This window comes from Falco biarmicus, chromosome 1, assembly GCF_023638135.1.
Source record: "Falco biarmicus isolate bFalBia1 chromosome 1, bFalBia1.pri, whole genome shotgun sequence".
In the NCBI taxonomy this organism is placed as follows: Eukaryota; Metazoa; Chordata; class Aves; order Falconiformes; family Falconidae; genus Falco; species Falco biarmicus.
Window position 1 is genome coordinate 119422493 of NC_079288.1, and position 144179 is coordinate 119566671.

The window sequence follows — 144179 nt, forward strand, 5'->3', positions numbered from 1 at the left end:
AAAAGGTTTGTAGCACATACCTGGCTTAAGAGGTTACAGACCACCCTGTTAACATTTAGGAAAGTAATATGCAACTTTAAAACAAGAACCAATCATTTAAAGTGCCAGCACAATTAAATATAGATACCATGGCTTGTTTAAGCTATAAAACACTGAGAAAGTACCAGTTTCCAAAGTGTTTAATTTGCTGATGGAAGCAAACTCAGCAGTAAGAAGAAAGTGAACCAATTACATGCCGTAGAATTAAAGAGATGAATAATTTTATGACAGCTACTACAGGCACCAAGATATAAACTTCACAGCCTGCAGTGACTGAGTTCAAGAGAACGAACTCATTAAATGAAAGACAAGATTAAACTGGCAAAAAATGTGTTCTACAGAGGGAAATTCTGTATTTTAAAAAGGTGACATCTGAAAATTCCTTTTTTTTTTTTTTTCTTCCTCAAGAATCCGTTGCGTATTCCAAGAAAGCCGCTGAACTGGCCTGGCTAGGTTGGTTTTAAAATAGCAGCAAAGGCACAGTAATTTAGATTTTATCTCGGCACTATTTTAACACAATTTAGTTAGTTCTGATTTACCATAGGTGTAAGAATGCATTTGTATTTGCAAAGAAACTACTAACTGGCAAAAGTTATTTACACACATACTCAGTGGTAGTCTATAGCATTATTCCTGAAAATTAATCATGAAGGTATTTTGGTATGTTCATAGCTAGTGCAGATATAAACAGTGCCTCCTGAACCATCACTTAAAACTTTCCCACAGAACCTGAGGCTAAGGCTTTCGCTTGTTTTAAACCAGAATAAAGAAAACAAGCAGTATGCTTGGATAGAACCAGCTCCTAGAATTGAATTCTCCGGATAATACTGATACTAATTTCAACAGATAGACAAGTAGATGGAAAAAGGCATAACTGCAATACAGTTTATGTTAACTGTTGCATTGATCTCACTGGGACTATTTGTATGAGCATGTGTATAGCTGTTTATACAACCAGTGTAAATAAGGGTTCTATAATCAGGCATAAAGCACTTCCTAGTACTTTTGCTGAAGCACTGTTCAGAGACACGAGTTAACCACAGCACTCACTGAAAGCAAACGGAAGGAATCCTCAATAAAATAAATGCAGGTTAACTATCAAACTTCAATAGCATTATTATAAATGTACCACAATTAAATGCAACGAAGACCACTTTAGAGATGGTTCTGGCACTGTGAAAGAATAGTTTTACATTTTACGTGCTGCAAATTATGCACTGTGCTGTTCGTATTTTGAAAGTATTTCACGTGGTCAGAATTTTAAATACAACAAACGTTCCATGCTGTGCCTTTCAGAGGCACAAACCACCTGAGCCTGGGAAAAAGAAATAGCAAGCAACGTAGTACTTAACATCACATGCATCGGTATTGTATCATCATAGTGCTGGGCAGTATGAATATTAACAGACTTGCATTTCTAATGAGTTAACTAGAACAGATAATACAGTAGCTATGTCAGCCATGGCAAGCACAACACATAATCCAGCACAAAGTTAGTTTACTAGCTCTACCATCTGACCTGGCCTATGAGAGAAAATTATTAAAAACTGTGCAAAGACATCAGCAAAATTTTACTTCCATCCAGATCTTTTGCATTAAAAAGAACCCATTATGTGGTGTTAAGATTTTGTCACCTACCATACCTGACAGCCTAAGTTGCTCCATTTAAGACACAAATCACTTCTGCCAGTAGGACACATTGCCCCACAAGTTTTGTTTGAAGACAACTTTCTTTTTGCATTTTTGTATCGAAGAACAACAACTTTCTGTCCCTCTTAAGCTCCAGTTTTCAGGTTGTTTCACATTATTCTCTAATTTTCACAGAGTTCGTACCACCCAAGCCTCACCCTTTAAGGCAGGGGTCCTCAAACTACGGCCTGTGGGCCAGATACGTTCCCCCAGGGCCCTCAATCCGGCCCCCGGTATTTACACACACACACACACACCCCGGCAGGGGTTGGGGGGGGAAACCAAGCAGCCACAGATTACTTCCTGCCACTTCATCCACGTGCCGGCCCCCTGTTTAAAAAGTTTGAGGACCCCAGTTTTAAGGGGTGCATCACCTCTTACAAAGCAAGCTGTATTTAAAAGCAGTATTCCTTCAGAATTAAATATAGTGGTTTTGGAAATTTTGCAAGAGAATATCCCAGACATATAGAAAAAAACCCAAAACCCAAGAATATTCAAACCAAAAGAATATTCAGATCATTTTCATATCACAACACTATCTTTTATAGTTCAGACTGACATCTCATAGAATTTATCTTCTGTTAATTTTGTCTCAGAATTATTTATATAAATACTACTGTAGGAAAAGGAAAAAAAATGTAAATACACAGTATGGCATAGTGTTTCTCTTGATAAAGATGTCTCAAAAAAATCTAAATAAGCTACCATCAGCCTGAGTGAAACATCTTTTTTTCTAAAATCAAAAATATAGTAAGAATGAATGGATCTGGTTAAGGATAACTAGGCTGGTAACACCAAGACATAGTTTCGATAACCTTCTTCTTCCACCTAGTGGCAAGAAGCATAAAAAACAAGGTCTTTGGCAGTGCAGTCATAAGATGGTTTCAAGCACCAACTATATAAATATTCACTGACATAAGGAGGATTGACTCATGTAGAATTCTAGTTTTCATGTTGAAGTTCATAAATAATAAACATACTATCAAAAGAAGCTTAGAAATGCACTTACAAAGTTTCTTTCCAAAATTCTAAGTTCTCCTAACAGGTGAATTCTTCATTTAGGAAGCTCAGTATTTTTATTTTCCAGGTTATCTAGTCTGATCATCTTGCAAGATGCTGCAACTATCCAAATGTGCATTCTGCCTCAACTGCTCCAGTATTTACTAAGAAGATTTGAAAAAAAAAAAAGTTACAGCAAAACAGCTCAGTATTTTATTAAACTTAGTAAATCAAGTATCACATTAGTGTATATTAAGACAGATAATTCTACTGATCTATAAACGGGGGTGGGGGGTGGGTGGGGAAGGGGTGTGGTAGCAGAATATAAAAATAGCTAAAAGCTGCTGCTAAATTATCTGGCCACGTTGGAAAAAAAGCCTATAGGTATTGAGCACCATGTAAGCAATAGATATATATCCATTACTTCAATTAGAATTTTAATTAAGAGAAGTGTTCTCAAGCTCACATTCTGCTTCTCTTTAGGATCAACATTCTTACAACAGAACCTACTGAATAAGAAAATGAATTCAACCAGAAGTGTATTTTCAGAAGCAATGACAAATCCTTACGTTTTCAACTAACCCTGGCTTTAAACTTTAAACTTGTGGAAACTCCATCCAATGACTACTCTGTGTGGGATCTTCTCCTGAAAAAAAGAACAGGAACAGGGCAATTATTTCATCAAGTTTCGGAGGAAGGCAAAAAAAGAAAAAAAAAAGGCAGCGCTGAAAACATGATTGGATATTTATTTACATGTTAGCAGCAGGACTAACAAAACATGGCTCCTCATATAATTGTATTTTATACATACACTCTTGCCTCCTAAGCTTCTTACTTCAAGATAACTAGAGCATAGGTTTGTGACAGCACCTCACATCCTTTAAGTTCCACACATTTCCCAATTTCCTAATCAAAGTCTAAAGGTACGTGGCTGTATGTACTACAGCTGAAGTTAAGCATGCAACAACTGCTTCAAGTACTGGGCAGCACAACCACAGCGTAAGGGCTAAAAGATGCTCTCTCCTTTTTCTCAGTTTGGGGTGGTATAGTGAGGAACTGCCTGCGGTTGTTCATGTCCACACATTCTGCAAGAAGCCAGTATCTTTTGAGGCTGTCTACTCCTCCTATTAATCTGAAATTGGCCAATGGATTTAAAAATTGTTGTGGAAATGGGGGAAAAGGTGATGACAACATTGCCAGAAAGGCAAGAAGGTAGTGATAAGCCAACAGCCTCATTTCCTTAGGAATTCTAGCTAAATACCATAAAATAATTAACAATTGCCATGACACTGACATTTTCATGTGTGAAAATGTCACACTCAAGGTTATCTGAAACCTTTGCAGGGCTAAAAATAAAAAAATAAATTAAAAAAAAAATCAAACACACTGCACTCCCCAGTGGGTATTCCTCCATTTCCGAAGTAATAAAATTCCTGCATCTTAGACTCAGTATGTCACATGATATAACAGGCACAAGGGCAAATATTATCCACAGGAATCATTTACAAGACAGGTTGATTATTTTTTTTTATTATTTTTTTTAAGGAAGCAATGGATAAGAAGTGCTCACAGGGTTGAAGTGCTTAAATCCATTTCAAAGTGAAATGGATTTGTGGATAAAGTGCTTTCTATCATGCAGTTCTGCATTTTATTAAATTGATATCCTACATAAAGTATATCCAGTGAGACAATTTAGAGAATTTACTTGTATTATTCTTGATACAAATCTGACATACAATACTGAATGCCTATATATATGTATGCATGTTTATACACACACACACACTGAGCTAGACTGGATTGAATCACATTCCTTCTATACCAGGATTAATAATTAACGAACATGTACTTAAATGGAACTCATGCAGAACAGAGTTTGTCTTTTCCTCATGTCATCAAAAAAGAGGCAATTCAAGAAAGACAGGCTACAACTGTACTCCACAGTGAAAAACAAGGCCTGGTTAAAAGCAGATCAGAGCAAGAGCGCTACAGACTAACTAGCTAGTCATCTTGGCAAACACTGATACCCATCTCTGCAAAGTCCTGGGAGCTCGAAGTGATGCTGGCAAGCATTGCATTGTTCATTGATGAGCCATGAATTCACTACTATCTGCCAAGTCACTGTGCTTCCATCTAACACACACCTTATGTAGAGACTCCCTCCTACAGTAAGTTTCTACTAAGGGATTAATTTAACTTTAAACCTTTAGAAACAAGTCAGTGCACAGGTTCCAACTCTGCACTCCATGAACCCGTACAGAAACCTGATGAAAGCCAGCACTTACATTTCAAACAGACTCTTAAAGCTTAGAAAAGTGAACCAACTGACAGCAGTGTGGAGTAGCATGTGCCTTGAATAAACTCTGTATAATTCCCTTTTTCAGAAGCTTCTAGCATTACATTTTGTACTGCAGAGACAATTACTTTACTTTAAATAGCTTGTTTAGGGAAAGTAATCTATTTCCCTCAAAGTTTATAATTTGCATCCAAAGTCAAATCTTAAGTAGTCAGTTTGAAGGGGGAATGAATATGAGATGAAGCCTGTGAATAAATAATTTGATTTACCATCCTTTACATACAAAATGCCATTCAACACATGAAAACATCCTTTGTAAGAAAAATAGTAAACTCATTTTGGACCTTTGCATGTGCTTTTGTGACAAACTGTTTAAAACAAAATCTGAAAGCTTAGTGAAAGTAGGTTTTTTGCATTTGAAATTTCAAAAGCAGCTTTAAGATGTCAGTATCTAGATGTTTTTAATCAACATTTATTGGATTATTCAGTATTTCAGACAGATGTCATTCTTTAGAAAACTACATGGATTGAAGGTAGAAAGGCGGCAAACAACTGAATGTACAATACTTGTAATTTTCAACAGATGGCACTTTATAGCAAGGAATCCATAGTGTCTAATTAAAAGAGAGCAAAACCAATCGGATGGCTGAGTGCAATGACATGCCAAAGCCTGCATCTGAAAAAAAACTAATATCCTTAAATTTGGAAGTACAGTTCTATAAAACAGAAAGCACAAAGAGTGAACCTAAAGCCAAACAAAACTTCTGAAGTAACAGTCTATCTCTGATACTAATCACACTGAGATGTTCTTCACAAAGGCAGGGTATTCCCAACTTTTCTCCTCAGGCAGAATTTACAAGTAGGGTTAGATTTTAAGATAGTAGAGAAAACATGACCATCAGACTACGGTTATTATTGCGTACAAGCTCAGAAGAGAACAGAGAATTCTTTTAGTAATATGACTTGGAGACCACAGTCTTGTGTAAAACTTTACAAGCACTTTGGTGTCTAAAGCTACACAGAAGATTTTTAGAATCATTTACCAACTAAATAAACAAGAAAGGCCTGGGAGCATTGCTGCCTCTGAGTTACAACCCAAGTTACACTTTTAAGTTGTCTGCCAGTATTATCTGACTGGAAGGTGCTTACTAATGAGATTCATGAAAGGCAAACAGAGAATGACAACATTTAAAGAAATCCACGGGGAGCCAACAGTTACGTTCAGTTACCTAATCGGTAGTTACAGAAAGTCACTCCTCTTGGAGACACACAGCGGAAGGACAAAAGGCAACGGATAGAAGTTGCATCATAGGAAATGGCAATTAGCTAAGTTTTCATAACAGAACTACCTGAGTATTGAAACAGGCTGCCCAGAGCATTTGAAGCTCCATCTTTCGAGTTACTCAAGACTCGACAAAGTCCTGAGCAAACTCATCCAGCTTCAACAACAGCCCTGCTTTGAGCAGGATGTTAGACTACATACAAGACGACCAGTTCGTTCCAGGAACTTGTAGGATTCCAAGCTATTCAGCAGAAAATGCTACACCAAAGGATGAGACCCAACACCAGACGCTCAGGGCATAACTCCTGAAAGATACTCCCTCAGCTATGACTAAGCCGTATTTTCTCAGACTCCCAAAACAATCCTTCTCACAAAACCAGAGAACATGACCAATTTGTACCCTGTGATGATGACATTACAAGAGGATACAGGAAGTGCTCTTTCTAGTAAAGGACTGCGGACCATGTCTTAGTCTGAATCCTCATTCTGAACTAAATCAAAGTTTGCTTTTAAAATCACCTATTTTTCAGACTGGGTAAGCTTCCCATTCTCTAAGTCAATTTATATAGAATCAAATCAGCAGCCACAATCAAGCAGCACTTACTATGCTAGACAAAAAAGGAACATCTCACTTGTAAATTCGGTGAGAGTTTACAGATTAGATGTTACCATTTAACAGTATTCAGTACTGTTAAAAATATTCATGCCCATATGTAGAAAATGTAGGCAACATACAATTAAGACTCTTTCCAACTTTACATGGCATGCAAAAAAAATTCTCATACGTCTGAGATGAATCAAGGTGATGTGACAAGGTCTTGGAACAAACCAGCTTTTGTAGGCACACAACTCTATCAAAAGACTTTTATTTAACGTTATTTTTCCCAGAAACTTTTCCTGGAATACATAAAATCTTTTGTCAATTTACCTCCTGTACCTACATATCACTAAAAATTCCACACTGAATTTGAGACAGAGAGGTCTGCTAATAAAGCAACAGAGATTAAGTTCCCCCTTCAGGACTGTGAAAGGGAAAACTTCAAGTATAGGAAGGTATAGGATGAGGTAGTATTATACCTCCACAGCATCTTGTAATGCAAGTACTGGGCCACAAAATGCCATGATAGCTATATTCTTTTCTGTTCTGAAGGAGGCATCCTTTCTCCTGATTGCAATCAAAAACTTCAGGCACATAAGAATCCCATTCAACAGCCAAGAAACAAACAAGCAGCAGTGAAAATACAGCAGAAATTCAGCAACTACAGGAAACTGAAATATCCCAAGCCAGATATTAGCCTTGTCAGGCTTAGAGCTCTCATGAAAACACAGATGTAATTTTAGCACATTTTTTCCCCTTCATTGGTAGGAGCAGATTAGCCCTTGCACTCATGAAGAACTCCATACCTACATGAATTGAAACACAAGCCACTGCATACTTCATACATTTAGCATCAATTGGCCCAGATGCTTTACAGTTGATTTTAAGATAGATCAACGATTTTGGTTTCAAGGAAAGCCTTACTAGTCTGATATTTACAAACTCTGCTCAGAATGAAGATTTGTTTCCATACAGCTTCATCCAACCTTAATGATATAAAAATTTATGCCTCAATCCATTTAACTAGTGAGAGACTTCCATATATCTGATTCAGGCTGCTTCCAATCTTCGCCCATCAGTCCTTTCAGGTTCAAATCTTTGAAAAATTCCAGGCGATGACTGCAAAGAGAGGAGAAATAAATAATTTAAAAAAATTGTAAGTTTTGTAATATGTGTCTTAATAAAAGGCAGTGTCCTCAAAAGGTTTAATTACTCTTTATTCTCAAATTCTCCTGGACAGGAATGTAACCAGCATTCCATGTGTTCATTTTCCAAAACTTGAGTTTATAAATAAAAAACACTACTGTGTTTCTAAAAATCTCATACTGGAAAACATGGGGCAAACTCCTCGGCTATGAACAAGTATCACGCAGCACAAAGGGAAGTTAAAATGCTCACTTCTTAAACTCCCTCAAACTTACGTTTTCTGGAACTGTAGTCAGAGCAAGAGCACAGTGATATCTCCTGCTTTATCTGCACTCCAACAGAGTTAAAATTTACAACTCTCAACCAACTGAAAAATCGTATCACAGGAATACCGTTTCCTTACAGAAAAGAGGAAGACTGGATAGGATTATCAAGCTAGCAAATATATTTTTCTGTAAGACTAAAGTCTCATTTTCTTTTCAACATTAAGAATCATTTTTTGCTAAGAATTTCTCTTTTGGGCTACCATTCAGAAACAACAGAAGGAAGACAGTGAAGTTAATTGCTAATAATATTTACATTAAACAACTGCCAAACAGTAGACAGAACATCTGATAACTACACTAATCATTTAAAAAGGTAAATGGAATTCTTAGGAGGAAGTAATTTATAAGAGTAAAGACCAAGCTAAGAGCAATGAAAGTAGTAAGGAGCAACCTCTTCATATAACTGCATCTGCTACCGATGTCTGAAAAAGTCAAGGGTTTTTTTGGAAGAGGTCCTACAGAACAAACAGAAATGTATTTTTCCTGAAAAATATTACAGGCATTCTCCAGTTTACCACAGAAAAATAAAGGTAGCCATTTTTTACAGAACTGATAAAGTTATTAGCAATAGCTTAGATATTTTTTTTTTTAAATAAACAGTTGCAGAAGTTAAGTTTTTCTTAAATACAGGCAAAAGGGGTAACTTATCTAAAATTTACCTTACCTCGCTGTCATTGTATGTTGAGTAATAAGTTTGCGTTACGTACTATAGTGTACACTCAAGAGGTAGCTCATTTACACAAAATGCCCAAAATAGCAGTTTTTATCAAATCATCTCAGCCTCACAGTCAAAGAAAATAAACAGGCCCAAAGCACAATTTATAAATCAAGATATTCTAGTTTTCCTGTTGGTACTGGATATCCTTTTATTATACTTCTCAATTTAATCTGCCTTTTCTAATGCTTCCATAATATGGAGTCATATGTAGAGGTGAGGTTGTTTAGAACAGTAGGGGAGAAGCAGAAGAGATTTACTGGAAATGTATTGGTGAAATTAACGCTAAATGGCATTTCAGAAGGTGCCGGAGGCAAGGAAAATGCAGAACAACCTATCTATGATTTAGCTGAGGAAGGTGATAAAACAGATGCCAATGGTGTTGAATGCACCTAGGGGATAACATAGAAACCAAGCACTAATTACAGCTATCTGCCATAGTGCTTTATACAAAGTACAATGCCGATGGATCTGGGGCTAAGGAGTATAATTACAATAGTAGTGGCACTCAATCTGAAAACCAGATCAGGTTTCTTTAAGTATTCCAAGAACAGTGAAACTGTATTACAGAAGAGCTAATTTTATGCTTACAAATCTGGTTTCTGTCCTTCCTGTAGTTCATGCTGAGGCACAGGATGAAGAGCTTCATATTTTCTTTCTTCTCCTGAGCCATGAATTGCAAATGCGTTGAATTTGTTAGTGCATGGTGGAAAATAATTCCAAGGAAGGTAAGCTTTACCCTCCCATTTGGTTTTCATTCTGGTCACCTCAAACCTTAAAGGAAGTTCTTCCTGTTAAAGGAGAGGGGGAAAAAAAGGTAACATCTTCCAAGCAGGCAACAGGCACCTAACAATAACTAGGTTTTCTGTATGTTATGATATACTTGACCACTTACTTTCCATACTCTTCTTCTGCCAGAAAGCAGCAGCAACAAGTGTTGTCCATGACTATCAAAAAATCAGAACACAATTTCCTTAAAATAATAGTACACAATTAGTGTGCTGTTCTGCCACAAATACCTACCTTCTCCACATAGGAACAACTTCTGTACCTAGTCTTCCTCATATATATATACACTACAAGCATTAGGACTGGAAATGCAAATTAACGTTTGTGACTTTTTCAGAGCTCTGTACTTACGGACAAAGTTCAACTTCTAAATACTGTTCAGTTCTGTCACTCAGGAAAAATGCTTCTACAACTGAAAAAACCAAACAAACCAGGCTGTCAGTATTTTATATTAAATATTGTGCAATATCCTGAGACCTTCATATTCCACTAAAACAATTGTTTTCATGTGCCGTGCCAGGGCTTTACTAGCTGTGTACACACTGCAGACAGCTTTCTAACCATTCAAAATGCTATGCCATAATTGTAACCTCAAGAGCTTTTATTTTTAGCGCCTATCATCATAAAGAGCTTTATAAAGCATTGTACTAATTTTATTTACAAATTCCAGCTTTGGAAACGCTCATCTCAATGCTGCAGAAAAATATGGCAAGTCTACTAGCTAATCTCAGCTGTCCAAGGAGTAAGAAAAGCATCCGCACACAGCTATTTCATCTAGTATGCTTGCTGTGAACAAAGCTGACCAAGACGGAGTGATCCCAGTCAATCATACTCACAGCAGGCACTCCAGATACAGCACTTGAGTGCAGAAGTCTTGTGTTTACTGGTGGCCTGAGGATTCAGAGCACCAGAGACCAAGGAAAGGAAAAAAAGAAAGAAAAGAAAAAAAAAAGAAAAGAGGAACATACACTCACAGTAGAGCACACACCCCATAATTCAGACTGCTAAATCCCAGAAACAGTAAGAAAGCATTTAGCTCTTCAATGTTTTTTTCCTGTATATGGCTGATACTTTGGACAGGGGATTACTGTTCCAGGTGTACCTGAAATCCACATGTAACTGTTGACTCATCTTTCAAAAACACAAAGTAGAATTATAATGGTGTTTCTCACAGCAATGACATTATTAGAAAGCTTTAGTTTGAAGTAATCAATCATATCTCATTATAATTCTTTTTATCTTTACATAAGCCTATTTAGTATAATAATATCAAAGAGGTGCTGTGCTGTTTTAGTAGAGCTGTAATTGCAATAGTTCAATTATCAGGAAGTAGAGAACTGCTGGAAATGTTAAATACTTGCATTATTCAAAGCAACATGTAAAAATTACGGTATTGACAGGAAAAAAGAAACAGCATTACCATAAAAATATTCCCCATTCCACTTGGGTTCAATTTTGAATCATATTTTATGAGCTGCTATTTCTGTTTCACACCTTCCTAATTCTCCAATAGATTTTGGAAATGTGATAAAAATAAACATTATTTTAGCTATTGCTTTCTACTTCTTAAAGCAAAAGTAGAACCTATCTTTGGGATTTCACTTCTATTTACCTACTGCAAATGCATTTATATATATGTGCCAAAATTTTTTTTTTATATTCAAATATGTCAGGCCTCTGTTACTGCATCAGTTTTACAAACCAGAAACTAAGTTTGAGTGCCTGTACTGTTGACAGGATCAGGAAGAATCAACCTCATCATTCTTGAAATCAATTCAGCTCATTGGACTCCATTTCTCTATGGCCACCAAGTAAGATAACATACTCACTTCTTTTCCCAGTCATTTGTATTCTTACACTACTATTAAAACAACCACTCACTGTCAGCAGTGCAAGTGATGAAAATCAATTCACCACCTAGCAAAAGGGCATCATTCTTTATACCGTTTGGGGTAGTTTTCAGCTGAATATAGCATGAGGCTTACAGTTAAGGAGCTGTTTGAGGGCAAGGTAGTGATTACAACTAAATTCTTTCCCAGACTACTCAGGATATAATAGAAAGAAAAATTTTTACTTTACATTTCAGATTTGATCTTTAAAAGCAGTACTGTAACCAAAGAAAACAAATTAGATGTCATACACTCAACAACCATTAGATCAGTTTGAAAAATAATCTTCAAAGACTCTTAAGTAAAGACCAGACCTCTTAACTACAGAGGAACATCAGTGTCTACACAAACATATTTGCAGCAGAACAGTTACACTTACCTTCATAGTCCCACAGTCTACTAAAAGGTTTCCCTGGCTCTCCAAGGGGTGCTGCAGGGTCATTAAAGAAGGGAGCATTCACTTCCATTAGCAGTCCTGCACTGTCCGACTTCAGCCCAATTTTTACCGGCTCATGGCTCAAAGGTAAACCATCCCATGTGTGTTTAATTGTAAATTCCATCTTCATATACCATAAAAAAAGAGAAAAAAAGGTTCTGTCAAAGAAGATCTCAGACTCCATTTCAGCACCAGCTATACTGTTTGCTGGGCCAGGAAAAAAGCACGCATTCGTACAAAGTCAATCATCAAATGATGTTTTTAGACATCGGAAGAACTCTAATAGTTTAGCTTTATAAAGCAACTAAATAAATGGTTCCATGAATGCTTTTCATAGGTTTTTATACTTGCATAGCTACAAATCACTCTGAAGTCTTACCAAGCTTAAGGCATTTCAACTATGTACCTCAATAAACACCATCCATAACCATCAGAAGTATTTCTCAAGAGAACAAAACAAAGTCTCTGCTACATGATCTTAGATGATTTGGTAACATGAGAAAAATAGATTGAGAAAAACCTTTCAAATACAAGAAAATGAAACATTTGTCTAAAGCTTTCCTTCACGGCCACTGCAAACCAGCCAAACTAAAGGATTTCAAGGAAAACTGCAGACACATCTTGTTAAATGCATTGAACATTTGCAGAGCAGCAACAGAGAATACTGCACTCCAACAGCTGTTGCTACTTCGAAATAACTGTACAAACCATAAGAATGGCCTTAATCTATCTAATAAGCAAAAAAACCACAGAGGAGCCCAGTTTCCAACAAGTTTATGGCCCTTTATCGCTCCCCTCTTCAATATTATGAGTTCCTTCCCATCTCCACAAAAAATGATCCTTGATTGCTCCCGTCACATCTCCTAGCCATCCAAGAAGGGAACTGGCAATACATAGCCTGACTGAGAATTATGCATATGCGTTAAAGTCCTGTGAGCAGAGAAGTAGTAGCTCAGTAGCCAAGTTGTAACGACATTTCCTTCAGTGAGGAACGCTGAACTGGGTTATTTCACCTCCACTCCAACACCCATTTTCTTGGGACTCACAGGAAGGTAAGCATAACTTGCCACATTCTGCAGGTGTTAATACATGAAACAGAATGTAACCACATGCACCACGCTTCCCTATATGCCATAGCCTTGCTTTTATTAACTGTTTAAAACTAATTACACATTAACTGTGTCTCATAGCCTCTGCTACAGTCATACTAGCCAGTTTCCCTTCACTGATATTCATGCTGAAAAGCACCAGACCTCCTCTCTTCGAGTTCAAGTCGGTAAAATAGCTAGAATGATGTTAGGTAAGTAGATATACTCAGGATCAAGGAGATAGTCCTGGGACCAAACAAGTGGGACAGATTTGAGAAAATTTGAAACAACAGATTTAGCAATTAGACACCTTAATTTAAAAAGTCCAGTAAAAAAGGGAAGTCAAATACTGGGCTATCACTTTTGACAAGGTGATTTAAACAAACTGAAAACTAATTAAATTCTTATGTCAGCATTTTACCTGCATGATACACTAGACTAACATCAGGGGTGCTTTATGCAAAAGACCTGGAATAACCCTAGAAACTATAAAATACCATGATTAATGTTCGCTCCAACTCAAGTGGCAAGTTTGTGGACACAAGATGACGTAAGTTGAAAGAAGTCAGCATACAAAGCATGGGGAGGGAAGACACCCCAGTGTCCTAACAGCATTCTTAAGCCAGCAGAAACTGGCTCATAGTCCAGTATCAGCACTAACTCAGACAGGCAAAGCTATATCATCCACAGTTTAAAACAAAAAGAGAGAACTCGTAAGAAAAGGTACTCTAAGCAAATACAGCCACAGCTCTTCTGCAATAATTACAATATAGGCCACCAAACCAAAGAGCCGTATGTTAAATAACAAGTCCCTTTCACAACACAAACAGCTACTGCAACATATTCAATGGGCTATTTAGCCTTAAACTGATCCAGAAAATATTAATCCACAGGAAATGTAGATGAGTGTTGTGTTTTTAATTTTCTAAGCTGCAAACACTGAGCAGCATAAGCATGAAGTATCCACAGATGGTAAAATCCTTCCTTGTGCTTTTTGAAATTAACAGGAAAATTCCTGGAAATGGAGTGCACAAGTCTTATGCACACTCACTTTCTGAAAAGACAGAATTCCACAAGCTGGACCACTTACCCGAAAGAGTAAAATTTAAGAGTAGATGGGTACATCTAAGAAAGATAATAAAGTTTTATGAACCCATTTTATACTACACTACTAAATTAACATGTACTTACAAGTCAACACTTCCTTCTATTATTCTATGTTCAGTTTGTGCCAATATATTGCACCATTTGCATTTTTGCATTCACTGGTCAAGGCAAATATCTGAAACACCTATTTAAAAATACTGCCTGACTTCAATAGTGTTTTAAAATAATACAGCCTTCTAATAAAAGAAGCCTGGGAAGATCTTAAAATCCAGGGAGAATTACAGGACTAGCTATTGCAACATCTGACTCAAGTAAGCTATGTGAGGCTTCTCCTTGTGTGAAAGATCTGCTGAAAATCTCAGAGAATCACAACATACCAAGTTACCAAAAAAAAAAAAAAAAAAAAAAAAAAAAAAAAAAAAAAAAAGCAGTAAAAGAACACAACCTGCTAAGGTACTTTAGATGCTACTGTAACCACAGCATCTAAAAGGAAGATGAGACACAAGATGCATCACACATTCCTATTTGTACCCATACAAGAGACAGGTACAGGTGACTTCTTTTGGTGAAAACCGTAACTCCCACAGGGGCAGCTTACATTGTACTGAAATGAACGTACTTAAAATTTAGCCCATTGTTGAAAACCAATACTACTCTTGAATAGAACATGCAATTTTTAAAAGAACCATAAAGCAATAAGGACAATTTGCAAAACATTTGTTAGCTTTTGTTAGAGGTCTACCTAGTGCTAAGAGACTGCTCAATTTACAGGAATTTCAAAGATTTTCCAAATTAATGGCCCTTGGTGCAAGTTTTAAGTTTACCACATTGCATAGATTTAGGTAAGCTGGTTACTAACATGATTTTAAACTATAATAAAACCAGCAACACATAGCAATGACGTAAAAGTAACTTAAAAGAGCAAGAGGAGACCTTTCATTACCTTTTAACGCTACACCTCAGCCAGTTGTTAATACACTGCAAAGAGGTGCAAACGCTAAATTAGTTTTACAGCAAGTACTTTCTCAGCCATTTAAAAGCACACACACTGCATGGCCTCGAGTTACACAGAACGGTCAGCACGTGGCTGATCCGCTCAGACCTCAGCCAGATGAGCCCCACACCTCACCAGCAAGGAGAAAGCTACTACTGCTTGCCGCCATAATTGCCTCTCATCTGTCCTTACAGAGGGGATTCACATCTTCTGTCCCAAAACCTACCGATGTTGGTAACAAGGACAAAACCAAGCAGGAAGTAATTACCCTGGTGTTTTCCTTAATTGCTCCAAGAGGTCTGGGGGAAGTGGTGCCAGGAAAGTTCCAAATAAATGACCTAATAGCCAAAGTGACTATTAAGCAGGTGTTTTGTTTATTCAGCACTGGGTGTGTGGGGGATTGCTCCTCCCAACATGCACACCCACTGAGCAGTTTACTAGGAATTTATAGAGCATAAACATACATATTCATGGCAAGGACATATATAGTTACAGAAGTGGAACATTCTCAGAACACAGCCACCCCTTCTTGGGCCTGCACACTGTCTCCTGGTGGTCTTCATTGAGGGTCTTGAAGATGAAGGCTCAAAGTCTTCCTCTATACTGAACTATTTTACCTTGTCTCTTGGTGCAGGTGCAGTGTCTTCAAAGCAGTTACCCAAACCCCAAAAACAGTTCTAACCAGTGTACTTAAGATCTTAACCACAGCACTAACTCCTAATAGCTACGTCTGTTTAGGCAAGGACAAGGTCAGCAGGACACATCGGGTCATGAATCCTCTGCTGACATCATTTCCGTCTTAACTCTTCACTTGACTTTTTCAGTATCAGAAGGCTGGAAACCGAGCGAGAGACAGAAGCTTTTACTGCAACTAAGACTTCCACTACCAGACAGACACAAGCTCCCAGCGGGCTCCAAACTGTCCACAATTTCAGTGACACACAGCGCTACTCTCGCACACCCACTCACGCGCAGCTACTCTCTCTCGCGCACACACCCACACGCTCGCGCAGCTACTCGCGCACACACCCACGCTCGCGCAGCTACTCGCGCACACACCCACGCTCGCGCAGCTACTCGCGCGCACACACCCACGCTCGCGCAGCTACTCGCGCGCACACACCCACGCTCGCGCAGCTACTCTCGCGCACACACACACGCTCGCGCAGCTACTCTCGCGCACACACACACGCTCGCGCAGCTACTCTCGCGCACACACACACGCTCGCGCAGCTACTCACACACACACACGCTCGCGCAGCTACTCACACACACACACGCTCGCGCAGCTACTCACACACACACACGCTCGCGCAGCTACTCACACACACACACACGCTCACGCAGCTACTCACACACACACGCTCACGCAGCTACTCTCACACACACGCTCACGCAGCTACTCTCACACACACGCTCACGCAGCTACTCTCACACACGCTCACGCAGCTACTCTCACACACACGCTCACGCAGCTACTCTCACACACACGCTCACGCAGCTACTCTCACACACACGCTCACGCAGCTACTCTCACACACACGCTCACGCAGCTACTCTCACACACATGCTCACGCAGCTACTCTCACACACACGCTCACGCAGCTACTCTCACACACACACGCTCACGCAGCTACTCTCACACACACACACACACTCACGCAGCTACTCTCACACACACACACACTCGCACAGCTACTCTCTCACACACACAGAGGTTCTCACACACAGCTCCTCCAGCAACTAACAGCAGCAACATTTCCTGTAGTGCCACGCGTAAGCGCCTATCTTTAACCCATAAATTCCTCACAGAAGTTTAACAACGGATTTCTTACAGCTCCAGGCATCCGCTGCGCCCCCGGAAAGCGACCCGCCTCGACAGCAGGCCGCGCGCCTCCCGCCACAGCGCTGCCGCGCGCGCGGGGCGGGCCCGCTGCCACCTGACCCTGGCGCCGCCGGGGGCCGCTGCGGGCGGAGAGGGCGGGGCGGGGGCGGGGCCGCGGGCCCTTCGCGGGGCGCGGCGCCGGGTAACCGCTGCTGAGGCGCGAGGGTGTCGTTAGTGGGGGCCGCCGCTCGGGCCGCGTCCCTCCCTGTCAGGCGGCGGCAGGGTTACCGCGCCGTGCCGAGCTGAGGGGAAGGGGAGGGTGCGATTACAGTCCCCACCCAGCCGCGGCTTTACTTAACAGAGGAAGTGCGAGCTGCTGGGTGAGGGGCTTGTGTTCCTGCCGGCTGCAAGTTCCCGCCTCCGTCTCGTTCCCGAACGGTCTCGTCTTCCCTCGCCAGGCGGGCCCCGCTGGGCGCCGGGGGCGGTGAGCGGCTGTGATAGGCAGGTTTTCCTCGGCTTCTTGTAGACTTTCCTTGAGGGGGAACTCGCGGCGGCGGTGGTGAAGCTCTTCGCTAGAAATATGGCCACGGAGCCCGGCGGTGGGGGAGAGCCAGGTGAGGGCTGTGCTGGGTCGGTTCCCTGGGCTGCCCGCCCGCCGCCGGTGCTGGCCCGGCGCCGTCTGAGGGACGGGGCTGAGGAGCCCGGGTCTGGGTGCTGCCTCTCGGGGCTGGGGCGGGTTTGGGCTGAGGGTAAAAACCCTTTAGCTTACGGTTGTAGCGATTAAGATTTTTTTTCGGCGGCTGTTGCAGTGTTTGGTACAGTAACAGCATCAAAACTATTTTGTTAGTTAACTGAAGCCTAATAATTAAAAGCTGCTAATGAGGGTAATGGCCAGAAACATCGATATTTCTTTGTGACAGTGGTTCTTCTCTGATTACAGATGCTGCTGTATTTCCTGTGTTCTGCTTAGACCTGAAAGGCAGAAAAAGCCTGTTGCTCATGAAATCTACTTTACAGACTAAAATCAATATTTCTATTTATGTGCTTTTTTTTTACAATTTTGATAATTTTAGTGTAAGCCTAATACGACTGAATCAGAGTACACTTTAATTACTTCGATGCAAAATGCTGGCAAAAATTGCTTGTGCACAGTTTGTATTCCTATAAATAGGGAATGGGTTGATGTGTTGGCGCAAGAACTGTGCCTGGCGCTGGTAAGTGTTGTGGGAAAACTTGATAGCACAGCAGGAAGTAGGGCACAATCACAGTGCATCAAGTGCTATGGCAAAATATCAATCGGGACAAAGCTTTGTATGATAATAGCTTTGGGTGGCCAAAGGTGAAAGACCAGCTCTTGGTTCCAGGGACCTTAGTAGCTGAAAAGCCTGTGTCTGAGCCGACAGAGGCAATGTGGTTTCAAAAGCCCCTGCCTTTATTGAGCTTTGCATGAGTGTCTGTTATACTATGATATGAACAAATCATGGATTTTCAAATATTGGTATTTTGCTTTTCTATATGTATTTAATTTGGCTAGGTGTGGCTTCTTACTTTATACAATCTTTAGGCTCTAAATAGAGGTCGGACTAAACTAACTGTGAAGTGATAAGAGTTGCCTTTTCTGTCAATGAGTTGAATTCTCTCTTTAAAAAACTGCATACATTTTGAAAGGGGCCAGGTGACAAATTTGAAGTCTGCTTGCATGCCAGCTGAGACTTATTTGAGGCCTGCTTTGTCTGATACATGGACTGATGTTTCTCTTGCATCATGAGTGTGAAATTGAAATTCTGAAATGCTGTATGTGTTATACACATAAAAAGAGATTCTTTAAGCACTATTTTGTGTTAAATATGTAGCTGTTTAAGAAGGTTCTCAGAATGAAATACTTGTCCCTGGCACTGATCGGTTGAGTTTTACCTAAATGCATTTTGAAGTATCGGCAGCGAGCCCTACAAATGATAAATCCGTTCTATTGAATATTTTTGTGATAAGCTACTAAATATATAGAGCTTTTGCCAGAATGTGTTTAATTCCACCATTACCATTGAATGTACCATTGAAGATGAGTACATCTGTAGGGGGTGTTTAAGATTGTCCCCTTTTGCGCCTATGGCCTTTCATGTTTGTAGACTGCTTTGGCTGGTGAGGGCAGATACTTTCCCTTTCCTGTTCCTTGGCATCCTTTTACTATTACCTCCTTTCTATCCTCTCTTTTTCCTGTATCCTGCTTTAGAATATTAGAACCAGGAAAAGAACCATGGGATGCATATCTAGAAAAATAAACAAGAACCTGTTTTAAATCAAAATGTATGCATTACCTTCTTATATTCTTGTTACTTTTTTCTTTGTCTTCGCCCATTCCAGTTACAAAGGTGTCACCCAGATTCTTATAAAATAAAATAGAATATTTCAGTTGGAAGGGACCTACGATGACCAACCAGTCCAACTGCCTGACCAGTTGAGGGCTGACCAAAGGTTCAAGTATGTTAAGGGCATTGTCTGTATGTCTTTTAAGCAGTGACAAGCCTGGGGCATTGACCATGTCTCTAGGAAGCCTGTTCCGGTGTTTGACCACCCTCTCATTAAAAAAAAAATGCATCCTTATGGCCAGTCTAAACCCCTACTGGTGTAGCTTTGAACCATTCCTATGTGTCCTATCACTGATACCAGGGAGAAGAGATCAGCCCCTCACTCTCCCATTCCCCTCCTCGGGAAGCTGCAGAGAGCAATGAGGTCGCCCCTCAGCTGCCTCCTCTCCAAACGAGAAATTCCCAGAGTCCTCAGCCACTCCTCCTAGGACATGCCTCTCAGCCCTGTCACCAGCTTTGTTGCCCTCCTCTGGATGCATTCAAGGACTTTGACATTTTTCTTAAACTGCAGGGCCTAGAGCTGCACACAGTGCTTGAGGTGAGGCTGCGCTGACACTGAATACAGCAGGATCATCGCCTCTTTTGACTGGCTGGTTACGCTCTGGTTTTGTTAGATCAAAACCACTCCATGAACAAGTGGAAAGAGTGGTTATTTCTCCCTTCCAACCTTGTGCTGCTGCTTTTGTTTGTAATACAAGTAGTCTCTGAAATTCCAATAGGCAAAGTTAGATGGAGTGATGCCTTAGTTGATGTTCCCAGCTCAGCAGTGTGAAATCTCATTATCCTTTGCTTTTTTTCAGAAAAAGCAGATACTGACAGACTGCGTTTTTTCTTTCTTGTTTGGGTTTCTTCTGAATATACTTGAGTGCTCAGATCCATTTATCAGTGAACCTCTCTTGACCTAAATTTGTTGAAAATGTATTGAGAACTGTAGGTTTGAGTTCCTAATAACAGATTAATTGTCAAACATCCAGCTGACTGAATTGGACACGCAGTGTGATTTGGTGCACTTAAACCTTGCAAATCATTAAGATGTGTGTGTGTTTGTGGGTTTTCTAGGCAGAAACTTCATTTTAAATTTTTATTTTTAAAAAAAAGACATATGAAAGACATGGAATACATTATTATTGCACAGACTTTGTAGGCTTTTTCAATTCCTAATTTCATTAAAATAATTGTGCTAAATAGAAGAATTTTATGAAGTGCATTGTGTACCTCCAAAGCACAACATGATTAAACGTATTTCTGACTGCTAGGCAGGTTTATGTAAATAATGGCCTGTGTTGTAACTGTGATTCTCAAACTTTGTATTTTTCAGATCAGAGGCCAAATATGACACATGGACAGCATGAAACAGATGAGATTTCGAGAGCTACTGCTGAGCAGGTAGGTGAACTCATGGATGGAAGTAGTAACAAATTTTGTGATGAGGTTTTTGCAACAAATGTCTTTGCATGCATAGAGTACAGCCAGCTTCAGTGTGGCCTGGCCTTGCTTTGTGTCCTTCACACAACTCTAGAGTTGCATAATGTTTTTCCAAGGAGCAACAGCAGAATGAAATTGTCATAATGGTGAATTGTGGTATTTTTGGTACACCTTCAAAAGCTTATCATGTGCAGGGGAACACATCCCTGAAAGAATACTAGATTTCTTCTACTTTATTATCCTTTTTCACTTTTTTAGACTAATCTTACTCTAAGAGATTGGTCTTGTGTCCACATAACTTTTTGTGGCCGGTACCATAAGCCTGTCTGAAAGTCTTTGCAGAAGCTAGGGCATCGGCACTTCCTTGATGCTGAGATGTACTGAAATGAACTTAGCACTTAGACAAACTTATGATTGTTCTTTTAAGATTGAGCTGATTCCCCATCAGATGCAATTATGGTTTATATCAGAGCATCTCGGGGGCGGGGGGGGGGGGGGGGAGCGGTGTAGATACTTTTTTTTTTAAATTGGGCCAGCACTCGAGGGTTTTTGAATGTGAATCTGAAAGTGATCATGTGGGATGTTGTGTATGATTACAGAACAGACAGAACAACAGGTAATGATCTAAAACTATATGCATTCACATGCAAATACTGATATGTAAAGTATACCATTACAGAAAAAGACTGCTGGTGGTGACGGTATATCAGGATCCAGGATGATGGACCGAAGGTAACTGATTCCAAGTGATAAGTAGAAATACTACAAACTATCTGAAACAAATAATCTTGCACTTTTTGAAGTGTGAATATCCAGGTAAACCTGGTCCTATGTCACGTGCTTACAGCTCTGAGAACTTGCAAGTAGAGGAATGGAGTCTCTAAAAGCGTTCCTGTAGCAGTTGGTTTTAGATAATATTCTGTTTATTCAGTGAATTACATATATGACTCTTCTTCCTCAATCTGTAAAATAAAGGATGAGAGATTAATGGAGGAATTATCTGGTGTAAATTTTAAGGTAGTAAAAGTGCAGGTAGGACTGCAGTGATACAGGTAAGAACTGTCTGTTGAGGTCAGGTGATGTTTTTAAAATCACTTATTTGACAATCTATAACTGGCAGTTGCCTATTAATAAATTGCTTAATAATCTTTGTTACTCCCTGTTATGAAAATAACCTATATTTTCTTGTTAGCTTTTAAGGCATTATCACTCTAGACTAATATAGGACTTTCAGAGAATTGCTATGAATTACAAAAATACTAGGAAGGAAGAAGTATATAATTAGAAATACATTATTTTATATTGTCTTACAGGCCACTTTACAAATAAGCATTCATATATAGAATCCCAAACGATTAAAGACTCGACTTCTCACTGTTTTCACATACAACAGTCATGTCCCATGTTCTAGTCCTGTTAAACAGGAAATCTACTGTTAGTGATTGTACTTTAGTAATTGGATTTATTCATTTAATTCTGACGAATGTCGATCTCGGAAAGAAACAGTCACTTCTGTTCTCCAGATAAGAATTTTTTAATTACCAGAACAATGTTTCAGCATTTACAAAACTTTTTCTAAGCCTGTTTTTCAACTTTAGCTTATCAACTCTAATCACAGAGTATGATAAACACTTGGAAGAAATGAGGGAACAGCTGCAGCTTTATCAGGTATGGATGTTTCTAACATATCAATACTACAAAATACTAAGAATATAGTCTTGAAATCTAGGCCATTAGTTTTCTCAATAAAGGAAAGTGTGCCTGCGTCATGCTTCACTAACTTGCAGGACTGCAGTCTGCCTCAAGTGGATGAATGGAGAGCGTTCTATGACCAGATTGGGAGATTGTCCAATTTGCACAGAGTACTGTGAGTTTGGAATAGTGTTGTGAAATGAAACACACATGGTTTATTTCTTTAGGTGTTCTGATATGGTTGCAGGTATTTTCCTAGGTGACAATCAGGTGAGGCAGCTGTTTCCCTCTTTCCTCACAGGTCTGATCTTGGCTATGCAGTCCAGCTCACTCCTGTAGGTGCAGATAGCCACAGCGTTTTTCATTCTCAATAATTCTTCAGATTCAAATAAGTCTTTAAATGTGTTTTTTCATGGAGGTGGAGGGGGACTGTTCTCCTTTCAATCGCAGAGAAATGAAACCTGTTAGTGCTTCATATGATCATTAAACCTCAAACTTATATGTTTAATAATAAAAACCTGTGGCATACAGAAAGCAATTTTTACTTGTGATTTACATGCAAATGTTGTACTCTAGTCTTGGTTTGATGCACCTGATTTGTTTGATCTGTCCCTCATAAAGATTTGGCAAATAAAGTTTTCAAGCTTGGCCGATTTCAGAAGGCAATAGAAGCACTATGGTTTTGTTGCACTGGTTAGTTAACGAACCAGTCTGTCTGACTCATGTAACTGAAGCTTCTCCTCGACTAATTCCTAAACTATTTTCTCAAATGCTTACTGCATAAAAGATGAGTTAACACTGTATCCCTATAATAACTTAATTAAGAATCAACCTGTAAGAGCAATATGAATTCTGAAAAGTTTAATGCTCATAATAACCTCTGAATGCTGAGGTATAACAGGACTTTCATTTAGTGTATTATGCTGCGTTAAATTGTCCATATTTTACAGTATTAGTCAGAATTAAAAGATGAAAGAATTACCAAAGCTTGTGTCGCTTCAATGAGTGCTTACTCTTGCATGTTTTTGTGTTAGGTACAAATGAGTGATATGAGGCTAAAATTTGAACAAGTCACCAAGGAAAATGAAAGGTAAATAATTACACTGCCCTGTCACTGCTGTTTTTCTTTATTTCTAAACCTTGAAAAGCTTTTTTTCTGGGCCCTTGAAATCTTTTGTATCTACTTAATAGTTGAAGATTTCATAGTCACGAGCTTAATGTTAGTCTTTAAGTGCTTAGTATAGATTACAGTACCAGCTTTAGATTTAACCATATCTCTAAAGGACCTAGATATTAAACTATTTCAAACTCTTGCACTTATACAATATAACTTAATAGATTTAAATACGAATTCAAAGTAAATAGTATGTACAGATTGAAGGTATGGTATACTTCAGTTTTTTAAAAATATCCCTGTTTAATACTTTGCTCAACTTAATCCTTTGAATGTCAGGCTGCATGCAGAGTTGAAAGACGCTTTTGAGAAGCAACTGGAGGCTCTTCCTTTCATGCCTCTGGGAACTGATATTCCTGCAGATGAACGCATAGTGAGAAACCTTCAAGAGCAACTACAACTTACGAATCAAGTATGTGAGATGCAACATTTGTACTGTTTTATTTCTGTTGCTGTGCCTTGTTAGATTAAGGGAAGCTGTTTTACTTCTTCATTCAGAATGCATTTGTTCAGAGTTCCTCGAGACTATTTTGAGTCCCTCTTGACTTTCTGTAGCTAAAGAAACATGTACTTTCAACTTAAAGACCTGAAGGTACTTCTTTCCTAGGTTCATGTAAGAAGGTTTTAATATTATTTTGTGCCTGTAATTTTTCCTAGTTGACTTGATATTTATGTTGAATTCCTGACCAGGAAATCAATGCAATACTTTAATAAAACAAGCTACTACAGAAACTTTGTTCAATTAATCAAAAACGTTGTAATATGATATGAGGAAGCAAGTATATGTGTGGTATAGAAAATAATATTTAAATCTGAAAAGATAAGCAGATTTGGTTGAGCATATTACAATGATGTATCAATCCTATTGTATATGATTAAGCTGATGTTAATGACAGCTGAATTTTTGTGTTTGAATATTACATATACTGTAGGCCCACAGTAAATAACTGTAAAAGTTTGAGCTGTAAAAAAAAAAAAAAAAAAAAAAAATCTGGAAAACTTCAAGTTCACTTGTAGGTGGAATTTGAACTTTTAAGCATCTCTTTTTCTGCATCTGAATTTGTAGTTTTGTCTGCGTGGTTGTAATTTGTGCAGACAAAGGTACAGAAAATGGTGTTTCTTCAAAATAAAAGTTAAAACCTCTCTTTTTAGAGAACGAGAGGTGAAGGTAAATGTGCTATGATAAACTGTTTTACACAAGCTTTTATGCTGTTTCTTAGGAAAAAGAACAAGCAATAGAGCTCTGGCAGACTGTATTACAAGAGCATGATCGACTCCAGCAGCAGTACCAGGAACGCATGACTGAAACGCAGATTCATGTGGCAGAAAGGCAAAAACAGAAAGTAATTTTTGTTTGTTTTTGTTAATTTTGGAATGTCTTTCTATATTATAGAGATGAGATTCTGAGTCTGTGTGTAGTGAAACTGAACTTGGGGGGGGTTCTACCAGTGCTGTTAATTATTTTCCATAGTAGTTATCTAAGGTTGAGTAGTCAGGTGTGGTCACTGATTCATCAGATAAATGCACTGTTATAATTGGAAAAGTTTAAAATATATGGACAGGAACCTGAGGAATGCACTGAATTTGAGTCATCTTAGTGCGATATATATGTATGTGTGTACAACACACGTATATAAACAAATGCGTTTGAATTGCATGGTTGGAAATCTTAAGTAGATTTAAGTCTGGAAAAGTTGCTAGAAATTTCTGAATTATACAGTGGAAGTCTTTCTTGTTTTGTCCTATGTTTTGAATCCTGAATTTTGTGTGTAAGATTACAGTGGGATAGTGGGAAAAGTACTCTCCATTTCCTGTTTTAATTTAGTATAGAGGCATGTATAAACAGATGAAAAGTTCACCAGTGTTCTTCTAATGCTAGTTTGCCTGTTTCTCTTCTGCTGTTTCTGGGGAAGGTCCTTCAGGAGGTCCTAGTTCAGAAAAGCTCTTTGGCTCTGTTGAGCTATATAACAATGCTCAGTGTGTGAAGAACTAATAGAAACTTCATGACTGTGTGTACCTCACTACAGATACTTCTAAGTCTGTAAAGAGATGTGATGAATTATTTAACATTTCCATTTTCAAGTACGCTAGACCTGTGGGCACAGTTACAGGTCTCATGGAACAGAATTTTATTTACTGATTTTTGCTCTTTTGTGGTATGAAGTCCACCTCAGCAGTATGCTCTCTTCCAAGAAACAAAAATATCTGTATAGCTCTTTTGCTCCGTCAAATTTCATAACTATTTCAAGTTATAGTTATGAAGGCTCTTATATATGTGTAATTCCAGCTTTTTACTCGTGTTCCTTCTGTTTGACAACGTAACACAAGAAATAATTGTTACTGGTGATATACACGTAGTAGAACATACAGAATCATTGGTATCTGTTGGAGGGTTTAGGGTGTCATGAAAGGGTGGTTTCAGTTAAGTCACTTAAAGAATCACCATCAAATATATAAACAAAACAGTTTTAATAGGAATTTGTTGGAGTGCAGTTTCCAAAGTTCAATGGCAAGGTTCACTATTACTTACTATATGGGTAAGTTACACAAAGAAGCATCAAATTAAAATTAAGCTGGAATGATTTACACAGAGATTAAAGACATAAAAGGGTAAGGGAGACCTTCCCATTGAGTCATAAGGTTGAGAGTGGACCCCCTTGCTTTATTAAAATAGTTTATAGAGTTGGGGCATGGCTAGATCCAACCTTAGTGTGGGACTTGGTCAGCAGTTTAGGTCTAAAGGATGTAAGGAATATTCACAGTTTAAGGCTGATCATAGGATTTTGGTGGCACATAATCGTAGACTAATTTATCATTTACAAGGTGAATCAAATAGGATTTACTTATAAAAGTGGCTCAACTATAGATTCAAAAGGGTAATACTTATTATGAAGTTACTAAATCAATTCACACATCCAGGAATAGAAGTAGTTCCCCTCAAGCTCAGTGAAATACTCAAATCAAATGCCTTTGCATTTCTCAGTGGGCAGAGGGTTGAGCCTCAATGCAGGAAAATCAGCCCAGGCAGTGTCATCAGCTTTTGGCGGTGGTCCCCCTAGTACCACAGACTTGGAGTTTGTGACCTCCGAGAGGTGTCCTGCTCAGAGGGGAGGCGATTTCACAGCCCATTTCAGTCCAGGAGGGCCTCACTTAGAACCACTGATCATAGGTTCTGAGATGGTTGGCTTTAGTCATTGGTAATTTTTTTGTCCTGGCTGTGATCAGAGTCAGTAACAAATAGAACTTTTCCAAAATTCCATTGACAGTGGTACCGTACCACTTGGGAGTCATAATAAAGAGTGTTCCTAGGCTTTTTAGGGATGTTGTGGTCTAGATAAGGAATGCTCCAAGGCTAGCAGGTGGTGGTGTTGCTCAAGTAAGGGTTGTTTCTGGTACAGCCAGTGCAGTTTCCCACCTCAGCTGTGCAAGAGTTGCTAGTACAGTCAAGGGAGGCTTAACCACCCAACTCATTACACTGAGGCTAGGGCCTAACAGGGATTCCTGAGACTGTAAAGTAGCCCAGGGAAGCAGGTGAGATGCACTGCCACATAGTGCTGTCAGATTCCACTTGTCATTGTTACCTAAATTCTTGGTGGTTTTTAATGCCACTGTAACAAGAATGAGGTTGAGCTGCCTTTTAAGCTTAAATGCTACTGGTCTCCCACAGAAAATGGCTTCTCAGTTAAACTCTTGTATTTTAGGTTTTGCTTTTAATGGAGGAGCAGAAAATAGCTATAGGAGGTAAATAGAGCTAGGTAAGGTCAACTAGAATTAGAATTGACAGGATGCAAAGATGAGAGAGGATATCGTTGTAAGGGTTGAAGATAGTAAATAAGGGAGTTGTTAGAGTAGGTTTTTGGCATATGCTTGGCCTTGAGACTGTCGGATAAACACAGTGCAATTAGTAGATATTCCAGCCTAGGGACTTTAGTCTTCTCTGTGCTCTAAAGACACTTGGCATGCTGCAGATGATTTCTCTGTGTTATGCTAGTTTTCCTAGGGTGACAAAGTTCATGTTCAGGGACTCAAGAGTTTAATCAAACAATTACTTGTATGGGCACAAGACATCCTGTGTGGCAAAGAGCAAATTAAATGTGTCCATACAGGCATTTTCTTGAGGGGTACGCATCTGCTGCTGTGCTTAATAGTAGCATCATAGTCTGTGTCACTCTTTAAAGGCAATACTTATGTATGCTTTCATACTTTGATAGTAAGTGTGTATGAGTTTTGGAAGGAGGCAATTTGTAAAGTGCAATTCAGATACATATTTCAGTAGTAAATCTAATCTTCCAGATTGCTAGGTCAACAGCTAATAGCAATCTAATCAAAATCTACAAAAGCATGCTGAATTTCCTGCAATGTGTATAATTTTTTAAAAAAATGTTTCATTGACTATGAAACTCTCTAATTATATGCTCTTTATGATTACAATGATTATAAGAAGCTCTGAATTCTCTTTTTTAGGATCAACTGACTGGCTTTCAACAGTTGACTCGGCAACTTCATATAGCCAATGAGAAAATAGAGTTGGTAAGTAAAACTTTCTGAACAGTGACCTAGTAAACTTTTTTTTTCCTCTGCTAGAGTCTCAAAGTATGAAAGAAAAGCAAAAAGTTCTTTATACATACCTTTATACATTCTTGAAAAAAATTGTGCCACTCAGATTTGCAAACTTCTCTAGGGACCAGTGAAGAAAAAAGTACTAATAGCTTTTTTTTCCTGAACTGCAAACACCAGGTCAGGGTGGTTTGGAGTTCATATTGTGTGAGCTCTTTCTTCTAGAAGTCAGTGGTAAGCTTACTTACTCAGAATTTTAGTATGTGGTGAGTGTACTTGAGTCACACACTTAAAACCATCTTCACAAAAGAAAAACTTACTTAAATGATGACCTCTTATGTAGGCTAGCTCTGCCACGCATTTATCAATTCGTAGTTTGGCACTGCTGGCTTCTTTGTCATTGAATTTTTCAAGATTTTTTCTGAGCTCTAATCATCTGCTAGTGCTTCATCCATATCCATAGGTTATAAGACTTATTAGTCTTTAAGCTTTAACCTAGGACATCCAGGATTGACAAACAATTTTAATATCATACAAAAGTCAAGGTGAAGTTTCTGGCTGAGCAGCTGCTTCCCTGAAAGACATGATTCCTGTGTGATCTTTTAAATTTTTTTTTAATTTGTTTGTTGGATGCTAGCAGTGCAGAAAGACTCCTAACCTACTCTAGACAGTCCATTTTTTTCTGTCCTCATCACTGGAACTTTTTTCCTCACATCTGACCTCCTGTTAAAATATAAGCCTGTTTATTTTGTGTGAAATGTAGATATGAAGGAAATATTCCTACATTCTGTCACAGTGCCTCTGTTACTGGAAACTTTTATATTGCTATCTTTTCCCTTTTCCTGCTCTTTCTGTTCTGCTCAAAGCAAGTTAAGTCTTCACGTGTTCTTTGACAATGTTTTTAAGATGTGTAATCATTCTTCTTGCTCACCTTCAAATTCTTTTCATTTGTGCTATCATTCTTGAACTGTGGTGCTGGTAACAGCATAATACTCCAATTGAGCCCTTACCAGTGCTGAGTAGTAGTATATTGCATATTACTACAGAATTGTGTCTTGCAAGCAGTTGTCCTGTTTGCAAGCTATTTAGTTAATATTAATAAAAGCAAAATAATGCACTGAGTACAGGTAGTCGGTGATGGTCTCAAGATTAACTGTTCTCTAAGGACAGATACTTTAGAGTTAGTGGAGGGTTTCTGTCTGAAAAGTCTTGAGCACATACAATGATGAGCTTTTAACGCAGTTTTGCTGAGGATTTGGCTCTGTTTGATCTGCCATTACAAGCAAATCAGTAGTAGGTACCTTAAAACAAACAGAATCACTGAATGCCTAAAAGCATAAAAGTGGAAAGAAATGGTGTGAAGAGGAGACAGTCAAGTGTGTGAACTCTTTGAAAGAGATGAATTGGATGATGTTAAGATAGAGAGAGATCATTATTTGTTTGCATTATCCAAAAAACGTTTGGCAAGGTCTGTTAACAATGGCATAAAGTTATGGGCTAAAAAAGCATTGCCTTTTCTTGAACTAACAAACTGAAAAATAGGAAGTAAAGAGGCAGAATAATTAGTCAAGATTTTTAATTGTGGCAAAACAGCTGTGCTTCCTAGGTGTGCTCAGGTTAGAGTTGTTCAGCATATTTATAAATGTTCTGGAAATGAGATTCAGTACTGAGGCAACAGTGTTAACTACTTATGTTAAACTATTTAAGGTAGTGAAAACTGAAGTAAATGGCAGAAATTTGTAGAAAAATCTGATTATGTTGAGTATCTGGGTGAATTTTACTTAACATTTCATTGGTATTAATAAAAGCAAAATCGTGCACGTGGGCAAGAGGGAGCTTTTGCTTTGGGTACTCTGTGATGGTCTTGAAATTAACTTGCCACTCAGAATAAGTATTTTAGAAGTAGGAAGTGTCTAAAACAATCCTTTAGCAGCAATCAAAAAAGCAAGAAGAATGTTGGCAATTACTGGGGGTAGAGGTGGGTAAGGAATATATTGTGCATAAATCCATAGTACAGTAGCATCTTGAATGCTGCTTGCAGTTGTGGTCATCTCTACTATTTCAATGTAAGGTATATGTAAGATCTAGAAAAGACTAGTAGGGTGACAGTTGAAGGAGAAAGCCATAGTGCTGGAGGTGTCAGTCATAGTAAAAACGAAGGAGGAGCAATCGCTCCATTTTTTTCTTAGATTTAAACAAACTAATTCTTTCCAGCAGTATGTGGTCTACTGTGGTATTCACTGTCACAAGGTATTCTAGATACCTAAACTACATGGAAATGCAGATGGTAGATCTGAGTTATTACAGTTCTCATCTCAGGAAGTTCTTATACTACCAAAATATGGGGAAAGAGGGGGATAATTAGGTAACATCACTATGCACTTGCCTTTGTAAAATTCTCTACATAAACCTTGGCACTTGGGAGACCAGGCACAGTGTTAAATAGACCTTATTAGCTAATGTATGATATTATATTCTGTAGAAATGCCCAATAAAAATTCTGAATCTGTAACATTTTCAATACAATAAAGAACATGTTCCTAAATATCTCCTTATTTTGCAGAGCAATCAACAGTTTCTGAAAACTGTAACAGAACAGAACGTGGAACTAGAACAGCTACGAAAACAACTGAGGTATAAACCAGGCAATTTAAAAAAATTATTAAATATCTTTTCTATAGCTGTTTTGAACCTGCTGCTGTATCATGGGCCTTGCTTGTACGGGAAACTGACTTGATAGTGGTAGTTATGATGGTTTCAGTAAATTCAGTTTGTTAGAAGTGTGTGCATCATAAGTGCTAGGGTAGCATATTTCCATTTAGTTTTATTTGGTTCAGCTGTTTCCTGAAATAGTGAACATTTGCCCTTTAATTTAAAAGAAACAAAGTGTTGGTATCACAGCAAGATTGACTCTGAAGATAGATTTCCATTAGAATACAGTTTGCTCAAAATCCAGTTACATAATAACTCATTAGAAAACTTCCATTCACTGTTTCTCAATAAAAAGCTCTAAACCATAGGCTTTTTGAAAGTTAGAGGTCAGGGAAGTGTTAATTATATTCCTGAGGTATATCAAGGAAAATGAGAAAAATACCTGCAACACAACTTCAGATTATTTGTATTTACAGCCAAAGTCTGTTCAATGCCAGTTTACTGATCTGTTAACTCTTTTAATTAGTGATGGCTGAGGTCAAAATAAATTTCATTTCAGTAAACGGTGAATTTGTGAAGTGACAATAAAAAGGAAATGATTATCAATCAGTGACTTTTTCTTTGTATAACATTACCTGGAGCTTTAAATAAACTTTTTAAAATAAACTTTCAAGTTTAATAAGCTTAAAATTTGTGATGTACTCTAAATTGTGGTTTCATTATTAAATTTTCCTTTGATTTTTAGTTACTGTAATTTCCTTTGATACCGTGATCAAAATATTTAATATGAACTGCTATGATGTTTTAGTTATTACCTTTTGATTTTCAAGAACATCACCCCAACAGTGGTAAAACCATTTCCATTTTTATGTAAACAGTTTAAGATGGCCCTGGCTCTGTGTGTTTGCATGCACATGTGTTCGTGCACTCAGTTTCATATGCAGCTTTTGCAGGTAACGCTGGTATGTAGAAACCTAGGTGGGCTGAGTGCGTACTGATGCTGATTTTTATCCCTCCAAGAAAGAATGGCTGCATCAGACGTTCCCTCTCCTCTGTCACAGACCCATACAAAATATTACATGAAGAGCCATTGGTAACTGTTTTAATGCAAAGTTTGTCACTGTAAAGACCTGGTGTTTCAGATTTCAGCATCTGTGCAGTGACTAGAGTACTAATTGTAGATCTTAAAGTTACTGTGTCGCAATACCCGTAGTAAAAATATACAGGTTTAGAATGAATGAACAGATTAATTAGCGTTAAGTATTGGTCGTTGTTGAATGTTTGGATACAACCAATTTTAAATTTTTTAATTTTAAATTTTTACATTAAACTTTCTTGCTGTTAGAGCAATAAAAATCAGCTGCTTCTAGTATTAAGCTTTCACCCCCTGCTTGGTACGTCATGGTTTACTTACTAGAAGAATTTTGAATTAAACAATGTTTATTTTCATGTTTCCTTTGTACAATAAATTTAGGAAAAGAACCTGCTTACAAATGCCAAGTTACCTCAATCACCGAAGATGTGGTTTTGAGGCAGACTTCTTAGCACCTCGCATTTTTATTAGCAAGAATTTTTCCATGGAAAAACTATTTTTTTCAAAATAGTGTGTTTTGGAAGAGGAAAATACTATGGCAAGCAATCAAAGGGCTAAGCTGATATTCAAGTTATTTGCTAAAATAAAGTAATTCCAAACTCAGACATCACTTGGAATTTGGTTGTGCATGCTACTATTCTTTAAAAAGAAAGAACAACATTTTCATATTCCTGCTTCTTTGGAATTTCTTTCCTTCCAGAAGGTATTAGTATTGAGTTATTGTTACCTCATTCATCTATAAATCTTTGGTCTTGAATTGACATGCTTACATTGATTCATGTAATAAGTATGTATGAAGGCAATTAGCATTAACTGAACCTGTGTTAGATATTCAATAAATGCCATCAACATTCAGTTTATTACTGTATTTGTAACACTCAGTGGATTTGACTTTAAAAAACCCAACCAAACAAAAAACACCCACAAAAAAATCCCCTAAGCAAACAAACAAAAAACCCCTTAAAATCATACAGGTTCTGGTTGAGCAGCCAGTTAAGTGCTTTTGTCAAAATTGCAGATGTCATGGTTTCATTTTTTTTTTTTCTTCTGTCAAAATTGCAGATGTCATTATTTCCTTTTGTCTCATCTTTATTTCCTTTTTTACAAGGAAGCTCCTTTTTAGGCTTGATCCTTGGAGTTAAATGCAGTTCTTCAGTGATACTAATTTGATCAAATAATTTGGAATGTGGCATGACAACCAAAATGGTCAGACTCTTTGATTCAGAGCCGTGCCCACGCTGAAGGATCTCTGTAACTCTGTATGGCACTGGGTGTGGATAGTAGAAAGGAAGTGCATGTTTTCTGCTTAAACTGCTGCTTCATGAAGAAGGTATATTAAGAGGCTGAAATCCCTGGGACTGACTGAAAGCTAGTGGATCATCTTGCTCTGAACTTTTATTCACACACACTCAAATATCTCTGCATGTTTTTGATTAGGTGCTGTTTTATAAACAGTGAAAGTGTGAGTGAATTTAGACTTCCATCTAAGTATCCACAGGGCTGGAGTAATCCTCTTCTGCTTGGTTCAGAACACTAGATTTCTGATTTTAATATGTTCTATTTGGGGCAAGACTGCTCAACACGTGGTTTAAGTCAATCAAAGCAGAACTGCATGCCATTAATTAATAAATGGACAATCAGTGGCCTATACATTAATGATCAATAGTAATAATATAACAGGTAAATCATGACACTAGGCATTTGCAATATATCACTGAAGAAACATAAATCTCTAAACAGCCTTTTGTAGTTGATGCCGTGAAGTACCGCTCTTGCGCGCTTGCTTGCTCTTACAGAGGTACACACCCCCTCTCTCACAGGAGGCGTGGGTTTAGGGTACGTGCACAACGCACAAATACTCCCTTTTTGGGAAATACATGTTCCCTCATCTACACACCTTTCATGCTGGAGGTGTGGGTCTTCCAGCTTTATGCGTTCTTGTGCCACTCCCTGAAGGCTGCTACTGGTGCCCTGTTGAGAAGGCAGCCCTTGAGTTCCCACGTGCCCACCTGGTGTGTTGGTCCCCGTGTGTCTCACCTGTGGTGCCACCTGGGTGTAGGCTGTTCCTGGGGTCTGCTGGGGCAGCAGCTCTCGGGCTTGGGAAAAGGTGGTAATGCCAGTGGGGTGTCTCCTGGCATGTTGCAGTTTTGCTGCTGGGCTCTCACTCTAAGGTCAGTCACCCACAATTGCAAGTTTTTGTGTTTTCTTTCAAGTTGTTGCTTTTCAGAAGTCTCTGTAGTTGCTTCATCTGACTGGTGTTGATCATGAGCAACCTTTGTCATTGTTGCTCTCCACGTAGCATCTCAGTTTTGGGCAAAGAGGCTCTTGGAGGAATTTCGCATTTCTGATTATGAGCACTGATTATGCTCACTTCTCTTTTAGATTAGCTAAAAGTCCTTGCAACCCATAAAGCATTACTATATTAAACTTAAAAAGCTAATGATGGCAGTACATATGCTGTACTATTTATATACTATTACACTAGCTATTAAAGAGTCATAGTCTGTCATGCATAAAGGCAATGTAGTATTTGATGTATTTCTATACAGAATTTAGGTTTAAACAGATTTCATTTATATGCTAGAATTTTTACTAATTAATAGTGCTTTGGTGTTTCAAAGCTCTGTTGTATGCAGTTAATCGTGTAGTCCACTGTATTACTGCTCTCTTGAATTAACTACTAGCGGCTGCCTCTGGAGAGGGTACGCTTAACGGTCGGTGACTGAATGGTCTTCACCAGTGACATGAACTGTTGAGTTCAGCTGCGAGTATTAAAAATGTCTTAATCTATATGCTAATGAAATATTTTTAAAGATCTGTAGATAAAACATAGAAACTAAGAAACTTGGTATTGCTAGAGCATTTCAGAATCTTAAGGCTTTTAAACAGATAACGTGCCGGGATTATGTTAAGGATCTATTGCACAGTGAGAATAAAAGCTGCGTCTTTAGAATCAATGTGTTCCCTGTTAAACACACACTTTTGAATTTTATCTGAATTTGGTCATTAAAATTTACTTTTATGACTTAAGCTGTGCTGAGTTTTATGACCACTTCAGATTTATTTTATTTTTCGCTGCTTATGATGGATTTTAAGGTTTGGTTTGGTTTTGGGTTACAGCACGTTTTAAATATTTTTGGGGAAGCAACTGAATGTCTTCATAAATTTGACGGTTTTTCTTTGTAGGGGAAAGTTGTGTGATTCAAATGGAGCAAGATCAAAGTTTTGGACTTGCAATGAGGCCTATGCATCTGGGAATAATGTTTTTATCTTTGTTTTTGCTTTTTAAGGAAATCATAACGAAATTAGCTGTTCTGATTAATTAAGTATTTGCTGTAGAGTTGCTAGCATTATGTGTATTTTGCTTAAGATTTTCACACAGGTATATTATGCTTTTGTCTTTTATGGCCATTAAATCAAAATTATTATTTCTATAAGGAGTTTTTCCTTGAAGTTGATTCTTAAAAGTATTAAATATTTCCTAGCTTCTTTCATGACTATTAGTGCTCCAGTTTTCATTAGCTTATGTTTGCTCTTTTTTAACTTCCTGATATATTCAGTCATTAGTCTTTAAATTTAGCCTAATATGCAGCCTGAATAATTGGGTTACACCCCAGGTGAAGGACACTCTATGTCTTTCTGTTCCCAAGTCAGAGGAGTAGGATGGTTGCTCATTTTAATAAGCTTTTCTACTGAAGAGGAACTCTGATTCATTAACTAGTCCTTTTTTGTTTGTTTGTTTTCCTTTTTCTGTTTCAGCTTATAAAACTTGTTCAGATTACAAAGCACATCAGTTAAATTCTTCAGAAGTGGTTAATGATAGTTTTTTTTTTAATTCCTAGTCAAATTGCTTTAAAAAGTGAAATCTAATTCTGAAAAAGATTTCTCTAGTAAGTATTTGTGGCCAATTATATTTAAGTTACTGAATCACTTAAATTTTTTTGGTTGCCTAGTCTTCCCAAGTATTTAATCAACACATACACCTTCCTGTTAAGCTATCTTTAAAAAGTCATTTCCACAGGACAGTTTAATGAATTTGGTATTGTTCTCTCGCTCTGCCACATAGTAAGGAGAAGAAGAGGGAAATGTTTTCTGCCCTATAGTAACACTATTATGAAATCTGACTGCCCTTTACAGCTATTTCAACAAAGTTGTAACAGAGCTGGTTTTCCCCCCTTTAATAATTGAAGTCTAATTCATAGACTGTTTTCTTTATACAGGCAAGCCAAAATAGATGCACAGACAGCAAATGCTAAAGTTGATGAAATGACCAGATTGACAGAGAAGCTTCAAAGCCAATTGGAAAGAAAGGTATTTTCGAGAAAGGAATCATTTTCTGTTGCAATTGAATGGCTAGTCAGTTAACTGAATGCTGATGTTAAATTAATCACAAGTTGTTCTCTAACTTGTTTTCTGTTAGTATATCTTTATTTTGTTGAGGGAAGCTCAGATTACGTCTTGGTAATATATATATTCTTTCTAGGAAGAAGATGTGATATCTGCCCAGCAAAGAGAAACAGCGTCTGACAAACGCTTGCAGCAAATGCAGTCTAGTATAAAACAATTAGAAACAAGGTAAAACTAGCTCATTTGGTGTTAATAGCAGGTTACATGCAAGTGAGATAGAATACTACATTCTTTTCAGCCTCTGGGTTTTGTGTTCCTGAGCGGTTCTGTTTTGTCAGATATGCTTGGCTGCTTTCTATGTTCTTTATTCTATTCTGCAGCCTTTCAGAACAGCTTCTGATCTCAGTGTCTTTAAAATGCTAAAACAGTCCACCTGATTTTATTGACTGTAATGGAGAAAAAATGAGGCATATTTTTTCGTTCTAGTGCATAAATTCTAGTAACTCAACTCTTGTTAGCTGTAGGTGGAGTTCTGAAGAAAAACATTCACATGGGAATGTGAAAATGTTTATGTAAGCTAGCTGTTTTTGAGGTGAATACTGTTTTTATCTTTCCATGTTAAATAAGATTTGGATTCAGGTCTTAGTTCCACCATCTTAATACAAAAAGGTTATTTAATAAACCTGTTAAAGCACATTTCTTAAACAAATGCTAGTTACAAAAGTTTGAATACCTGCCAAGGAGTGGAACTTTAACTCCAGGGCTATCTACTGGAAGATGTAAGACTTGATCGGGTTCTTTTGTCTGGATTTTTTTCCCCCCTTCACTTCCCAAGGGTACGACACCTAGCTGAGCACAGTGATTTTGATTCAAGTGTCACAAACACTTAAATTATTAACGTTAGTCAGACCACCTGATAGCTAAGAAGAATTCGTAAATTTCTTAGTTGTGTGAGTGTTCACCTTCCACTCTTGGTCACAGCCTTGTGAGCGTGATTAGCAGACTCCTCAATAACTCTAGAAACCAAGTAATTACTAGCAACCTAACCTTGTGACTATGTGGTCAAGTACTGCCTCGAGGAGTTGCACAGACTTGTGTGGCTAGCTCTACTTCATTATTTTCACTGCCCTAAGCGTTGTGGAGGGGCTTAAGTGTATTTTAGAATGTCTTAGAAATCAGCTGGTTTCATTATTTTCTATATGAAAATTTCTATAGGCTTTTGGCTCTACAAAAATAGAGTGGTTGTCTGTCTTTGTGTGTTTTATGACAAACATGTCAGAAAGTAAAAAAGCATTGCTGCTTGAAAAGGCAGCCCAAGCGTTGCCAAAGTGCTCACTGTGGATATTTAGAACCATGCACTTCATTGAACCAGCATCACTTGTGGAACTTCCTGAGATTTTTTTTTTAAGGATACCCCTGAGGCTCTCTTGCCCTTTCTCATGCCTACCAATATGGACAATCATAATTAAACAACAAGAATTTCTGAGGTGCTGCAAAATTACCAGTGGTTTTCTTGTTCTAATGGTATAGCTGCAATTTCATTGCCCACATCCAATTATTCCATTTCCTCCACAGAGGAAAACTTTATTCCTTCTGGGGCTGTTCTATTCTGTTTTAATATAGAGCATTTTCAGTGATATATCCCAGGATAGCAACATTCTTCCAAGGATCTTTTGAGATTATGTATGAGTTAACTCCTTTAATTCTGTTTCTTTCTAGGGCGCTGAATATTAAAGACTGTCCAAAAACAAGCAAAGCCAGGGATGCAGTTTTGGCAACTTCCAAATAGATACTTCCTATCAGTTTAGTTTGAAAGAAGTGGTGTCTTAATTAAGCATTTTATTGTTAAATGAGTAAAATGATTACTGTCTTGTAGATTACGTGTTACTGTCCAAGACGCCGAAGAGCTGAGAACAGAAAGAACAGCCCTGGAGAAACAAATCGGAGAGCTTCAGACAAAGTACACTAATCTAGAAAGGGAGAAGTATGATGCTGTCGCAAAAGTCCAGGACTGCATACAGCTCTTAGAAGAAGCTAACCTACAAAAAAGTCAGGTAAGGCAGTGGATGAAGATATTTCTTAGCTACTAGAATACTTCCATCACTTACAATTGTGGCCTGATTTTGTGTTCTGACAGGCATATATGCATACACAACCAAGCTTCTTTCATGTCTGTTGTACTAAAATTAGTAATGCATCAATTAGGAAACTGATATGACCATACATTACTTAGACTTGTCGTACAGTATGAATTCAAAGAATATGTTGAATGCCTGGATAAAGGTGATCTAAGTGATAATTCTGTACCCGAACTTGAATTTTCAAATATTTTTGGCAGAGTTTCTTACCAAATACTTATAAACAAATTGGGCTGTTGGAATAAAAAGGGAGGTCCTGTTATGAATTTATAACTTATTAATGGTTAGGAGAGAAGAGCTAAAACTAAAGGGACTTTTTTTTAATATGATGGACATAGGTCAGCAAGAGAGTGAGTTCTGTATTCAGATCTTAATTATTCAGATGTAATCTGGAAAAGTGACTGAGTAATGAGTGGCTGAAGTCTGCAGGCAGGCAAAAATTGCAAAGGTGTTTATTAGTGTATTATAAAATGGCAGAAGAAATGCAAATGTGCTGTGCTGGGTGCTGAATTTAGTGTTACCAGGCAAAAAACAGTTTAGGAGATGGTGTGTACACATTCACAAGAATACCTTCACACAGTCCTCAGTGGTGCTCAATACGATGACTAGAATGTTTAGAATATTAACAGAGCTCAGGGTTCTGGTCATTACTGCAGTTAAACTTCTGTGATTCTTCTGTTTTACAAAGGATTATCATCTTGTTACAGTCTTTCCTCCCATATATTTTATAGTTATTTAGGAGACCCTTTGGTGGCATCTTTTCCTTCTCATAATTTCCTCGTACCTTTCTGTATCTTACTTGCTTTATAAACTGATCTTCTACAATTCCCTTTACCTGTTAGGCTGTGTTTCAGAAAGGGGTGAAAAAGCAAGTTTTACATCCTCCAGCTCTTGATGACCACTTTTGGACTTGTCAGTTCCTTTTCCTTAGTAAGATATTTTGATCCTTAATGGCATTCCACTACAGCCTGGTAGTAGGGAAAATATGAAGAATGAAAGGTACAAATAAAATAACTTTTTCGAGAGTTTAAAAAACAGAAAACACTCTTTCATTTGAAAATTACCAGTAAGGGATATAAATCACGTTTCCAGTCTGCTAAGTATATCAGAGCAGTGTTAGAACACCATTCTTCACCCAAACGTAGTTCAGCAGATCATTTGATGCTCTGAAGTCATGTGAAGTTGACAGAAGTGGCCCAGTAAAAATTATTGTGATGTAAATTCTGTCTCTAAGACAGTAATTGAACAGTTACAGATAAATAAGTGGCTTGTTATAAGTAACAGTTTAGATTAATGCTGTAGCAAGAATAAGCTGGAATTTGCACGCACTTGTTAATTTGCTGATCTGGCTAAAATATCACCAGTTTTTCAAACTGGGAAGTCTATTAATGAACAGGATAAAAAAAGGCAGCATAATATACGTATCGGTTTACTCTTCACGTCTTAAACTGTCATCACAGAGGTTTCTCCCTGCTCTGCAAGAGATTGAGGGATGGGAGTAACAGGCTGCCATAAAAATGCTGCTTCTGTTAGGTTAACATTATAAAGCACACAAAGCTAAGCTTGCGAAAAGATGACCAGAAGAATTTTAGAAGAGTAGTTTGAGATACAAGATATGAAGTTAAATTGAATGGGAGCAGTAAAAGAGAGTATGACTGATGAAGTGGCGTGTTACTGCCTGAAGTGAGTAACCTTCTATAGGCTGAATTTATGTCATCTGTTAGGGATATTTTTATGTCTTTCTCCCTATATGGATCTACATATTCTCTGTGTGCCACCTAGGATTTTTCATCTCACTCATCAAGGATTCTATATTCTCTACGTTTTTCGGACCAGTATCTCCTATTATACTTTAACATCAGCATCTTTCTTGCATCCTCCATGTGAAGGGTTCCTTGCTACACCTTTCTCTGTAATTCTTTCCATCTTTCTGTGCTAAAGGGTTATTTGTTTCATTGTTCCACCATGAAAGGGACTGCACACATCTTCCTTTAATTTTCTGGGAGATGAGTGATTTAGTATATCAACCATAAAAATGCTTAGCTATGTGTAGGACATGTGTGTACATATACAGGTATCCAGTTCTCTAACATAACTTTCCACGCGTCATTGTTGGTACTTTTTTATTATAAATCCTGGCCCCAGATGAGAGCGTTGGAGAGTAGCCTTGCCTTTTGGTCTGAGTCCCTGTGCTTTCTTCTCTATAATTCCATGCCCAGCCAAAATCTGAAAATAGAAGAAGGCATCTACTGTCACTAACTTTTTGTGCGGCTCTGATTTGCAAGAATGCTCATTTAGTGTAAAATGTTCTTGCTGTTCTTGTTTTCTCATTGGGTCTCAGTGTCAGCTACTCTGAGTAGTAAAGTAAAAAGGAGAAAAGGTTTTTTGAACACTGACTATGTGTGGTTTTTTCTCTCAGTGCTAGATACTTTGTCACCACTGAAATATTCTCAGTAGTATTTCAAGTTGTTATTTTTTTCTAGGCACTCTTTGGGGAGAAACAAAAGGAGGAGGAAATAAAAAAAATGCAAGATGAAATGTCTCGGCTTGCGGAAGATACTGCTGCAAGAATTAGAAAGGCAGTAAGTTATGATATTTAGAAAGAATGGGAAGATATTTTTTGCTTTTCCCCAGCATGAAAAGCTATGATGGTGCATGGTCATCATGATCAGTTTTCTTGCAAGCGGTTTGATCGTATAGGTAGCAAGGCAGCATGCTGACAGTACTGTACTTGTCAGCTTTGTTATCTAGACATATATTCTTCTGAACTAAATGGTATTCTTAAATCATTCAGGAGCCAAAAGGGTGATATCTGTGCAGACACTGGTGTAGCGAAGGCTGCACTGGGAAACTGTAAAGAATGGCACTTCAGTTTCAGGGATTCCGTTCAGTAGCATGTCAACAGACTGAGTGTTGTATTGATATCAAGGTTGATGATGCGTAGCCTCATCTCGGACGTTGCTGATGGAGACTTACATACGTGCAGATGAGAGGACCTATTGAAAGTTACACTATCAGGTTTTTGGCATCTCAGTACTTTAGGAATATTTCCCTATTTAGGCAAGTAAAACTCTTCCACCAAGTGCAACTAACAATCAAAAGGCTCAGTATCACACACCAGAATGTAGTAGAGAAATGACTAAAGAAAATGTTGTAGTCTCTTCGTGATTTTTTTTCAGTTGTTATGAGCAGCTGAAACATTGAAGCTTTTCTGATAAAAGTCTAGTCACAAAATTACTTTTCTCCATGTTATGTCCCATCTGCAGTTAACACGCAGGCTAACCTGCCTGGAGGTTCTGAGTGTCAGAGAGGCTTTTATTTTAAGGCAAACTCCAGAGGAAATAAAGATGTGTTACAGGCATGTGTTGGCAATGTCTTTTGTTGCAAGTGGACAACAGTGTAAAGCAATTAGCTCATTTCTAAGTTTTCAGTGGTGTAATCGATTTTGCCTTCTTTCACTTTCTTTACTGTGACACAATCTGCATATGTACTATATGGGGATGAAGGGATTCTTTTTCTTTCCAATCCTTTCTTTTCAAGAGGTTTCAGGAACATACTGCCTATGTTTTCATAGCCTTTAAAGTGAGGGTAAAGATGGTTTGTGGCTTCTCTTTGGTGGTTGCCTGAAAGAATCACAGAAATTGTGTGGATTACTTAAAACTGTGATATTTAACATCATAAATGGTTTGGAGAAGGTGCAAGAGCTAAAGACCAGCTAGGGTAACTGCTCTAGTTGTGACAATCTAAATTCTAATCAGAACTTAGAAGTTTAGAAATGCCTTATTTCTTACTTTGAGATTATCTCAGTAAAAGTGGATCTATCAAAAGCATAAAAAGTAAATTTCTAAACAAAGAGTTGTCATGTTTCTCCAGGTATTCTCCAATACTTCTTTTGTTACATGATCTAAAAATACCTGTTACACAAATTGCAGATATCTTGCACCTAGTGGACAGCAGCTTTCCTGATAGTCTTATTGTTCTTTTTGTAAGGCTTCCTTGTGATGTCTTCCTTTCTTCTGTTTTTTTTGAAACCACCTCATTTAGTGTGGATTGATAATAAACATCTTTCAAACATTTATAACGTAAGATTTGTTAGTTATTGCAGTCCCAGTTACTTTTGTATTTGTATGTATGCACCACATATACACTATATATATAAAGAAGACGGAAAAATAGGTCATGGGATTAATTTGTTATTTGGTTGGGTTTTTTTGATTGCAGGTAGACTCTGCAAAGAAGCAATATAATGTGCAGATTTCTCGACTAACAGAAGAACTTTCAGCTCTTCAGATGGTATGGTGTTGACCGATGAAAGTATTTTTGATAGAAAAACATTTGAGACTTCTAGGGTTTTTGATCAAGTAAAATACTAAATTCCAGTAAAAGTCAGTCAGCTAAAATATGGTTAATGGGTAATTGTGTAGGACTGTACTTTACTTACATGCATTTCACATCTTGCATGCCTCCAGACATCAGTGCAACATAATGTCTTTCATGTTACTTGACAAAAGCGACTACGTGCAGTGTCTTAAGTCAGTGCAGAGATTCATATTTAGATGTAAAGGATATTTGCTTTGAGTATTCATTTTTAATGTACGTATTTTTCTTGCGTGTACACAATCATATATTCTGACAACTTGCCTGGCTCTGCATGAAATAATACAGTTCTGCCAATCTACCCATTTCTTTGTATAAGTTTGTTCCAAGAGTTACATGTATTCTTATAGTCCACAAGCATCTTGACTATGCTCTAGAAAGTATTTCCCATGTTTTGGCATTTCTTAAGTATCCCTGTTTCTTTCAGGGATAAGTAAAGCATGGAAAGCTGAGTATTGCATGGCTATAGTAGGGTATGTAGAGCTGGAATATATGAAAGTTGATAAAGTATGCTAGGAGAAAGCCTGTGCATCATAATCCTTATATTCTTCCTGTGCATCATAATCCTTATATTCTTGAATGAACCAGAAACTTGTAGCAGATTATGGGGAGACCAAAAGAGCTGTGTGCATATGCACCTATTTATGGATTAAATGTATTTAAAACTTTTCAAATTTAAATCTAAAAAGAAATTATTTAAATAAATACATTTATTTAAAACCTTTTTAAATTTCATTTTATGTGTCTTAGTCTGTGTAGTGAATGAGACTGATCCCATAGAGAAAATAATGAGCAGGTAAATATAATCAAATGCATACATACCAGCAGCAAGAATTACATTTACGATGGCTGTGTTTTGGCTTTGGCACTTTCTGAATTTTTATTTTGAGTCAACTTTTATTAGATTTATTTTAAAATTACTTTTTAAAATAGGAATGTGGAGAAAAACAGGGTCAAATTGAACGAGCCATTAGAGAAAAGAGAGCAGTGGAAGAAGAACTTGAAAAGGTAAGGCAATTGCATGTATTTTTACATCACATCTAAGATCTCTTTTTAGAAAGAAAAGACATACTGATTTTTTCCATTTCTCATGGGGCTTTTGCCCCTTAATTTTCTGGTTTTATTTTTTCAGTAGATTTTCTTAATTGTAGATTTTCGTGTAATTATTTTAAGGGGGGGGTTAATCCTGAAAGTGTTTTGAAATTATACGAAACTGATAAAGAGGGTTCTTTGGAAGATGTAAAAAGGAGAGGTGTTTGACATCATCTGAAAGAATGTTGGTACATATTCCAGTTAAACTTAACTTCAGTAGACAGAAAACAAAGTGAAAGCCAGATCTTTGAAAACTTTTTTTCCAAGTAGCAGTAACAATGATAGACATTCTAGAAATTTAGTTTTGTTTCAAATCACTGGAAAACAGGATGCGATGAGAAGTAGCCTCCTTGTCAGTACTACACTGCCAGTCACCAGTGCAAAGATGATCTTACATGTGAGTTTGTTCTTCAGATTTACAGGGAAGACAGAGGACATGAATTTGACAATAGAAAACTAGAGCAATTGCATCAGAAATATTTACTTGCAGAAACTACAAAAGGTGACCTTCAGCTAAGTCTACAGACAACACAAAATAAACTGAAACAACTAGAAATGAAGTAAGTAATGGATGTTACAGGAATTATGGTGGGAAACAATAGAAATTATTTCTGACTATAAATTGATTATTATACGTTAGGATTTTGTTACACCTTTTTAACCAGTAGCAGGAATAGTATTAAGATACCATAACTCTGAAGCAAGGGCAACTATGAATCACTATGAAAGAATTAAAAGGGATAACGTGCTATAGAATGAAAGGTCTTCTTTACGAGATGAGAAGTTTGGCCAAAAAATGAAAATAGGAGTATATTATTTGGAATCTTAATGCATTTTTAAATACTGTTTGTAGGAAAAGTTACTTTATGAAATATTCAAGCAGAAATGTATTGATTTATAAATTGGTCTACAGTCTGTATCTCCTGGTACGTGCAGAATGCAATGTTTATATAGCATACTGAATTTCAGGTCTGTGTTCAGAGCTAATAGACATTACTGCAGTTTCAGTAATGCAATGGTAACAAGTACAATATGGTACACATTTTTAGAGCAGGTTGTTGTTTTCAGCATGACAAGTGTAGGATTCTCTAGAAGAAGCTTCAGTCGTTTTTATACTCTGACGGTAGTAAATCCTGACACTTTGCCAGAGCAATCCGCAGTTGGGAAACTGTAAGTGTTATAAAAATGAAAATCTTCTGTTTCACATTGTCATTTTACTGAGATTGCTACACTATTAGATTGGGTTTATGAATTCTGTCATCTTGATGAAATTCCTTGCTGATTTGTGCATAGTTCTAGCTGTCAAGCCCGTTAAACATGCTGAGCTGCTAAAAACTTTCAGGAAGAAACAGGGGAACAGCTGTACTGGGTCAGACTAAAGATCTGTCCCAATATATTACCTTTTTATCTAGTATGGTAGTTGTTCAGCTCTTGAGTACCAACAATACTTTTCATCTCTTTCAGCTCTGAGGAAGAGAAATCTCGTTGCCAGGAAGTTGTCTGTAAATTGCAAAGCATTCTGGATTCAGAAAGAGAAAAGAGTGCATTTGTCAGTGAACAAAGTCTAAAACTTCAGCAAGAGAATGAACAATTGCAAAAAGAATTGGAGGGCTTGAGAAAAGTGGCTATAGAGGCTCAACAGAAAGCTAAAATAAAGGTATGATTTCTATGTTACTTTTATTTTGACGTAAAATATTTGTTAATTAATAAGGCGGCCATTCTAAGAGAAAAGCATTGACATTTTAAATGAAGGATGGAAGTTTCAATGATGCTTCCTCTTTTCTGCTTAGAAGTAATTTTATTGTAGCATTGTGTCCTCAGAAAATCTATTGGCTAACTCAACCTCTGCTAATTAAATTGTATTTTCATACATAAATAAATTAATTGTATTAAATTTTGCTGGATGAGATCCTAAATGTTCTTTGGGTTTTATAAGATGAATAGAGTAGCTAATAACATATTTTCCTTCGAGTGATTTCACTTATTCCAGTTCCAGATCTTCATTTATCTACTGTCTGTGATGTGTTAGGATGTGTTTTTGTATGACCTTCAGTTCAGCATGTTCCTCTATTTTTACATCCACCACGTTGTGAGAGCAGTGTGTAACTAATAAGTAATTTAAGTGTGGTTGCCAAACGTTGGTTCTGTGTTTACTGGATAATGAACATTTTCCTATATGAATAGTTGGAAACAAGTTAAGTAGCTGAAAGATGGTGGTTCTCTTCTGGACGTGTTCCATTAAATGCACCTGAACAGACTGCAAGTGAGATAATGAATTAATAGTAACCTCAGCAGACTCATGGTACCTTTGGCTTCTGGAAGGAGTAGCAGCTTTGATCCTTCATGTGTTTTCTAACATACAAAGCTGGTACTTTCCCCTCTGCTTTTGACTCCAGAAGTGTAAAGATGTTGAAAAGGGATCTAAGAATCTGCAGCAATGCAGAGGACTTCAGTGAGCAGTTTAACAAGTTATGAACGGGGACCATCTCAAATAAGGTTTCCACTTTGCACCACAAGATAAAGGAAGCAGTCAAATTAAACAGGAAATCTTGTTCCAACTCCAGAACCCTTTGGTCAAATGTAGTTTACAAACAAAGGATCAGAGTCTTGTAACAGATAGGCAGCAGTTATAAAGCATATACCAGATCTTTGTCTTTCTCATTTTTAATCAGACAGGCTTCCATTATAGTCACAGATAAGATTTATTGCTTGCTTTCATTTTCCTCTGATGTACGAAAGGGTTTAGGTGCAGTTAAGAAACTCCTAACACATTTTAACCAGATGAAAAAGAAAGAATGTGTTTCTGTGGAGAAAACACAAGGGAGAAGGATAAAGATTATTTACAAAAAAAAGCATACACAGCTCATTATCCTTTATTGTCAGTTGTACTATTTGCTTAAATTGGCTTTGGGAACATGTATCTCTTTGAGCATATAATTACAAGTTTAATTATTGTATGTAACATGCTTTCAGCAAATGTTTATAAATTTATCTCGTGTTGAGTTAAAAAAAGAACTAAAAAGTGAGAGACCTGATTGTACCAAATGTGTATGTTTTCTAGATAAGCACAATGGAGCATGAGCATGCTGTGAAAGAACGTGGATATGAAGCTCGACTTAAGGAAATGGAAGACACGAGTCAAAAGTCTACTGCTGAACTCAGACGTCTGTTAGTAGCTCAGCAAAAAGCAACAAATCGGTGGAAAGAAGAAACAAAAAATCTTACTGAAACTACAGAAGCCAGGATCAGTAAGCTAAAGTAAGTCCAGTTTTGTTCCTCTTCTGGAAGCCGTTACAGTTTTAGTTGCTTTTTGGTGTATGGCAGTAGACCCGTGGTGGAAAAGCATGGAGAGCAAACCATCCAGACTAGATGATGTGCTTCCAGCAAAACAAGAAGGAATGCTCCAAAGAGAACTTTTGATGCTGTTCGTGAAGTTAGCACTGAAGTAAAAATTTCACCTCTTGTTAACATGTGTGAATTTTGTAATGACAGAAAATAAATGGATTCTATTATTTTTAATTTTTTTCTTCCAAGATACACCATGCTCAATTTAGAGAACTTTATCTTTGGATTATGAAAATTCTGGATAATGAAAATGAAAAGTTTATAGCTATTCAGAACAGTCACCATAAAATCAGTTGTGCAGTGAGTCTCCAGACTTGTAAAATAAGCTAGAAATAAACCTGCTGGGATGCACATCTAATGTTCTGTTCTGAGCAGCTACTGTCATAAATGAGGATTCAAATGAGTTGTGTGATTCCCCTAAGCAAAAATATGATATAAACTTTACTTTTCTCTTAATTCATACAGGTGTCCAGGTAACTAGTGGATACTTGTATTCTCGGCACAGAATATAAGAATCTTTTCAGTTGTGAAAGGGCATCTCACGCTACAGACACAGGTATAGATTACATACCAGTCCTACCTGTGGTGCCCGTGAGTCTGTATACACACAGACATCAACAGGTTTAAAGAAGACAGTGACATTCTTGGAAACGAGTGGGTAGAGAAGGTACAGATTGGTACACAGTAACTTCTAAACTAGGAAGCCTGATTTCATAAGCATCATCTCTTTAAAATGGTGAGGTAAGAATATAACAGCGCATATTTTAGGAAGTGCATTCAGTGGTTTTTAGAAGAAAAATTCAGGGTATGCAGCTCAGTTAATTTAAGAAATTTGAAATGACCCTTCAGGTTGGTCACTTAAAGCATGAGGATGCACTCATGTATAGTTCTTTGCTTAGATTGATTTTAGAAGTTGCTTACTATCATGTTAACAAGGAAGCAAAGGCTTTACCCTATTAAAATTGGAAACCTGTGAATTCTAGCTTTTATTTCCTTTGGAGTAATCTTTGGATTTTTCTTGTTTTATTATTATAATGGTTTACATATTCTCAGCTCAAACTGTAAATATTTCCCATATTCTATGCAAGTTTTGGAGTTACAGTTTTTTAAGCATAGCTTGGCATTTCTTAGTTGTCAGAATGCTAATAGCACGCATGGAACTAGAACCCAAGTTTCTAAACACGAGCAAGGAAAATAACTTCCTGAAAATGTTGCCTACAACAAACCTACCCTACCGCTACTCTAACTTGGTTTTCCATCCATAGAGCAGTATGTGGATTTGACCTCCAGTGAACTTCGCAAATAGCAGCCTGGTATGTAGCAGTGCTTCGCTTTGAAACTAGTTTCATTCCTCTTTAAAGTGAAATCATGTCTATCATGACTAGTTGTAGCTATTGTTTGTCCAAATAGAGGAATGCTCTGAGTTCCATCCTGCTTGGAAGACAAGAATGATTGATAAAACGTGAAGTACTACTAGCAGCTTCACTGAGCTGCTTTTCATTTTTTCAAGTGCTCCTTCTCTGAGTGTTTAGAACGCTCCGAACGCTATAAGTAGTAGCATTGGGTTGTTACCTGTGATAACTGGATTGGTTTAAATTTTTCAGATAGCTCGAAATCATACTAAATCCAATTAGAGATAACATTTTCGCCCATTTTTCTAGAAAAACAAGTCCTACGTAATCACTTCGGTCATTTCTACCTCTCCAAAGTGAACCGTTTGGGGGTTTTTACCTTATCTGTCCAGATATAGGCTGGCTTTATTTTGCCTTAAAATATACTGCATTTTGCAAAGATAACTAAACAGTTCTTTAAAAAGGGAAAATGTCTCTTTCAGAAGTCATTGCAGTGTTGAGTACGTCTGCAATACACTGGGGGCCATGCTTATTCACTGACAGTTCTAGTGGTATAGCTTCACTGTATGTAATTAGCTGGATCTTACCAATACTTTTTTGGCATCTTTCATAAGTGCAGTAACTAGAGAAGAAAAATATTTTGTAGTGTTTCATGCTAAGCTAAATTTTAGCTGTTAGACTTGCAGTTTATTTTCTGTAGATGAAACTACAAAAACTCTCACATCTAGGTTCATAACTAGATCCTGAATGCAGTTCAGCATCTTCCAATTAAAAGGGAAGCGTTGTGGACTTCCAGAACAATTAAAGTTGTCTGTGAAACAGCTGCCTTCCTTCTTAAAGCTTTGATGTTAAGTGTTATTATAGCAGACCAAAAGCTTTAGACCTTATTTGTCTGCAGCAAAATGCTGACATAGAAAATATAACAGACATGAGAGGAAGTCTGCTTTGTGAATTTGCGTGAAAAATAGGTAGTAAATTTGTGAAAATGACCTTTTATCTGAGAGCCTGCCTATGTGGCATCATCTGGAAAGCTTTGCAATAATGTAACATCCTGTATCAGTGAGCAGAATAGAAAAAATATTCATTGTGTATTAAAAAATGTAAGTCTACACTGAGTCCAAATGATTCTCTGTGACTTCAGTAGATATTTTGGTGCACGTCTAAAAGCAAAGTCAGTTAATTTTTAAGGTGATTTTGTAGGTGATGCTTTTACATACTATACAAGCTAGAAGCGGAACTTTTTTATCAAGACATTTGCTCTGCCTAACAAGGAAGCTGGCAATAGAAGCAAGTGTGTTCGCTGCTAGGAGGTTGTAATTTAAACTGACATAAGGAATTTCATAATTAAATCTGTGCAGTGACGCTCTGATATTACAGTGACAAGTGGCTATAACAGAACCTGTAAGTATTATCTAGAAAATTCAAAAGTAGCTTATTTTTCACGTTATATGCATTGCAGATACCTAGCTATATAGCGTAGAATGCAGTTGGTATGAAAATCGGCTCCTGAGTTACTCAGTAGTAGTTACTCAATGCTAACTCTTTACTTACGTTATAAATGAATAATTATCATATTCATTTTAATCTTATCACAGTAACATTTTGAGTAAGTATTTTGAGTGCAAGTACAGAACGGCAAATCACTTCTTTCTTTGTTGAGAACAACAATAAAGTTGCTGATAATTTAAAAAGCAAATTAGTTTTGCAGCAAATGCATTTATCATGGAAGTACCAGCAAGACCACTAAATAACAGACTGGTAGTGGGTAAGCAGGATCTATTGAATTAAAGGCACCATTTGAAATTCTTCTTGGGGCTAATGCAGGACAGGGTATCACCAAGCCTTATAGTGAGGTCCAAGTGAAAGGCTGATGTTCACCCAGCTTTTCTATATGCATACTTCTTCAAATTTATGTGGGTTTGGGAGGGTTAGTTAAGCTGTGAGCTTGTAAGGAAAGCTTCTGTCTTCCTTAGACGCTTGGTCTTGTCTTGACGGGGCAGCGAGGCTATGAACTTAGATGAAGATATCAACATACCTTTTGGGGATTTAAATAAAGAGCTCTCCAAGTTTATCATGGTTATTTAGTATATTTTGAGGACAGTCTGAGACATTCCTTGGCACTTCAAGAAATTACTGTTTGATGTGTCGGATTCACGTAAATACACGAGCAAATACAGAGATTGTGTTGGTGATGTAGCAGAATTACAGTTTTTAATAAGAATTATTATTCTTACGGCATAGTAATGTGTTTCATAAGTGAATGTTTTTCAGTAAGTTACAAACTTCCTAACAAAGTCGTTTCCATGTATACTGGGGAGGTAGTTTACATAAAAGCATTTCATACTGCATTTCACCAGAGGTTTGCTGTTAGCTCTCAGTGAGTCAGTGTCCCATTTGTGAGTGTAGGTGTTTCCCATTCCTTTGCCTTGAATTCATGACCTGTTGCTGGGTTTCAGTTCTGTCCTCGTTACTTTCATTTTCCATGTGAAATTGTCTGAAACATTTTGGCTTCTTTACTAACTTCCCAGCAGCAGCTGCTAACTTTTCCATATTCTGTGCTGCTCATTTGTCATCTTTTCAGTCTGCAGAGTTTTGTTTGTGACTTGTAATCCATATGCATCAAGGAAGCATTCAATAAATAACTTCTAAGAAATGAAGCAGCATCAGTGAACGTTAGGTGATTTTTAGTTTTTAAAAAATTTAGAAGGAAAAGTGGATTTTGCAACCTTGTAACAGTAGAGCAGAGTGGTGATTTTTTAAATAATATGAGAATCTAGTAGATCAGGGAAAAACTTGTAGATAAAGATGTTGATAAATAAGTGGATACTTTCAGGCTTCACTGAAAATTATTCTTTGCTTTCTTGGATATTTGGGTCTGAGTACAAGTCAAACTTGTAATCGTTGCCTATAAAACAGAACGTGGAATTAAAAAATAGTTCTGAAACAGTACACAATGCATTGAATACTCGTGGATTAAATTCCACCACTTTCTTCATAAAAATACATTACAGATTTCATTTATGAGAAGAGTTTTCTTCTTTTAAGGACCTTAAGATGCTGTACACTTTTAGAAGGATTTATTGGTAATAGACCTCACCTGCGCCTTGCAAGAGGGCAAGGAGCCAGTTTTGCTTCAATATACTTGTGCCAAAAGTCAGTCTTGAAGGTAACCAAGAAGGTCAGTGCTTTCTTGCAACATAGGTCATCATTCCAAATGAAAACATTGCTGTTGGCAACGTGACTAACAACTCATGACTAGTGTTTATTCTCTTTATTCCTGCAAAATATCTAGTCTGGCAGTCAGTGAAACGAAGCTGTTCTGACTTTTGATTGCATCAATTTTAGATGAACTTTGAGTTCTAGTGACATTTACTGAAGTGAACTTAGAGAGCAAATATTTGCAATTGTAAAATAGTTTGTAAATGAATGATTACTTTTAAAGGTTGTGCAAAAGTGGTGTAGCACTTAACATTTCTTTAAAGATGAGTTGTCCCAAGACTTTTCTGTTGAATTTAGTTTGTTTCTTTCTCTAAGAATGTGTATATATGTAAAAACTTAATCTGTTTCTGTTTATAAGCACATACAAAAAATTTTCACCCCCAGATAAGTTTAGGGAAATTTTATCTTTTAAGTTAAGGTGAATTTAATGCTTCTTAAAGACCTGTACAGGGTTTGTCTGGGATGGAGTTAATTTTCTTTATAGCAGCCTGTGTGGTGCTGTGATTTAGAACTATGACCGAAATAGTGTTGACAACACAGCAGCGTTTTAGCTGTTGCTGAACAGTGCTGATGCGGTGTCAAGGCCGCCTTTTTTTTTCACTCTGCCACCCCAGCAAGTAGGCTGGCAGTAGGCGGAAAGCTGTGAGGGGACCCAAGCAGCACAGTTGTCCCCAGCTGACCAAAGGGATGTCCCGTGCCATATGATGGTGTGTTCATCAGTAAAACTGGGCAGAAGTTCTTCCAAAGTAGCTGTTGTTTGGAAACTGGCAGAGCATTGGTCTGCTGGTGATGAGTGATTGCTTTTGCGTCAATTTTTTTGTTTTCCCTTTCACTTACTAAACTGTCTTTCTCTTGACCCATGGGCTTTTTTCACACCTGTACCCCTCCGGTTCTTCCCCTCTTTTCTGTGGAGAGCAGTGAGCAAGCAGCTGGGTGGGCGGCTTACCTGCCAGTTGGGTCAGTCCACCCCAGGACCAAAGGGCTGATGCGGTTTTTGAGACATATTAACACTTAATGATAGTTGAATTGGTTTCAACAGGCTTGCATTTTAACACTTGCATCCCTGCTAGGGTCTGAGATCAAGGCACCGATTCTGTTCTGACCAGGAATAATCAGTAGAATGAAGTGAACTTGTAAGAGGCAAATAATAAAATTAAATACTAATACATAGCATGAGCAAATAGGTAAATTAATAATCTTACCTATCTGCCACTATTGTCTAGTAGTAGGATATAACTTGTGGATGGAAAAAAAAATATTTGTTGTAACATAAAGCCATTATATTTGAACCAATATACTAAATGGCTTCATTTTTTTTAATATTTGTTTAAATTAGAATGGTCAGTACTTACAAAAAGGGAATCCTCGCCATACTGTTTTTAAATTGAAATACTTTGCTTAGCTTAAGTCATCTGATCGCAGCTGGTTTGGGTGTCTTTGTTCGAGTTTCTGCTTCTGAAACATTTCTGTGTCATAATTAAGAGTCCCTGACTCATCGGTAGCCACGTGTGTTTTTTGGAATTCTCAGTTTTACCTTTTCTATAACTGAAAAGAATCTGCCTCTGAAGAATGACCTTTTTTGGTGCCTGTGTATGAAGTGTTGCCAGGACTGCCTTCTCCTTCTCCCTACATCCTGTACAGTCCCTTGAGTGAATTGCACAGCATCTTGAGATGAAGAAGTTTCCTCCATTTCTACAACATTATTCTTGGCTGCACTTCTGTAATGTTTGGCAGCCATAGCTGCTTATTTTAAGATGTTCATTAAAGAAAAAAAATTAACAGGATGAGAGACAGCTGCAGGTACTGGCAGTATACAAAATTCATAATTACTAAGAGTAACTGAAGCATATTATAGTATAATTCAACCGAAAAAACAGCTGGCACATGCTGTATTTGTCATATGAGAGCTTTGCAGAACGTACTTGCTACAGCTGGTGGATTTATCACCCGTCTGCCAAACCACTAAAAGCTCACCTTTTGTTTCCTACTCACTTCACAAAGACAATATGGAGTAGGGATTGATTTGATTATTCAGCATTTGGGGTTACTGCTCAATTTTAGTATTACACTTTCATAATATGTGTTTGAGGGAGGGTTAACAACCAGAATGAATCAACTGTCTAGCTCAATAGCCATCACGTTTCCTTAGGCTTACAAAGTTAAACTGTTTTCTTTAAACACACACTCGGTGTGATCTAATTATAAAAATAATTTCTTGATATACAGCAGTATATGAGCATGTAAACTCTGTTTATGGCCTGTGCTGCTAAGAATGCGAATTCCGCGCCTCAGTACAAGTATAGGAGACAGATTGTTTTCAGTAACTAAGAATTTTTATTTTTAAAAGTTAATCTATTTGGATAGTTTTCTAAGATGATGTAACGATAAAGATGGTTTGTCAGAATTTAAGAATTTCCTCATTTTCAAAGCCTCTTTTACTAGCATAGTTAAACTTGAACATAAACAGCGTACACATTCTAAGGAGTAGCGTTTGAATAGTTTTTTAGAGTTTATTTTGAAAAGGTATGTATGAAAAGATACAACAGGAATTGTATAACATTTTCTGTTTTGCTAATAAAACAGTTTATAAAACCTGAACTTCCAAAAAACCAGCTGTTTGTTAGGGCTCTTGTATTGAAAAGGCTTTATCTTGAAGCACCTTGGTTACAGAGGATAAATTGCAGTAACAGTGGTATTAACCTACTATCTTGATCCTGCAATTTTAATCCATCTTGAATTCTTAATGTTATATAAAAATATTCACACGGTAACACAGGTATAACCTGTATGTAGTTCTAACTATTTAACATTGTTCAAATATCTGCCTGTGTACTCCCATTTTGACAGCAGCTAGTCAAAAGACGTTGAACTGTGTTTATGATACCTACCTGGGGTTGGTTAAGGGGGTTGGTTGGGAACAAGGCAGTGGGAAGTACCAGCCAGGTATACTCGCAACCTTCTGTTAACCTGATGTATTTCAAGTGCCATATAGCAGTTTTCAGTCAAACCTTTATGAAATAATATGTTTAAAAGTTTCTAAGAGTAAATTACTGTTGAGAACTAAATGCCATCGTTAAAACAGCAGAGGCTTTTAAAGATGAAGATCGGAGGTTAAAGTCTCTCCTACCTTACCTCCACTCCCCCAGCAAGAACAAAGGCTCTAGCTTCCATTACAGCGCCTGGAGTTTCAGCTATAGGCAGAGCGCCTCAAGGTTAGGTATCAGCTTTCTGAGCATTGTCCGTGTGCTACGTATTCACAAAGGTGACTGCATTTCAGCATGCTTTCCACTTGGGAAAGGAAGGTAAGGTGAGAATAGATTTGAAAATTCCTCACAAATAGGTTTGAAATTCAGCGTAGAAGGTGAAACTGGTGGCAAGAATCTTGATCACGCCATTTTTTGTGATGTCTGTGGCTAGTGGAGTAGAGACTGGTCAAAAGTTAGAGCAGCTCTTTTAGCTTTGCATCTTCCTCTGGCTAAAATTAGCAAAGTTCAGAGATTTTCCCATCTTTGGTCATCCCTCTTCTTCAGTGGCTTGTGACGACAGGAGGCAAGAACTGTTTCCTTTGAGCCCCAACTCAGCGATGCCTACCAAAACCCATATATCTTTTGTCTTCAGTGCCGTACAAATTCAGGATCACTGTTCACATATTTGGTGTAAAAGTAAAAAGACCACCTTGAAGACGGTGGCATTTTCCTTTTCTTCATGAAGTGTTACATTGTTCGGCTCACAAGTACAGAATGATTTGGTTTTGGGCACTTAAAAGTGCCTTCAGAAATGTCCACATTGAAGTCTGGTTATGGGACGCTAATTAGAATGTTAATCTAAATATTGAATGCACTGTGCAAATGCAGCTTATATTTATAGCATACTCGATAATGTGCCTGCAAAACAAGAGTCAATAAACAAAAAAACTCCTCTGTAAGATGTCAGATGCTCCTGACAAAGTCCTGTTGGTTCAAACAAATACATCTCATTCCTTTGCCATTATAGTTATGAATATACATCATGAAGAAGTGCTGCCTGTGTAGCGCTTTTGAAATGAGTGTTTTAAGAGCCACACCGTAATTAAAAACACACCATAAGCCCCTACAATGCAAGACAGTACCTATGAAGTTATATTCTGATAACTGATGTGCTACTGTGTGTTAATCAGCATCTTTTCTTCTGATTAATAGAAGTGAGCTGAGTCAACAAAAACTTCGTAGCCAGGAGCTCATTTCTCAGCTGGAAATGGCAAACGACAAGGTAACTGAGGTAAGATAATGACTGATATGACAACTACTTTCAGTTACAACCCCATGCACGTATAGTAGGATCTCAAGAGAAACCTATTTGGATGAGTTATGTTGCCAGTCTAGTTAAAAATGGAGGATTTTTGACAGTCATAACTGGACAACTTCAGTGTTTCTGCTGAGTGCCACATTCAAATGGCAGGAAGACAAATGAACTTTACTCTCAAATTACAAGAAAATGTAAAGGAGAGATAATCTTTCAAGGTTACTAATTAGCAATTCTAGACAATTCAGGCAATGCGTTTGAAGTCGCTTACGGCTGTGTATGCGTGCATACCTCTAAAAAGGAGGCGGCATTGCATTATGGGTAATGTAGCACATGCAGAGGTAGCAAATTCTCAGCATACATGTGTATAGTAGAATTGACACTGTATGTACATATATGCATATAGATAAAAGCATTATCCATTAAAGGTTAAGGGCAGGGTTGTTTTGGAATGTGCATTGCTATCCTGTCAGCCTCATAAATCTGGGATAACGTGCAGTTCTGTTCAGGACAAGTCCTTCTGTGTTGTTTTTTGTAGTGCTGTATTATTTAGAGGAGAAGAACGGGACTGATGTGAGAACAGATTTCCATAAGTAAAGGATAGTTAAGAAAGACTTTATACAGGCCCTTTGATGAACAGAAAGGATCTGTAGCAAGTTTATCATCTCATTTGTATCCTATAGTATATTCTTTTTCCCGTTCGCTATAGCTAAAACATTTACATTGTAGGATTGTGTGAATTAAATTACCTGGATTAAAATGTTAGCTTTTGTGCTTCCCTGAAGATGGTGAAATGAGTTAAAACTTCCTCTGCAGATTACTCTGATTGGAAGAGTCATATGATGTCATATTTGAGCTGGAAATTCTCTATAATGTGTCAGCAGTATGTCTTCAGTCTTATTGTAAGTGGTAAACTGTTCCACTTCTTAAGTTCCTCTTGGTTTAAGCCTTTTTTTGCTAAGTATGTATGGATCCAGTAAAAAGAAATATGCATTTGTAATGAGGTATTTCATTTACACAGGATGAAAAATTAATGATGGAATATCGAGAATACATCAACAGACTTCAAAGAAGACTGAGCCAGGCAGAGCAGAGGGCAGCTACAGCGTCTCAAAAGGTACAAAACTAATAATAAACATGCTATCTAAGCACATTTAAAAAAATCCCATTGAACATTACGAAAATACTCACTTTGTATCGTTCCTGAGGCAGAGGTGATCATTTATGTCCATTATTACTAATATGATTTTAAAAACAAGCTTGTATTTTGGATGCGTTATCACAGAACTGACGCATATTCAGTTGAATGCTACCTTCTGACAGGACGCTTAAGTGACATTATAGATTTGTTTATGGAATCAGATGGGATGCAAATTCAACTTGTTGGGTTCAAAACATGTAAATGAAGGTGTATGATTGTTTCCATCTTTAGAACTGGCAGCAAGTTAACAAAGAGGGGAAAAAAACCTCCTTAAATAACAGCAGCTCCTGTTTACAAACACAAAGTAGGCTTTTTTGGCATTGGTGTAACCTACTGGGGCAGTCACAAACAATGGCTTCATGTGATAAAAGAGCAAATGTTCTGCTGATTCCTACACCTGTCTCTTGGGGAGTCTGATTTAAAACAAAGCATGTCTTGAGTTGATGGCTAGAGAACTGCCTTTATAAAAACTGCTAGGCAGCCTAGCTGTTTGGTGGGAATTCTGTGGGGTTTTTCAGCCAAATAAGTTCCCTGGTCCAATTCATTGCATGGCTGCACGAAGAGCATGGGGAAATGGTGTGAAGTGGTTGCAGGACAGAACTGATAGTGTCGACCTGTTTAGTGTCGATCAGATTGCAACCTTGAGTACCTTCTGCCATGTCACGTGAACTTCCAAAGTTGTTAACTTCTTGTCTGTCCATCTGCATTTTCATTAGCAGTCTCCAGTAGCTGCTGCCCCAAGGACTGCCGCGGTACACCCACGGCGGTTATCGTGGGTGGCGTGCAACAGACACAATAAATCCTGCAGTGTCAGAAGTACTGAAAATGGTGCGGGCAGAACAGGCCACGGAGGAGGGAAGGAAGGGATGCTGTATGCATCCCGCTGCCACAGGGAACATGCCCACTACAGGCCTCAGCGGTGCCGGGGACTTCAGACAGGGTGTGTCTCTTAGAGCCATTTCTATGCCTAAGGCCTCCTTGCGCGCTGTGACCACTTAACGAGCCCAATCCTTGCTGCCTGCTTTTGCCACTCCTCTTACAACTCAGCCCCAGCTTTGAGCAGTACTATTCAGTATGTCTAGAAATGAGGGATCTTAGCAGGAGAGGTTTCCTTCTTTTCAGAGAGAGAAACTTTGGGCTTTAATTATCTAAACCCCGTGCCACCTGCAGTTCTGTATTTTCTCTGCTGGACAGCAGGTGTGGGATTTTTTCCATCCAGTATTCTTTTTTCCATACTATTCAAGCTATACATCTTGAAGCAAACCCCACGGAAGGTTTATACGCTGGGTTCGTTTGTTTGCCAAGCAAATTTGTAACTCAAGTTGGTCTTTCTGCCTCCTAATTTTTCACGGTGATTTAGGAAACCCATTTGCAGATTACAGCTTTTTAATGTGGGTGATCCTATGTGAGTTGCAGAGAGGAAGTGTTCGGTTGATCTAAATTGTCCGATTAGGACAAATGGCGGTTTTTTCCCCACCAGCAGCGAATGAAGGGCACAGCTCCCAAGCTATCATAACGTAAGCTGTGTTTCCTGGCTGTAAATGCTGTCATGACAGGGCCTACCCAAGCTGGTGAAGATTTGCTCTGAAAGAGTGATTTTTTTTTTACTTTGTTTGTTTGTTTACCTCCTGTTTGTTATGCAGATCTGTTCAGCTCCAATAGTTCTGAGGTGCTGTCTTCCCTTAAAAACACGGTCTCACGGTCTCCCAATCTTTCAAGGGAGTAAATTCCTGGCCTCGGTGCCCAAGTAGAAGGAGGTCTTGCTCTTCCTGTAGACACTGATAATTAACTGTTCCTCACCAGTCTCCCTCTGAAAGGTAACAAAGAGATTTGATAGATGTTCAGCAGCTAAACTGCTGTCCGGGTCTCACTGCCAGTCTTCAGGACCGCCTCGCCCTCTCCAGGCTTGGCACAGGTTCCTGCTGCCAGCTGCCAGGCATGGCTTCGCTGTAGTCACTTCAGAAGTTCTGTCCTGAGCCCCTTCCTCTTCCTCCCCACCACAATAAAAAAGCCGTACCGGCACTGTTCCCGCTGAAGGCTGGAAAAAGAGGTCTCCAGGAGTACTGCTACAAGAATGTCTGCTCTTCTGAGTCCGAAGAAACAAAGTGTTTATTCCTTTCTAGGTCTCAGAAGACTGAATGTGCACGAGTGTGCTTCCTCAGATTCAGAGCGGTAATTCTTCTCTGTATTCTGAATCTGTCGGTTGTGGGCTACTTTCTGACTTACCTGTGTATTCCCGTTACATCATCCATCTTACTTGTAAAATTAAGTCCGGTATAGGCTAGAGCTGGACTACTCGGAAGTTTAGAAATTACATTTTTGTTGTGGTTAGTTCAATGACTACAAATCTTAGCTTATTATTAAATAACAGTAATTCAGTAAGAAACATAAAAAAATACAGGACATTTGCACAGGTTTAAAATGTGTGTTCTAGTAGATGTCTTTAAAGCGTACCCCTGCTACCTAATCTTTCATCAATCTTGAATTCTTTGGGATCTGAAATAAGACAAAAGCAGTAGTCATCTACAGAGTGCATTGTAAATTCAGTTTACCTCAGATTCCCGCTTTCTGTGCTTCTTCCCTGCCCTTCATGACCCCTTCCACACTGAAGTTCTATTGATACTTTGATCTGACAAACAATTACATAAGAAACTATCTGCTCGGTTTTAATTACAGCTCAGCCTAGTAACTACACAGAAGAAAAAAACCACTTCCCTGAAGGATGTGGAAAACACTTAAACGCGTCTTGTTCACTCACACCATGCTGGAGTTAAGGTGATCGCTGGAGAAACTTCGTATTGGAGCACTGAAGTCAAACGCATAGCAAGGCCTATAAAACTTAAACATTTTTTGGTTTACTCGGGTAAGAAAGGAAGCGGATGAAGATACTGTATCTGTGTGCATAGTAAAGATTGGAAGACGACTACAAAATGTTGTCGTTAAAGTCCTTTAATGTAGCAGATGAAACGATCCGATACAGTGCTGTGGCATGTTGATCTTTTTTGGTCTAAGAAACACCAGCTCCAACTATGACGAGACTGTGTACAGGGAGTAGGTACTGTTACATTGAAATTCATGAGCAGCTTTGCTCGCACACAGTCGATGCCTTTAATTTTTCTTTGTAGTCCAGGAACTTGGAAACATTTTGAAGATCTTTTATGAATTGTAGTAAGACACTAATTGCGTGATGAATGTCAAATAGTTGCTGGTTTCATGGTAGGTGTTACAGCCGCAGAATGCCTCCATTGCCTTCCGGTTTTAAGAACTCTGTTCAGTTTGTTCTGTTGTCCCTGGGGAACAGTTAATAAATAAAATGCTGCCACAGCTATTGATACAGCTCATTTGTAAGGAGCACAATCTTTCTTCAGTTGTGCTTTTTCTTCCTAATTACTATTTCACAATTCTTCCTTGCTTTTCTGTTATCTGCTGTCCCGGTTTGTGTGTGGCTGGGAACTTCTCTATTATTTCCATTTGCACAAAGCTGGTGAGGTCACCCAGCTTTCCTGCATTTGAAGCAGTGTGTTTGAATTCTACAGGTGCCAGTATGTGGGAATCCTCTTGCCTACGTGTTTTTCTTTGATAGTTCAGAAACCTCATATATATATCATTCTAAAACTAGAGCCGAACTGTTTTCCTCCTTCAGCGTATATGATAAACATTTGACAAGTTGTTAACTGATTCTGAAGTGCTCCTGTCTTGGACTTAAGTGACGTTATTTCTTGTGCTTCCTCTGAAACGTGAGGAGTGTAATTCTGGTTTGTAACTTCAGTTGATGGACGCTTACCCAGCGCTTGATGAAAACTGCTGCTTTGGACTAACCAGCCCGTACGTCTGTCGTGGTGGACCTTCACCGTATGCATTTCAGAGGACAGACCTGGGCTGATCACCACATGCAAGTAAGAGTTCGTGCTGCCTCCTGAAAACCTGGCTGTTCCAGTAGAGCCTGCAGGATGGATGCAACCTCAAGAAAAACTTCTGCCTAGTGCAGAGGAAGTTACTATTTCCTACAGTTGTACACACTTCCTCACCAGTGCCTTCTCAGTTTGATACATTCCTGTATCCATTGCAGTCTCTAATTTTGCTGAAAGACTTCAAAGGCTTTTTCAAAGCAACACGGATACATTGTCCAGAAGCTCCAGACCTCTGTTGGGGTGAGATTTTTCATCAGTCAACCAGGTGTATGGTACAGAGGGAGGGAGGTACCAAGCATCTTGGTGTCATTTGCCTAACGCACATCTGAGGTAATGACAGCCCAGCTGGAAGGTTTTGTGTGAGCTGTTCCTCCCGCTCACTCCTTAAAGAGGCTTTGGCTGAGAAGGGCGGGTAACTGCAAGTTTTTGAGCAACAGTTATTTGTGTATTTGCTCCTTGAGGCACAGAAGGGCAGCTGCTTGGTTCCCTTTTGGTCAGGGATGGATTAGTTTCAGCTTGTGGTGTAGCTTTTGTATAATGGTTACTTGCCATTATGCAAGATGAGCTGCAATGATGACACAAGCACCCAGTAGTGAAGGGGCAGCACAGCGATTATGGCAGGTCCCACAGGAAAGAAAAAATTTCCCTCCTGTCTGCCTAATCCTCCTGAGCAGCTGAAAACTGACCAAACACCTCTGACCCCCCAAATGGAACGTGGTCAAGTCAAGCTCCTCATCCTGCCACCACTTCCCTTCATCCCTTCCCTCCTTGGCACCTAGAGGAGGCTGCTGGCACGTTGCTCGCAAGGTGGACGTTCTGAGCAAAGGCACTTGCTGAGGCAGTTGAAATTCAGGGGCTTGCTGGTTAGCCACGGTTTGCTCTTTCCCTCATACTAGACTGTTCCATGGCACCGAGCAGCAGGCTTTTCAGTCAGCCGTCGTGGTTGCTTTATGTTTGTTTCTAGCGGTATTTCCTGTCAGTCTTCTCTGGAAGGGCTTTTGCTCCCCCTCCCTTCCTTTCCTGCCCCAACACCGGTTTTTTGAGCGTTTCAGAGATTCCCTAGTGTGACAGTAATGCTTCCCGTTGAGTAAAACTTTGTTCTTTACCGTGTTACTTAGGAAGGGATTCTAGGTGAATTAGTCACTTCCATCCAACGGGTAAGACAAACCAACTAAGCAGGTACCGCAAGTTTATGTTGGGTCATCCCACGAGCCCTGTACCTTCTGGCACAGGCCCGATCCTGAAAGCTCGCTCTCTGCATACCAGAAGCTTTTTCCCAGTCTAGCGAAGTGGCGAGCAGGCTGTCCTCAGCTCCAGCCCAGTCTGGCTCGGGTAACCCCAGCAGCACAGCGCTCTGCAGAAGGCTGCCGGCAGCAAGATCGATAAAGAAGCTGCACGAACATCTTTCAGACTTTTATCCACCCCCTGAGCAGCTCACACTCGTACCTCTTAGGAGAGGGCCGGCCTTTCATCTTCACTCTTTGCATTACACGTGAGGAGTGCTGCTCACAGTTGCTGCTCACAGCTGCCCACAACGGGGATGCATGTGATGCAAACACAGGTGTGAGCAGCACTGGGTACCCACGGCTGTTTCTCAAGATGTACTGCTGGGCGTTCACCTTCACAGCCTTGCTCTCCTCTTGCTCCGCTCCAAGTCCCTTCCGTGCTTCTGCAGCTGGAGTTTGGAGGAAGCAAGAGCCAAGGACATGCTGCGCTCTTAAAGCCTTGTCTCCTGGAGATGCTGCTGTAGCAGCAATGTTCCCTGCCAGCTTTGCTTGACTACAGGCGGTTCACAGCGTGACACACACGCGGCATACTTATCCTGAAGATTTACAGGTAAGAAACCGCGTGTTCCTCTTCCAGTGGAACATGTATGAGGATTATGGACTTTGGAAGGGCATCATTTCTCAACAACTACCAACCAACTGAGGTAAGCAACATCTTGCTGCAGATCTCGAGGGAAACAGCGTACAATTTTCTGTTGCTGGGATAGGGACAGCTGTCAGTAACATGACCCTATACTATTCCTAAAAAAAACCCCAAACAAAAAAACTCTTTCTCTTGCAGCCACAGGCTGCATTTCGGTACCTGTAATAATCCCAATCAGATGCTTATTTTAACCATGACAATTCAGATCCTCGCAGCGAAGTTCCTATGTAAAAACCCAAACAAAGTAACTATTGCAAATGCTAAAACACCGCTGGCAAGGATACTGCAAAAATGTACAGCATTTATTCACATACAGACAAAAAGGCACAATTCTACTGAATATTTTAACAAAAAATACAGCTGTCTTCAACTAGGTCTTTATAAATACTTCAAAAAAGGGAGAAAATAAATACAGGATTGGGCCATGTAATATAAAATATTCATCTCTACATATACTTTTTATTTCTATCTGTTTCTCTTCATGCACCTTTTTTAATTAATTTCAGCTGAATGGACACCAAAGCTAGGCACATTGTGAAAAATCTTCTGTACAAGGTTTTACAAATGTAATGACAGTTTTTTTCAAATTTCTGAAATTAAGATTTATACACAACATGTATAACCCTTCATTTAGATTTGTGTGAGTTCATAACCTAACAAATGGCATTCCAGGCAACTTTACAGAAGTTCAACTAGCCTACAGTTTGACAGAACACACCAACCATAGTCAAAGATCTCTTGGTCAGCCTGCACAAGGAAAGGGAACGCTTAAAAACAGGAATTCAGCAAATGCTTCTAGCCCAATAAAATCCAGGGGTGAGTTCGTATTGTCACTGCTGTACTTACACCACCTCTTCCGCTGAGCGCTAAGCATGGGAGACAAAACTAACCTACAGAGCTGGTCACACGGCGGCCCTCTACAGCTTTTTTTTTTGGTTTTGGTTCAACTTCACTAGAAATCCTAGAAAGCTTATTAACCTAAACGTCGGGGAGCAAAACAGGTAAGGCATTAATTCTGCACAACGTTAGCATTCGTAATAGTGCAAATTAACAAGGTACCTCTTTCAAACTGGCGTGAGGTTAAATCTTTACTTGGAATCAAAATTTAGATTATTCCATCTATGGCTTGACAAACAATTCCCTATATGGTCGTGAGCTTCTTTCTTACAGAGACAACAGCACCTGTCTGGAAAACGTTGCTGTACATCGAGGAGAACTTAGATTTCGCATTTACGTTTTGTCTGCCTGTTGTTGTTTGATCAAGTAAGTACTCTTCTTCAAACACATCCCAAGAGTGACTACCTAACTTCAGATTCACCGGTGCCCTGTTTGACTTTCACTTAAGTAACAAAGTTAATCTAAGTCTTAACTTCTTGGCACCAGCAACGGTTATTCTAAAAGCACACTATCTTACACAGCACTCCCCTTCCTCCAATGGTTAAAAGACTTCCGAGTTTTAAAACAAACGATAAGGATGCATTCTGTCGAAATTTTTAATTAAGAGGTAACTTGCATAGCAAGACAGGGTATTAATAGTATTTTTTAAAAAAATTTTTTTGATTGAATCCTCTGGAAGACTTACTCTGGAAGAGTTACGGCGGAGTTCTACTGGGATTTTCCGTGTTGCCTGCTCAGGAGGCGAAGGTCTAACGGTAAGAAGTGAGTGGATGTGATAATGGCAGGCCAGGAGTAAAGGGCAGGGGGGAAGGGGGATCTTTATGCCCGTCTTGCTTTAACACATTGCTGCTTCAACTTTTTCACCAGTACAAACACACCTGGCTTACATCTATGCAGAATTCCAAAATTTACAGGCTCCTAACACTCCACTGTTATCTGTGCACTCTACTTGGTACAAAACAGTATCCTAATGTTATCTGTTAATATTATTGCTCAGAGCTTACTAGTTATTGCCATTTGCGATTATTTAAAAAAAAAAAGTACACAATCAGAATATGAGTTCCCTCTTCCATCAAATCTAGTCCAGAATAGAATGAAATATTTTTTTCTTCATTTGACTGTAAAGAGCTAATCACAATTTATTGCCTTTCCATTTTATTCTATTTAAAAATATATATTCATGTCCATTGTAAAGCAACCCTTTAGTGTCATAAGCCTGGCTTTCCCAATACATACCATTAGTGCATCTGTGGTGGGCTTCAGGAAATCCTACCGACTAGTGCCTTAGAAAGATTTTTTTTTTTTCATGAATTGTCATCATCCTGCGAGAGGCAGGTGCCTGACTGAAGGTGACGGGTTACTCCACGGGCTGCGGTAACCCACAACCCTGCCCCCTTGCTCAGCACCGAGCCCCTCGAGAGCATCCTCGGTGCTCGGGCCGAGTCACCTTCTCGAGCTGTTGCACTGTCGGGCAGCTGCAGCCCTGACCCGTCCCTTCCTCCTTCTCCAGTACAACACCACGGTTCGATCCGGTCATCTCGTAGGTGTGTGTACATGTAAACTCCGGAGCTTATGGAGGGGTCTGAGCTGCCACCTGCGCTCAAATTGAACGCAACAGAAAACATTCTGCCAAGGGAAAGACCTATCACCCCCCAAGGAAAGTGACCATTTGTCATGGGATCGAGCAGTGCACTGTGGTTAAACAACCATCTTCGATTCATTACACGCTAGTTAAATTAAGAGCTTGTGCTTTTCCAGAAGGCAGGGGAAGGGAGTAAAATTTTCAGTGCTTTTTAGCTAGAAGGGATGAATGCAGCCTACTTCGCCCTACCCACCCTAGCCCCTTCTGAAAGGTTTTTGTGAGTGAGTTCATCACAAATCCTGTTTAAGTAGCGACGTCGTTTTTCTCGCTTAGGAAAGCTGCAAATAAAGGAGATTCAGACCTCTCACAGAACTGGGGAAGGGGCAAAAAAACCCAACCTTTAAGTGCATGTAAACATGTTTACACAGCTCAGGAATAACGGGTGATCGATTTGTCAAGTCTGTAAGCCATGTCTAAGAACTCTTCTCTCACACCAATAAATAATGTGGAGCTGGCTTGTAGGCAGTGACTCTACTGACCACGGTGCCGACACCGTGTCCCCGTGTCCAGTCAGGATGCCAGGATGCTTCTCCTAATAATGTCCGTCCTTCTGCTGATGGTGCTGCTTGGACTGAGCCTCTGCTGCCTGCACTTTTTTTCAGCCACTTCAGTCTCCGAGTCGCTCATTTCGGCATCGGGGATGTACCCATCATTCTCGCTGTCAGGCTTTAGCTTGCTTTTTGCCCTGTCCTTCGGTGAAACTCTGCCCATGCCCAGGTAGGGGTAGCTGGAGTTCTGGCGGCAGGGCTCCTCCGGGCTCTCGCCCTGCTGTTGCCTCTCCCCCTTCTTTGGAATTCGGAATCCGCCCCAGTTTTTCACTGGGCTCGTGGGCGTCGTAGGCACTTTAACTACTGTCTGATTAGAGTTTACTTTGACAAGCCCCCCGTTGCATTTAGGCACTATATCCCTCCGCGTGCCAGGTGCCGACCTACCACTGGAGTTCACAGCCCTTTTATTTTCCGATTGCCTCTGAGAGAGTTCTGTGGGTCTCAGTGGTTTGTAGTTGTGTTTAGAAGTCTTTTCTTTTAGCTCTGCCTTGATCACCTCACACTGCGGACGATTGTCTCTTCTCTTTCGGTGCTCTGGTATAACTATGCCATTTTTCTGCTGTGCTGATACAATCCGTGTTTCTGCAAAGGTCTTGTCGAAATTTAAAAAGCCACCCGGAGCTGTACCGCCTTCCCTTTGGCTGGGCTGCCTCAGCATGGATTTGCTGTCACTCCCAGAGCTGTTTCTTACTCTGTCTCTCTTGTGTGGTTTTTTCAAAGAATGGGATAGAGACGTGCCCATTTGTTTCCTGAAGAACGCAGAATGCCATTTCAAATCCTCTATCTTGGGGGCATTGGGGCCCAAAGATGGACTGTTGAACAACACCGGGTTTTCCATCGAGGAGAATGAGGAAGGCACACCTAAACGTAAACAGACCAAGTTAAAGTCAAGCAACTCCGTGTCTCGTAAATACCACTTTTGAATGCACCCGTTTTAACTCTGTTCCTCATGCCTGACGTTCTTCGGCATAAACGGGTATGTGGTTGCCTATCCAGCCCCTTTACATCACGACTATGCGGTTACGTCTCGGTTTCACAACGGCCCGCCGGTGTAGCTGACTTCCCTGCGGCCGTGCTGCACCTAATTACACTTGTAGCAGACACAAATCCTAGCACTAGTATATCCAACTCAGAGGCTCCTCAGAGAGGAGAGGAAAAAAGCAACCAGCAAGTGGACCCCATTGATTCTGTCCGACATACGGTTTATTCGTTACTGAATACCTTAGGGATGATCTAGTTAGTGCAGTTAACTTTGAAGGTATTCACCTTTCGGAGAAAGACTACTTTCAATGAGACCAGGCAGAAATAAACATGTTCCTTTAAAAGCAGAGCGATGCCTTTTTAAAATTCATTTCTTTAAACTGCCGTCTATGACGCAAAGCAGCACACGCTGAACACTAATAAACCACAGACTTACCCGGTACCATATGGCACTGGAACGTTAAGTCATGGTCTCTCTGTCGTAAGGAGTCACTACAGAACCGCACCAGAAAGGCCCTGAAGCAGCAAGCCCCTCAGCGCCCCCCCCCCAGGAACACGTACCAGTTTCTATAGCGATGTGCCCACCATTAGAGCTAGACACAGCCTCCGTTTTTTTCTTCCTATCTGCTGATGCATGGTGGACTACACAAGATTTTAATGAGAATAAATGAGGTCCTGTTTGTCCTTCAAAATTAGTCACTGGCCTGCTACCAAACCTTTCAGTGCGTGTGCCTGTGGTCTTGCGTGAAAAAGAGAACGGTGAAGCATACCTGAAACTCTTTCTTGTTCCAACTGCTTTGCGTAGACATTAAATATCTGTTCTTGAACTTTGCAAACAGATCTCTTGATTTTTTCCCTTCGGGTCACCATGTAAGTGAGATTACGCACCTAGAAGACATCAAGTCGATGAGTTTTGCAGGCAGTTGCGTTTCTCTGATGTTGTCAATCCGTGCTTTGAACTCATTCTGTTTAAGTACTACACACCATTTACACAAGTTAGTAACGTATTTAAATTTAACCTTCTTCAAAACACTTCTTAGAAAAGAGTCTTCAATAGCACTTAATTGACAGATTCATCCATCAAATCTGGGAGGGCCACACCACAGAAGTAACTTCTATGAACACCTGAATTATGCATATATATCAGTATAGATTTCTACAGGAAGTCTAGAGAAATGCTGGAAATGCTTAAATATTCGCAGTATTACATAGCCTGGCACCATTTGCTTCTCCCTGTTTGAGACACAACATAAAATTATACTTAATAGCATAAAGACGTGGAGAGCTATTCCACAGTAGCAGCCCTTCTGCTGACCCTGCCGTTGCAGTACAACTGAAATGAAGGCAGGCCAGGCTGCTCGTGCCCGAGCGCAAGGGAGGTGGCAACAGTAACGGAATTATCAGTTTAACCATCTCAGTGCTTTTTAGAAGAAAACTACATTTCTGTGTTTAAAATGTGACTGTCTAATCTGGCCAGCTGTGTACGTTTCACAGCACCGCTCTCCCAGGGCTCTGAGTTACGTCTTTCCCAGAGGAGGGAAGCTGCTGAGCGCTGTATGTGGGTGTTTCCAAGGCCGCTCTGGGCGCAGCGCAGCTGCACGCAGCGTGGTGCCCTGTGCACTACAACCTTGTCAGCTGCTCTCGCAACCATTAAGGAGGAGACATTTAACAAGCCTGGGTTTGCTCCTCTATTTAAAGCTTCCAGTCCCAGGACAGCCAGTCCTTTCCAGTAGCGTCGTTACTCTGTGGATTTGGATTAGAAGGGATTTGTGCAGGTGGCACCCCTTCTGATCCAGTCTGCGTCATGTCCACAGAATATCTGTTTCATTAGGTGACCCGGATGATGATTTCAACATCTGTTTCTAGATGGATGACACTGTCACTAACGGCTTTCATCATCAAGTCTACCTGACTTTACCTTGAAGAGGAGAAAAAAAAAAACCCAACACTTGGGGCCCCGTTTCTTTTTTTCTTTCCCCTCCAAGTTACCTTGGATGTACAACCAGTGGGAACAATGGAGTAGTAAAATATTGAAAATACTACATGGACGAAGTGTCCTGTTTCGACATCACACTTAAAAATGGAAAGGATACATAATGCATAATTTAAGTTCCAGAGAACACAGTGTCAAACTCAACTTATTTAGCTGATCAAAGAGAAGATTAAAAAGTCTTGCGCACACGGAGCAGAAACAGAAGATACCAGGTAACCCAGGTAGGTGTCTCATGGGCTGGAAGTTGAAATTAGAAAAAAAACTGCCAAAGAAAAACTGCAACGATTCAGTAGAAGAGTAGTTAGCCATCAGGATCCTTTACCAGGGATGCAGCAGATGCACGAACACCCACTGTCCTGATGCAACGACCAGACAGCATTCTGCAAGAAGGGCCCTAGCTCACCGCCAGGTGAGGCTGAGGTAGGACCTACTGAGCTGGGTTCTGCACAAGGCCTGCACGAGCCATATGCTGTATGGACATGAAAAACTGAAAAATAACTTCAGTACTCCTTCTGGCTCTAGCGTATTGTAAACTCTACTAGTTAACCCCCAAACCACCAAAAAGGAAGGAATTCAGGTTGTTACAGGACTGGACGTACTTGAGATAAAACACCAAACTAAGCGTACCGAACTGCTCTTTAAAAACTCAAAACCTAATTGAGCGGACTATCGTCTGCCTCCCAAGCCTACTACCCAGACAGTCCAGTGACATGCCATCCTACTATGCTGTATCAATGAAAAACGGATCTGCTGGAAATCAAGGTCAGTTTCGTAATCTTTTCCTTCTTGTGCACCAGATAAAAGGAGCAGAGAAAGCCCTTAACAGCTAAAAAAGCTCCAGCTGGGGGTTGCAGTACAGTCCACGGCCATCAGCATTAACCAGTAAAGAAAGCGTAAGTGGAAGCACAGCGATCCAGTTCTAAGGAGATGGGATACTGCAAGCCAGGACCTGCTGGCCCCGTGAACTAACCCTCTATCTGAAAAGGGTAATTGGTGTGCTCTGCAGAAATTTGGTGTTAATGGTCTTTTCTGACAACACAACTTTGAGTTAAGACCCAGCATGGAGCGCCCGCACGCCAGGGCAGGAACAGAGCCCTGCTCGGAGACGCAGCTAACGAAGGCCAGCACGCTACCGAAGCACAGGCAGTGCAGTGGCTTACCCGCTCTAGATCCTGCCGGAGGTGTGTGAAGAGCTGCAGTCTTCTGAACAGAACATCCTGCTCCCGTTTAGCCAGATTGTCCTCTTCATCCTTCTTTGGGGTAATCAAAGGCTTATTGAAGTTGGCTTTTCTCTTCAGCTTCCAGTACTGGTAAAGGAATTCCACTGGCTCCTCAGGCAGCCGCAGCGCTCTAGCCACTTCCAGAGACTCAACAAACGTGTAGAACTCATCCTCCAGCTGCTGGAGCTTCTGCTTGCGGAGGCTGACTCTGTGGGCCTCCTCCTGGTTTTGATCCATGCTGTGGAATGGGTCCATGTGGGCAGGAAGAGAGCTGCTCTGGATCCCAATCCCATTCCCGTTCTCCTGACCTGCACTTTCACTGAAAGTCTCATCATCGGCTTTCTTGGCGGAGCTGTGCTTGGGACAGTACGACTTAAATTTCACCTCATCGTTCTCTGCCAGTATGGTCTTCATCTCCAAGCCTCGGTCAAATGCACAGGTGACGTGAAAGGCTGTTCTGCAGTTCTTCACTGAACACTACAGAAATTAAATTAAATTTAATCAAATAAAAATTTCAGAAGCCACACTGCCTAAACCGACGCAGGCAGCCAGGACCGCTCTGGAAGAACAACCCTGTTGCTGCGCTCTGCTCCAATGCTGCATGTACTCTCTTGCTCTCTCTTAATTAGCTTTACGATTTAGTGCTCTCAGGCCAGGCAACGATCAAGTGGCCCAGTGGGACAGGAGTGGTTAGCCCCCTCCCTAGCCCAATCACGCTATTCCATAACCCGCAAATCCACTAGAGTACTGAAATCTGGTTCTTACCGTCACCAGAGCCACTCGTGTAAGGCAGCGCACGCAAAAGAAAACGTTCCCCCTTTGACTGTGCCAGCAGGAGAGAGGGGGAAAACATCTCGGTGGCCCCAGGCCAGCCTGATACTTTTAATTAAAAGTCCTTCCCAGCACCTGGACCCGTGCTACCCAAAAGGCCTCAGCCAAAGGGCATTTTTCTTTTCCCCTGTTATCCCCGTTTCCTAATGTCAAATACTAAATCGCTGCCAATCACTGCTTCACTGACTACAGTCTTCGCTTCACCTGGGAGATGAGGAGAACGGGAAACTCAGTTTTGTGTCATTCTTCTTCCCTCCCAGTGAACCCGGCAGTCATGGAGTGATGGGCACTCGTTCAGCTGCTTTAGCACTTCATTTCTATTATATGTAACTTCCTCTTGCAAAATGCTGTCATAGCTATCGCCAGCCACAAACTGAAAGGTCTAAATATATATGTGTGCATCTGTCTATGAACGCACACACATACGTACGCGTTTGTATCAGCTCACGCCTCTGCCTCCAGTGAAAAGAATTTGAAGTGGAAATGAACATTAGTGCTATTAACTAGGAGGAAACAGAACTAGGCTTAACCCAAGTCATCTAACCTAAAACAGAAATGCACTGTGCTAGGATGTTTACACAGAACTTCGTAAAAAAGCCAAGTCTCTTTCTCCCCTGGGTTTTCCTGCTCAGGCTGACTCAGCAGCCAGATGGCATATAAAGGTACAACCAAGTTTGAACTGCAGAAGGTTCAAATGAACATTCTTTTAATAACATCAACATATAAATGGAATTAAAGAATACCAAAGCGTCTTTTGCCCTTTCCCCTCTTACTAACATACACAGCAAAAGCAGCCCAACTGGAACACCGAACAGTACAGAAGAGTACTTTAGCCGTGGTTTCCAAGCTGCTACCGTGTAGAAAAATTAGCTCTTAGTGTGGCTAATGTTTTATTGGGAGAAGAGGGGCAAGCATCGTCAGAAGGAAATCTGCTGAACCTGGGAGAATATGCAGTCTGGTTTTTCCCAGCTTGCTGCAGCTGCTCTCTGCCCAGACTGACACACACTTCCAGCTGCCAGCTTTTCTAATTGCCGTGCACATCTCATAGCATCCCTGGAGGATCTCGATCTCTCAGCTCCTCCGGTTAATGCTACTTCCTTTCTATTTCAGTGGCTTTCTATAATGTTCTTCTCTGCTGTATAAAGTTTCACAAGACAAATCTAAGTATCTCCCACTGCTAGCTTTAATGACACCAAGATTTACACAACTCTTACAAAACGTCAGGCAAAACTGTCAATTTTTTTTGTCTCTTCCCCCATAATTTCAAGTGTAGAACTGTCTGAAGTGGCAGCCATCATGCCTGCATGTCATCCTGTGTCATTGCTAGAAGGGGAGAGGTGGTATCAGAATATGAAAGGACACACACACACCCCTCCCCTGCACGCTAACACACATAAACAATCAAGTGCTCAAACTACAAGTTACCCCGCTCAGAATGGGTCTGGAGAACGGACAAAACAGTTCCAACTACGTAAGAGCGGCCAAGAAGAAGGGGACAGCTCTGCAAGGAGGTATTATGGTTGCAAATTTATATGCTGTGGACAGATTTACCTTCTCTACTTAGCATTTACTATTTATACATTCCCTAAATGGAAGCGGACTGATAGGTTTCACTGGAACTACTGCTGCATTGCTGGTTTACAACTTTTTCTGGCAACCTCATCAAATGACTGGGAGCAGAGGGCAAGGAAGGAAACGGATAAAACCTCATTTCCAAGTAGTGTAGAACTTCAGCAATTTTTCTGTCTTAAAACCGGTCTTACCATCATGGATCCTGTAACATTAGACTAGCCACAAAACAGAAAGAGCTCTACTTCTTCAGACCCCCTATGAGACAGCAGTACCCTCCAACCTGTCTCAGGGAGCTTCCTGAGGATCATTTTGCTGAACTATGTGAGGCACTGTCAGGGTGACGAGCATTACCACAATACTAAGCTACATTTTATTGTCTTTTTCTGCACAATCACAGCACTGCCCCAAGTGGGTCACCTGGCCTTTCTCTCATTTGTTCCCAAGTAAGGTAGGGCAAAGTTTTGTCTTGTGCCTCAGGAAACCAAGTATCTCCTCTTTCACAAATCTGGGGCTTGGTGATGCGTTTTCTCAATCTTTCTAGATTTTAAAATTGTCCTTAAAATTATTAACATTTCTGAGTGATTTTTCCACTGTAAAGGACCTGCACGTGCTTTACAGCTAACAACCCAATATAAATACGCATGTGAAACAACACTGCCCAGTCTGAAATGCTCTGGCACAGACCAGTTCAGATATTTAAGTGACAATTCACAGGCTACGGTGAGAAAGGCTGAATCCAAATCCACCTGCAATGCCAGAGAGAATTTCAGAAGTACGCAATGAGACAAACTGGCACTGGCCCAACAACGTGAGTTGTTGGTATGAAACCAATAGCTTTATGGTTTTAATTATTTATTGTATACGGAAATCATTCTTTTTGGAACTATGGCGACTCGACATTTGTTTTGATTCTTCCCCATCTTGCCAATTCGGGCAGTCATCATCCCTGAGCTCAAGTTACCAGAAGTCAGAACAGTAACGTGGCACTGCTTCTGCTGAGGTATGAACTGGGAAACTCAAACCCAGGAGGTTTTTTTCCCCTTGGAAACACCAAGAGCTCCAGCATCTAGCCACAACCAGCAGAGGAAATGGGGCTCATTTCCCCAGCTTGTGGCTTGCTCTCATCTCAGGGCAGACCAGTCAAACCACCTACTTTTTCTTCCTACTGCTAAAAAAGCTTAATATTAAATGATCCGATATTCTCCTTAGCAACGTAAAAGTTGGACCAACAACAAGATAGTTACAGCCAAAACAGTCCGATTTTAAGGAGAACCTAAAGTAAGAAATTCAGAGCTACACCTCAGCTTTACCGTCAAAGTGAAGGTGTTCACTTCCACTGACTCACTCCAGCAGTGAGAGCTGGGCATGCTCGGCACCTTAAAAATCCAGGTCGTTGCCAGAAGTAGGCAACTCCCCTTGAAATAGCCAACTTGTCTTAGAAGTCACAAAATAGGCACTAGCAGACAGGTTTCAACATGGAAGTTTTCAGCATTCAAGCTTCGTTTTTGCATGTGGTACCTCACAGAAATACAGGTTTTTTCCTCTACTTGACAACATTTAAGTTTTATTTTAGTGTACTAATAAACGTGTCAGCGTTACCAACAAATTACAAAGTCTTATGGGATGACCTGGTTATTATTAAAATTTTAGTAGAAAGTAAAAGCACACTAACATTCAAAAGCACTTCCGTGTGCAATTAAGTCCATAGTAACAAACAGGAAATCAAAGAGTTTACTGCAGATGCACGTTTTGTGTATCTACTAAAAACTGACAAAATAAAACACTCAGCTGTTTGTGCAAGTAAATTACCTGTATAGAAGCTCCAACTTTTTCATTACAAAGGCTGCACACCAGTGCCCACCTGCTGCTGGGAATGTGGGAGACCTTTGTAATGGGCTCCATTTTTTCTGGACTTCCAATGCTCACCTAAAGAGGAAAAAAAGGTTAAAAAACACAAAGTGACTATTACAGTGTTAAGTCAAAAGGGAAACAATTTTATCAAAGAAATCAAATTCCTTGTGTGCATATGCAAAATTAGCATCTTCCAAGTTCCTCAGTTTATAAGGAACTAAACAAACCTAAATTCCTTTTTTTAGACATCAGTTCCTCACTGCATGAGCAAAACAGTTTCAAGGTGAAGACCACCAATTTAAAATTATCATACAGGTTGTGTATTTTGATTATGAGAACCCACAGGAATTCTCACAGTCACATCCAGACCTCCCCGACTCACCTTTAATGTTCCGTTTATCAAATTGAAAGGTACTTTGTGTCCTTGTTAAATGAGCTTTGCCAGCAGCAAAGGCCTCGTTTTTTGAGGCCTAATTTTGGTTGACAAAGGTAATGTAATTACTTTTCTTTACAGGTGATGCATCATCCCGCCAGACTTTACATCTAACTGAAAATCTTTTACACTGTCTTCCTAAGCAGTGCCGTATCTATGCTACACTCGTCGTAGCAACACGCACTGTGTTGAACAGTACTTTTAACAGGTTTCTGCTCTCCCAGAATCACGGCAGCCCTGAACTCCCCGAGGATCGGCACCTACCTCTGGAATCCACAGAGCACAGCTAACATGGACCCACTTGGTGCCGCTCCGGGTCGGCTTCATGGCACCACCCTTCTTGGGACACAGCAAACACTTGGGCTGAACACCAAGCGCGCAGGTCCTGCACAGCCAGCTGCCTTCTGGCACCTTCAGAATCCCATAACACGCCTGTTTTCCCATGGACAGAAAAGGGAAAGAAAACAGAGGACACAATATGCATTTCTGTTACTCTCTAGCTCTTTACACATAGCCTCTCACAACTCTCAAAACGGTCTTTATGGAATTTCTAACTATAGAAACACTAGCTTGTAGAGGAGGATCTCGGGGTGCTTTCACAAACTTGACCAACCCCATTACCCATTCATTCCCCAAAAAGACCAGGAGCAGAGGTCATGGCGAGCCATCAGGGAAAACACCCGCTGCCCACTTCAGCTGGGAAAACGAAGAATGTGTTTGCCAGCCCAGAGAGCAAGGGGACTCCTGACAGAACCCTCCAGCAGTGCGCGAGGATGAAGTTCAGTACCACGATGACTACACCTAATGGGAACTGGACTGTATCTAATTCAGAAGGCAAGAACTGCAAATTCGAGAGCTCTCCTGTGCAATACTCAGTTATTCCAAAGCACTGAGTTTTACTTCTTATTCAGAGCGAAAAGTGCAGAACAGCAACTAATTAAGGTCACTTTTTTCAGAAGACTGCATCTTTATGGAGACCTCTGTCCAAATTACTGTCAGTTTTAAGCCTCATAAGTTTCAGATTTGATGTGAACAGAGACTAAGCATCAAAGAACCACTACAGGTCTACAAATGCCCACTTTGAGTATCTTGCAAGATAGCCATTTGTACCTTACAGCTGTCATAGGCCTATTTCTTTATCATTAGTACAAACGCAGTTAAGTAACACATGCCAGAAAATGCCCCTCTTGCTCAGCAGACAACACAGTCTTCCAAACACTGAATGACAAAGCACACTTCTTAAAGCTGGAAGGACAGGCTGACAGGAAGGCATCTGCCACAGCAAGAAGCATCCACAAAAACGAATAGCCTGAAAGCGCATCCGTTCTTTCATGCTAAGAAGACTTCTTAACTGCCACAAAAAGGTGGCACACAATAGTGCTTCATTAGCTCAGCTCAGCAGGTTCTCCATTTAATTAAAATGACTATAATAAATCCTACCTGTGTCCCTACCGACTGCCTCGAAGTTCTCTCTTCCCCTCCCCTGCTGAGCCCTAAGCTGCTGATACTACAGGTGTGTTCACCCCAGACGTGTGCAGAAGAACAGGAGAAGAACATAGCAAAAGCAGCGACCAGGTAAGAATGCGCAACAATACACGCCTATGTTTTGGGGAGGCAATTCCTCCCCTTGTAACTTCCTCCACACATACACAATTCCACCTTTAAGCCTCTTAGCATGACATTTCTAGAATTACATGTAACAATTCTCCTTCACGATTACATAATTTCTGAATTCATCCCACCCTTCAATGGTGAACTCTGCAACAACTTAACAAAGCAATGTCCGTCACTGGAAAAAATCCAAGCTCTTATCTTTAATGGTTTGGAAAAGCTTCTGTCACCACCCTTGCACACCCCCCGCACTGTGCCCCCCCAGCCACCATACCTGGTGCACGCAAATATTGCATTTGTCACAGAACACCATTTCATTGCCATCTTCTCCATCTGGAGACTGACAGACGTCACAGACAACATCTTCATCATATTCAATCCCAAGTCCTTCTTCCGTCTCGATAGCATGATTCATGTTATCATAGCATCGTTGTTCAAACTCCTCTATGACCCTTTCCATTGTGTACTCATCCAGTTCAGGCATCCCTGGGAAACAGGAGTTGTTACTTATTTAAAGGAAAGAGCGACAACCAACAGTCACACTCAACTCCAGCTGCTTTTTTAACAGCTGAGTACATCCAGCGCCAGCCCCACACACACACATTTCACTCCTATACAGCCTGCCTATTCCAGCATAAGATAGGGAACATATAAAAAGATAGGGAACATATAAAAAAAAAAAGGTCTTCTTACAACAGTATTAAACTGATAGAAACACAGTATGCAAACCAATCTTGCAAAATCCTGAAAAACACTTTCACAAACTGATTCTGGCTTCCTGGTCTTGTTCTCATTTTTCCTTCTGGGACAGCACCGTCTATAGCTTTTACTTCAATTTTGCAATCCAGATGTTGACTCTTTGGTGAAAGATTTGAGAGTGTTTTGATGGAGGCAACGAGGGGAAATCAATGACAAAATCTCCCATGATCCTTGTAGTTTACAAATTTGTAGTTTCTAACAACAGTTGCTTGTTTTTTACAAGTTCCAGCCCAACAGGGCCCTAACTGAGGTCTCCATCAGACCCTGCTACATCAATAAATGAGTTTGTTTTAATAAGTGAAAAAAACCAGATGTAATAAATCCACCATCAACTCTGGGACAATGAATAAATGCAACATCTGATCTGGGATTTGGTCTTTTCAAACAGCATCCACCACAAAATTATTCACGACACCACAGCTACAGGCGATTACACTACAGCATTCTAGAATTCAAATTTGTTCATTATATTAAATTACTATTTTAGACCTGAAAAAATAACTATCCTAGAAGCAGCAAGAAAAATATCAAAAAAAGAACATGGTGCTTCCCCCTCTCTGGCTTCCATCTCTCACTTGCCGTGACAACGAGCTGGCTGTGTTGGTACTACACCAACCCTTGCCACAAGATGATGCCCCACAAACACCTGTGAAACCAAGAAAGCTCTACTACTGCAAACAACCATTTTCCTTTTGCAAAGTCAGCTTAGCGCAAGAATTCCCATACACTTAAATCACTACAGCGAAGTGCAGGCTTGATATCCCACTTTTGGTCCAATTCCCAGTACCTCAGGTTTACTGTGACATACAGAAGAGGCAAATTAGTGATGTGTGTTTTAACAAGAAAATCCTCCTTTTGACTCTCCCTGTAAATAACTGAGCCACAAATTCCACAAAACAAAGAAGAAAAAAACCTCTCTAGCTCCCCCAGATCAGAAGGCAAACACTCTACAGAAGTATTTCAAAAGTACTTCCAGTTTCCCTGAGACGTAAATCCTCTCACGGCAGAGATCAATGCATCCGATACTACCCAAACTGAGCAGCTGGAATGCAGCAAGAGGGAAGAGCCAAAATCCCGCTGATGAAAGAGAGCGAATTTTGCCCTGCAGCCCAGAAACACTGCACCAGCAAAGCAGATGCTGGCAGGTTTTAGACCAGTTTGCAACTGAGTTCTAACCTCACGATTGCTATCACTGCATAAAAAAAGCCTAAGAGAGATGTCATTGACTGTGCATTTATAAGGGTTAAAAAAAGAAAATCAAGGGGCTGTGGCTTCAGTTCAAATGTTTACATTCATTCTTTTAAAGACAGAATATACGTTTTCAGTACCTGAAGTACTGCAATGGGTATCAGAGAAACCATGGAATTCATAGCTGCAGGGATGCCGTGAAGGAAGTGTTACAACTGCAGATCAGGAAATATTTCACTTTTCAGATGGCCATTAATATAGCTGTTGAGCGCAGTGTCTGACAGAGCACCCAGGCGTGTGTTTCAAGACCCACAATGTACTGCCTGGCGCTGACAGGACCATTTCCTTCCCTCTGCCTACAGCAAAAGTGTGTGGATAAAGACTTAAAGCAAACGAACTGCAAGAAACTACAGCAAACCATAACATCAAAGATCAGACCTGTCAAATTCTAGCCGTTCCTTGTTTCATGGGCAACGTGTGCTTTTGAAGGTTATGTTGGTGTAGCAGAACGGCTACCACAGGGCTTCATGCACAGCTACTAACCGGCACAGTGACGAGCCTCCCCTGTGCCCTTTATCACTACTGCTACCCGCACCCCAGCGCTAGCCCTCCTCTGCTTTTGGCAAAAGACAGAGGGGATTATCTACACTAGATAGGTGGGCGTCAATTACAAATCCTAAAAAGTATTTTTAATTTTTCTTCGAAGAAAGCTAAAGGGACTTGCTGCTGCTGTTCTCCTGAAGGTAACTGGAAAGGGAACTTAAAATTCTTGAATCATAAACCGTTTTGAAATCGTCTAAGCCCAACGTTCAATTTGAGCAAGCCTGACTTGAGGGCTGGAAAAAAGGCTTGGGTAACAGACCAGATCAAGGCTGGGTCATCAGTTTCTCCCATACGTGGGTTTAAAAAGGAGAAACTTTTAAACAGTTATAAATGGTCAGTTTGTGATGTACTAGGTCTTGAGCCATGCCACGTATGGGCTACAGCCCGGTGAAACCCATACAACACAACTCAAAGCAGGGAACTTCCACAATGCCAGGACAAAAATTGACAGTGTTCAGCAACACATCCAAACCTCTTCCATCTGGCACAGCACCTCTTCCCTTACCCAAACAGGGTGTTAGAAGTTCTGTGCTGGCTTACATCCTCTACAGTTCCAGTATCTTCTGGATACTGCCTGCCCCTTCCCACACACAAGCCATTCTGTAGAAAAGGGAACAGTTGGCTCCCCTTGTGACAGCTCCTCTTCCCTCATCAGAACTGGAGGACGTCGTCACAGTAAGGTTTGGGAGGTTGCGCCAATAAATCACTGCAGGAATTCCTCACTGCCTCATTCCCCGCGCAGTTCAGCGACACAGGCTCTCTAAACCTCCCAAGACGCCTTGTCTACCTTCTTCACATTGACCACCACCAGCTAAAAAGATGGTATGGATATGCGAAGCACGGAAACATAAATAAACCAAAAAAAGGACTAAGTGGAAAAACTACCTGAATGGTCTGTCTGAAGTCCTCTTCAAGGACCTTGATGGCAAAATGGGAACTTTGTGAGAATTCCCTTGTGAAATGGAAAGCAGCAGAGGAAAGAAAAACCATGTGGCCAGATTCTGGCCTGGTCTAAGCAGATACAACTGAGCAGTTAAGAAAGCACGTATCTCAGGGCTTAATCACATCAGCTCTGGTTTCCTGCAGCTACCCCAAATCATTTGATTACTACGTTTTCATACCTCTATCATCTCTTCCCACATGCTGCCTTCCCTAAACTTATTCTTAAGTTTACCAGCTTTAAAAAAAAACACAAAAGCAACAAAAACACAAGCACTGATTGCTCACCCATTTCTTTGAATTCTTCATTGGCAAGCTGCAACCATGCTACGTCCACATCATTGAGATCGTAGCGACACACGCTGTCTGCTAAGGTTCGAATGTCAACATAGCCCAGCTCTGGAGGCTCCGAACCTGACGAAACAATATACTTCCTGGGACGTGTAAACGTGACAGTTTTTGTCTCGGACACAATCCTAAAACAAACAGACAAGCAGACATCAGGTACGCTGGGTTGCTGAGAGACCTGTTTCTAGTGAATTCAAAATGCCTCATTCTGAGTGACTAATGATCATCAGCAATCATCTAACCATCTAAGCAATCACCTTGCACCACTGAGATGGGAAGAGAAAACACTACAGTGCACGTTCATAACAGATTGGCAGTATTATAGGAAATTAATTGGAGTTACCTAGAAATCCAATTCATTACCAGAATTCTAAATAAAATGCAAAGATTGGAGGACAGAGCTGTGCTTTTATCTGAAATTCACACTTGTTTAAAGATAGAGTAGGAACACTGTATGTTATGTAGTGATGGCTGCCACATGCACACGTGTTAAACTGTTTTAAGACTTCTTTTAAATCGATCTGTTTAACTACGATACCAAGAGCAAGACAAATCAAGGGAAAAGTAGTATTTCCTGCTACATTTGAAGCTTGCTTCCTTATGTTTCTTCTGGGTATGTGTGTGCGTGTGTGTGTGTGCGCGTGTGTAGCTAGGGAACTGCCACCTTTGTGAAATTCAGAAGACCTTTCAACAGAAAACCTGAAATTTCCTCTAGCTTCACCTTCACTTTCCCAAGCAGATCCAAGCTCTGGCACCCTGGGTCTGCATTTCCTCTTTCACAATCACTAATGTCATGCTGGACCATGCACAAATATTAATCAGCCACTGCTGAAACTACCTTCTCTCAGGGTTTGGAGGTTCCAGCTGGCCAACAACCAACCATGAAAGTGTATTTTAGCTGCAAGCCAGCTGAAATTTTCTTCAACCACAAGCACTGGTTCAGGAAACAGTAAAGTACCTACAGCACATAACTTGTCCTGGGTCAGATTCCTGCAACGCTGCAACTCTGCAAAGCTGGGAGGTGGGAGCAAAACTGCCCAGTTCACAAAGGCCAGCAGTCATTCCACGTGCAACCTGGTGCCTCCAAACAGCAAGGTAACTCTGGCAGTCCATCTCAGCAGAGGGCACTGCACCTTCCCTTAGCTAGCTGCACGCGCTGAAATTCAGTTTGGGTGAAACCCACTTCATGAGGTAAGGCTGGTACCTCCAGAGCGACAGGCCACATGCCGCCGCATGACTGCCTCCTGCAGCACCAGTGCTGATGATTTTTTTGGTGCTGCAAGTGCTACAGGGGAAGGCAGCACCACTCTGTGTAGACACAACTTTCTGCTGGGAACAGCCTAAGCACCACAAGCAGGACATACTCCACCTTATTTTGCCACCACCAGAGGTCCAATGTGAAACTCCACCTCCTGCCAGAAGACTGATCTGCCGCTGTATCTGCACACACAGATCTCAGTAAATCTTCTGCCTACTTCAGTCTGCGGCACAGCCCTACATCTTCCCCTCCTCTACCTTCTTTCAGACAGCAACCTGAGAAACAGTGGACAAGAGCCAAATGCTGAATTTGGGGCTTCTGAGGTGCAGAAGGGGACTGTGGAAGAATACAAATCTGAATGATCTCACCAGCCTAACTGCACTGCCCAAACTGTTCCTCATCATGCTATATAGTATTAAAATACTACAGACTACGACATCTCACAGAGACTTTACTTTAAACTGGGAACTCCTTTCTGAATCTTCTGTACCACAAACTCCTTCCCAAGTACCTTTCCATTCGGAAATCATAACCTCTGGGCAGCACCCTGCACATGCTGTCTAAATACCATTGTAGTGGCTCAGAATAAATAAGCACAGGTGGTTTGGCTTTAAAACAAGCCACTTCCATCTATTTCTGTGATAGGAAGTAGGGTTTTTTTTAGAAAAAAAAAAGCAACAGTTACTACATACCAAAAAACACATTTAACTGAATGATTCATCTGAACACAAGCCTACGCTGAATCACCACACACACTTGCTCTTTTCCCCACCCCTCTGAGCCTCTTCTTGCTGCCCTGACCAGTCACTACAAGACCAAAACCTTTTATTTGCTATTATGTACCTCAGTAGCAGCAGCTATCCGTACTGTAGTTTGCTTCTGTTCTACACCAGCTACAATATGACTACGACTGATTCAATTTACAAAACATCTCCCTCCCCTCCCAAAGTTAGGCACAAAACAGCTCCAGCACTCCAGCGCCACTTGAGCAGTGCTCTCCAAGTGTTTTATGAGGGAGCAAACAGGATATAAATCAGGGATCCAGAGGGCCACTGACCAGCAGGTGCTCACCAATAGGACCATACAAGATAGCTCAGCTACTTAAAAAAAAAAAAAAAAAAAAAAAAAGAGTGGTACCTCCCAAGCTGATACCTACAACTGTGGGTACCTTCTTTCCCCATCTGCTTTAAGATTTTAAACTTGGAGCAATGTCTCTGTTGGCCATTGGCAGAGAAAAGCTCTCTCCTAACTGAGTACCTGCATCTGACAGAGCCACCAAACCACCCCCCTGAAAGATACAGCGTGGGGATCCCCTGGAAGGTCTCCCTCTGCTAAAGCCCACAGGTCTCCTGGCCCTCCTGCAGCCTTGCGAGATGCTTGAAAGAGAAAGCAGTGAGGGGAAGACAATGTCAGCACACAAGTACAACGTGCGTGCATTTAAGTAGGGACTGGGTGAAGTTAGCGTGGAGCAGGAAGGCTACGAGCGCTGCGGGGGAATGGTATGCTCTCTCACATTCTAAACTGCACGGCAGAGGGGGAAATGCTGAGTGATCTTGGAGCTTCAGGTCCAATCCTTCAGAAGGAAAAGGAAGGAGAGGATTTACCTGATGCACGGCTAAGTCCCTCATTGTACAGACCTAGTGGGGCTGTGCAGCCATCTGCAGGTTGCTGCACAGAACATAAAAAGTGCAAACACTCCTGTAGTCCCCCTACTCCAAGGTTAAAGCTGGCAGATGCAGACCTAGCAGAAGCAGTGTAGTAGCATCATCCAGATTTACTGTACATCAGAGATCGGGCTGTTCTGGCCCCACCAGCACTCATGGGTCATTCGGTAATACCTTACAGGCCAGCCTGGACTTACTCAAAGAGATCTAGTATGATGAAATGGCAATAATCCTTGTTCTTCTCGCTTTCCCCAACTCCAACCCCAACTAAGCATAGGACAGATTGATGGGCTGCAGCACACACCTGCCCATACTACTGTACTCTTTAATTTGAAACAGAAAATAGTATCCAAGCGTAACAAACAAGGTAGAGAAAATAAGTGTTTCTTGGGTAAGAGCTAGAAAATCTCACATTACTGTATTTAGTTACATGTACATCTGGATGGTTCCTAAACAGCTGAAATGTTGTACATCAATTTCCTAAGTTAGTAAATGAAACAAGGAAAAAAAAAAAACAACAAAACCAACCAAAAACCAGGTGAAACCAAAATAAATTCTGTATTTTCTCTAGCCTTAAGTTTGGCTTGTCTTAACTGTTCTTTGAAAGGAAGCAGTGGCTTGGAACTAAGCACAAGAAGCATCAGACGAGTGCTCTCCCAGCAATGCTGAGTGAGGTCAAGTCTGGGCTTAAAAACAGAAGCTATTTTTAAGGTTCTGTCATCACACTCCATCCTAATGTAATGCCAAAAGTGATTCTCTGATATTCATATTTCAACGCATTGCCAGAACAGGCCTGACTTGACCTCTCTGACCATTCAAAAAGCTGAGGCAGGTTGCACTTCACCTCTCAGAACCTAGACCTTTCTAGCTAGACACTGTGGAATAAAGCTCAAGAAGCCAAGGCAATGTAGACATAAGCCGCTAGCATAAACGTATGTGTATTTGTTTACATTCCTCCAAACTATACCTGGCTACTGGTTGTGGGATGGTCCCTGGGCTAACTGGCACCTGAACTCCCTTTTCCCACTCCTGCCTCCAGGGGTCTGCCAGCACATAGTATTCATCAGGGTTCAGCTGGAAGGAGTCATGTAACTTCATGGCAGTGATCAGGTCCGTTCTGAACACCTGCAAAGAGAGTGACCAAGAGAGAAAATAGAGACACTGACATTTGATATTTACACTCTACGATTCGCAGCTTCAGGGTAACCATGGAGCACAGCGTGTAACAAGGTCACTGTATCACCAGTGCACTAACCCAGCCCACTGCAGGACAGAAGTTTAGGTTCATTGCAGGGAACAGAGGTGGCTGACGGTGCAAATCCTGATCAAATGACTCCCGCAAACTCCACTACAAGTCCTGGTGCTCCCCCTGCATCAAAGGTAGAACGCTGAAAGGTGCTATCCACTTTACCTCCGACTTGGCTGCAATAAAAGCTGCAGGAGCTCTGAGTTTTAAATCAACAGCACAAGGAAGACTCATTTTTGCTCTAAGGTTTTTGGTAGGGTTTTTGGGTTTGGTTTTTTTTCAATTATTGGAGCTCTGACTAATCCAAAGACATTCTAGAAACTCCCTGTGGTAGAAATCAAGGCGTGACTCTACCATGACCAGCCACAAGAGGAAATTCTAAGGAGATGACTCTTTGTGCAAGTATTTAAAATAATAATGCAAAAGATCAAATAAAGTAAGACCCAAACTGGAATTCTGGTAGCAGCTCCCTGTTCAGTACAGGTTCTTGTTATTCCATCAGCTACAGACACCTCTGCATGGTAGCTTTAGTTTTACTTTGCCTTTTCAAAGGCATCCACCTCTCAAACAAGCAGGGTGTTTGGCAACTTTTGGGTTAGCAGTCATGAATAAGCGATGCTGTCTTCAGCAAGCTGTAGAATGACAAAAAGGGATCACTCTTGCAGCGGGCATGCTGTGGTACTGTTGTGGCAGCTTCTGCCTGGTTGGCCACTGCCTGTCAGCACTGCAGAAAGTCAAGGCATCAAAACTACAAGCCTGCGCTTGCTGACACCTCTTCCAGCTCTCCCCACCCTGCTCTCCCTGTAAGGCAAGGCTGCTGTAGACTACAGTAACTGCACTCAGTACTCTGCACCTCCAGAACCATAAACTTTTAACTACTCAATGCCACGTTCAAAGGAAAGGGTTAAAAAGCAACCAGGTGACAGAAAATAAGCACCACCAGGACAAGACAAAGATAAGTAACATCTTAAGAAAAGTTCGCCTGCAGACTTCGCAGTTTGTGGTGGGCAGTCCACATCCACCCAGAGCCACGTTGCACAGTTACAAAGGCAAAGACTGATCATCAGGGCAGCGCTCCTAGATTCTCTTACTGAGCTGCTAAGGGGGCAAAGTAACACAACCTCCCAGCCCCAAACCAACAGCCACACTAGTTTACATTAGCTCCAGCCAATTGTTGCGTACGGCTGAGGAAGAACCAGATCTAGACTGAGTGCTAATTAGGCAGGCCTCCCCAGGACAGCAGTGTCTGTCACGCACTATTCACAGACCTGAAATCTCAATAGATTCCCTACGATTTGGGGGGAAGTATTTTAGGGAAACAGTGAACCTGATGGCTATTTATATTTCTTAGAATATTTCACAGTGTGATTTGCCTTACCACACTGCACATCTTGAAGCCTCTTCTCCCTCTCAAAACACACATACTACCCCACTTCCGTCTCAGTATGTTCCTGTTTCCACTCTGGTTTTGTCATAAAAATAGCATAAAATCATGACATTTTTCTTAACACTTGTCTTGACATGTTCAGAAAAACTGCCAACATTAAAAAATAATAATACTACCATATGAAGGAAAGGGTGAAGGCAGGTAATGAAATATAATGAAATGTTTTAAGCAATCCAATTGTAAGTCCTGTGAGGCTCCAATTAAGAAATTATAAATAAGCCACAAAGTAAACTGGCTCACAAAACAAACAAGCACAGCGGGCCAGGGGATTCTGCACTTTTAAGAGATCTGAATTAAAGCAATCAAATGTCAAATGAAAAGAAGACTAAAAATATAAAATGGGACACAAAACTTGCTCAATCTGAGAGCCAAAGTAACTCAGGCTCTCAGATAAATTTGTCGCAAAACTCCCCCAGAAGCAAAGCTAATGCAGCACCTGACAGCCAAGAAACTCCTTCCCAGGCCAGTGGCCCTGTGACACCATTCTTTCTGCTCTAATTTCTGATGCAATCAGACTGCCTGGAGCAAAGCAGAGCTTACAGAAGTGCTGGCTCTCAGAAGCACTGAACACTTCAAAACTAAAGGGTGAAACCCTGGCCACGCTGAAGTCGATTGGAATTTTGCCACCAACTTCAATGAGACCAGGATTTCACCCGGGGAGTTTAGCAAGTGTCACTTTTCTGCCAGCACACTTATCATCAGAACAGTGTTGTGGCAAGCAGAGACAATGCAAGTGGAGGGAGGAGGGAGGGAGCGAGGGAAAAGACTGTGAAACAGAGCTGAAGGGAAGTATATGAGAAGTCCATCCAGGCTCAGAAAACAGGAGAGAGCAGCACAAAACTGCAAAGATTCTGACAACAAATGCAGGAAACGGAGAGGAGAAAACAGAAGAACACAAAAAACCCAAGAGTAAGATTCATAATTATCTCAGATTATTTCCTGATAGCCTTTCATAACGTAGTTCTCAAAACTGGATCTATGAGGCTACTTCTAAGGGATGTAACTAAGGCAAGCAAATCTACTACCAGCAAGAATAAATTCACCAGGAGCCTCTACAGTCACCAAGAAACCCAGAAGGTTTTCAACAGCCAACAATCAAAAAAGAAGACTGGAACTCACCAGTACTAGGTGTAGTTCACACTGAACAATGAATGGGATTCTTGTGAAAACTCTTCTCCAGGACTTAAGTCTACTGTCATTGGGGAGAGGAGTAAAGCACATTTCTTCTCAACATCACTCACTCAATAATGCACCAGAAATAGCTGTATTGCACAAGCATCTTAAATTAAGAAGTTCCATCTCCCAAAGTTAACGCTTTCTTTGCAGCCTCTACAAATTCCGCAGTGTAGTATTTGCCTGCAGATAGGGAGATTCAGCAAGAGTATTTCCAAAGAACTGGATCGCATTTATGTGTTACTAACAGTTGATCCATCCTGGAAAGTTCAAAGACTTCTATCACCCTTGATACAATTTCCTCAAAGCACTATGCAAGACAGAACTGTCAGGAAGCAGATTTCTAGTTTGACAAGCACTTTAACAAAGATCACATACCAAGACCCAATACCAGCTATGAAATAAATGCACCTAATGTAAACTTCCACTGTTCACAAATCAAGCTACAAATAAACCCCGACGCTTAAAATACCAGAAGACAGACTCTGCAGCTACGTCGAATGGGTGTCAGACTATAACAAAATTCGCAGATAGAAACTGGTGCTGGCAGCGGCTGTGCCAACAGCAGAACTCCCTCATCTCCTGGCACATAAAAAAAAAAAAAGAAAAGAAAAAGAAAAAGAAAAAAGGCGGTGGGAGGTGGGGGGCAGATGCCAGCTAAAATGTAGCAAAAAGAAAAGAAAATGTGAATCAGAAGAAATGGATACATTACCAGAATATGTATAGGGCTTTGTATTTGACAGATGTAACAAAATGCAAATCAAATTCCAGAAATACCTCAGAAGGTTTTCGATCTTCATGTCTGGAACACGAAGTCCTCCGATGTCGAGATCTGGAATGCTGGGACCAGGTGGACAGACCTAGGATAGAGAAATGATCACTTGCAGACACCCCTGTCACGTATCCATGAAAGCCTTTGCTCTCTCCGCTCACCCGAGGCAGCCAATGGACCTGAGTGGGGCTGTGTGAGTAAAGCAAGCCAGAGTCGGGTTTCTGTGACAAACCTGCAGAAGGCTCTTTCAAAACAAACTAGAAAATAGAAGTTACTCAGTTGTAAACTTGTATGATTATTCTTTTGGTTTTGTTTCATTTGTAATTTTCTACTGATACACACATGTACTGGCTGCACTGCACTTACTGGCCTTCCACCCAGCTCTTGAAGAAAGCTACTTCACAGCATGCTTTCCCCCCGTTCCCAAGCATCAATAAACCACTTTCAGCACATGATTAACTGACCAGGAGGCCCACTGACAGCCTGAGATCTCTTTTGAAGCTAATGTACTGATGTCCCAAATATCTTTATCAGTTACCCAATTTTTACCAGAGCAAGCCTTTTCAAAATGTAGCACACTGCACGTGCACACAGCAAAGCCCACAGAACAAGCTGGTGTCTCTTCTCCTCAGCACATCTCTCACTGTGGTTGCACAATTTTTGTCTGCATAATTATTCATTATATTCCAAACAAATTATAACTTTCTGCCTTGAAACCTTTTGACAGAGTCTCAGCTTTCAGAAATATTGTAACAGGAGAAAAGGAAAAAGAGAAAGAATCTACACTCCACTGACAAGGTTGTTCTTTGACACCAGAATATATTATACCTGTGCGAATCAACTAATTTTAATTCAGTAAAACTTACAGGTACAGCAGGTATTTTCCACTGCCAACTACACAGCAGTAACAACAACAACAAAAAAATAATAAATTCTTATGGGTTGGAGACATGAAGAATTTGAAATAGAGGTCGAAATGATAGGGAAGCTGAGACCTACACGTTGAACTGAAGGACAAACACACATTTTGCAACTCCGGGCATTAATTGTAGACAAATAAAACGGAACCAATGCAAAGACCTTCCCACACTGCTCATTTCCTCGCTGCCTGCACCTAGATGCTAGGAGTAACAAGCGTAAGGCTACAGTCCGTAAAAGCAACATCGCCTCACACCATCCACCAGAGGCCTCCTGGGGATCACAAAGCACTGTTCAAAACCAGATTGCATAGGATGGGATAAGCTCTCTAGTGAAAACAAAAATCATTTTCAAAGTGAAGTGACTGTCCAAGACTTTCACTGGAAAGATACTGACTGAGTGACAAGTTATCAGAAGAATTCATTATATGGTAGTTACGCTTTTCTTTTCAGTTAGTAAAATACATTAAAGAATCTGCCCCAATAAAAACCACTCTGTAACAAAGCAACGAGTAACAGACGTTACACAGAATATGCATAATGTGGTCAAAACTGACACAAGGTACACAGCAAACAACTAATAATACTATCTTCTAAGGTAAGAATACAGAAAAGACTATTTTAAGCAAATGTTAGCGTTCTAATACAAAAGCTAGTGATTTGAAAGGTTTTCAAAAAGTAATGGGCACTTTTCCTAAGCCCCTCTATTTTACAATCACAACTTCATATTTCTGTGAAAGGAAAAGAAGAAAAAAAAGGGGGCAAAAAGTGACCGACTGCCATTTACTAACGTGTGTGGAAAGCCAGACTCCCAAGATCATTTAACTACTGTTTTACTCTTGAAAACAAAAGAAAAAACAAAAGCAGCAGTATAAACTCCTTCTGAAGGATCCGATCAGCCCATACTCAAAGTTAACCTAAAAGACTCAGAGGGGAGTAAGTGAAAGCACTCAAAAAGTGTCAGATACACAGCTAAAATTCACAACAGAAAAACAGATTTTTCCTGCAGTATAACAATATAAATACTAACATTTTAACATTCAGACATGTGATTTCTTTAAAATCAACAGCCTCACTAGAAGATACAGACCACATATATACCCACACAGTTTAGTATTCAGTTCTCATGGGTTCTGGTATTTTCCACCAGCAAGACATTAACATCTGACCAACTATCTGCCACTGAGGTATTCAGCTAGTCAGACCACCGCACCAGCAAGTCAGACACTTGAAAATTTCTAATTCATTTGTGGAGCTGAGCATTTTGTACGCTGTTGGACCTGGGGGAGACAGCCTGCATATATGAGGATATACGATAAGGAATTAAGAACAACCAGCTGTATTGGCAAAGTGGTGTTTGGCTCTGAAGTTTCTCTGGGAGAAGAGCTGTGAGTCTGGAGGCTTTAATACAGTTGTTCCCAAGTAACGCATGCATCTGCAAAATTAGAGCAGTAGCAATATGATGTACTTCTGGATCTTTACTCATGTGCTTTAATTCAGCTCTGATGGCAGCTTATCACAAACTAAAGACAAGAAAGCAAGCATATGGGCTTTTTTTTTTTCCCTTTTTTTTTTTTTTTTTTCAGTGTAGGTATTAAAAGGTGGATTTCAAGGTCTCTCTCTTGTCACAGAGACTCTATGAAGGTGGGGAATAAAAAACTTCCTACCCTACCTTCCATCTCCATTTCTTTACTGTGTAACCTGCAGATGCTATACATCAAAACACTGTCTTAAATGTGTACTTCTATTTTAGACACAGACCATGTACACAAGGGTTAGGCCACTGGATTAACTAACTATTCCCCGACATGGAAGGTCAACTCTTGGCACCAAAACTATAGAATCTTCATTTTAAGTTACTTTTTTTAAGTGTTATACAAAAACATACTCTGTAAAATTTCCATGCATAAGGGACAACCTAAACACAGCCAGCCTTCCTCAGGATATGTTATAATGAGTATTTTTCCCATGCCAACGAGCTTCCTACACTGAACAAGGGACGAAATAGTTTCTTACATAGTTCCGTAATAGCTGTTTCCTTGCACATAAAATTGGTGAATGCACACTGAAAACAGGCAATGTTTTTAGTAAGTTACTGAAAAGACTTGTATTTTTCTAAGCAGTGTAAACTGACTGTGCATAATACTAGAGAAAAGGGTGGAAGAATTTCTCATGGGAGTGAGATTTTACTACCCACTAAGATCTGTAACTGCAGCTAACAGATGACCTTTGGCAAGGGCTTCACTTCAATAGGGAAAACATTTACTCACTGAATAAACAAAACCCAAGTATAAGGCATACATTCACAGATTCAAACCACCACTGCCACTTAAGACACAGAAGTGCAAGAGATTGAAGGAGCCAGCCAAATGATAGTAAAATATCCAGCCCGTAACAGTATTAAATTTAACTACTTTTGAAATCTCAAGTAAGAGTTCCAACTCCGCTTCCATTAAAGTTAACGGCAAAATATCACTGTCTTCAACAGTGCCAAGACCGGGTCACTGAATCGCCCAAAGCTGCTTTCATTAATAAGCAATCCACCCACTCTACGTATACCAATAAAAGCACAGGAGGAAAATGAAGGATGTTATTCGTCTTTCAAGCGTCCTTTCCATATTTTCATACCTAATCCAGAAAAGGGACCTCACTGAAAGAAGAAGTTCACAGGCAATTACAGCTATTTCAGTGATTAATGATCTGATTTTTACGTCTAAATACATGAAGCGAGAACCATTCCTGGATTATACAGAGGAAACAATCTACTGCGGTCAAAACAAACACAGTATTCAAAACAGCTCTTCTGTATTATAAAAGCACATGAACCTAATAGAGTTATTTGAGAAAGATTCCAGACACTCTTCATCAAAATTATCTATCCTCTTGTATTAAGTATCCGAAATGACTATATTCATCAGCAGTTTTCTGAATACTAACCTTAGTGCCAAACTGGATCAGAATCACCAAGACTAGAGAAACAACTAAAGATCAAGACAGAGCCAAACACAGTTTTGGTAAAATAACAAAAAAAAAAAAACACACCATAAGGGAAGTCTGAATCACGGGGATTTGGAAGATGTAGAACTTTTCTATGATAACATTATGTACCTCATGGGGAAAATGAGTTCTACAGCAGATGCAAAATTAATGAGATGTTAAGAGAGCCCGTACTACCAAAAGTCACGTGAGTACCAGTGAATGTGAAAAACACGCAACTCCAAAGCATGAAGCTAAACAAACACATCCAAAACATGCATCACTATCATCACTAGAACTTAGAGATAAAAGATGTCTTAAGTGCCTATCCTGTTACATGACTGCAAGTTAAGAATGAACAGAGCAGCCTAGCTAACACTATCACTCCAGGATCTCCTGGACCAAGACCATCCAGATTCTTTTAGTTAGGATCCTTTCAGGTGGCCCATCTGTTTGTATGTTTTAAAAGGTTTTCATCACCAGAGAACAACGGGAGGAGGATCATACTCTTACTACACCTTAGTTCTCCCTTTGCATTTATCCATTTACAGACAAAACGCAAAAAGAAATCCCAAACCACTAATGAGGTGTAATTCACAGCAAGAGAGGCAAAGCTCTAACACACTACTGGTGCTGGAAACGCGACTTCTAAGAGACTAGTAGGCAAATTTTCTGTTCCCCTAGGCTATTATATACACCTTACACTGTAAATACAGTGGGTTTATAATACCACTACAGGGTGTATATAACACGCACACCTTCTGATAATAAAAGAAAGCAATCAAGGAGTGTGACTTCTTTTTCCACATTTTGAAAAAAAAAAAACACATTTCCCCAAAAAGGGAAAACATAATCAATTTTAACTGTATCAATTTAATAAATGATCTGTCAAGACTATGTTTTGATTCCAAAGCCGCCCATCAAAACAGAAAATTCCTCGGGTCCAACAAAGGAATTCAAGCCCTCAGGGAATTCTACCCCCCAACTAATATACTACTCAGCATGAGCAGGAAAGGCTCAGCTATTACATATCACACACAAGGCCATTGTGAAGCCACCTGCAAGGCACCCAGCTGTGTCCCTGGGGAACTACCTGCTGCTACAGCCTCTGAACACTTCAAAGCCTCAGATCTACTGGGCATCTGAAAGCACTTCTGCCACGGGAAATACACTCCCACTACACCGTTAACACCAGGCAGCACAACAGAGCAAAACATCCCCGACATGATTGTATGTCTGGCTGTCACTTCTGCTTAACGCTGGCATTTCCAGATGCCTATACTGTTCCTCAGCTCACTCCGACACCAGCTAGGTGCTGCTGCCAACATTCTGTCAGAAAGATCTGCAGCCTGAAGAAAAGACATAGATGCTCAGCCTCCTCATTTAGTGCCTGGCCCACAACTCTTTACAGTAAGGCTTCATGTCACTTAGACAGAACTCCATGCCTAGACCCAAATTCCAGCACAACAACAACAGAAGCAGACTACTCTAAGGGCAGTTTTCCATAATGCTAGGTACAGGAAGAGCTTCCTGGGTAGAAGCCTTCAGGTCTTATCACAGAGAAAGCAGCATGTATGCAAACACAACCTATGGTATGGTCTCACATAGCCAAATTCCCCTTCTCATGTTTCGGTTGCTGGAGGATTTGCCTATCAATCTTCCTTATCTTTGATTCATACTGTATTACTATACAATAATCTCCTTCAAGGTGAAAACAGAAAAAGCAACAGCCTTTTCTTTCGTCAATACCGATGCTATTTAAAATTTAGTGTCATTTGACAACTACCCAATTGCAGCTGCTGAACAATGCATGGATCCATAAGATCTCTGCAGTGCTTTACAACATTGCACAATTGCTCAGTATCTGACACACATAATGAACAGCCTTTGCTGCACCCTGCCACAGCAGTTCAATACAAGTTCCCTCCTAGCATCCCTTTTCCCAGCAGCACACATTTGAGCTTTATAATCTCAAAGAACACACACATAACCATGCATAAGCACGTGTCACGCTTCTAACTGTGAGGAATTCCTAGACCCCATCTTATTTTTTTACCACAAGTCCCAAGTGCCACGCCAGCTACCTAGCCCAAGGCTTCCCGCTGTAGCAACGTTTTACGGTAACTCCATACAAAGTTTTAGCGCAAGTCTGATACAGGTTACCAAAGTCAATTTGAGCGCCTCCCAACCTAGCATTCATAGGCTCATCACCTATGGTGTCAGGCCTTAAAACTTCAGTGAAATTACGTGTACTCAGTATCAGCAGTCTTGGGAAGGAAAATGTGCCTCTCCAAAAATGACGGTGATGGTTACATGTCGTCCCTTCCTCAGATGCGATATCCTATCAGCCCAAGTAAGTCTTTCAAATCACTCTTCCAGAGTGCTCAAGAGCGTAACAACTTCATCGAGTCACCCTGCCCCAGTGAGCCTAACCTCCAAGGAAGAAGCTAGCTCTGACCACTGGTCATCTCTCTAAATGCCACAAGCCTTTTTCAACAGCACAGCAGTGACCGCTACACTCGCTGCTTTGCCCAAATTCTAGCACTGTAACTCCACTACATTCTGTTGTTTAATCACTGTCCCTCACCAACCAGCCAGCTCAACGGAAAATCAAAAAATGTCCTTCGCTTCCTTTTCATAAAACGCTGCTCAGTAATGTGCACTGCTAAGTAATTGCCACGTTTCAGGCCAGCAGCAGCTGCAATTCTGCGGTAAATGACGTATACACCTAAGGTTATGTACTCGGCAACCTTTGTGAAGGCACTCTGGGATCCACCTCAAACACAACGGGAATCCACTGGGATGAAAAGCCCTTTCTAAAACTAAGATCCCCATCATTCAGTCAGAGCAATGGATATTGGCAAAATACATTTAACTTTAAAATAACATTTGTTTAGCAGTGATAGAATAAGGGTCCATCTAAATTACAGAACTATATTCCATAATCCGTAAGTATTAAATCTTTCATTTCTCAGAACTGATGTGAAACCTTGTAAATCTTAGAAGTATTTTTCATCTGCAAGTATCTTCAGTTCTTCTCTCAGACACTCTGCATGTAGGAGTATGATGAATTGATAATCCCTCCGAGAATAAATGAAGAGGCATCGTGGGAACAAGTAAAGCGTGAACAAAATCATGTTCTGAATTCCTTGTTCATGGAAAACAGCGACCAAACTCTCTTTGACATCAAGGAGGGCCTGGATTTCACCCAAGCTCCCTGTAATACAACTGTCTGGGCTTCAGATCTCAACTCAAACACGATCTCTCTACGTGTCCAAGCAATTTGTGCAAAAGGAATGCCCTGAAGCTATAAATGGGAAACTACTCCACCGCACAACTTTATCTCACCAAGAAACAAAGCACGTGGTATATTCAGCACAAACCACCTTTGCAGATTTACAGACCGATGAGGCTAGAAAGTCAAGTCAAACACTGAGCTGGAAAGATAAAACGGCTTCAGTATCTAACATTTAGTTAGAGTAAAACCTGGAATCATAAAGAGGAGGTTTTGCAATGGAGGGGCAAGCGGAAATACAATGTAACAAAAATTGCTTCAAAACTATCAGGCATGCAGATGACAAGGACATAATTGCGTTTGAGGTAAACATTACTGATTTACTTAATGCAGGTTTTGAAGAAGACGGCATGTACATCACGAGGCTTTTATGATGGGCCTGGGTAATATTAACATCTATTATAGCTGCTGTAATACATTATTTGGACAGGGACAGAAACTCACAAGCTGCCAGACGACCAAGAAAAGGATTACTTTCAGGTGTCAATAATTTTAAAAGTCTTCACCAAGCCTCACCTGGTACCATTCCTCAGTATTTAGACAAAAGTTCAAAATGCAGAACTATGCCTGCAGCCTTTTTTTATTCAGTTATATTTCATGGATAAAATGTTCACAAGTGACCTATAATTTCAGAAAATGAATCTCTCAGAACACACTCAGACATCCAGGGACTAACTGCCAAACTGCTGAGCACAACTTCCACTGACACCTCCTGCTCAATGCTTCAAATGTGCTATTCTGGCCCCGTGTCTAAATGAAGGTTTAGTACTCTGATTTTAAGGGGACACAGCTTAACGATTTTCAGTAGTTAGGTTGAAGGACATAACATCAATATTTTGGCGGGCTTGAAGTCTGCAGTTAAGATTTTGGGAAAGAATGAAGTCAGAGGGCAAAAAAGAAGTGATGAGAAAAAGTCAGGGTTCTGTCTTTAAGCTCCAAGGTTTTAAAATACTGCAAAAAATATATAACCACCCACACTAAAATATCTTAAGTCAGTAAATACATGTATGTACTCTCTAGGACTGTGCCATGTTGTTAAACGTTCTGATCCATATTTCACCCCTAAATGAAAATGGTTCTCCCTTTTTTCATCTCACAAAAGGTGAGCACCTCTTGCTTCCTCTGAAGAACTACAGATATGCTTATATCTTTGGTATAACATATTTTCAGTGCCTGGGATACGAGCTTTGTTTTTCTATCACCTTGTGACTACCAAGGAAACTGATTCAGTTCGGTGATCTAATGGACAGCAATCTTCGTATGTTCATTTTTTAGTTTTTTTAAGAGAAATTCCATTATTAGTAGCATCATTATTACTACCTTATAAATATCCATATTCCTGAGTCCAATAAAATCAAATGTGTACTTCTTCGTGCCAAACTACTGCCACCTGGAAAATGGTACTAGATGTTGAAGTCTACCCCTGCCAAGCATCATCAGCTTACTCCAGCATTTATCCTGTCACACTCATCATGAATCTGAGATGCCTGATCAGAGCCTACTAAGGCACAGCATGACAACTCAACTACAGAACCGAAGAAACCCAACAGCTGGAGGTCCAATCCTCACCTTGCGAGATGAGGGAGAGCAGTGCTGAGCTCAGAGCTGAAGGACTATCGAGTTCAGCATGATGGGAATGCAAGAAGTGCACTGGAGGGTCAAGAGGTGCCACTGAGTGAAGGGAAGCAGATGTTTGGCAATAGGATTCCAACTAAGTGTTGATTAAATTTTCAACTTTTCAATTAGAAGACGGCTGTTTGAAGTGCTCAGAATAGCCTATTTAATTGTTTTCTGCCTCTGGAAACTCCGAGAAGGAAGCATAGCTAGTGAAAAACTTCAAGCCTTCAACATGTAGCCCAGAAATTCACACAAATTTTTACTTTGTATTTTTTTAGGCAAGAGAACTTGCTTACCCTTCCAACACTAGTATCAGTACAGTGAATCAGAGATACTACTGACAAAGTAATAATACAGAAACTAACATAGCAAGAGTAATCAGTAATTCTAGTACTGACAAGAAAAGATTAAATGAAGGTGAAACCTGTAAGGGGAGGCCCTTGACATTCAAACACAATCGCAAGGAACTACTGGTATCCCCTGTAACAGCAAAAGCAGAGAGAAAGGGCCCAAGCATCACTTTGTTCTCGGGAAACTGTGAACAACAAAAAGCCTTGGAGATGCTGACCCTACGTTAAATGTTATCTCAGCCTCTGATTATTAACCCTTGATCTTTCCGAACGTGTGTACAGTAATAGAATGAACATGCAGGAATCCGTATCTGAATGTGCCCTGTAACTTCACAAAGGGAAAAAATCAAGTCGGGGTGGGGGGTGGGGAAGTGTAATGAAGGGTAAGTGGTATATATTTCAAGCAATACTTGAAAATACTTTAAAATTTCACTGCCTTTTGCCACGTAATTTTTTCAACAATTATTCATATTAATTAGACTTTAAAACAGAGAGATCATAAAAGGGCAAAGATTTGGTTTTCTTTTTCTAACTCATTTCCTTAGATCTTGATCTATGGTACAGATGAAAACATTGGAAAACATAATTCAGTAAGTCAACAGCTCTATTCCAGACAGTTATATATCAAATAACATTATAAGCAAGCATTATAATCGGCAACAATTAATTGTATATATTTCAGAACTTCCAATTCCAAGATTATCTGCTTCATGTTTTATTTGGTAACACAAGGGATATGAAGGGATCCAAAAGTAAAACGAACAAACAAACAAACAAACAAAAACAACCCAAAAGCCAAACTGCTCAGAGTGTGAAAATAAACACTTATCAAAATGAAACACTACTATATAAAGCTACTAAGTAATGAAAAAAGGGTAAAGCAAAATTCTAATGAAATACATCACATTTGCTGCTACTTGTCTACTTTACAAGTAAAAACACATCTGTGTTTTGGGGATGTACACATCACCTTTGAGGAAATACAGACTTCAATTTTTATAACCCCAAGTAAACTCCTAACCAAGAAAAAACAGGTTTGATTCGGGATTTTTTTCTTCCAAAACCCCCCAACTGCAGGTAGCTCTCCAAAACTCAGCCAAAGCCCACACCTCTTTAACAGATTTTACTCAATCCTTATTTGGACTAACTCCTCATCAGTTTGCTAGTTCTCATCTCCTCCAGTCCTTCTACCACTACTTCACTTCAGCAATATTTTGCCTGTGGTTGTTTTAAGGTGCAGACTGGGCCACAGCCGAGCAGACAGACTCCCCTGCAGCACTGGCACATGTAAGAAATTCATGCAGGTGAAGCAGTCACCTGTGCAGGGCCACAGCACAGCACTGGGCTATGTCCTCAGAGTAAAGCTTTCAAAAGCACCTGGAAAACCTCGCTGATCATTTTCTGTTAACAGTTCAGACTGAAGTCTCACAAAAGACTTCAGATTTGAAGATGTGCACCCAGACAGATCAAATTAAAACCAGGAAAATCTCTCTGACAACTGGCTAAGCTGCACTATTGCCAAGTACAATCAACTTGCTTGTTTGGGCAAATACAACACCTTCGCACATTTCCCACACTGCCATTTTATCTTGCACCCCCCCCGCCCCTTTTTTTATTCCTGCTTAAATGAAAAAAAGAGTATCAATCCCTGAAATCCAAACTCAAGAGATACATATACCATACAGAGCTCAGTGTTACTTATGTCAGTACAGAAACAGTTAAAGAAGGTAAAATACATTCCAGATCCAAAAAACTGATTTACTGAATTCAAATTCTTGAAAGTTATTCCTCAAACAAAATAATCTTCAAAGTAAGGAACAACTTTTATGCACCATCAATCTTTTTTGCTTAAATTTGAAGCAATATACCTCTCCATTGCATAGGAGTATGACAACACTGAGGCAAATTTAAAATCCTAATGCAAACTTCTATTCAGTACTAAGCTGTGGGCTGTTAGCAGATGTCTCCATGCAAGTTCTGTCCTTGTAATGACAAATTATGCTGCCTGCAAAGATTTCAAAGATGATGACCAACTTTTCTTGTTTTATCTTATTACCTAACACTGCACAGTCAGTCTGGTGGGGGGGACCCTGAATCTACTGTCCATCTGCTCAGAATGACTGAGTTCAAAACTAGACCCTTACAGTACACGTCTACCAGTCCAACCAATATGCAAAATGCCTGTCACATAAAACACTGCATTAAAACGTGTTTTCAAACTCATAACCTACTGCACTCTACAACAAAGGAGCACTTACTGCCATTGTCGTCAGAATCCTCACTGCTGCTAGGAAGCCGTCGCCGTTTCATGATCTCCACGGGAAACAGCAGGCAGCCTGCAAAGCAATGAGACAGCACTTAACCCAAGATAATAATACAGAGTCATCAAGTTGTGTTTCTGATGGCATGCGAGGATTTACAGCACACAAAGGAAAACAAACAACTTTAAACAGCATCTGAATATGAACTGTGAATATCTCAAGGATGTTTAATTAGGCAGTCATCATACGAGCAGATGAACAAAATTGGAGAGTATCAATGACAACCCCACCAACACTTTCACCCCAAAACAAAAGCGTGTTTTGTTCTCAGAGGTCTTAAAATCACTAAATATCTGCAGTCAATACACTTAGCTTCCCCTGCCCATTCTGACACTAGATTTGCAATACAATAACATTTTTACTGCTTGTGTAAATATTTACTTTGGCTAATATGTTTTTGGAACCATTTTATTCCTGTTTAAAGTGCCAGATTTAAAAATCAAAGATTAAAATCCATTTAAACACACACACACATATATATATAAAGAAACATCAGCATAGCAAGCCAAGTTTTCCCAGATTAACTAAACACACATCATCTCTGCCCTGGAAGGCACCACGCTCTAAAGTAAAAGAGCTACTTCCTCCTGCAGGCACATTTCCAGCGCCATACCTAACACTAACTGTTTTTCAGGCATCAGACCACCAAAGATTACACAGAAGCTCCTCCAAACTGCCAGACTTCTACTAATATTGAGTTCAACTGCACATGAATCAATGATGTAAAGGCAAAAAGTTCCACACCTTTCTAACTGCTATTCACAGGGTATTGGTATTTTTGCATGTATTCTCTGTGGAATGAAACCAGATTCAGAAAATTTAAGGAAGCTGTAAATAGCTTGTCAGCATTCACATGTAAAAAGCTATTAAAAAGTGTAAACTGAAGAGTAGAAAAAACATGACAAGACAAGCGCAGAAAGGCATATCCACTGTAAGTTAAACTGACAAGGACTCTAGATGCACATCAGATCCCCTGAGTCTTTGCTTACTACATATCAATTGTGATATCAACAAGGTCTGGGTGTTCTGCTAGCAGCAAAGCCCTCATACATACCTCTAGGGGGAAGATTTGGAAATCAGACAACAAATACTTTTTTGCTTCTAGTTAGGTGCAGAAAATCTCATCTCCTCATTTTGGCCTGAGTTGGGATTTCCTAAAAACCCTTCAACAACACTCTGCAGCATACAGTTAACCACTTCAACTTTGTTCACTGAGAACATGTCTCATTGTAGTAAACTTAATAATGCTTTCAACTTTTATAAGACTAATTCGCAAACCAAGGAAACCCAAAAAGCCTAATGAAAGCTTGATACTACTTCCCCCCCCAAAAAAAAAACCACACTAGAATACCTTCTCTTCCATATGTGGTTCATATAAAAAGAAATAAGCATTTTTTTGAGGAACTTCATTTTATCATCACTAGCAAATCACAAGTGACCGAACCCGACGCTCGATTTTATGCTTCCAATGACAATATAGTTGTAAGAGCCTGAGCACTGCAAGATTGTCTCCTTTTCCAGGTTACACATGCAGACAGAGGTCAGGGAAGCCTCCCTCCCACAGAGTGACTTTCCAGAGGGGGATTTAATACCACTGTCTTTGAAAACACCTAACAGTTTTAAGCTGCAACTTTTGCTCACTGAAGGTAGAAAGAAACTGAACCGTTCACTTCACCAGGACCTTTTATCACAGTTTCATAGAGTAAATGTTCACATACAGTGTCTGATGCCAGCGAATAAATAATCATAAATGACAACCTCTTTCCATGCTAGAAGAATTCTCTCCAGAAAAACTGCTTCGAAGCAGACCAGAACTTTGAGTGTATGGCAGACAGAAATGCTGCCAATGAATAAACACACAAACCAGCCTGGATCATCACAATCATCTCAACAGAGATCTGGTATAAATGCAGTAGATCCAGAGCCAGGTTCTGATACAGTCACTTACATAGAAAGAAAGCCAACATTCAGATCCAAAACAAGCTAAGACAGAACTGAAAAATCAATTAGCTGCTATGAAGGCCAAAACCAAGGGGATAAGCATCTAATATGTATGGTACTTTTTCTAGTCGTTCACATAGTTTTCCTGTAATTGGAAGAAATACTAACAAAAGCAATGTAAAAGAACATACTCACTTAGAATGAAAAAATCTCCCATAAACAAAATAAAGAAGATGCAAGAAAAATTAAGTTCTCTCAGAAATGTAACTTCTACATTCCTTGTCAAAACCCTCACTTCTTGGTTGATTCCCACATGGTCTGGAAAGCACTATGCACTGTAAAGCAAAATAACATAGTGTATATACACTGAGACACACTCATGACCTTGCAATGAGCAAGAAAATTCAAAATTCTGCTCACCCACATCTTTTTGGCTAAGTGTATTTTGAGTTCATCTTCTCCTAGCCATAGTTTCTGCAAATTTACAAAATAAGGAAAGACCCAGAAGCTCCTCCTTCCTACCATGTGTCTTTGCAAGAACAAACTAAACGTTATTTTTAAATGAGAGTGGTATTCACACCTCCCAATCCAAGCACTCTCCGCAGTTCTTCAGAAAGTAAGAGAAGCCAGAACAGAAGCCACTTCCCTGGACTACAGAGTATTAGATGAGGCAGCTAATTTCCTTTTCCACTCTAGTCAGGTTTCTGAAGTTGGACACCTTGAAAGCCTGTGTTCTCCCAAGTAACTGTCATGGTTTAACCCAGCCAGCAACTAAGTACCACGCAGCCACTCACTCACTCCCCTGCCTCCCCTGGTGGGACGGGGAAGAGAACTGGTGGAAAGGTGAAACTCATGGGTTGAGATAAGAACAATTTATTAATTGAATTGAAATAAAATAACATCATCATCAATTGTAATGAAAAGGGGGGAAAGAGAGGGAGAGGAATAATATCCAAAAGGAAAAAAACACACAAGCAAGCAATGCGCAGTACAACTTTTGCTCACCACCCACTGACGGATGCCCAGCCAGTCGCCCAGAAGTGATCAGCTGGTCCTGGCCATCCTCCCCAGTTTATATACTGAGTGTGATGTTCCATGGTATGGAACATCCCATCCCTTTGGCCAGTTCGGGTCAGCTGTCCTGGCTGTGTCGCCTCCCAACTTCTTGTGCCCCTCCAGCCTTTTCGCTGGCAGGGCCTGAGAAACTGAAAAAGTCCTTGACTTAATATAAACATTACCCAGCAACAACCAAAACCACCAGTGTGTTATCAACATTATTCTCATACTAAAACCAAAATACAGCATTGTACCAGCTACTGAAAAGAAAATTTACTCTCTCACAGCTGAAACCAGGGCAGTAACGTTAAAAGAAACACTCCATTTGAAGAAGCTTCTGTGAGATGCCTTTATAGATGCATGTGAGGAAAAGGAGACTGAAGGAGAAATGGAAGGCAAGAAGAAAAAAAAAAAAAGAAAAAAAAAAAAAGTTAAAATCAACAGTTCTCATTTGCCCATCTTTGAACCTAACCTGAGTTTACAGAGAGCTGAATCACAGATGGAAAAGCAGCATTTGGCTACTTAGGGCAAGTCTCAAACCTTCTAAGATTAACCCCGCAGATTTTTTGTTATTAGAAAAAATAAAACAGATATATTCTGCCCTTAAAATAATTTTAACTGTTCCCACCAGATGTTCACATCCACAGTTCAGAACACACATTCTAGAGATAACACTAGAACAGCTAATAAGAACTATAACCACACAGACTGAAATGCTGCTGCTCTTCAGGGTATCACAGTGCCTCTGCCTCAAAGACTATCAGTTTCTATCAGGCGATGGGGACCTTAAAGTCACACAACAACTGCATTAAAAATAAACAGATTATGGATAGTGATGGTGAGGTATGGATTGAAGGTGCAGGCTTTCCCTGTTCAACACACACATACAAATTTTCCTAGCATATTCAGAGAATAATGTGAATTCAAGGAATGCTTTTTTTAATCCTCAAAACTGAAGGAGGAAAAAAAGAATAAATAACCCAAACTACAGTAATTGATTCTTCATGGGACATCCTGAACTAAAACTAAGGAGGTATTTTTATACTGAAAAAGGCAGAATGGAAAAACTATCACACTTTTCAGTTAAATTCCTTATCTCATCTCAATCTCTTTCCTAATCTGAGACTTGAGTGCCAGCAATATTACTTTTCTCTGAAATTCTCGGTCTTCAGAGTCATGAAAATGTTGGTATTTTTCACTTGACTTTATTTTGACATACATTTAATATACTCAGGTGCATACACAATGCATCTGATCCAACTCTGATCTCATTAAAACATACTCTGTAACAGAAGCAGGTCTGTTAGTTCCAATGGGTCAGAAGCAAAGGCAGGTTCAACAAGATTTGACTGTACCACAGCTAGCTGCATGGTACAAACTAGCTGTGATCATTATGCCTGTAAGCAAAGAGAAATCACATGTAACCGTAAGAACGGTGAAACATTTAAGCCAAGCTTTGAGACTCATACCAACAATAAGTAAAAACTATACACTCAGCCTGCAACACTTGCAGGACAAGAAGAGACCACCCAGGTTACTGACCTCAATTCCCAACAACTGTATGCAACCACGTAATTGCTGTGTAGTCCAGAAGTTCCCACAAAACATTCACTGCACCCACACATGCCACAGGATAACTTCCCAACCCCCCTTGCAAAATGAATGCTCCTCTGAAGCAAGGAAGCAGCCAACCAAGCATTGCCCTTGAACCTGTATCTTCTATCATAAACACTTCTACTGTTTTTCCCAACTTCTTACACCAGCCCCCAAGGGGCATTTGCCCGTATACTGTTCTCCTGCAGAGTAAGCCCAGCGCTTGAAAAGCTACAATTGAGTCCAGCAGCCCTAACATAACAAGGCTGCTGCATCACCAAGCCAAACATTCCCTGAGTTTCCAGTGACTGGTGCAAATTCCTAATAACCCAAGCAACATTTGAACATTGTTTCAGTTTCATTTCCTTGAGAGATGATTCTTTCTTCATATTAAAACCATCCTTTCAGAAATCAGACAGACCAACCCACAACGTGCTGATCGGTATTTCTCCCGAGGACTCTACTGTAACACATTTACCCTTTTCTTTTGCAGCAAATGCCAACCTTCAACCAAACACAGTTTTACAAACAGCCATGACTGCCGGCAATGTTACCCCACTTCCAAGGGCTGACGATGTGTCTAAGAGCACTTCATGCAATCACACCACACAATAAATGGCATAGATGGGGCAGAGGGCGTGACTTTTTAGCCACCAAGCCCCCTCAGATGAGATAGCCATACCAAGCCTGTACCGGTGAGGCTGGCACAGCCTGCAACACACTCTGCTGCACTGCATTTTTTTACAGAGACACAGCACCAGTCATTTTTCCGTACTTTTTCACTATGCTAGCTCTGAAAGCTAAGCTCTGGGGGTTTATTCATTGATTAGGTGCACATTTCAAACACAGAAATGTAATTCTAGATTTACCATGGTACAATTACTTAAATTGTTTTTAAAGGCTAGGTTATAACACCTGAAACATTTCTTCTGGTTACTATATTTTGGAAAGAGCATTAAGCCTTTTTCAAAATACTTGTGAAATGTTATGCAAATGAAATTACTAGATGACAATCCAATATACTCAATGTCAGGCCACAAGATAACGCATCCTTGTGGAGGTGAGCAAGAAACATCTAACTCTACACAAATAACTAGATACAGTTAAGAATACAGACATTTCTCCCTACGTCCCAGTACCTGCTGGCAGATACAGTGCATGGGCTAGAATCAGCAACATGACACAAATTCACCACTTGTACCAGTATACATTATCATGCTCCTCTGTTCTTAGCCCTGCAACACACACTGGACAACAATGCCAAGATCTTTCCTTTTTCCCCACCTCCCACACTGAAATCCCAGGAGTTACAACAGGTAAGAGTCAAAAAAAACCACCCAACTCTTTTTCCTAGCTTCCTCAGAAAAGAAATCCAGACATTACCCCATAAAACTGGCATGGCAATGTGCACGCACATACACCCCATGTGCAACACACCACAGAACTTTGAATGCTACTACTGTGCAGTTAAGAACACCATATACTTTTTCCACTCAGTTTGACCCCAAGTAGAGAGATGATCAAAGAGAAAGATGTAAAGTGTGTCAGTCTTTGTTATGCAAATAGCTAAATAGAACCAGATTTTTTAAAATAATTTTACATGAAAAAAATCTACATCCTCAGGTCAAAGGTTTTACAAAGCACAATTCCTACCAGTGTATTTTTAAGGTCTGTATAAACCTCTGGGTAAAAAGAGTGTGTAATTCAAACACTGACAGACAATTAACTGTAACCGTGTTAACGGGTGTCACTATAATAAACTGCACCAAACAGATGCAGAGGCAGAATGGGAAGAAAGCAGAATTATGACAGATGTATACCCTGAAGACAAACTGAAAAACTGGCTTTTCCTCAAAGTAACCCACTAACTGCAATGAAACTAAGACCTAATTATCTCTAGCACACAAGAAATTGCTTCAAAACACTTATTGTACAAAAGGAAGTGTGACGCAGTCTTAACAAAGTGCATAGCAGATTAAGACATTTGAGACATTCGGCTCCTACTACTGTACTCTTTTTAGATAGCTTGTTTATGGCACCATCCCAGTCTTCACCGACCCACACCTGACATAGCAAGAAAAAAAAACCTCATTTTTTCCTTCTATATGCCCAGACACAAAAAAAAAAAAAAAAACCCACAAAAAAAACCCCACACCACAGAAACCACCTACATCAGAAATAAGTTACACTAAAACTTTCTAATTCCTCTTTACTACCTATGAAAGCTTTGGTAGCAATGTTTTATAGTCACAAAGATACAACAAGAGTTCTTAAATGAAATACTACAGTATCACGTAGCACAGTCCACAGTACAAAAAAGCCACAGAACTTAAATTTGGAGAAACAATCCCCCCAAGCCTCAGGAAACACAGAAGTGCGTTCCAAGGCCAAGAGTGTTCTCCACAAGGAATATTTCTACTGACTTCAGCACAGCTATTCAAAATTTCACAAGGAAAGGCAGAAACACGATTTAGACATATCAGCCCAACACTTTTCAGCAATCCACATGCTCATTTATGCACCTGTGCAAGTCAGCTCATTGTTACCTTATAATATGGGCAGTGGCAGCAAATTCTTCTCAAACTGTGCTGGTGAAACTGACCGCCCAAATCTGGAGCAATGATAAATTGGGCCCCATGAATTAGTTCAACCCACCCTGCACTCATTGCAGTTCATGTCTTCCACCCAGAGAAAGCTGTCAGCTTGGTCAGCTCCAGCTGAAAACAAGAGCACGAAGCAGCAGTACTAACCACATGGAGAAAGCATTTGAGGAAAGACTGGAAGTTGGGGTGGGTTTTTTTAACTATATTCTGTGAACTGGGAATGAAACCAGAGAAGCTGGAAGGGAAATCTGCAGCTGTGAGGGGAAAGGGAAATTTATTATTATTATTTTATTTTAAACATATGTATTAAACATAGCTCAAAAGCAGGGAGTGAGTGGTATCCGAAGCCAAAGGGAAAATCCTGCCACTAAAGCATACAACCCTTGCTGTTTGAACAATATTCCACCGAGTGTGAGAAACCTCTAGAAATAGAATCATAACAAGCATATTTTGGCATAACTTTTATGAAGGTTTTAGGTCTGCAAGTGTGGGCAGCTTTTGACTTACTTAAAAGACAGCGCCTGCTTAAAAAAGAAGTTACTCCAAGTAACACCTAAATCTCTCTCTAAAAGGAAAAAGCAGGGCTAGCATAAAAACACCTTTCTGCTTTCGCGTTAAAATGTCAACTACAAAGTGTTGCTAAATGCTATCGTGATTTCCAGTGCCACCTAACAGCCACCCGAGGAGCAGAATCTATTTTTAACGCTTGCGTGCAGGCACACTAACCAGCCGCTTGTATGTCACGCACGGCCAGCTCTTCCTCAACGCCTGACAGGTCTCCGGATCCCACGGACTTCACCGGCGGGCCAATCTCATAACTTTCTCCGAATAAAGCCGTCAGCCGAAGGGCAGAGACCGAGGAGCCGGGCGCCGGCGTGCGCGGCCGTGTGGAGCCGCCTGGCAGGTGAGCAGCGCCTCAGCCGACCCGAGCGGGCGGCCGCCTCCCGCCGCGCCAACGGCCGCCAGCGCCGGGCCGCCGCGCCACGGGCCGGGAGCCGCCGCCTGAAGAGAATTCAAAAGCGGCGCCTCACGCCCCCCCGCTCGCCGGCTCCAGGCCGGCCGGCTGTCGCTCGGGGCGGCTCTTCTCCTCCTCCTCCTCCTCCCGCAGCGACCCCACCTCAGCGCCCGGCCCGGGCGGGCAGCGGCTGCCCACACCCGCCCGCCGGCCGTTAATGCCCACGCCGCGTTAATGCCGGCTCCAGAGCCGCCGAGACACGGCCAGCGGGGGGGAGAGGAGACGGAGCCGCCTCCCCGCCGGGCTGCACCGCCCCGGCGGGCGGGGGTGGCACCTTCCCGGGCAGCGGCACGGCCGCCGGTTTCCATTTGAAACGGCCCGGCTCGCCGCCCCCCCGCCTCCGCCTCCTCCTCCCGGCTCCCGCTCCCGCTCCTCCCCGCCGCCGGCCGCACCAATCCGCTCGGCCCCGGCTGCAAATCAAACTTGGTGCCCCCGGCCCCGCTGCCTCTCCCGCAAGCCCCCGTCACTGCCGAAAACGGCCAAAAGCACCTTCCCCACCCGCCCCCATGCCCTCGCTGCGATGGCGGGGTGGGGACGGGACGGCGGTTTGGCGGATCGAGCAGCAGCAGCACGGAGGAGACTTGAGCTCATTTTCTGTGTCTGTCTCTCCTCCCACTCCCAGACAGTTCTGGAAACTGTGTATCACCTCTTGTCACAGGAAACCAACCAGCAGGCGGTGCAAACAAACAAACACCCTTTGCCTCCACCCTCCCCAAAATAATGCACACCCCCACCGCCTAGCGTTAATGAACTGGCGGGCGCGAACGGGAAGGGAAAAGCAAAAGGGAAAAAAAAAAAATAAAAAAGAAATCATCCTCCGAGCAGGCGGCTACCCGAGCCCGGGGACGGGCAGGGTGGCAGCAGCATCGGGGCGGCTTTGTCTAATTTCAGCAAGTGGAATAATCGCCGGAGCCGCTCTCGCCTCCCGCGGGAGGCCGGGGCCGGACCGTTACACGGGAACGCCGCCGTTCCCCGGCGCACCGCAGCCCAGACCCATCTCGCCTGCCAGGCCCCGGGGGAAGAGCGAAATCGCGCAGCTACCCTGACTGGCGCCCAAGCAACTTCAGGCGTTTGCCGCCGCTCCCCCGCGCTTGTTGTTCTGCTACGTTACGCTCGCGTTTCGACACCGCCGGTGACGTTCCGTTCCCTCGTCAACAAACTCCGGCACGGCCGCACCGATTCCCCCCGGCGCGCCACAGCCGCCCCGGGAGGCCGGCAGAGCGCCGACACCCCACACACACCGAGGGGGGGGGGGGGGGGGGGGGAACGGGGGGTCCCGCTCCACCGCCTCGCCTTGCCCAAGTTTGCACCGCGCCCCCCCACCTCCAGCCCCGGTGTCCGCTCCTGCCAGCGCCCCGCTCCCGCACTTCAGCTCCCCGGCCCGGGCGCTGCGGAGCCGCCGTGCACCTGCCGGCCGCTGCCCGGCGGCAGCGATGCCGCCCCCCCCGCGGCGGGCCCGGGCAGCTCCGCACGCCTCCCCCCGCACACACGCTCTCAAACACGTGCGCTCCAGGGCTCCCGCAAGTTGCTCTCCAGCCGGAGCCACCGTGCGCTCTCCCCGGGGCGGGCGGGATGAGGCCGGGGGAGATCGCAGCGCCCGTGACAGCCCGGCGCTCTCCACCTCCAGCGGAACCCCCCCGGTGCCCCCCGCCCCAGCACACCCTCCTGCGCCCGTCCAGTGCAGACTAACCGGCTGCGGCTCTCCCGCTCCGAAAGGCAACTTCTGCTTAATTTCACCGATGAGCAGGTTTTATGCTTTCCAAGCATTTTTTGTCCGACAAGCGAAAGCCAAGTGCGACTGGGGGTGGGGGGGGTCAATGTAACTACAAAGCTGCTTCTGCACACAAACACCTCCTCCCCCACGCACCCGCTCCCCGCCCCCGGCGAGAGGCGACGGGTCTCGCGGACATGTGGGTGACACGGTGACAGACACCGGCCATGGCTCCCCCCCCCCGCCCCCTTCCAACACGCCCGTACCCGAGCAGGACCTGCACTCTGCCATTGCCATCTGTCTACCAAGTTGCTCCAACGCTTCCCACTTGCCGCGGAGCGGAGGGGGATGCCCGGCGCTGCCCACCCCCACCCCCCACCGGCGCTGCCCGAGGCGCGGGGCCGGCAGCACGGCGCGCCGGCGGCTCCCTCGGCCGCTGCACCTGGAGAGCTGCCGCCGTCCTTTACTTGCCGCGCCGGGAGCCCCGCAGCGGAACAAAAAGCCGCCGGCCGCCGCCGGCACCGGCCCCGCCGCGCCGGGCGGCGGCACAGCCTCCCCTCCCTCCTCCCACCGCCCCGTCCCTCCCGCCCGCCTCAGCCCGGCACAAGTTGCTTGCGGGATAGCGGAGCCGCAACTCGGCCGCCTCCCCTCGCCCCGTACCGAGCCGCACGGCTCTTGGCGCCATGTTAATGACGTACTATCTTATTTCCACTAGGCAGCGACCTTCGGCACGAAACTGCTCTCTCGCCGCCTCCGGAGCGACAAAAAACCCATCAAATATGGCTGTGCTGGCGGCTCCCCCGGCTGGCGCTGCGGCGGCGGCGGGGCGGCGGCGGGCCACGGTTACCTGCTGGCGGCGGCGGCGAGGCGGCGGCGAGGGCGGGCGGCGCGGCCGGGCTCCCCCTGCGCGGAGGGCTCGGGGCCGCCTCATGAGTTCGGCGCGGCGCCGGGGAGCGGGCGCGGAGAGCGGCTCCTGCGCCACACACACACCCCGGCACCCGCGCTCGCTCGCTCGCTCACTCACTCACACACAGAGACTCCCTCTGACTGACGTTTGTACTTGTTATGGAGGAAGGACTCCGTGAATCAAACTCGTTTCTGGGTCACTGCTGCCACAGGGGGGAGCTACTTTAATCCCCTGCCAAAACTGGAAGGCGAAGGAAGGCGGGGGGGGATAGTAATAATAATGCAGCGCCGGGGTGGGGAGGCGGCGGCGGCCCCCGGGGAGCCGCCGTTAACTCCTGGCGGCTGGGGCCGTGTCTCGCCGCCCTCTCCCCCGGCGGCGGCCTCCCGGGGAGCTCCGAGCTCCCCGCTGCACCCACCGGGCCGGAGCCCGGGGGTGCGCGGCCGCCCGGCTCCTGCCGCCTTCCCCGCCCGCATCCCAGCGGGCTCGGCCGTGGAGACCGGAGGGCGGCGTTGCGGCGGCTGGGAACGCGGATCCCGCCGGTGGCACTGCTGGCGTTACCCCGCAACGACCCGCTCCCCCCCAAAAAATGCCAACCGATTTCACAACCACGCTGCACAGGCTCCCAACGCGTGGCTCGCACCTCGCTGCGCTTCAGGCGGAGAAACTGAGGCACGTAGGAGTTAAACGCAGCGGCCGCAACACAGCGCGTAATTGCGAGGGCAAGAATAACACTGCGGGCGCCCTGTTCTCAGCCCCCAGCGTTATCCCTCCAGCTCCCCAAGTCCCATACTTCTCAAAAAAAACCCCCAAAAAACCAAAAAAAACCCCCAAACTGGAAAAAGCTATCACGTAACTGCGGTTCTATTCACATCTTTCTAGCAGGAAACGAAATTATCTTAAATGGGCACCAAATTACATGCTAAACTTGCCATTATCGAAAGAAAAAAAGTACGTTTGAATGCGGATTTCTTTCTTTCCCGCGTCAATCGCTTTACCTCCCGCTGTGCACCTGTGCTCCCCGACTGCGGGAGAACTCCCCCTTTAGAGCAGAATTCTCGAGCAAATACAGTATGAGGTAATATACACCACAGAGAAGATTCAACATAATCTCAGAGACGGAATTAAGGCGATCTGTGGAAAGTAATCCCCATGGTATGCAAATACAAATTAATGCAGCCTCCACAGCAATATTAGTCTGCCAAAGAATCACACCTCAATTCAACAGAAGAATTGGGTTGTTACTCATCCATGCAAACGGAGTCATTTATCCTGCCATCTCACCCACCTACCTACCTGGTAATGAAAAAGTACTTACATCGCTACATGTCCTGAAAGTTGTACGTTACAACAAAAATAACCTTTCCTTCCCTTCAAGATATTTTTTTGGACTGTGGAAATAAGTGGTGGGTTTAGTCATAGAAAAGCCTGAAGCATCTTCAGATTTTAAAGCCTAAGAGTTTGATTCTCCTTGTTTTCATTTACACGAAAACAAGAAAAACATATGCATTCTCTACATTCTCCCGCACTCTACCTCGGCATTCAGACCTGCGAAGGTACCGAATGGAGCAGCTTCGCGCAAATAAAAGTCTCATCAGAAGTAGCTCCACTGATGCCGTTCATCTTCACAGGACCCAGGCCGTAGCTTTTTGCCACTCATGGTGCAGCCATCGGGCACCTGCGACCCATCTGTGTGATGCACCAGATTATATTATCTGATAAATAGTCCACTTATCACCAGAATTACATTTATCCACCCTTACCCCTGAGCTTCCAGGAACCTAGCCCATGCACTGATTCTCGATACTGCCAAAGGAGTCAGCGACTGGAGGCACTGTTGATCTGAATTATCTGAACGGCATGTGCCTGCTGCGGGGCTATGGTATGAACCCCGCAGCAGACTAGGTCAGAGTGTTTTCACTCAGTGGTCTGTAGGTCTCTTTGAAGCTCAGGGGCTGCTTCTTTTAAGTCCATAAAAAGTAAAAGCTACTGTCAGTTGGTATTTACTAACTGGAGGTGTGCACCTCTACTGGATGAATGTGATTTCTAATTATTTTTTTTTAAATACTGTCCATTGTAAAAGGCTGAAGAATCACAGGAAGTACTGCTTGTCCCACTTTTCTAGGGTTTTTTTTTCCCCAAGAAAATTCAGAACTGGTTTCCGAGAAAATCTTAGATGTGAACATGCTCCAGTTTCTAAAGAGGATGATAGAAACTTTCCTGTCTCAAACCCCTTGGATTTGAGGCAATATTTTTGTTTTTCTGCCATTAGCTTTCCTCTGCATATACAGCCAAGTTTAAGTTACATCTTGTGTTTTAGGAAACATTTCTCTTGGAAGCCATGCAAGGCCTACGTGTAAGAACAGAACATGAATGTTTGCAGAATGGTGGGCTGTGTTTTAGAAAGTAGTGACTAAAAATGCTGTCTCAATTACTGCAGAAAATTCACCAAATGTGAGCCCTCTGCACTGTAGCAGCAGCTAGTTCAGTCTTTATGAGGAAGGTAGCACAACAGAAACAAAGCTGCTGTTACGCCTCTGCGTGCAGTGTATCGCCGAGACTGTTTTGCAACAGCGTACTTATGCGTTCTAAAAGGAATACTGAAAAATTGAAGGGCTAGTAGTTGGAAGAAGAATTTTTGAAATTATTGGAAAACATAAAGAAAATGTTACATCCTGTGTTACTTCAATGCTACAGGTATAAAGTTGTATACTAATACAACCAGGCTCAAACCGGGAATAACATAGATGAGCACACCCAAGTAAGCCACTGGCATCGTTAATACGAAACAATGCTAAGGAAAAGGATCTGCATATGAGCTGACTAAAGCAATGAGCTGTTCACTGCAGAATCAGCTTTAGCCGCTTAAGACACCATTACGACTCCTGCCTGAGAACAGCAGCAATGAACATCGTGTGATGGGCTGTAGGAGTGATCCTCGCTGGCTTCTCTAGGAACTCACTGCCCAGCTCAACTTGCCAAAGCAGCCAGGCTGCCTGCAGTGGGACAGAGGAGGATGGTAAAAGCAAGTCACGCAGGGCAAGGAAAGGAAACTTAATCCTGCATTAAACATCTGACCGCGGTCTGACTCTAAAGATTTGGAACCAAAACGGTGAGGGACAACCTCACAGTAGTGTTCTGCCACCTCCACTGGCTAAATTTCAAGGTGATGGGTAAAATTCTGCTGGAGGTAGAGTTCGTAGAGGTTTTGCAATGGACATCAGTGGGGCCAGAATTTCAGCCTTCATCTCTTAACAGCTATGTACCCCCTTAGCAAATCAGGCATTTTCTTACAATAAATAATGTCACTACACTCTGTGTCCTGCTCAGTCATCTTTATATTAGTATAAACACTGATTCCAGGAGTACTCAGAGAATATGTATGAGGCTTGGAGTTAGGCTTTGTGCTAACAGACAGAACCTCTGGTCCCTTCTCCAAGTTGTTTCATCAGGTATAGTTGCTCATATATTAAATTTTATTGCAATTTTTTGATCATTTATATAGGTTCTTAATGTCTCCCTTATTACTGCTATTTCTGAGCATCTGCACAAAGCCAAGGAAAGTATCCTTTTGACTTGCCAAAAGGGCTTTTCAGCACTTTTTTCCCAGCCTTTCATGGCAATCCGTTGCTGCAGCAGTGTCTGATACAGTATTTTTACTTCTTTCTCCCCCTCCCCCCCCTTTTCTTTACTCTGATAGTACTATAGTACTCCTTTTAGACTTGGAATCATTTCCACTAATTCTTGCAGTCTCTGCACATGAAGGTGGAGCTAATGAAATTGAGTTTCTCCCCATTGTTAAACTTAGCCCAAGTATCACCCAGAACTTGAAACTCTTCTTCTCTTTTGGCTCCAGTTTTTAGGAACTGCCACTTCAGTTTTCTCCTTTCTTTATTTTGAAAATTAGAAACTTGAGGGGAAGAACACAGTACGGACCCAAACTAGCACTGTCAAGACTTTAGCTTGGACTTAATCTTTCAAAGGGGTTTCGCATCTCCTGTGAGAGATGTATGCATCGCAAAGGGGTAAGACAGATGCACAGCTGGGCCCAACCCTGTTGAGGTCCATTTTGTCTCAGGCTGGTCTGCTCACATAAGCAAGGGAAAAAAAAAAGATTTTGACTCATGCATATGTAAATCTCTACCACTTAAAAATTGCGTAAGAGCAATATTTTTAACTCCTGCAGGAATAAAACTTGCTCACATGGCTTAGGTATGGACCAGAGAGGGACACAGTTACCACAATTTTGTCTAGTCCAAATAAATACTTTTTGGCAACGTGGCACCCAACCACTTCAGACAATTAATTGCTGCTCTGGCTTTTTCTTCCTTCTCCTTGTCTACAAGCGCTGAATTTTGGGTTCTCCGCATTGGGGAGGTCAAAAAGACCAAGCTCAGGTAGTGTGTTACTTCCTTTTACTCTGAAGCTGCGATTTACAGCTACCAGGATTGCTTGTGGGAGTGATCTGCAGATTCACAGGCCACACTCCAAAGACGTGCTTTGTCCTGTGCTCACAAGCCTCATTCTTCTGGTTTATAGTTCCTTTGTTTTATTGAAACATGGTTGTTGTGAGAGGTCACTAACTGGGTGTATGAGCCAGTATCCCAGTAAGCAGAAGTGTGACATTGAGGGATGAAGATAGAGAGGGATAAAAATGACTTTTACAGCTGAACTTTATATTTAACACGGTATCAAACAGGGTACTTGCAGAAGAGAGACTAGATTAGTCTTTTAGTGACAAAACTTGAGAAGTAGAGATTATAATACTCATTTGATGTGTGGGTAGGCAGGGCCATACAAAGGTTAAATCACTTGCACAAGTCACATGTTAAGTCAGCATTAAAACCAAGAATAGAAACCTAAAGTCATGCCCCAGTCCAAGGTTTCTAATGATTAAACTGTATTCTCTCCTTTGGCCTGGTCTATAGCACATAGCACAGTACAAAGTATACATTCATGGCATTTTGCACATAGATAATCTTAAATTTTTTTGGCAAGTCAAACACAATCACTGTAAGGATATGCAATAGCTAACATTGTATATTCATCTGGAAGCAAAGTGGGAACAGGAATACCCAATAGGTAAAACTTACTAAATTCCAAGATCTAAAAGTACAGCTACTGAAATCAAGTGTTTCCAAATTATTCTAATTGAAAAGCAGAAGCTGACAGGAAACCAGCAGAACAAGAACCTCAAGGGAACGACTAGAGGCAGGCAGTTAACTTGCAGGTCTGCAAGTTAATCGGGATTGAAGCTGATGCATCATCTTTAAGGTAAACAACACAATTTTGCACACGATGAGGGAATTAGCAGCCAAGGTAATGCCCTAAGTACAGGAAGACTGGATTGTGAAAACCTCAGGCAAGTGAGAGTTTAGTAGCAACAGATCAAATCTCAGTCGAAGTATACCCACGTGCCTATCTGGCAGCTCATCAAGCAACATTACACTGGCTAATCTAAATGAACTTCAATATTAAATTGTGTTGGTGCAGGCAGAAATCACATAGTGAAAGAAAGGTGTTGTGACAAGACTTGTAGAAGAGTTCAAAAGAATCTGATTACAGATTTTCTGATTGCCGAGTGCGTCCTGATAACTGGTTGCTAAAAGTAGAGTAGTGGTACCAGTTTACTGGGGAAGCACAACAAAAATCAATTTCTTTTTTCAGTAACAACCTAGTGCCAAAATTACTTAAAAAAAAAAAAAAGGGGGGGGGGGGGGAAGGCAACTTCAGCTCTGGATCTTTTGCAGTCAGAAAAAGATTAAATGTAAAAAAAGATCAGCTGCTGAAATCACTCTGAGCAGTTTGTGGTAACATTTCTGGAAAGAGCAGAAACCTTGGAAGTAACTTCCCATGCGGCCCTTTTTGGGTTCCACTCAGTACTTTACGGAATTGCCCCAGAGTTACTTCTATTTGCGGTTTCTCCTGGGACAGCCTCTTCCAAATGCAATGACTCACAGTTCATTGAATTTAAAGCTGTTTCCAGACCATGAAACTGAGGTCTGCCACAAGGACCAAGAGATCATACACCCTCCATGTCAGAAAACAGACCTAGGACAATTAGACGTATGGTACAATGCAGAGAAGATACTCTGTTTATCCTCAGTAATGATAGCTTCCTCTCCCCAGTTTACCAGCTTATCAGTTTCCATGCTTCAAATCTGCCCTGGGGGACATGTCAATCATCATTTTGACAAAGGGTAAATTTTCTCCCTAAATACTAAGAGGTCCACTGATGTCACACACAGTTGTCCTGAAACCTACTTCAAATATGAGTAACTTTAGTTCAATAGTACACAGATGTAAGGCAACAAGGGTGTAAAGAAGCCATTGCTTCTAAATAAAGAAAATGCTAGTCAAACAAACAGGCAGTGGTTGTTTACTTCAGCTATTTTACTTTACCAATTATATATTTTAGAAATTGAGTTATTCAGTGTTTAACACATAGGAAAAATGACTGAGCAAAGTAAATGAAATGTCTTTTTCTTGTGGCAACATTGATTGCCATGCATTTCTACATATTTCACTGCGTAAGTATCCACAAAAAGCAGTTTATAAGGTTTTAATCAGCATAAATGTGATAAAAACTACCTCACGTACTTCCGTTTCACTGTTAGATATATTCAGAGGTTCGACACTACCAAACAGGACTTGGAACAAGAGGCTCAGAATATCCAGCACAAAAGAACCTTTACACAATAGGGGAAGCTGAGCCCTTCTCTAACCTCCCTCTCTCTCTCACCCCCCAAAAAAGGGGCAGTGTGTTGGGATAAAGAGGGCAGTTGATCCCATACATCAATGGGCCACATAACCTTGCAGCAAATGGCCCTAGCTGACTGTCTCTGTATCTGGCCAGCATTAATACATACCCAAAACAACACAGTCCACACTGTTAGGCTTCCGCTTTGCTAAGAGCTTATCAGAAACACACACCCGGTAAAAAATTCACAAACAAAAGAAAAGCTGCAGTACCCTTATCAGGTACAGAATTATTATCAATTTTGCAAATAAGACATTCAGACATAATAGTAGAGAGATACAAATAAAAACTGCCCCTGGCAAACCAAAGAGACTCAGTCTCATGATTCAGCCCTAACACCTTACAACAGCATAATCCTCCAGTGCTGTTTGAAACATACACAATACAAAAGGTCAACTATCCTTAACACTGCATTTGCACACTGGATGTGTCTAACCCCAAATTTCTGCTTCAGACTCTTATGAGAGAGCAGTGAGAGCTACCAGAGACAGCAAAGGCTTTGCACATGAAGGTGTTCAGAAGGCAGAACCTCAAACAGCTGCATAGTAAATTTTCAGTGCACAGAATGCCAGCACTTGCAACGCAAACAGCCCTTGAGTCATTTCATGCTATTTATAACAGTAATTCTGAAGTTACTTTATTTTTTTTTTTAAATGGAGAAAGGAGTTTATTACTTATTTAGAAATTCTGCTTCTTTGCTACTGCTCAAAGCTGAGACTGCCACACATGTATTTAACTAAGCACACAGTGAAGAACGAAGAACACTTGGAAATCGTATCATTACCCCGGCTCCTGTGAACTTTGCTTCACTAAGCAAAAAAACCTGCAAACAAAATAGCCTCTGACCTTCCAGAACAATATTAAAAAAAAAAAAAAAAAAAGCCTGATCTGCTTATGTGGGCAGATTTTGGCACAGGGTAAACATCTATGTTTGCTCCTCAAATTGCACAAGTCAGAAAAGAATCTCTCTCTCTCTTTTATCCAGGACATGCTTTTAAACCATTGCACATTTCTGTTTCTTTGACAGTCTGAGGCAGGTTACTTTCTTCACATAGAAGTGCCAGTACTGGGGCAAAGTAAATGTGCCAACTGCCTGTAGTCTGGTATCTCCGAAGGAGGAACGGGCACATCCTGCAGTGAGCACACATAGCCTTACGTAACTGCCAAAACCACAGCTCCAGACTACTCGGCTTCTTAAACATTCAGCCGCCCATAGCAGCATCTCTGCCCTTGGCCAAAGCTAAAGGTGAGCCCACAGTGTCTCAGATCTCTTCTGGAAAAGGACCCGACTACTTAAAGGAGCCAGGCAGAGGCTTCAGCCACAGCAAAGGGAGAAAAAAGTTTTGCAGAAGGTAAGTTCAGGAAAGCCTGAAAGAGCGCCAGACTCACAGCAGACAGTCCCACGCCCGAGTACAACTTGTACTGGCGCTCTGGTGTAGTGCTTTGGATCAATAACATCTGTAATAAAGCACGTATTGACTGATAAGCTGGACAGATGCACAGAGGGAGCAAAGGGATTTTTCCGCTCCCGACACGCTGGTGCTGGAGCCGGAGCCTGGAGCAATGATTTGGCTCTTACCTCTACATGTTTATTTCATGCTTTTCAAACAGCAGCTCCTATGGGTTCTTTGAGGTCCCCCCATTTTTAGGGAAATTAATCATCTTTCATGGCTACCTTAATAACATGTTGCAAGTATTGTGCACCCCGTAGTGCCTGACACATGCTTCAGAATCCTAGTTAGCTTGTTTGAAGAAGTTCGATTTTAATGAAGGAAATCGGTGACAGCAAAAAGGTCCCAAACCTGGGGAAATGTAATGAGAGACCAAGATCACAGATCTGTCATTTTGTGTGAACAGAATGAATGAATAAGTATTGAAAATGTGTACATCTGTCACATACTGTCCCCAGCGAGGGAGCCCCCATCAACTAAGTGAGCTGGTCACCCTTCAGAATACAATTAACATCAGGTGGTTAAATGTTTTAAATCCTTTTAAAGTTGCTGAAGTTAATACTATTACCCTGAATTTTGTATTTTCCCATGAAAAAATAGTCCAGAAAATCAAGCTACAACATACACACAAAATCCTTTTCTACTTACTACATACACACACGCATACTTTGTTTTCCTAACTATCTCAAAGTCAGGAAATCTCCAAGCCCAGCTAAGTGAGGAAGACACCAATACTTGTCTTACAAACTTTAGTGACATGGAAGGAATTTTTAAAGCAAGCAACCACTGAAACCAAAAGCATGAGCTGACATTCTCTTTTCACTGGGAATGAGTGTTTATGCCATTAACTTCCACAGAGCTAGGATTTTTCCTGAGCCTACATTATACAATTACAGAGAATTCCATATAGCCATTGCCATTCAAACTATATGATATTTTTAAACAAATTGATGTATCAAACACAACACATTGTACTCTGATTGAAGCCCACCATCTCAACCTGAACATCAAGCACAGAATTAGACAGAGGGTTTAAAAGCTGCATGTCATTTCCAGCATATGCAGCAAATGAAATCGTACTTAGCAAGGTGTTTGCTACACTAATCCCATTTATGCTTCATAGCACAAAAATAGACACATTTAACCCTGTGAAAATTTAGGCCAGGTCCGACAGCATTAAGCACAAGGAAAGCAAAAAATGTGCTAGGTTACTGAGACTTAGATTCAAAAGATTTTGAGATCCAAGGCTGAAAAAGTAGTTCAGCAAATTCTTGCTCATTCATCTGGCTCTGGAATAGTCTAAACCTACTTAGTACCTCCCTGCATGTTTGCAACATTCCTTGAAGATCTGCAGCTCTTATTTTTTTGGCACGATCTGAACTGCTTCAGTTTGCATAACGAGGTCATGGCTTCAGTCTCAGCCCAATGAAGCCAGATGCGATGGTCTAGGGCTACCTATTAGATGCTTCCACTTTCTCCCAGCGAAGTTTCGCAACACTGTGCTGCAGAGCCAAAGGGCCTGCTTGTTCTCATGACTCGTATGTGCTCTGTTGCACAATGCCTCAACTTTGATAAAAGGGATGGAGAACACACCTCGCAGCCCAAGTTTTGGGCTAAATCATTTTATCTCATATCTTTGTACTTACTAATTTTAGTCTGACTATACTACTTGCTAGAAACTGCAGGAAAAAACTCCTAATGCTTGACTCATGTTTTTTAAAAACAACACTAATATTTTAGGTCTGAGACGCGCATAATATTTTTGCTAGGTATGCTACAGACATAGGACACCAACTAATATAGCTTAACTTTTTTGCATTTTTAACCTCTATTAATAACACCAGCACAATCTGCTTACATTTCCCTATTGAGAAATCATTTTGTTCCACATACAGGAAAGTCTGTATACATAGGCCACAGCTTGCAAAAATAAACAAATACTACATTTTCTAAGATATTAATTTCCTAAGTATGTTACACTGCTTGACAGTGACAACAAACCACATGAACTTCCTCAAGAAGAAAAAACACCACCCACTCACTTTTGCAAGAAACACGTCAAGTTGCAATTTTTTTTTCTTTGCACTATGGTTACGTCACTTATCTCTTGGGTACAGATGACACTAATAACCATGTGCCTGGACTCCAACTAAATTATCAGTTTCCTTTAAATAGTCTGAGGGAAGAAAAACAGCAAGAATGCTGTATAGGAAAGTAGGTATAGGAAGGCTTGGTCTTGAGCCTAATTTTGAAAATTGTTTCAGTTTAGCCTCTGAATTTTGTTCTACAGGTTTTCATACATAAAAATGTATTATTTGTGCATGCAGATTGAATAACTGCCTATGTAGCTACCCAATCTGCACACAATGTGGGCACAGCAGCTGCGCACACTCCAACTGTCGCTAGAGAAGTTCTAGCTGTTCAGCCCAAGCGTATTAAACGATCCCCACCCTTTAGACCACTGGTCATTTGTGTTGAAGATAATTATTTTAACCCTGAAGTCACTGGTCCTCATGAATAACATTATGTTTTTCAGTGACATCACCCAGAGGCGTACATAGCCAAATGTTTGTAAGTCAAATTCTGAAGAGGACACCTCAATCCCTTGGCTCCCACAAAATGCATCACACTTAAAAAATTCTCATGTATTTGCTGAGTAGAAGTCTTAAGAAATATCAGGAAGATGAGGCTTAAAAAAAAAAAAAAAAAAAAAAAAAAAGGAAGGGCAGTTCTGTCAAATTTCAGGTTGCAGAATGCCCTGCACCACTGAATTAACTGCTGTTCTTTCACCTGAATCCTCCCATGCCTCTACAAACACCCTTTAAAGCTAAAAGATTATCTATCCATAACACAGCGTCCTATCCACCAGGATTCAGCTAAACATTCAGGTCCTGTTCATGATCAGAAATTCACAGCCAAATACAGGTAGTACCAAGAGCATTCTAAGATTTCTACAGCAAAATGTAATGACTTCATTTTAATAGGTAAACATGATGAGCTCCACAAACGACTGCTGAGGCATTAGAGATCATTAGTCCCACAGAGAAAGCACTAACATCCCACAATATCAAATTGTTTATCACTAATTTACAGACTGAATCTACAAATACATTTCTATCACTTTGTAGTTGCTTAATTAATTACATATATTACGCAAATTAAACTGAAGGATGCAGCGAGTACTCCCAGGGCAACCAATGGCTATGTCACCAGCAGTTTGCTGCTTTTCCATTCAGGGAAGTCCTCCCAGTTTTCTTTTTCTGTTAGTGGCAAAGAGGATCATAAAAGAATGAAAGCTGTGATCTCACTATCATATCGGAAATCAAGAGAGAATTCTGCTGCATTAAGATTAATGAGATAACTCCAAGAGAAGAACTTCATAAACATGTGCAAGAGTAGACAAGCAGCTGAAAATCTGGGGAGTCTTCAGATCGCAATCAGAACATCCTAGTCCAGCTTTTCATTATGGTAAGACCAGAAGCAGCCCACAGACAGCAATAAAGCACATGGGTATTTGTGGATTCGTTCTAAACTTCTTATGTGGAGTCTTCTAGAAAAGTGTGATTTATAAATACTGACATTTAAATAATTGTTTTGATATAGCAGATTAATGCTAATGACTATAATATTTACTGATTTTTTTATCTTTATATAAGATACTGTTAGAGGCAATTGTAAGCTCGTAGTTAATAATGTTTTGGATAAAGCTGTTCTGCTAATTCCTTTTCCTCTATTCTTGTAGAAAATAATGCAAAAGAAAAATCAACACTCAGATCTCAAAAAATAGAATGTTCATTTTCTTGAAACAAAGCAAAAACAATGACATTTTTGTCCAGTATTTTCAATACCACATAGGCTGCTATGGAGAAAGTTAACTGCCTGCCAGGCAGACCCAGTACCTCCACAAACACTGTTTTACACACATTTAGGTCCAGAGGCATCAACTGGACTATCATCATACCTAAAATTAGGCAACTTCATAAGTTTTTGTCAGACTGAGTGTTAATGTGCCCCAGGCAATTAAAAGTTTACTTTTTTTAAAGAGAAAGCAATATACTGGTTATTTCAATTTAGATGTTTAGGAGGTAGTTCTCCTTTTGATATTATTCCTTAACACATGTTCAGTCCTAGGACAATGTCATCCCTATTGTGTGTACATACATATTTTCAGTCACACAGACAACATAACCTATACATGAAATATCACCACAGTCAGTTTATTTAAAATGTATACCCATTTCTGTTAATTAAAACAGATTTTTCCTGATAATCTGGTATCATCCTATTAAAATAGTTTCTGATATTTGTGGAGCTCTACTTGGATTTTGAATAAAAAAGGGTTATTTGCATTCATTTTTCCTGCACTATAAGAGTACAGGATATTTGAACATCATGTCTTCCTGTCTCACACACACAAAAACCCAATAATAAAAAAAAACCAACTAAAAACCCAAAACAACAACAAAAAAAACATCACCCAAACTAGAAGGAAACCTACATAAAGGACAACTCCACAGCTAACAAAGTGTCCCTTAGTGGATGTACAGAATGTATGACTCAGAGTTTGGAATACCCTTATGTCCTGACACTTTTTCCCTCTTTCCATCTATGTAAGAACTGCTGACTACTAATTTCACAGGGAGAGTTAACCTCATTCTTCACTGTTTTAGGTGCCAGACTTACGAATGACTAATTCTTCTGTTCTAGTATTACAGTAGCAGTTCTGAAAGTACAAAGATATAAATGTTGAGAGTTAATGCCTCTCCCCATCTTTTTTATCCCAATTTTGGGACATAATTTTCAGAATCTTCCTGGAATATTCTGTGAAATGTTAAAATTGCCCCATGGTAGAAGGTCAAAGCACTTCTTCCATACTCGTTGATACCAGCCTTCATACTTTGAATTAAAGGTCAAATGAATCAAACAACTTAAATCCTACACAATTAAAAAGAAAATCAGAAGTTGATGACCAGAACAGCAGAACATTTGAAGTCTCTCACTCCAGGTCCTCAAGACCCTTGTAGTGGTTTTACTTTGATGTCCAAATCTACGCCACGGTTACACTAAACCTTTCTTGAATGAATAAGAGGTTCTCTGATAAACAGCAAAAACTGCAGATGAACTAAAGAATTTCATTAATACAGACCATTGCAATAAAATATTCGGGAGAAAAGTGCTTGTTAGATATACCAAGCTCCGTCCAAGAAAACAATCTGTGCTTTGGTTTCTTGCTTAAAAGCAGGAGCTGGCTATAAACATTTTCCTGGAAAATGCACTAGTTTGAACGCAAAAATCTGATGAGCCATCCCTTCCTATGAATAGGTAACTAAAGCATAACAGTATTTTACTAACATATTTATAATTTACACAGTCAAAGTAAACAGCACTTTTCAAAGTATCTCTTCACGGGAAATCACAGGCTAGATCTGGCTGGCAAAACACAAATTCTATGTTCCCTCAAAGGTTACTCTGCTTCAACCAATACAAAGTTTCCTCATCAAAATCCTTCCCTTGATTGAGGAGAACCTGTCTTGTGTCCTTTCTTTCATTTTGATGCTTCTTATTTCCCCTTCTCCTGTTCCTCAGGGATATTCTTTCTGTTGTTTCCATTCTTGGCAGCTGTTCCTCCCAGCAGCTGCAACAGCAGCAAGAGACAGGAGTCATTTGGACTCTGTTGGCCATGGAAAAGCATCACACTGGTGGTCCCCTGGTTACTAAATGCAGCATGGTTAGTTGAGCAAAAGCACCTTCATTCTCAAGCAAGTTCTGTGCCAGGAGGCCTTGCTGGTTTTCACAGCGGGTGAGTATCCTGTGATTGAATGAGATTTGGACTTCTCCACCCGACTCAGTGTTATAAACACGTCACAATCTGAAACTGCTCTCTAGACATTCATCAGGCTCCAGAGCTTCAGCCCTCCATATTTAGTCTTCATGTGTCTAGGCTTGCTTGGATTGGACAAGCTTAAGTACTCTCTCTTTCTTTGGTACATTTCCAGAGCACTCACTAGCTCTCTATCAGTCACTCTTTCATGAGGCTTCAAGGCCAACTGCTGTTCTGGATCAACCAATGCTAGCCTTCCCCTAAATATGCCCATTTCTACATTTGTGCCTCAGGACATTCTGATTTTCAGCTCATTTTTTCAGGGGGCACATGGCTACTGAAGCGCACTGATCCTTAACTCTGTGTGCAACATAATATCCACAAATCTCCATTTTAGAAAGCACAAGCAGTTTGTAGATTTAGTTTTTTAAAATGTCTTACATACTAAATACACCCATGTACACACCTACCTGATTCTCTCAATAGTCTAAAAGGTTATCCAAGAGTAAGATTAAAGTCCTCTAAGAAGTGCACAGTTACCCCTTTTCAACACAGAGCTGCTTCTCTGAAATGGAAGGCCCACCAAGCTTAGCTTTTCCTCGCTTCTCAGTTACTCGTTTTCCCCATTCCAAATGTGGCTAGCAGAAGACCTGTAAACCCAGATTTCTTTTCATGTCATTACACAGATAAGCTATAAAGTTCCTTCTTCTGCCAGGTAAGCCATTAATTGCTTAGCCGGCAGAATGGTTAGGGTTTTTTCCTGACTGCTACTTCTAGCATGTTAAATTGTACTCCTAATTCAAATGTCATTGAGTTATAATAGTCCAAGCGCCTAATACATAGTCGTCAATGCAGAGACAGCTGCATCTTTTCTTCTTCCACTCTCGGGAATCATTTTTGTAGGGAAGGCCATACACTGATCTCAAGCAACAAAGCTACATAGAAAAAAAAAAAACAAAACCAGTTGCATAAGACTCGTGGAATACTTCATAGAAATAATGCAGAAGTGGACTTACTCTTTGCATCAAAAAGCTCATGTTTCTCTGAGTGCATTTGCTCAATTATTGTACACTTTGTAAGGATTTAACCTCAGAAAGTAAGTGGAGTTTACTAATTTGTCAGTAAATTGAGGTTTATGCTTTAGGACTACCTTCAGAGTAAAGGCAATCTGCAGAATCAGACCAAAAGCCGCAGGAATCGTTTTTGTATAGTTTCATTTGCTTTAGTAACAAACCTTCAGAACAAAATCACAATGGCAATTTTTTTTGAAAGCATCCGTGCCATCGTTTGAGCTGTGGCAGCAGCTATGCTATCTATACTCTTGCAGTTTAGAAGGAAAGCCACCATGTAAAAACAAACAGCCCAGGACTTTAAACAGGAAAGCTTTTCTCTGGAGTTCTACAGAGCCGATGAGTGAGATTCAGGTCTGCAAGTACGGTTCCATTAAAGTCTCCATCATTAACAGCTTTCCTGCGCTTCAGAATAGTGTTCCCTCAATATAGATAAGAGTCCTTTGCATTTATTTTAGTGGTGAAAATAAGGCCTACTACTTTTGTAATTCAGCAAAGAATATCCGTGAAAGAAGTGAATTCCATTTCGTTCTGGTAACCATCAACAGAATTCCCTACTAAACTTCTGTCACATACATCTGATAACATCAGAATTAAAGAAATGATAAATATTAAGCATCTGCTTTAAAGACTAAGACACCAAACTACTGTGCTGACAACCTGTATTTTTCAGGAGGCATTATTAATGACGGTAAGGTCTAAACTGAGTTGGTAGGCTATCATTTATTAAAATGCTGTTCTGTTGAAAAGAGCACCAAAATGCTAATACTAAAGCCTATTTTTAGGACTCACCCCTCACTTTAAATAACTTTTTTTGAGCTTGAGGAGAATACAGCATAACTGTGGCTACGCTATCATTAGCAAGTTGTACAGCACAATCAGACCAAGTCTGAAGAGCAAAATAGGTGTTGCTGGAATCCAAAAACCCATGCTCCAGGTGTTTCTGGAGGGAAGGGGAAATGCTTTGTACTAGATCTACACCCGTCTCCTGCACTGAATGACCATTACCAGTTAAAGCACTTTAAATACGCTCCTGTAGCCTGCCTTCTATTTTTATCTGAAAGGAACTCCATTTATTTTCTCCAAGACAATTTGACAACACAAAGCAATGCAAGGAAGGAGGATGGAAAGATTCATGTCACCAGGACATCCCCTCTCTGAACTAACACATTAATATATATGCACCCTGTGTCAATCAGCAAAAATACTGCAGGCAGAAACCATTTAGTATGGAAGAACAGGACAGAGAAGCAGCACTTTTTCCATGAGGGTTCTATTCTCAAAAGCTTTCCCTGATTTAACAACCCAGTATCTTTTCAGTAACGTTACAAAGCCTGCTAACTTTGGAGTAACCATTTAGAGAGGGCAAAAAGGTTACAAGCCAAGATGTCTGTTTAGTATTAAAGTGCTTCAAGTAAACTTAAATGGGACTGTGGTAGGAAAAGTAAAATTAGAAGAAGTTGCACTTCCCAGACATTTTTTTTCTTTGAAAACAAAGCAATTGTCTGTAGCAATATAGACACAGATGTTTTTCAGATACAGAAATAAAATACAGATGCTGGTGACTAAGTGAACTTCGTATCTGTATATGGGTCTAGATTGTCTCAAGAAGAATAAGAATCAGACTCTGTTCTTCATTTCATGTGTGCACCATCACTGAAGCACAAAGGGGTTCTCCGAGCTACGTATTAGTTAGTCACAAATTACGTCTGAGAGCAGGACATCTCCTGGGAAGTCTGACCATTCAATAGTTATCCCCACTAAACTTAAAGGATATAACAAGTCAGTCTAATTAAATGGGAATTCTGGCATATTGAGCCATTGCCATCTCTTCTCTGTAAATTGAACCCAGACCCGTGGCCCAGGAGTTTAGGTTTCTGTGATCTGAGGCTGAGTTCTGCAAAGCACAGACGCATTACCTTGGCTCAGCATTATGGAAATATTACTGTTGAGCTATAAGAACATATGCAAGCTAACACAATGCAAGAGAAGAAGCAAAAGTAGTAAGAAGTAAAACAAGTAAAAACAAAGACTGAAGTGAAATTTTTTAGTTGGAAGTTGTAACTCAAGGACTCGAGACAAATACTGCCATGAAAAGGTATAAACCCCCAAAGAAGTAACAGTCAGGTCAGCAAGACCAATAAATAGTTTGTTCTAAGAAGCAGCAGAGGCCAAAGCTTCTCCACTGACCATCAGAGACTCAGCAGATGTTTGCATTAGGGGTGGTGCACACATTTCTGGTTGGCCTAGTAGGCTGTTGTTCCTACCGATGTGCTAGCCAGTAAATAATTACTGGGTACACATTGGTTGTATATACTCCCACTTGCAAGCCTCTAGGCATAGCAAAGATATTGATACTATCAACTTTGATACCTGTTTTGATACCAATGGGCATTGCTACTTATTGATTTCAGTATCCACTGGCATCACTACCCATTGATGTCCATCAATTTCAAAACTTTGATATTGACAGCATTGATACCTATACACATCATTACCTTTTAATATCAATAGACATCAACAGGCATCAATACCTATAGATATCAACACCTTTCAATACTGATAGATATCAATACCTATAATTTTTAATACTGATATCAACATCTATCTAAAAAGCATTGATATCTACCAAAAAGTTTTCAGTACCTCTTGATTTTGAAACCAAGTTTCAATATTAGCATGCATCGAAACCTATTTCAATACCAGTTTTGATAACAAGAGGCATTCAAAGGGTATGGTACCTATTGAAAGGAATCAAACCTTTTAATGACGCTGTCTGTCAATACCAGTGTTGGTATCAGTAGACATCGATAACTATCAATTTCAATATTGATTTTGATATCATTGGGCTTTGATACTTACTAATATCAATAGGTATCAAAAGGTAGGCATTGATACCTATCAATTTCTATACTGATTTTGAAATAAATAGGCATCAATAGATATTGATAGGCATCAATATTGATGTCAAGAGCTACTGATTTCAATAGTCACCTATAACTGTTGATTTTGATGCTGATTTTAATATCAATAGGCATCTATACCTATTGATACTGATACCTTTCAATAGCTACAGTCTTCAATACCATTTTTAACACCTGTTGATAGGTAGGTAATGATAGGAATTGATAGACTGATCTAAATAACCATTGATACTTAGCAATACCTATCAAAATTGGTACCTTTCTATAGACATAGATATTATGGTAATCATCATCAGACCTCAATACCAATTGATAGGCATCGATACCAACGAATTTTGATATCAATTTTTTTTATACCTATCAATATAAATAAATTTCAATGCCTGGGTATATTAATAGGCATCAATTCATATAGATGTTTACACACTACCGGCCAAAGAGCCATATGAAATTATGGTATATAGGTTAGAGGTGGTATTGTTCGGTATGGAGCTTGTTCACTTCTGCTGTACCTCCTGGAGCAAAATATTGAAGAAACAGCATGTTATCCTATGAAATATTTTACATTCACAGTCAGACATACAAAATCCTGCATTGCAAGGGTCAGTGAGCATGCAAAAATCACAGGCACAGGCACAGAGGTCATTTGTTAATAACTGGTTCTTGATATTTAGACAGAGGACAAAAAAATATAATAGTCTTGTTATGTCATTATTTCCAAGAATTCTGTGTACTTACATATAATTCATTTGGTTTTCTTGGAAGTCAGTTCTCTTTAAAATAGGTAAGTTTCCCTTAAGCAGCTCTCCAGATAGTTCGGTTTCAGCTTCCAGAGATGCACTTCCTTCTTCCAGATTTTGCAGAGTTATTAGTTCTGTTTAGATTTCTCTCTACAGTACTGGGTCCTCTGACATGCCCACAGTTTTATTTCTGAAGGCTGACAATACAGACCACCATATCAGCTTTTTTACTTTCAGCGGCAAACATCATTTCTCAGTCCCACTCCAAGCCCAGCAGGGCGAGACAGACACACTCCCACTCCCACAGTAGCGCTGCCTAAGAAGCTACAGTGCCACATGGCAAGACAGTTGGATTTACTGGCATTGTTTCTCATTTTCAGTATTTTGCCAACTCTGGATTTTGGGTTTAAATTTGTTTATGTGACTAAAGGAAAGCTGATAGCTACAAAAGATACTGCTTGCTCATGTTATCCTAATATGGATCAGTGTTGCAACCAGAGTATCAGCATATGTGGTGTCACTGGCACCTCCCGAAGAAGCGAGTTTTCAAAGTTCACCTCTTGCCTGCTGGAGAAGGCTAGGATCCCCAGACAAATGCTTCTTGCTGATGGTAAATGTCACCATGGTATCGCATTACCACAACTAGTTTAAAAAAGTCTGACATTTACAAGATACCAACTTAGAAATCGCCTCCCAACTACACCACTGATGAAGTACTGAGCAGCAAGGAAAAACCACTCTCTAGCAATTCAGACAACCTCCCTTCAGCGCTTTTGCTTTTTTTGCAAGGGCATTTCCCATGCAAATAGTGACTCTGCCCACATCCCGTTACCTTAAAAACACAAAGATGATCTCAATCTTAAGGAGCATAGCTGATGCCCAGTACTGAATCAGGTAAATCAGGATGGATATAATACATTATAGCAACACCTGCCACACCATACCTGAGAGTGAGAAATAAGACTGATCGCCACCCTTAAGTAATATATGCCAATATAAATGGTATCCCAACATCTGTGCCGTTACTTCATTAAGAAGAGAGTCATGAAGTGTGACAGAAGTTTTTAATAAAAACTGACATCGTTTTCACAAGTTATAGCAGATCCCTTTATGAGTATTTAGCTGCAGAAACAGGGTAATGCACTTTGCAAACAAAATGAGTTAGAGTTCGAGATTAAATGGCTAAAAGGACTGAAGGCAAGCACCTTAGCTTTTAGGTTATTTCACACCGGGAAGGAACTTAGCCCAAAGCAAGCTGTTCAGCAGATGTATGAGGCTGGTGCTGACACACCTCCTATCTCCATCATATTTGGTTTAGGAGGGTCACTTTAGATCAGAGCCTGGCCTAGGGCCAAAACATCTTCACAAAACTGTTCAAAACGTTCTGAAGGGAATTTACTCTCCAGGGCTTTGCGACCTAAACTACAGGTGTCTCCAAGAAGCACTGCACTGTCTTCTCATTTCTTACAAATATTTTAGCACCGCATTAACATCACTTCTGAATGCAGCAAGATACAAAGAAGGGAGAGGATCATTTGCAGCATCTGGCTGCCCATTTTACACCACGGGATGTGCTGTGGAACCACTGTGACACTGGACTCTTGTATTGGGTCTGTCTGGGATGGAGTTAACTTTCTTCATAGCAGCACATATGGTGCTGTGTTTCAGCTTTGTGACTAAAACAGCGTTGATAAGACAACAATATTTTGGCTATGGCGGAACAGTGCTTGTGCAGTGTCAAGGCCACCTTTCTTTCCTCACTCTGCACTGGAAAGCAGGCTGGGATTGGGCAAGAAATTGGGAAGGGGCACAGCCAGGACAGGTGACCCAAACAGTCCAAAGGGTTATCCTATCCCATGCCATATAATTTCATGCTCAGCAATAAAAACTGGGAGGTTTTGCCTTCTTCCAAGGTAGCCACTGCTCAGAGGCTAGCTAGGCATCGGTGTGATGATGGAAGAGGCGAGTGATTTCCCATGCATCACTTGGGTTCCCCCCTGCCTTTCCATCACTTACCAGACTGTCTTTATTTTGACCCATGATTTTTTTTTTGCTTTCGATCTTCCTATTCTCCCCCTTATCCCAACTGAGGGGCGGGGGACTAAGTGAGCTACTGTGTGGGTGTTTACCCACAGTACTGACAGGAACCCAGTCAGTACTGCTGACTGGGGTCAACCCACAACAGTCATAAACCTGTACCCCTCTACCACCAAGCTACTAAGAGAAAGGACAGGTGAAGGGAAGCTTGATAAGAGCTGTTAAAGCAGCAGCCTTAGCACAGCAGAGGGAGATTTTAATAGCACTTAGGGAACCAGATGGCAGACCCAACTTGGGTGGGAGGGATGACACCCTCTCAGCAAGAAAACCTTCCTTCCACTGTTACTGAGACATGAACTGCTGTCCCATCCTGCCACCCCCTTTTTTTGTAGCCTGTGCCACAGAGGAAGGATGTAGAAAATCTGTTGCCCAGAAGTAATGGTTAAGTGATTGCAGGACAGCAGGGACCTCTTACCAGCATTTGCTGGGAATCTACTCAATTCCCTGCAGACTCATATGCTAGGGGCTGTGAAGAACACTGTGGGCTGCCCTCTCTGGCCTTCCTGCTGATGCACAAGTCTGCCTCCACCTCCATCCCATACTGGTTAATGTAAGGTACCACATGAACTCAGCATTCTGTTTGGAATAACAGCATGGCACACAATAGCCGACAATAGCCCTTTCTCTCTTTCCTGCCCCAAAAGACCTATAACTGATCCTGTCCACAAGCTGTTTGGTTAAACTAGGAACCAAGACAGCTCCCAGCCTCCTAAAATGAGAGGGATGATTTTGTGCTGCACAGCATTTCTGCAGAGGGACTCACACAGCTACAGAAAGTCACAGCAGCAGGATTGCATCCACATGGATCCCTTTCACGGGCTGACTGAAGTGGGGGGTGACACAGCAACTTCTGCAGGTTGAGGTGTGCAGGGGAGAAAGGGGTTCCTGCAATCAACCAGCACCTCAGCCAGTAACTGCTTTGTCTTTCAGATAAACAGAAACCTCTGAAAAGCACTTTTGTGTTTGTGGGTCAGTGACAGGCTCTACAAAGTTACTGTCTGGTGAGCGGGCTAATCCATGGCACTCAGCGTGAGAGAGGGGCTACGTTGTAGGTTCTCAGCAGAGAAGCCCAGGAGAGCTCCCCAGTACTGAGGCTGAGCTAGGCACTCATGCAGAGTTGGGACTGGAGAGGTAATTTTTGAGATAGTCATCCCATGGAGGAATTTTTCCACAGCTGATGGCTCTGGAAGAACTGGTTTAAAGGTATAATGGTCTCAGCCAGACCAGCAAGCGTGCATGGTTCCACTGTGGCTCGGAGCCTGATGCTGCAAGCCTACCAGAACGGTCAGGCACCGACTCCCCCTGCCCCAGAGCAACATACATTAAAAGCAGCACAGTCTGTGGGGCTGGAACCCGGACAATTGGCACAAGGGGTTGGCGATGCCAGGACTGGCTGGAAACACAGAAGGAAGTGTTTCTTATCCTGCCCCCGAAATACTTTTTATGGGGAACAGGAATCCTGGAGCAAACACCAGAACAGGTGCTCTCCTCTGGATTCTCCTACACAGTGTTTCTGTCCTAGGAGGGCTCCATGACATGACACCAGCTTGCGAGTATGCTCCCAAGCCCCACTTAAAGTGCACACTTGCTCTGGTGTTCCCAAGCGTGGATGTTGTTCCTGACCTTCAAGGACTTCACCTTTTTTATGTGGTTCGATTCCTCAACCCTTGCCAGTCTCCTCTATGAGGAGATTATGACTTCCAGAGAGGCAGCAGGATTATTTGACGGCACTAAAATCCCAACCCTTGCACAACCCAAAGACTATCAGTTCCTTGGGTCCCCAGGCTGCAGGTCTCTGAATTTCATGAGGTATAACAGGGAACTATAAATTTGGCAGGAGGTGGTGAACAAAGTAGAAAGACATTCTAGAAAAAGGAAGCAAAAAGAAATAGGAATTCAGCAAGGGAAGATGCCAAGAGAGAGATGAGCAGCCACAGGATGAAAAGGATTTCAAATCCAAATAGGTAAAGATGAATCAGGAAGGAGCACCAGAGTTGCAAGAGCAAGCAGAAGGCTGGCAGTCAGCATCAAATAGGGAAGCTGTTCATGGCATTTAGCCCCTTATAGAGTGCCAGAACTAATTCAGGGTGCTGCGAGATCCTTATCTTGAGCTTTGTGTATTGGGTCTTCCCAGATGACCTCATGGTGGCAAAACCCAAACCGGGGGACAAAGCCTAACGAACTCCAACAAACACTGGAACACATTTGGCCCTGAACTGCCAGTTTTGTTTTCTCCTAGAGGGACCTAGTTGATCCTGGACAATTCTGAGAGTTGAATCAGTATGCAGTAAATTGGGACAATCGAGGGCTTCACTTCAAAACCATACTCTTATTTAAAATCCAGCTGCTATAGGCACAGCTTTAGACACAATATAGACACAGCTTTAGTCTTCCCATTACTGCTCTAAACCTTGGCCAAGTATTTTCCCTCCTCTTTTTATTTACAAACTGGTAATTATGTTCTTATATCTGGAGAACCCGGTATTTGACATTTACAGACATTCTTGTCCACCGCTAATTGAACTGCACCCATTGCCTAACTAACAAACATCCCTCCTCCCCCATCACCACAGGCCTCCAAATACCAGTTTAACCTCATAGACTAAGAATTACATAGATACAGAATCTGATGTAAAAATTATGGTTTCTATTGAAAAGCATCTAAAGACTAAAATTAGGGATTACGCTCCCTTTGTACTGGTCACTGGATAAATATGGTATCCACTCCATTGCGTTCCCATGCTTTCAGAATAAAAAAACGCCAGTAAAAATTGCATGGGTTTGGATCACAGCACTGAATTGTTTGGGAGAGTTGGGTGGAGCATGTTAGTTTTTCACCTTGCTCTTAAAGTCAAAAGTTGAAGAATACCTAATAAGCAGTGTAATTAAACTTGTAAAGTCATTGCCTGTGCTATACATATTTTAGACACAAATTGAGACTACTTCACATTTGGGGGAAGAAAAAAAAAGTGTTTCAAGTTTCATTACAAAAAATAAAAATCACTGTAAATCTTAAGGACTGTGCAGTATAACCTACATCCTCAGTTTTGTGGTGTTAAACTAGGAAGGATCACATGCAATATCTGACCTACATAATCACACTGCATATGCATTTACATAAGCGCTCCAAAGCTTTCCAAGGGCACAGAGTTCTAGAAAAAGAGCAAAGAGGGGGCATCCCCAAAGAATTTCCCTGCCAAGTACAAATCTTCCCCAAAATCACATTACTGGCCACAGCTCCTGTGCACAGTTCAGCTGAGAAGGCCTTTAACTGCAAAGCACTACTGATCTTCCTGTGGATTTTGGAGCCTCTGGAAAATGAAAACAGCAAGTTGCAATTCAGCAGCTAATAAGAACACACAAAACTTCTTTCTCTGAATAGAGCTGAAAAGCTCACATGAATTTCAGCATCCTTGAAATATTATAACTGCACCCAAGGTCATTTCCAACTGATGTTGGTCCCACAGGGAATTTCTTTAGCTACTATTCAGTAGGCTGTAGTCATCCCTACTTTTTATGTCAATAAATCATGGTAGAAATGCGGTCAACCAGAAGTAGCTGTGGCCTGGTAGCCTGGTCTCATCATCATATTGGGCTCTCATATAATTTAGATAACCAGCACATAACAGGTCAAAACATGCTAAGTGAGTCTTGCCTAATTATTCTGTCCAGGATTTAGGCACATATTCACTCAAATCCAGTAAGTTAATTTTTGATAGTATCTACTCTAGCTACATTCAAACCAGTATTTTCAGTTTTGTTGGAAGCCAAGGAGATATTGACCATAGTTCTACTACCTTTTTTTTCCAGTAGCTCACTTTGAATAATGTATCTTATTTATTGATCTAAGCAAGTCCCAGGAATCTTGAAGGAAGATTAAAGAATCGATGAAATTAACCTCTTAGCCCTCCTGGACTCTCCATCTGCTTACCCACTCCTACTTCTTACTTAAGATCTATAAACATATTTGCAAATACATTGCTTCCAGCACTGCTTGGGACTTTACTATTACTATTGTACTTGCCCATTCATCTGCATCATGTTCCTAATCTGTTTGCCTTTCTTGTAGAGTAACTCCTTTAAAAGGAAAGTTTAGATATGTGATTGATACTTATGAAGACTCTATGGGGCAGAAGGCAGTTTATATCTTAAGACAATTGCAGTCTTATTAAGTTCCCTCTGTAAAAATGTTTTGGTCACCACACAGGAAAAGGTATGATACTATAAGCGATACTACACAGATACACATTAAGACAAGTCTGTATCATTTACAAACATCAGAATTGTGGGATTTCTTCCTGCGATGAGTTTACCACAAGAACACTACTTAAAGATAAGATCTGGTTTATTTTGCAGCCTCCCAAAGTTTTTGTGCAAAGCACCACACTTCTTGCAATTCTTTCTTTTTCTTCTTATTCAAAGACAATAGGCTTTGTCAAATAATCTTGAAATTGGGGGGGGGGAGGGGTAAGAGAGAGAAGAAAAACCCCTACAAGGCACTCCTAGCTTTTCAAACACTGTATCTATTTAATATTAGAGTTACTTCAAATACTGTGAGCCATCTGGAACATAATGGCTCTGTCCTCACTGCCAGAAATGGGTTTCTTTTGTTTATTCACTAGTAGAGACAGTTTCTAGTCTACAGAGAGTCTTTAGTCTTATCACAAAACAAACCAGATAATCAGCCATGAGCAAATGAGTACAGTGAACCCTGTCCTTAAATACCCACAGAAACAGCCTGCCTCCCTTGAGATTTCACAGTGGGTAGTTCATCTACCACAGGTAGGCAAAGCCTGAAATCACATTATTGCTGGTGTTAGAATTGGGTTTTCCTTTATTTTATTTTTATGCAAAGGCAAAGCCAAGTACTTGATAACTTGTCGTTTCTAATGAAATCTTCTGGAGAAAATATAGACCCTATACAGAAGGAAAAGTATATCTCAGTGCATATGCACTTCAGCATAAAAATGTGTGATTCAACCAAGGCCTTTTGTCCTAGCTCTCAAGAAGGCATCTAAAACTATATGCTAATCTAATACATTATGCAAATACCTTTTCCTACGTAGTATTGGTGTAACGTCTTTGTTACTCAAATCTAAAGCAAACGTAAGAGCCCCAAAACCCCACAACTTGTAAACTTACACTTCTTTATTGGAAAACAAGCATAGAAGATAAATATTTTTTAAAAGGATAAAAAAACCACCCAAAAAACCCCCAAACACACCACCTCAAAACTGTTCACCAAAGAAACAAAAAACCACAAATGAGATAGAACCTTTTCAGTACGCTTAGCCAGACACAAAATGAAGCTGCCTTGTTTCGCAAAGGGAGTTGACATCTGTTTGACTAAGACAAGCCTGTCCTGCCCCAACGTGTTCCCTTGCTCACAGTGTAACCTGCGGCCAGCAGCATCCTCAAGGCCAGATCTGATAAATACTAGAGCCCAGAGGAAATCTGTCTCCGTACTAAAAAAGACATCAAGCAGATGTATGTTCTTATCATTGTTTACTTGTAAAGCAATAAAGTAACTTACTGTTGCCTAATCAATCTTGACTGTTAAGAGTAAATACATTTGCATTAGACATGGTCTTTATTGTTAAGCTACTTCAGTGCCTCTCTCTCTCTCTCTCTCCCCCCTTCTTTTTTAAGGATATAAGAACACTGCTTTATTTTCACACTGTAAGCAAGCTTCTCCTGGGAAAGGTGGGAGAAAAAGACAAAACAAAGCCAAAAATCAAAACAATTTCTTTTTCCCCCTTTTCTTTCATTCCTGACCAGTGACAACCGCACAGTAAATCCGTACATTTATTTCCTTTTCTCTTTAATGCCCACAACTTTGTACACAGAAATTTAATAAATTACTTTATCGGAAAACCTGTGATGTTCTATTCAATATTAAACTTGCAGCTGCAGGATAGAAAAGCTGCCCCAGACCAGAAAGAGGTTAACAGTTACAACCTAATCAGCCTTTTTCTCTGCCATTAGATTACCAGAGGTTACATCTTGCAGCCCTCAGCTACAGCTTCCCCTTTTGCAGATGAACTATGTGTCTAGTTCAAAGGCCACCCAAAAAAGCGAGATAGCATCAGCATCCCATTTCTTATCAAATACATCTCTCATCCTTTTTTTGACCTCTTCTGGCTCTGGCATTTACAGAGCTTTTTTTTACCGATTAAATTATTAAAGCATTTGGGAAATTTGCCTTAAAGTATTTGGTGAAAGCATGCATCTATAAAAAACAATCCAACAAACAACAACTTCTTTGTACCAGACTGCCAGCAGCTGAGCACTAGGGCAGGAATGCCACTAAAAGAAGGCAGATGTACACTCTCTGCTGTGGCCCATAGTTTGGGAACTTGCACCCCCACCACCTACAAACTACTTCTAGTTTATTGACTTTCAGGGCACACTAAAAGGCCCATTTGTTTTCCCTAGCTGCAAGAAGACTAGGAGGACCCTGGTGAGAGATCATAAAATTGGTTCCATTCTCACTTACAAGAGTAGTGATTTGTATGTTAATAGCAGGAAAACTGAGGGAGAGGAGTCTCCAGAGAAGTCTGTGTGTAAAACTATTCCCAAAGTGTGTCAGAAACAAAGCCAGACACTTAATTTCTAAACATTTAGTTAGAAAGAAAAAAAAAAAAAAAAAAAGCCAGGTTGGTGCCTAAAAAAAGTTCTCTTTTCAGAGGTGCACAGCACATACAAAAATCACACTCACCCAGCAGTCATTTGTACACAACATAACATTTTGCTCAGCTTTTTGGATTTGACCAGGCAGGAAGATAAAATGATACCAGCATTTAACTAATTTAGTACATGTGCTCAATTTAAGAGTACCACAGGTCTGCATTTGCTTACAGAAAGTTTTCCAGTGCTCCAGTCTCTCTCATAACTTGTACACTCCTTCAGCTGTATGAGGTTTTAAACGTGGCAACATGACTTAGTTTCATTATTTCTGTCAAATTAGACATCTTCTCTCCACTATGAGCTGAACGTGGATGAAATTAACTCTGAGTGGGGGAGGGAGTAAGATGAAGGAAGGCATTCTATTTAAAAGCATTCCTCTGTATAGCTATCTGAATGTGAGAAATTCTGAATGATACATCTAATCAGTGAAAACTCTTGCTGACATTCTAGCTGTAAGTGGGCAGAACCCTAATAATTTTTCTGAGAAACAAGTGTGGAACGGGAAGAATTAGTAACTGGACCATTACTGAAAGAGTATCTAAAAACCAGGTAGTTAGAGAGCAGAGGGATTTCAGCAGTTACTACTGGAAGGGAGGAGCTACCAGAGGCATCGTGGCAATCACTCACACACACAACTTGGAACCACAGGCAAATTAACACACAAGATCACTACACCTTTGTGAATTAAAAAAAGCAGCATGAAATAAGAATTAAAAAGCAACAGCATTGAGGAAGGAACCTATATGAAAGAAAGGAATATGATTAACAGTGAAACAAATCTTGGGTTTGAAAACAAAGACTTTCAGAAGCTAAATTGTATACATTAATATTTTTTTTCCACAGTCCTTGGGACCCATTGTTTTAAATATGCTTATTAGCTGGGATGTAGTTGAAAAAATTATGCACATATTATGCTCTAGAGAAAGAAGAGAATAGAGGTAATTGCTGCAAACTTTCATCACAGATGAAGGTACAATAAAGACCTTCCCTCAAGGAGGCACATCAATGAGATCCTAGGATAAAAGGTGTGGTAGTAAGACAGCAAAGACGGACACTTGTTCTGCCTGAAAAAATGGGTAGAACAATTTGCAAAGCTAGTTGTACAGCTTTCTTTTCCACATTTAAATTAAAAATTGCAGCAAAAGTCCTTTTTCAGTTAAATCAGAATATAAAACCATCTCATTTAACAATACAGTTCCTCTAGTGGTTTTCTGTTTAGGTATGAATGCAGATGGTCTCTCCTGGGTCATTACCAAACAGACAGCAACTGTACCATTGGAGAAGAACATGATATACTGAATAATTACAAATGCTCAGTTGACAGCACAAAACTACATGTATAGGCTTTTTTCGTTATTAAAGTAGACCAGCAAAATATATTTCCATTAAAAACTAAAGCTTTCCAAAGAGTCAAAACCATGACTGCATGACAATGAGAGGCCGATATGGAATTAGTCAGAGCTGCAATGGCAATAGCAAAATTTACCTTCAAGAGACGATGGCTGAACTTATCAAGTAATGACCAGCAAAGAGTTCCTTACTGAGGGTAGATAAGTTCCACCTCTCCCAACTGCATATTTTATAATCTGCTTATACAGCAGCTCATCCGTACAGCTGTCCCTTCATTTTAAATCCACCTGCTGTTTTAGCTGCTTCTAGTGTGATAGCCAATGTGCAATGAAGTGCTGAATTGGGTCTTCAGGATAAAGGAGGGGGAAAAATACACAAGCCCCCACTGTTCTGAAATTAAAGGTAAAGCAAGCTGTTTGCTTTTCTTTTAACTAAATGCTCTTACTTCACGCCCTACTTCAGAAACCCTCTGGCAGGAAAAGAGAGAGGCAAATTATTTGTACTAGATACATGATGCAATGCACTGCATGATGTAACTTAAACTGTATTATATGTATGATGTTGCTACACTCCTCTCAATCTGGCAAACATGTCCATATTAACAGGCCCCACTGGTATCCAGCTGGGCACAAAGGTCAGGCTGAGAACATCCCATTGTAGGATCCATTGTTTTCTGATGAACTGTGCCTTGTCTGTCAAATTAGTCACTTAAAGAAATGAAACAGTTACTTGGTTAAATGACTGTTTCCCCTGGCTATTAGACAAAATGTATTACATCTCCAGGCATGTGATCAAACGATTGAAAGTTTGACCTAAATTTACTTACTGTGCTAAACAACCAAAGGAACAAAAAGAATTACGCCTCACTGCCTACTGTCAGCTACAAAGAATATCTATCAGTCTGTAACTGCAGATGAAATGCAGTTTTGTAGTTTTCTGTGCCAGCTTCTTGGAGCAATTGCAGGTCGGTGACAAAAGACATTTCAGAGAGTTTAGGACGCTTTCTTATTGTTGTTTGGTCGTGGGGTGGTTCTTTTTCCTGGAAGCTTTATGCCAACGATTTTTGCACTTTTAGGACCCTAAAATGGTATGTTTTAGGAGGTGCCTTGACCTCAACATAGCTAAGCTTGTGTGGAAACTCCTCTTAAGACAGATGCAATTTGAATCCTTACAAAAATACCAATCTCAAAACAGAAGAAGTACAAACAGATCATAGTCTCACACATTTGATAAACCAGACTAAAAACACATACCCTTTTTAGAAATAAGCTTTCTTTAGGGGGAGGCGGAATTCTGAAATTTCATAGACTCCCTTGATTTGTGGAGCACCTGCTAGAAGCTATTAACATGCAGCCATTTGAAAACCAGTTGAGTTCTTTTATCATGACATCATTTTAAAAAAAAAAGCTGGCAAAATAATAAATTCAGTTAACAAGGCTCAATATTTCCAATTGAAATTCAAATGTTTTGGGCACCCAGCTCTCTTTATTTCTTTTATAAATAGATCTTCATATACTGGTAACAATAGTTTTTCAGTCCATAACACCCCTGAATGTGTGGCTCGTGGCCATTTTGAGAAGAAGCAGGGAATGAGAAATAGGGCTAAGGGAGCGATCTATACCAACAAAATAGTACTTATGTGCAAGGCAGAAAATGTACATGTGTGTCTATCTCTCCAGTCTCCTTCAACACAAAAGTAACCTGCAGTTTTACAGGGGGAAAGAAGAAATATGGAATAAACACTAGTATGTAACAAACCTAGATGTCACAGTTTAGCAAAGCCCAAGGACTAAAATGCGTAGGGACTGACTCCACCAAAAGCAGCAGGACCTGGCTCCCGTCTGTGAGGTCTGGCCCATTTTAATAGAAGCATTGATATCATGCTATGGGCAAATCCTGTCGGAAGAAGAGATCACTGCAGGACTAAAGGCTTTATCAGGTGACACTACCAGAAGAACAGGGGGGGGAAAGGGCATGAAAAGGGACTTAACTGCTTGCTTATGAACACACAGCCCATACTGACATGCTTGGATAACTGTGTTACCAGTATAAACCTTGTGAGCTTAAATGACACTGCTTGCAAAGGTCATTTTGTACACTGTTTTCCCCAAGCGTAGCTTTGTTTTTTGGTCTGTTACAACCTTTAAATTTACAAGTTGTATTCAGTGTTAAACGTGTTTTAACCTGACAGAAAACGTAAGTTTTATACACATTCCTCCCTTCACCTGCTCAACATAAGCATCTCTCTGCTCCAGCTTCCTCTTGACGCCTCTCTCACCATGCTCAACAAAAAGACTTTATTTTTGGTTATTCCTTTAACTGCTGTTCTTTCACAAAAACTGCTATCTAAAGCTTAGCATCAGCTCTTAAAGGTTTGTAGCAATTTATTTTTTTTAGGTTTTCTCCTTTGTTTTTCTGTGAACGTGCCTTTTTATGTCTTTTACCCCAAGATATAAAGGGTAAGGATTGAGCAAGGACCAAGTTTATTCCTAGTTCTAGGCACAGCCTGGCTTTATTTCACAAGATCAAGCAACAGGGCATTCAGCAAAAGTCAGGGTGAGGGGAAGAGGCACACATCCTGACACACTGACAGTACGATGACAAACTACTTTCAGCATCAAAAAGCTTCCTTCTTTTTGCAATTCATGTAAATCTCTTGCTCAAGGTTTTTGAACAAATGGGCCATCGGCAGGCCCTCAAGGATTAATTTTCAAAAATTACAGCTCCCAAAAAAAGCACTGCTTACAAATAAACATTTACTTCTGTGAGTCAAACCAGTGTTCCCACCCACCCGCAGCCCCCTCCACACACACACAGCCACATTTCAGATTCTGTAGATGAGCAGCATTGGAGCCAATGTTTTAAAGGCAATTCGAATATACCTCTGATGGCTCCAAAATATCTCAACCAAATCTTTTTTTCTTTCTAGAGAACAACATGATGCAATGAACATTTATCTGATGTTTCAGATTATTAAACCTGGATAACAATTCCTTGCTGCCGGCACAATGAAGCTCTCTCCCCCTGCCCCAAGCCCCACATCCCCCAACCCCTCCCCACAATGCAAATCTATGCTTTTCATATAGCAAATAAAGAACTGCTATCAGAGACAAGGGAGTTGCCTGCAGCTAAGCTGACACTGACAAACTTCAGGTTATACAAAAGATCTCCTTACAAGCTATGCCAAGCAGTATTACAAGCAAAGCCAGCAATCTGAACCAGCAGCCCTCTAATTCTCACTGCCTGCGCTGTATTCCTACCTTCAGCAAAAAATCCTTCAGGGCAGCAAGAACAGCAGTAAACCTGTCATTAGCAGCCACAGTACTGTCACATCAGCGACTCTCCCATGTCAGCTACAATCTTTAGCTCAGCTGTTTGCCTCTTTGGGGAGAACTTTCCTTGGCTGTCAGGAAATAGAACATGTACGTTGGTCCTTCATAAGCACATACAAGCACTCCAGGGCAAAAATAAACAAAACAGTCCTATTCTTTGGGAAATCATGTTGATTTTTAAAAAGAAGCCAAAAGACGCCTCTGTGAATAGCACTTCATATGAACTAGCATGGTAGAACTTACAGGTAAATAAGTCACGTAGAATAAGCCACCGTCACTCGTTTCCTTTCCCTGCACCAGCACTGGAAAACAGGTTGTTTTTACCACATGCTTGCTACAGAACTGTGTTTCCAAAACACATAGCTGAAGTCCTTGAATCACAACCAAACAGTTGGCTAAAACCTTAGAAACCTACAGATCATTACCTTGGGCACTAGATTCTAGAAGCACAACAAAAGATCTCTTTTTTCATGCCTTTTCAGCCCCTGTGCCCCTGTCAACATCAACTGAAAACAACTACCACCAATAGGGGACTTTATCAGTTCAACGAATGATTCAAGGTACTGCCCATTAGGTAACATCAGAAGAGAGAGAGGTTTTATAAAAGTAACTTTTTGGTGAAGCCAAAGCATTTATACCACAGCCAAGTTCTTGCAGTGGCAAACTAATGGCATCCTGATAAAGTAGCATAAGCTTCAGAGAAACTTGGAGTATTAAGACAAGAGTTTTGAGTCCACCAAAACTGCTGGAGCTTATTCATATCTCTAGCCACCTAAATACAGCTGCAAAGACTTAATACACGGGAGCAAGCAGAGCAATAACAGCACTGTCAGAGTGTACTTGGTAGGGCAGTTAAGAGGTTACAATTCTCCACAGTACTAAAGTCTGTAGGAAATTATTTTGGAACATATGTTGGAAAGCTTGATTACCTAAGCACACTCAGAAATCCAAATTCATCTAATGGAATTCTTAAGCCATTAAATCCTTGTGTGGGTACTCTCATTCAGAACTATGGTGGATTTACTGTTGTTCATCTTGAATTCATTTTCATGATTAACCTCTTGGAAGAGTAGACTTCTTATCAACTATAAGTCCCTTTCTTACAATTATTTACATAGTAAACTCAAGAGGAACCAAGGTGTGACTGAGCGCTGTGTGCCTGAATATAAAGCCCTTAAGAAACAACAGATACAAACAAATGCTGCTGTTCATCTCCCAAACAGCAGAGGCGTATGCGAGGCCCTCACTATGGACGCTGGCTTTCCATAGCATAGCAAACCAAAGTCAAAGCCTCAGTCTTCAA

General features: G+C 40.8%; 3 protein-coding genes and 1 long non-coding RNA gene across 19 annotated transcripts; 1 reads left to right on the plus strand and 3 right to left on the minus strand.

The window, feature by feature from the left end:
* Positions 1-5479: 5479 nt before the first annotated feature.
* C1H4orf33 (chromosome 1 C4orf33 homolog) lies at positions 5480-17385 on the minus strand. 2 transcript variants are annotated; one of them, XM_056324098.1, is made up of 7 exons: positions 17229-17302; positions 15343-15377; positions 12148-12328; positions 10231-10291; positions 9986-10037; positions 9682-9881; positions 5480-8022 (listed from the first exon to the last, which is right to left on the minus strand). In XM_056324098.1, the coding sequence occupies exons 3-7, from the start codon at positions 12326-12328 to the stop codon at positions 7923-7925; spliced, it is 594 nt and encodes a 197-aa protein (XP_056180073.1). In that variant the 5' UTR covers positions 15343-15377; positions 17229-17302; the 3' UTR covers positions 5480-7922. The 2 variants fall into 2 exon arrangements, with proteins under 2 accessions (XP_056180073.1, XP_056180064.1); XM_056324089.1 differs by lacking the exon at positions 15343-15377 and having other exon boundaries at positions 17229-17385.
* Positions 17386-17519: 134 nt separating this feature from the next.
* Positions 17520-60865, plus strand: SCLT1 (sodium channel and clathrin linker 1). 5 transcript variants are annotated; one of them, XR_008819360.1, is made up of 21 exons: positions 17520-17832; positions 20903-20970; positions 21689-21741; positions 22608-22677; positions 23736-23791; positions 24155-24287; positions 25096-25218; positions 28340-28405; positions 30996-31066; positions 36398-36488; positions 36661-36752; positions 38401-38578; positions 41146-41244; positions 42884-42955; positions 43973-44047; positions 44546-44691; positions 45596-45788; positions 47193-47389; positions 56226-56304; positions 57058-57230; positions 57350-57449. XR_008819360.1 is itself a non-coding variant. In XM_056324045.1 (21 exons), exons 1-21 carry the CDS (start codon positions 17799-17801, stop codon positions 60266-60268), a joined length of 2055 nt encoding a protein of 684 aa, XP_056180020.1. In that variant the 5' UTR covers positions 17521-17798; the 3' UTR covers positions 60269-60865. The 5 variants fall into 5 exon arrangements, 3 of the variants coding, with proteins under 3 accessions (XP_056180020.1, XP_056180030.1, XP_056180045.1); XR_008819361.1 differs by lacking the exon at positions 57058-57230 and adding an exon at positions 48742-48789 and having other exon boundaries at positions 57350-57388; XM_056324045.1 differs by lacking the exon at positions 57058-57230 and adding an exon at positions 60206-60865 and having other exon boundaries at positions 17521-17832; positions 57350-57445.
* On the minus strand, positions 41253-56218 carry LOC130142352 (uncharacterized). Its single transcript, XR_008819366.1, has 3 exons — positions 54936-56218; positions 45532-45650; positions 41253-42285 (listed from the first exon to the last, which is right to left on the minus strand). It is a non-coding gene; the product is annotated as an uncharacterized LOC130142352 (long non-coding RNA).
* Positions 60866-63650: 2785 nt separating the features above from the next.
* On the minus strand, positions 63651-112335 carry JADE1 (jade family PHD finger 1). Of its 11 annotated transcripts, none has more exons than XM_056323940.1 (11): positions 112179-112335; positions 99759-99836; positions 88351-88433; positions 84675-84832; positions 80726-80913; positions 77223-77434; positions 75602-75769; positions 74863-74979; positions 70591-71127; positions 68208-68325; positions 63651-67317 (listed from the first exon to the last, which is right to left on the minus strand). In XM_056323940.1, exons 1-11 carry the CDS (start codon positions 112237-112239, stop codon positions 66419-66421), a joined length of 2619 nt encoding a protein of 872 aa, XP_056179915.1. In that variant the 5' UTR covers positions 112240-112335; the 3' UTR covers positions 63651-66418. The 11 variants fall into 11 exon arrangements, with proteins under 11 accessions (XP_056179915.1, XP_056179948.1, XP_056179968.1 ...); XM_056323973.1 differs by lacking the exon at positions 112179-112335 and adding an exon at positions 110588-110848; XM_056323993.1 differs by lacking the exon at positions 112179-112335 and adding an exon at positions 110439-110572.
* Between the last annotated feature and the right edge of the window lie 31844 nt (positions 112336-144179).

Coding starts and splice junctions, on each gene's coding strand:
- C1H4orf33 (XM_056324089.1), bottom strand. Junction 10,292..12,147: donor TAGACTGTGGGACTATGAAG/GTAAGTGTAACT, acceptor TGGTTTTTTCAG/TTGTAGAAGCATTTTTCCTG. Junction 9,882..9,985: donor GCAGAAGAAGAGTATGGAAA/GTAAGTGGTCAA, acceptor CTCCTTTAACAG/GAAGAACTTCCTTTAAGGTT.
- SCLT1 (XM_056324045.1), top strand. CDS start 17,799: ATGGCCACGGAGCCCGGCGGTGGGGGAGAGCCAG. Junction 23,792..24,154: donor GTCACCAAGGAAAATGAAAG/GTAAATAATTAC, acceptor TTTGAATGTCAG/GCTGCATGCAGAGTTGAAAG. Junction 31,067..36,397: donor CAGCTACGAAAACAACTGAG/GTATAAACCAGG, acceptor TTCTTTATACAG/GCAAGCCAAAATAGATGCAC.
- JADE1 (XM_056323940.1), bottom strand. CDS start 112,239: ATGAGACTTTTATTTGCGCGAAGCTGCTCCATTCGGTACCTTCGCAGG. Junction 84,833..88,350: donor AAGATCGAAAACCTTCTGAG/GTATTTCTGGAA, acceptor CTCTCTTTGCAG/GTGTTCAGAACGGACCTGAT. Junction 77,435..80,725: donor TGAAGAATTCAAAGAAATGG/GTGAGCAATCAG, acceptor CCTGTTTCCCAG/GGATGCCTGAACTGGATGAG.